The sequence below is a fragment of the Clarias gariepinus genome, chromosome 14 (genome assembly GCF_024256425.1).
Source record: "Clarias gariepinus isolate MV-2021 ecotype Netherlands chromosome 14, CGAR_prim_01v2, whole genome shotgun sequence".
Lineage (NCBI taxonomy): Eukaryota > Metazoa > Chordata > Actinopteri > Siluriformes > Clariidae > Clarias > Clarias gariepinus.
In genome coordinates, this window is record NC_071113.1 from 17,327,079 (window position 1) to 17,458,950 (window position 131,872).

The 131,872-nt window shown below is 37.3% G+C and overlaps 11 protein-coding genes across 15 annotated transcripts; 4 read left to right on the forward strand and 7 right to left on the reverse strand.

Moving 5' to 3' along the window:
- Positions 1-548: 548 nt before the first annotated feature.
- Positions 549-2,562, reverse strand: chac2 (ChaC, cation transport regulator homolog 2 (E. coli)). Its single transcript, XM_053511133.1, has 3 exons — positions 2,246-2,562; positions 2,051-2,086; positions 549-1,055 (listed from the first exon to the last, which is right to left on the reverse strand). The coding sequence occupies exons 1-3, from the start codon at positions 2,378-2,380 to the stop codon at positions 681-683; spliced, it is 546 nt and encodes a 181-aa protein (XP_053367108.1). The 5' UTR covers positions 2,381-2,562; the 3' UTR covers positions 549-680.
- A 2,653-nt stretch (positions 2,563-5,215) lies between these two features.
- llgl2 (LLGL scribble cell polarity complex component 2) lies at positions 5,216-26,884 on the reverse strand. Of its 3 annotated transcripts, none has more exons than XM_053511670.1 (26): positions 26,628-26,884; positions 19,255-19,392; positions 19,069-19,166; positions 18,410-18,491; positions 17,619-17,734; positions 16,323-16,481; positions 14,370-14,532; positions 13,896-14,028; positions 12,797-12,851; positions 11,977-12,131; positions 11,598-11,809; positions 10,983-11,050; positions 10,639-10,792; positions 10,409-10,513; positions 10,013-10,305; positions 9,572-9,719; positions 9,265-9,415; positions 9,029-9,145; positions 8,765-8,931; positions 8,271-8,535; positions 8,008-8,170; positions 7,828-7,856; positions 7,103-7,150; positions 6,628-6,670; positions 6,483-6,545; positions 5,217-6,395 (listed from the first exon to the last, which is right to left on the reverse strand). In XM_053511670.1, the coding sequence occupies exons 2-25, from the start codon at positions 19,327-19,329 to the stop codon at positions 6,491-6,493; spliced, it is 3,054 nt and encodes a 1,017-aa protein (XP_053367645.1). In that variant the 5' UTR covers positions 19,330-19,392; positions 26,628-26,884; the 3' UTR covers positions 5,217-6,395; positions 6,483-6,490. The 3 variants fall into 3 exon arrangements, with proteins under 3 accessions (XP_053367647.1, XP_053367645.1, XP_053367646.1); XM_053511671.1 differs by lacking the exon at positions 26,628-26,884 and adding an exon at positions 21,103-21,145; XM_053511672.1 differs by lacking the exon at positions 7,103-7,150 and having other exon boundaries at positions 5,216-6,395.
- A 779-nt stretch (positions 26,885-27,663) lies between these two features.
- galk1 (galactokinase 1) lies at positions 27,664-30,846 on the reverse strand. Its single transcript, XM_053511761.1, has 8 exons — positions 30,497-30,846; positions 30,029-30,218; positions 29,616-29,735; positions 29,261-29,396; positions 28,949-29,130; positions 28,693-28,843; positions 28,270-28,432; positions 27,664-28,173 (listed from the first exon to the last, which is right to left on the reverse strand). The coding sequence occupies exons 1-8, from the start codon at positions 30,662-30,664 to the stop codon at positions 28,087-28,089; spliced, it is 1,197 nt and encodes a 398-aa protein (XP_053367736.1). The 5' UTR covers positions 30,665-30,846; the 3' UTR covers positions 27,664-28,086.
- Positions 30,847-31,304: 458 nt separating this feature from the next.
- On the reverse strand, positions 31,305-36,807 carry twnk (twinkle mtDNA helicase). The gene is made up of 5 exons (XM_053510889.1): positions 35,174-36,807; positions 34,846-35,086; positions 34,555-34,662; positions 34,286-34,427; positions 31,305-32,712 (listed from the first exon to the last, which is right to left on the reverse strand). The coding sequence occupies exons 1-5, from the start codon at positions 36,510-36,512 to the stop codon at positions 32,356-32,358; spliced, it is 2,187 nt and encodes a 728-aa protein (XP_053366864.1). The 5' UTR covers positions 36,513-36,807; the 3' UTR covers positions 31,305-32,355.
- A 454-nt stretch (positions 36,808-37,261) lies between these two features.
- Positions 37,262-40,427, forward strand: mrpl43 (mitochondrial ribosomal protein L43). The gene is made up of 3 exons (XM_053512001.1): positions 37,262-37,520; positions 39,667-39,773; positions 39,886-40,427. The coding sequence occupies exons 1-3, from the start codon at positions 37,390-37,392 to the stop codon at positions 40,092-40,094; spliced, it is 447 nt and encodes a 148-aa protein (XP_053367976.1). The 5' UTR covers positions 37,262-37,389; the 3' UTR covers positions 40,095-40,427.
- Positions 40,428-40,560: 133 nt separating this feature from the next.
- On the reverse strand, positions 40,561-62,775 carry sema4gb (sema domain, immunoglobulin domain (Ig), transmembrane domain (TM) and short cytoplasmic domain, (semaphorin) 4Gb). The gene is made up of 15 exons (XM_053512000.1): positions 62,693-62,775; positions 60,500-60,744; positions 55,168-55,319; positions 55,003-55,065; positions 54,733-54,831; positions 54,541-54,631; positions 54,277-54,390; positions 53,536-53,690; positions 48,522-48,697; positions 47,161-47,299; positions 46,460-46,682; positions 46,215-46,330; positions 45,901-46,055; positions 44,405-44,466; positions 40,561-44,294 (listed from the first exon to the last, which is right to left on the reverse strand). Exons 2-15 carry the CDS (start codon positions 60,627-60,629, stop codon positions 43,330-43,332), a joined length of 2,640 nt encoding a protein of 879 aa, XP_053367975.1. The 5' UTR covers positions 60,630-60,744; positions 62,693-62,775; the 3' UTR covers positions 40,561-43,329.
- Positions 62,776-64,373: 1,598 nt separating this feature from the next.
- mfsd13a (major facilitator superfamily domain containing 13A) lies at positions 64,374-73,306 on the forward strand. 2 transcript variants are annotated; one of them, XM_053512170.1, is made up of 9 exons: positions 64,374-64,508; positions 67,295-67,569; positions 67,671-67,750; positions 67,915-68,367; positions 69,153-69,273; positions 69,369-69,465; positions 69,790-69,961; positions 70,297-70,490; positions 72,065-73,306. In XM_053512170.1, exons 2-9 carry the CDS (start codon positions 67,405-67,407, stop codon positions 72,304-72,306), a joined length of 1,524 nt encoding a protein of 507 aa, XP_053368145.1. In that variant the 5' UTR covers positions 64,374-64,508; positions 67,295-67,404; the 3' UTR covers positions 72,307-73,306. The 2 variants fall into 2 exon arrangements, with proteins under 2 accessions (XP_053368145.1, XP_053368146.1); XM_053512171.1 differs by lacking the exon at positions 64,374-64,508 and adding an exon at positions 64,569-65,455.
- A 1,881-nt stretch (positions 73,307-75,187) lies between these two features.
- trim8b (tripartite motif containing 8b) lies at positions 75,188-87,497 on the forward strand. Of its 2 annotated transcripts, XM_053511802.1 has the most exons (7): positions 75,188-75,768; positions 76,663-77,251; positions 82,665-82,760; positions 82,967-83,200; positions 85,013-85,044; positions 85,126-85,241; positions 85,397-87,497. In XM_053511802.1, the coding sequence occupies exons 2-7, from the start codon at positions 76,679-76,681 to the stop codon at positions 86,038-86,040; spliced, it is 1,695 nt and encodes a 564-aa protein (XP_053367777.1). In that variant the 5' UTR covers positions 75,188-75,768; positions 76,663-76,678; the 3' UTR covers positions 86,041-87,497. The 2 variants fall into 2 exon arrangements, with proteins under 2 accessions (XP_053367777.1, XP_053367776.1); XM_053511801.1 differs by having other exon boundaries at positions 75,188-77,251.
- Positions 87,498-98,300: 10,803 nt separating this feature from the next.
- arl3b (ADP ribosylation factor like GTPase 3b) lies at positions 98,301-101,431 on the reverse strand. The gene is made up of 6 exons (XM_053510815.1): positions 101,400-101,431; positions 100,718-100,861; positions 100,472-100,588; positions 100,334-100,384; positions 100,052-100,237; positions 98,301-99,866 (listed from the first exon to the last, which is right to left on the reverse strand). The coding sequence occupies exons 1-6, from the start codon at positions 101,400-101,402 to the stop codon at positions 99,819-99,821; spliced, it is 549 nt and encodes a 182-aa protein (XP_053366790.1). The 5' UTR covers positions 101,403-101,431; the 3' UTR covers positions 98,301-99,818.
- Positions 101,432-101,487: 56 nt separating this feature from the next.
- On the forward strand, positions 101,488-110,937 carry sfxn2 (sideroflexin 2). Its single transcript, XM_053510752.1, has 13 exons — positions 101,488-101,548; positions 101,852-101,985; positions 104,177-104,358; positions 106,412-106,582; positions 106,849-106,947; positions 107,120-107,195; positions 108,353-108,438; positions 108,548-108,608; positions 109,603-109,669; positions 109,831-109,880; positions 110,039-110,088; positions 110,207-110,254; positions 110,396-110,937. The coding sequence occupies exons 3-13, from the start codon at positions 104,201-104,203 to the stop codon at positions 110,493-110,495; spliced, it is 966 nt and encodes a 321-aa protein (XP_053366727.1). The 5' UTR covers positions 101,488-101,548; positions 101,852-101,985; positions 104,177-104,200; the 3' UTR covers positions 110,496-110,937.
- Positions 110,938-112,526: 1,589 nt separating this feature from the next.
- timp2a (TIMP metallopeptidase inhibitor 2a) lies at positions 112,527-126,633 on the reverse strand. The gene is made up of 5 exons (XM_053511439.1): positions 126,247-126,633; positions 117,559-117,659; positions 117,365-117,473; positions 115,340-115,464; positions 112,527-115,049 (listed from the first exon to the last, which is right to left on the reverse strand). The coding sequence occupies exons 1-5, from the start codon at positions 126,371-126,373 to the stop codon at positions 114,852-114,854; spliced, it is 660 nt and encodes a 219-aa protein (XP_053367414.1). The 5' UTR covers positions 126,374-126,633; the 3' UTR covers positions 112,527-114,851.
- Between the last annotated feature and the right edge of the window lie 5,239 nt (positions 126,634-131,872).

Consider the following 131,872-nt stretch of genomic DNA (forward strand, 5'->3'; position numbering starts at 1 on the left):
CAAGTGAGAAAACTCAGATTTTGATGTCGTTCATGGGTTCCAGACTTTAGACAGTCAATGATTTATGAAAGTTTTTGCATTTATGTTAATTAATCGGACTATATAATATTAAGTTAGGATAATATTAGGATTATTTTTTAACTGTAAAAGTTAAGAGGATGTAATTGCTAAATAGTTAACACAATATTTTTGTTAAACCCCTTGGATTAAATCTAAAGGTCTGCACTTTAACCATGTCTCGCTTGGTTCCTTTTTAATTCTATTGTTGTGGTGTACAGAAGGGAAAATAACATGAAAACTCACTGTCCAAATATTAATGGACCTGCCAGCATATAATTTCTTCTTATCCCCAAGATATGATTTCGCCCCTTAAATTAGTCCTGCTAAAACTCTACAGTGATCTTAATTACAATTACCTATACAACTGTTGATACCTATTTTATGCTTTGTGTGACTATAATTTACTTGGTGCATTTACTTATTATACACAAGACCCATACAACTTTAAATATGCAGGTATTTGAAGTTACACCAGAAACACGGAAATATGAAATAAAATCGAAGGTTTTAATAATCTGCTATTAAGTTAAAGAGACTCCATATACAAGATACTTGTGTGTGTATGTGGACGAACCACCAGTGTGCAAAAAATGCTACATGGAGCGGTAGTAATTAGTGTGTCATTCAGCAGCCTCCTGTAGAAGTTTCTTGACCAGGTGCTCCAGGGAGAAAAGATGATCATCTGCTTCTTCAGGCATCAACTCCCTGAGAGCGTTGGCCAGCTCAAATAAGTACTCTGTGTTTTTTCCACTGGGTCCAACTGACCTAAGGATCTGTTCTGCAATGAGTTCCAGAGGTGCTGGTCCAAGGTAGTTTGGGTTGTCGTGGGATCCAATGTAGAGCAGTGTGTTCTGGATGGGCTCGTGCTGATCATCTTTAGGATAAAATGTAACTGTCATCACTCTGTATCCACCTTTCTCTCTGTAGTCCAGATACTCCTTCACCTCTTTCTCTCTGCCTGATGGAAGTTTGTAAGCAACGCCCCAAACACGGCCCTGTGCAGCAATAATTGCATCATTTTACATTCTATATCGTAGTCATTTGATACAAATCTAGTACTCACCCAATTTTTCTTAGATCATTTCACACTCAAAAGTATATGGAAATACACAGGCAAGACAAAAATGATCCACACCTCTGTTGCTTATGAGCGCTTTCTCATTAGTTAGATGCTTTTTGTACAACTGAGGCCTAAACTTTGAATTAAACATAGAGGACTGCTATCTAAGGGCATGTAATATTGCATGATAATGCACCTCTGCACACGTTTGCCTATACTTCCACACACTTCTGCCTTCACTCTGCAAAAAATTCAAAGGCCTCCTCCCTATAGTCCTGTCCTTGCTCTGTCAGACTTTCCCCTGTTTGTTTCCTAAAGCATTCCTCTGAAGACAAAGTTTTACTTCTGATTAAGAAGTGAAGATAGAGGTGCATTCGTGGCTCGCAGCTCAGCCTAAAACATTTTAAATGAGTGAATTTTAAAGCCTGTTGACAGATGGACAAAGTGTATTAAAAGCTAGGAGATTATGGCAAAATTAAATGAAATTCTACAGCCAAAATGCCTTTTTTTTTTTTTTTTTTTGCTCACCCTCGTATATACTCCCTTTTTTTCAAAACTGTTGCCACACTATTGTCTAGAATGCCCTTTGTTAAAATTTCCCTTCATTTTCGTTCAAGAAGACACGGAGTGCCAGGGTTGGATTGGAAGAACTTAAGTGGCAAAAAGCCTTAACCTCACATTCAGTGATAAACTGGACTACTGCCTACACCCCAGATCCCCCCACCATTATCTGACAATAATGTCAGACCTCACTAATGTTCACATCTCTCTCTCTCTCACACACACACACACACACACACTGTGAAATCTAGTGCCAAGTGAGTATTATAAATGCAACAGGACTAAATCTAGAGTCAGATATTTGGTAAGCACGTATGGGTTGGATGATCAGATGAAGACACATTTTGGACATAAAGTGTCACTATTTACCTCGGGGTCGTCAATTAACGTCACCACACGTCCAGGCTGGAAACAAGAAACAGAAGGACATTTTATAAATAAAAACAAGTATTAAGGGGAAAAGTGCTGATCATTCTACAGCAGTGAAGCTATTCTGGCAAATGTCTAATTATTTAAATGGTGACATATAAATGAGTTTGAAGGACAAGGTGTTTGTTGCTGTACCTTTCCGGGAACTCCGCGGTGATCTGTGCTTCCCTGCCAGAACCGGCGACTGAAACCTTCAACGAAACCGACTCGCTTCTCCTCAAACGGAAAGTCGACTTTCCAAATGAGCGATCCGTAACCGAAAACCCACATATCTGTAAAAGCAGCTCACCTCCCTACGCTTAGTACTTCCGTTTCAATGATCTGAGATTATTATCAATTCATTGTTTTCAATAAAGTCAAAACCATCAGCCGCAAATCTTCCTTTCCTGAGAGCAAAATCTGTGACAGCTCCGTGCACACGGTTAACCGCTCGCGATCTAATGCGGAAGTGACGTCAGAAGCGCGACCGGTCCAGCCAGTACATGTTTCAGTTTTTAAAGTGAGCGAGTATTATTTAAATCAACATTAGGAACGGCCTTTTATACCACATATACACCCGCCAGCAAAAACACACCATTACTAAATGACACGTTAAACATCTAAGTTTCACAAGAGGGCGCTATTTATTTAAAACAAATGTTTGTTTTTTGTGAGGAGGTTTAAAACACACCGAATCTACTCCCGTTAAAAACAGTTGGATGTCTGTTCCAGTTCATCCCAAAGGTGCTCGATTGGGTTAAGGTCACTGGCCTCTATGCGGGCCAGACAAGTTCTTCCTGACAGAACTCATTAAACCATGTCTTTATAATTGTTGCTTTGTAAAAAGGGCCTTCACCAATCTCACTCTCACTCAACATCTATACCGCCAAAGAAGGTCATTCCGCTTTACCCTGTATACAGGGTCGGGGGTGCCTGGGGCCCATCCCAGGAGACCTAAGGCACTAGGCGGGGTATACCCTGGAAAGTGCATCACAGGGCCACATGCATACTAGGACAATTACCCTAATCTTCATGTCTTTGGACTGTGGGATGGAAACCCACCAACCACGGAAAGAAATATGCAAACTCAATGCACACAGAGAAGGGAATCGAACCCGGACCCTGTAGTTGCAAAACGCCCTTGTCCAAACTGTTGCCACAAAGTTAGAAGCATAGCATTGTCCAAGATGTCTTGGTATGGTAAAGCATTTAAATTGCCTTTCACTGGGGATAAGGGGTCCTGATTAAAACAGCTGAATTTAATTATTAAAAGGTTTGGCTAAATACTTCAGTCCATATACTGTAGTGTACATTACCTATTAGTGGATTTTTGGTGCCTTTCATGTTGTGGTCTTTCAGCCCTTAACATAATAATGCTGGGCATTATTCTATAGGCCAAAGTTTAAGTTCTTATTTATTAGCAGGAGGTCAAAGTTTCATCTCATTATTGCTGCATGTTCCTGCAGGGTTGTGGGTCCAAATCTCATCTCCAGTCTGTGTTGGTGAAGTTTGCATGTTCACTTTGTTTCCTCTGGGTACTCCCTTTCCCCCAGGGCAAAAAATCTGTACACTGATTGGTGTTTTCAATCTACCTGTATGTTATGATTTTAAATAAGCGTGTACGCTTGTTTCCTCTGATGAGTTGGCAACCCAGCTACGGTGAACTCCACCATGTTCCCTAAACTTCCTGAGACTCTGAAACCGCATAACCCTGTACAGGATAAGTGGAGCGGAAATAGAATGAGTTAGTCTGGTCAATCCACTTCCTCAATTTTCAAAATATTATTGTGCATATTTAAATAATGGCCATACTATTTAAATGTATAAATACATTAAGTACATTGGTAGTGAAGTTATTTTAGTTATAGTGGACCCTTAATGCAAAACTCATGAGAATCCCATTTGTCTAGTCAAGTAATGACTTACTCTATTAACATTGGTTTCCATTTTATTGACAGAAGATAATGTTGATGCATCTAAGCCACATGTGTAGGAAATTTGTTTACTGATTGAGTTACTAAAACTTTGATACATTTAATACATTATTTTGGCAGGTGACCAAAGCACAGGCATGACCAAAGAAACCTGTTTTAGCTCTGAAACCTGTCATTATTTTACTGTCTGCTCCCTATTTTTGTAATGCAAATGATTACTGTAAAGTACAGTAATCAACAAGCTTAAATTCAGAGGTGGAAAGTAACAAATTACATTTACTCGCATTACTGTAATTGAGTAGTTTTTTTGTGTGTACTTTTAAAGTAGTTTTTAAAATCTGTAATTTTCTTTTACTCAAGTATGTTTTGTTTGAAGTATTGTACTTCGCTACATTTGAAATCATATTCACTACTGAGTAAAAAAATAAATGAATGAAAATGAAAAATAATAAAAAATAATGCAACGGAAAAGGGAAAAAAATTGCACCCCAGAAACCACGGCACTGATTGACTGATTTTCATCTGATTGAAAGCGAATTGCCATCAAATTCTTCTGAAGCAAACCCCTGGCCATTGTAACGGACACTACTATGTATGTATGTATTTATGTTGCCCTTTTAAGACTTGCTGCTCCTTCCACAGTGTGTGCACTGCCCAGGTGTGTGTGTGAGAAAGAGAGAACGGAGTAGGAGCTCAGATGTGCTTTTTACCCTCGAAACGCTCTATTTTCTTACTCTTTTCTTTTACTTTGTTTTGTATTAGAATTTTGTGACACTGAAAGAGACCAATAAAGGTTTTGTCCTAAACATTATTCTTGGCTCTAAACTCTTTTTTCCTTCGGCTATCCGCCCCAAAGTGTAACATCATACTTAAGCGACCACTTGGATTTCAAGCACAAGAAAGGCAACAGCTTTATTATGCAAATGTGTTCCTTCAATTAAAAACAACTAGTCTGAGACTTATATTCGCTTGTCTTTTTTTAACTAATCCCCCATCCCACCTGCTGTTAAAAAAAGTAACTCGGTAACTTTTAGTCTGAGTAAATTTTTAATGAGCTACTTTTTACATTTACTTGAGTAGATTTTTATAATGGTAACTTTACTTGTACTTCAGTAAAATTTCACTGAAGTAACAGTACTTGTACGAGAGTACAAAATTTCATTACTCTTTCCACCTGTACTTAAATTTTTTTTTATTTTCATCTGGCAATTGCTTTGATTCAAAGCGACTTACAACTAAGATGAGCAAATTAAATCCATACATTAAGTGTTTGAAAAAAGATGTCAGTATGTGCTGCCCTACGTAAATGTCTATAGCTCCTAAAAGAAACAAACAAACAATGAAATGACAAGTTTTAGATGTGAAAGAAATTGTACAAAAATTTACTTAGCATACTTAATGGTAGTGTCAAATTACAAATGCTAGTGTTCTTATACATGATCAGTTAACTACAAAAATATACTCTAAATGCCAAAGAAAATCAAAGTCTAAAAGCATTAACAAGACAGTACCAAAATATTTCCTTAGATCAGAAAATACAGTCTGTCATTAAAACAGGTACAGATCTTCATAGAATTATATATTAAACATTTAACAACAATATTTTAAAATTACAGTCCTAAATTACATAATGCATAACTGGCGTTTGGAAAGAAATGACATTTAAAAAAGATTAGAAACCAAGCCCCTTAGAAAATCGTATTCCCCAGAAATGACAGCATGTGCGCTACACAGTAGTGAAAAAGTACCTACAATATAACTACACACTTCTCTTGCTTTCTCTTTTTTTTTCAGCCTGGACGGATGGGGAAATGGCATTACTTCTTCGTTTAGAGTACAGTATAAACATGTCCAATAAACAGTACATATGGTTTATCAGCATTTTGTCAGTTTAATTTTAGCCCCTTTAGGACAAATCCTAAGACTCTGAGTTATGCCCAGTAACTATCGGTATGTTTTTTTTCCCCACTTGTGTGAGAGACACAATTTTTTTTTTGATTTCAAAGTCTTCAATCACATAAAAAATTAAAAATAATAAAAATAAAAAAAAACACAAAAATGTAAAAAAATTTAATAAAATGCCCCTGCCACCATGTCTTTGCTCCTTGGCTTTTGGATGATGCAGCTGCAGCTCATAAGAAGGTAAGGGGCATGCTAAAAGCTGGAGCTTGAGGGCAGGTTTATGGTTGTTATGGATACAGTGGTTGGTCTTGGCAGGCACAAGCGGTTCCCTCTCACTCAAAACCCCCGTAACTGGAGCAGGTTTTTTTTCTCCAGGGCTTGATGTGGTTCAGTAGTGATGCTAGCAGTAGTGTTTATGTCTTTAGCAAGGCCAGAGTGAACATTTCAGGCACGGGTTTCCAAAGCTCCATCTGGATCAGGCATCAAGGGGAAAACATGAGTAAAAAGGATTTTAAATTATTTTGCTTAAAAATAAGAATCTTTAGAAAGAAGCTTACCCTTTTTATCACAGCATCCTGCCTGGTGCTGGCCTGGTCCGTACACTGTTTTCCAAAAAGACCCTGTAAGTAAAGAAATTAATGTTTATTTATAAATAATCTTGTGAAACTGAGACTGACTTGTACAATGACTAACGATACTCACATCTGATCATCTTCTAGAGACTTCTGAATCTCTTGAAGTACATCTATATAGGGATAGGAGTCACAAGGAATGACATTTCATATTAGCACCACTCAGCTGAAACAGTGCAAACACTTGGCACTGTAATATGAAATATAATGTAATTTTGGTGCAATGCTGTATTAAATGCAGCTTCAACGACTGAATAAACAATAGTAATATACATGTTATAACATGTCCAGACATAAAAGTTTGTTATTGATCATGCACACACAAATTATGATTTTGCAGACAAAGAGTTGAAGATGTCGCTGATGCATATTATTGCACATCAAACTTTAGAAACAAGGTGACAAGCAATATAAAATCAACTGGGGGAAAAAAAATCCTAATGCTGATCTGCCCTGTAGTTTTAATCCTGAGCGTCCAATCTTTCCATGGCCAACTCTGCCAGGTGCTAGGTACTAAAATGACCACTGGTTAGTGATGTACTCACTCTCATCGTTCAGCAAAGCATGCTCCATTACTTGTCTAGCAGAATTCTCTGGAATATACAAGCATACAAGCATTCAGCAAAAGCATGCTGGTATTCAAGCAACACTTAAGCAAAAATGTTTTTCGGGTTAGGAACAGTTTTTTTCCTTGAAAGCATGCACATTATTTTATTTGCACTTATCCACAAGGGTTAAAACAACTGGAGTGAAGGATTTATTTTCAGTGAGAAATTTTGCAAAACAGAAACATCAGTCTTGTAATGTACAGTGGCATTCAATGACAGCACAAAAAGTGAACTATTATGTATATAATTGTGTAACTTACATTCTATCTTTAATTAGCTTCTTTCAAACATTGTTCATACATTCATCAAACCATAGCATACATGACGGTCAACTTTCTGTCTCCTTTAAAATTATTGCAATTTTTTTTTTTTTTAATGATGGCATACGTTTTGGAAATTAAAGTTACACAAAGAAACTACTACCAGAAAATAAATGTTCAATCCAGCTGCGTCTAAATATATAGCCAGACAAGTACAACTCAACACAACACAGAATCACGATATTTGTTAATATGAAGTCGTTAGAGTAGTAAGGCATGAAATCTAAAAGTTTTTTTTTTTAAAGTAAGTCAGGTGCTCAAGCCCACACTGACTACACGCATGATTAGCATCTAATGCAATGCTTATTGGAATACATATTCAGGTTTTTTTTGTAATCTTACCATACTTTTCACTGTTCCTGCTATAGTTTCTGAAAAAGCAAAACACAACAGAAATATTACTTTTAATAATAAAAAAAACAAGTCCGAAGATTCTTTAAAATAACATCTGATAAAGAGCTGAGTGGAAATATTATTTTAGTAATAACGCAACTCTGCTAAGGCAATATCAAATTATTTTACCTGTGTTCTGTGGACGACCCATCAGGCTGGTCTCTATGAGACAGACTGGGGTGTGATGTGAGTCTTGTTTGGGAAGGAGCCTCCACCAAACACCGTGGCTCCACCACCCACCGTGCAGAGAGGGAGAAGCGCTCAAACTCAGATGGAGAGATCAGGTAAAGTCCTAAAGACAATATAAAATATAATAAGTTTGTTTAGCATAGTAAAAAACAAGTAAATAATTTGTTAACTTAGTGGCATTATCAAGTGAGCCCAAAACCTACCCTGGCCATACTTCGTGAAGACACAGGATGCAATCCCACTGACATCCTCTTTTCGGATGCAGGGATAGTGCACCTGCATTTTGATTGATGGCAAAGAGATGACGTGTAGCTCGCCCTGATTGGTCAACACAACCAAACTGCTTTCGCCATAGTCCTCGACACGACTGCTTCCAAACCAGGCCACGCCTACCCGACGCACCCTTGAACCATCAACTGCTGTCAGTTTAAGCTTTGCCTTACTGCTCACTTTTGGCAATGTGAATAGCTATAGACAAATAAATACAAGTTGGTCAATTCTATTGTAATTGTACAACCAAAAATCCAACAAAACATTAAAGGAGTTATAAAGCCAAATAAGAAGAAACTTATGCTAGAATAATTTACTAAATAATTTACCTAAAAAATAAAGGGATAAAAAAAACATTTTTTAACAACTGCATGATTTACAAAGCAAACATTTTAAATGGCAAAGAAATGCGCATAAACATTCAGACCTTTAACTGTTCCTCTGAGATGACGAGCAGTTGGTGGGATCCCTGCATATCAGGGCTACGGGAAAGATCATGTGCAACTTCCAGTGGCTCAGGTAATGGGGCTCCCCTTCCATCCAAAACCACCAGGCCTACAACTGGAGCCCGATGCATAAGCTGGATCTCTTTAGCTGAGAAGGTATTTCATAAAGAAAAATGAGTTATTGTTAAAACTTCCACTTTAACTACTAAAAAAATGGGGAAGGGGAGAATACCAGCTGGTTTTACCTGCATGTGCGATCACTTGGTCATCCATTCTCCGTTCTACAGCAGGAAGGCGGAGCATGTAAGCAAACACAGCACCACCATTGGTTCCTGCCCATAGAGAGGGTGTGCTGTGAGAGCCTGTAAAAGAAGTCACTATTACTGTATATGAAAATATTTTGATAGTGTAATTGACTACACTATAATTTATAAAAAATAAAATAAAAATTAAGAACTGTATCTTCTATTATCCTACTTACTGTCACTGAGGAATGTGTCAGCAAAACAGAGAGTTCTAACAAGACCAGTAAAGGAATCGTCAGCAGAGCGAGCTTCAATCTTCCTCTGGACTGGGGCCAGCTCCATTTCATGCAAAGCTTCTGCCTCCAGACGCGCATTCAGTTCCTGCAACTGATTTGTATGTACCGCAAAGAGGATTTAATGAGAACGTTTATCAAATTACTCCAGGCAATATGAAACAGCAAAGATGTGACCAGTATAACTAAAAATTTAATTATGATTCTGGTGCTGTAACAACTGAAAGAAACCAAAGGCAGAGAAAGCTACCTTGGCTGCATTGTTAGTGTGGTGTTTGTGCATGGAGACTCGACTGCGGCGAATTCGACGGAAGGACTGTCGCAAAGACTTCTTAATGGACTTCACTCTGGACAACGGCCCCTCCAGAGCCACCTGGTCACTGGGGTTAAGAGTGCACCTACCAGAGAAGAAGGGCAATAAGAAAGCAATAAGTACGACATTTACTACGCAGACTGTCATAGTTTTATAAAAGGTTCAGCAGACTGAAATACAACTATCCTGCTTATACAACAACGTAGCGAAACACTGGCATAATAAATAAAATGAATCAGTATGAAACATCATGCCAGGCCAAGATAACGAACCATAACAAGGGTCTGGTAAGTATTTTTCCGAAGGCAAGTAGCTATCAAAATCATTCTCATGACTAACTAAACACTGCTAAAGCTGTGAAGCTATAGAATATCTTACTTGACCATGACATTATTCTTCTGTTGGTAGTCATAGACACCAAAGCCATGGCTAGTACCGAAGGCCACTAGCTTCCACTCTGAATGCAGAGCTATTGCTGTGACCACAGCAGGTGGCTGACACTGCACCAAGGCGAAGGGCTGGAAGCCTGGGGGAAAGGTGACCGGTTCACCTCGGAGATCCAGACGTGCCTGACCCTTCCAGCGAAAACCTTCCTGCCCCTGCAGCAGGTCCACTACTGTGGCCTCTACTGTCTGTTCAGCTGCCTCATCATTAATCTCCAGCACAAGAACCTAAGACAAGGTCAGATACAAAGGTTACAAGAGCCATATTGTAAAAACTTAATTTTATAGTCATAAATAAAGCTAAATAATAATCTCCTGGATGAGACCATACCTGTCCTGCAGTTCCTGCTACAGTCAGGTAACCGCTATATTTACACAAATGAATCTTCTGAATGCCAAGTCGAGGGTCATCACTATACGGGTCAAAGCAGCCCACCTAAAATAAACACAGTTTTGAGATCATATATTAATAATGAATTGAAAAACAGATTTACATGGCCACTAAAAAGTCACATAACTTTAAATATCTAAGAATTTCAAAAGAAAGTTATTTCTCCTTACCTTACGAAAAGGTGGCCACTCGCCCTCAGTGCCCTGGTTCATATTGTCATTGGGATCAGCATCAGTGTGGAAAACTGCAGCCGTGCTCAGTTTGTATATGGGGTGGAGACAGACCCCCGAGGCATCCCAGAAACGCACCGTTCCATCCTCATGCCTATACAAAAGAACAGAGAACTTCAGATTCTAACACACTGCTTACCACATTGCATGATCATTTTCTCATAGCAAAGAAATTCAAACTCAACACTGTTAAAGAGAGCATGCAGTTTAAATGAACCTCTGCATTAGCCTACAATTTTTTTTTTTCTCAGATAAGGCATAAATGTAACCTGATGGCCACTTACCCAGTCAGCAAAAGGTCTCTTTGTGGAGGATCTGGAGCAAGATTTTGTCCTCCATTTATTGGCCAGGGCTAAAAAAAGAAAAGAAAAAAAAGATGATCATCTGTCAGAGAATGAACGTGGCAATGAAAAGGGGTGTAAATTAGAAATGTTATTAATTACCCTTATAAGTAAAAATAAATGCACTTTATGAATTTGTCCAATGCTTAAGACACCAGATGATTATATACAATTCTCCCCATCCGCCATCCCTTTGTCCACCCCTCCCAGCACAATAAATAAACAAATCCATCCCAACGGTTTGTTTAAATGATGGTACTTCTAGTTAATAACCTAGTAAACCAGTGCAAGGATAAATTTAATAAGGGAAACTTTAAAGCATTTATGTAAGTCACACTGGATATGACCATCTGCAAAATGCCAACATGTAAACATAACCATATGTCAATATTTTGTGGATGTGATCAACAGAATTTTTGCCTCCCTCTTCAATTTACTCTTCAAGTACTGTAAATACAACCATTGTAATTTCTGCACTATATATAACATGTAGTACATGTACAAAACAAAGTGTCCTAGCAACGAAGTACAAGTCTGTGTCTCTTGTGTCCCAAATACCTTTCTTGAGTAGCTTGTGTTTTGCAATTTGCCAGCAGCATGCACCCTCTCCCACAGTTTAAGTGGGATTGAAGAGACGTGGTGAGAGCAGGTGATTGCTGAACAATGCAGAGGCACTAGATATGGGGTCTGGAACACAGGCCAGCCCTCAGTCTGCAGATCCACCACCACCAGCTCCTCCTCCACCAACACTACCAGAGCAATTGGGTCCCCTGCAAAACACAATGACGCATACATACACACAGTTAGATGCCACTAGGACTCCTTGTGTCAATATGTTTAAACAGCCTGGGAAGTAGCAGCATTAGTTCCTGAAATGTGTGTAAAGGGTTTATCGTTTAGAACATCATGTAATGCAATTAATTAAAGTTGTCCCTGCCTTTTTGGCGTTCCCCTTCTCTGATGACAAAGAAATCAATGATGCGGGAGGTGAAGTCCAGCGCTACATGAGTCTTGCTGTGGATGACAGAGATGCAGTGGCGATCTCCGTAGCTGGCCCTTGGCATACCACCACTAAAGATGAGGAATGGGGGCCTGCGTAAAAACAAAACATTAAAATATTTCACAAATAAAATATGGCTAAGTGAGTGAAACTCTTTTTCCTACCACAAAAAATATACTATTGAATCAATACTGCTGGTACATTTATTGCTGCTCCACAATTAAACATTGTTCTATTGTCTTGTGAATTTAACGTGTACGGTCCTGTGAATTGATTATCCTGCACCTATCTCATAGTGTTGTGCACATGCACTGCAGTCTTGTGTATTATACCAGTACTGCAGCATGAGCCTGGACGGATGACATTTCTTATACAAGGTCCATTGAGAAAGAATAAAATCCACCTGATTTTTCTCTTATAAAATGTATGACTGTGAATGTGACTGAAAATTTAGTTAATTAGTTCGGATAAAAAATTTAAAACTGATCTACTCGGAATGACTTAGTAACTGAGGGAAACAAAAGGGAAATATAAACCTCTACACACAAGTTATAAATTAACCAGCAATGCGGAGTCACACTGGAACATTCTGGTTAATGACATCGTAAGCAAACACATCTGTTCCAGGTTCACAAGGATCTCACCCAACAACCCCCCCCTCCCAAAACACACACACACACACACACACCCACCACACACACACACACACACACACACACACACACACACACACACACACACACACACACACACTAACCCTTGTCTTGTTGAAATCTGTAAAATTTTGGGAATCGCCTTGCACGGGAAGGATCCTAAACACAGTAAGAACAATAACTCAATAAATTAAAAAAAGCAATATAGGTAATAAAATCTTTGAGACAACCAGCAGAACGCCTTACACCAACAGCACAGGTACAATCAGGTGCATAAATTATTTTTGAACAAAAATATTTTTTTTGTCATTTGGCCTCTGTACACCACCACACTCACTAACACTCAACATGTGAGCGAAGTGAACACATTCAGCTTTAATTCAAAGGTTTTAACAAAACTGTAGTGTCTCACACACTTTCGGGTGCTCATAAATAATGGGACAAAATGTTGACAAGCAGTTGCATGACCTGTTCCCTCATTAGTCCATGGCTAATAAAGCAGATATCAACCGAATCAAAGCTGAAAGTCTTGGGTGTTTCAGTTCAAATTCAGTGTGGTGGTGTACAAATTGCAAACGGCAAAAAAACTAATTTTTTCCAAATGTGTGGACCTGACCGTACAACTGGTTTTAACATAAAATGGTAATGCACTTGTTGTAATGTAATTGTTGTAACAGCTCTCACACAGGGAATTGTAGAGACACATAAACAGATTTAAAAATGGGTTGATGTTAATCAAGTACAAAATGTTTTTCCTTGCAAAACATTTATTTACCATTTATGCAATGAGGCTAAATTGCAAGCACTCTAAAACTCGGGGTACACCATTTCGAACGACTGTTTATCGTTGCTGTAATGCAACTGTAAATGTAAAGAGGAACAAACTTGTCTCTTGAGTGTTTCTTTAATGTTAAAACTATTACTTTAATGTTAAAACTAAGACTATAAAATGTTAAAAAGCATGACAGGCTGTCCATAAATAAATCATAGTAATCATTGACAAATATCTGTGGTATAAGTAAAATAGCATACTCCTGGTCATGCTGTCCCACAAAAATAATGCATTTTGTGTATTTTTCCTTAGTAAGTGGCATCACACATTTTCATACAGCAAAGAATTTAACCCCAAGTGTTAATAAGAATTAACTGCAGGAAATTCTCCCAACATTTCCTTCTCTGGCTAATTTCTTAAAGCAACTTTACCATATGGTGTCTCCTGTTTTTCTGGTTCAGTCTGTGGGTCCCTTCCAGTCACTGTCCAGTGGCAATAACTGCCATCACTATGGGAACTAAGAATGATTCCTCCATCCTCCATCCACCACACACTCTCCAACTGCTGCAGTTGGAACAATAAAGAAGAAGCATTGTGAGGAAGTTCGAGAAGGAACCATGTTACTAATGAGCAGTTAATTATACACTGTTCCTCTAGGTATGTTAAAGAAAATTCCAAACAAACAAACATACTCAATGAAATGGCGTCTTCACTTCCTGTAGTCGCATAAAAATAACAGCGACAGTCTAGACAGTGTGTTTTATTGGAACTAAGCATGACAGGTCAAGGTAATCAGCATAAGCTTTTTTTTCTGTCTGGAACAAATACTGTAAATATAACAGACAGAACCTGCTCAACAAATCTATGACAAAACACCAGGCTCTGATAACAGCATTAAGAAATACCTGTGTGCCCAAGAAGTGCTGAATGGCACACCGACGATCCAGGTCCCACAGAACCATCAGGCCTCGGCTGTAGCCTATCAACACCTGCCGTGGGTTGAGAGGATTCTCATGCAGAGTCTCCACACATTCCAGGTTTCTACGGCCCACGTATTCCTCTGGAACTCTGAAAAGGGCACCAGCAGATAGAGATGCTGACAGCACATAAAACAATCCAAGTCTCCTACACAAGACATGCATGCAGTCATGTATTCCCAAAACTAATACAGAGTAAAACTGGCAAAGGATGAATTCAGACAGATTTGATTAAAGACAATAGAATTATAAGCTTTAGTCAAAGTCCTTTTCCTGAGTTCAAGGTCAGCAGATAAAATTATTCAAGTGGACAAATTATATTTCAACAAAAGAACTGAACAAAATTCATGACATATAACAGGATAATGAAAACAAAAGTAAAATTATGTACAGCAAAGTTCTCTAACCTGTGATTTGAACACTTATTTGTGAACAATTTAAACATAAAACTCGCAATTCGTGCAAAACCACATGTAGCCCTGACAAATATCCAACAAACTAACAGGATGGCAAAACCAACCACCCATTCAGCAACACAGCACTGGTCAGAACCCAACAATGCCTAAAGGTCATGAGGGGGAGGGGCCCATGACAGACAGGCAAAATACAGTGACTATGAGTCTAGCAAATGCACAATTTCTTTTTTAAATATTTATATATATTTATATACATCTAATATGAATATTTAGATTTTAATTTTAAAATTATTTTTTTTATAACAAATGTAATTATATACTGATATATTTCAAGTGTTTATTTCTTTTAATTTTGATGGTTATTACTTACAGCTATTGAAAATCCAAAATTCGGTATCTCAGAAAATTAGAATATCGTGATAAATTAATTGGATACTCATGGTGTCACACCCTTATCAGCTAACTTGACAGTTGTCCATAAGACGATCATTGACACTCTGCACATGGAGGGTAAGACACAAAAGGTCACTGATAGAGACCCTGGCTGTTCACAGAGTGCTGTGTACAACATTAATGGAAAGTTGAACGGAAGGAAAAAAACGTAGTAGAAAAAGGTGCACAAGCAAAAGGGATAACCGTAGCCTTGAGACGATTGTAAAACAAAGGCTATTAAAGAATTTGAGGGAGATTCACAAGGAGTGAACTGCAACTGGAGACGTATCCAGTACATGGGCTACAACTGTCGCATTACTTATGTTAAGTCACTACTGAACCAGAGACACATAAGAGGCGTCTTACGGTGTTTTATCTGTCCAAGGTCGGCAAACCGTCTATCAGGAGGTTTTAGAGCGCTTATGCTTCCCTCTGCTGAGCAACTTTATGGAAATGCTGATTTCATTTTCCAGCAGGACTTGCTGCCAACCCACATTGTCATAAGTACTAATACCTGGTTTAAGGACCAGAGTATCCCTGTGCTTAATTGGCCAGCAGACTTGTCTGACCTAAAACCCATTGAGAATCTACAGGGTATCGTGAAGAGGAAGATGTGAGACACCAGGCCCAACAATGCAGAGGAACTGAAGGCTGCTATCAGAGCAACCTGGGCTTCAATTACACCTTAGCAGTGCCACAGACTGAACGCTTTCATGCCACACCGCATTGCTGCAGTTATTCATGCAGAGGAAGTCCTGACCAAGTATTGAGTGCTGTACATGCACCTATGTGTGTGTGTGTGTGTGTGTTTATATACATTAAATAATAATAAAAGAAATTGTTGTGACATTTTTATAGTCTGAGCACATTACTCTAATCCTTCTCCAAGACAGATTATTAATTTCTCTGCTCAGAGACACCATATAAAAATCAGCAGCTAATTGCCAGGTTTAGGCATGTTATTGCAAAAAACTCAGACAGTTGTCATGAAAGAGGGGAAAAAGGATCCATTGAGAAATGAGTTCCACTCTACCTGCTCTGAACGTCCTCCACACTGATATTGTTTTCCTCCAGCTCCCGGAAGCCGGGTACTTCTACCACAAAGACGTGGCCTGCCTCAGTGCCCAGCAGAAGGAGCTCACCTGAAGAGTGGGCCAAGACGGCAGTCACCCGTGTCACACTAGGAATGGCACTGCAGTACAACCAGTAGAGACACAAATAGGAGTTATTAATGTTTAAACTTCAAGCTTTAAAATTAACAACAAATGAAAAGTTTTCTTCATCTTATTTGTATAGTGGTGACCAAAAGAATTAAGTCAAAAGTAAAATTCAGTGTTTTAATGGCATTGTCAATGCCATTAAAACTACAGTAAATGGTAAGATAATGCCAAACAGGTACTAATTCAAAATTTTTTTTTTCTCAGCTTTTATCCTAAGGGGTGCCACACCAGATCATATGATCCACAAGATCTTGCACTGGTTTTAAGCCAGATGCCCTTTCTTTAACAACCCTTCAATTACCTAACCGGGTTTGGGAGAGGCAGTGCATACAGTGGCTGGGTTATATGGGGCATGGGGTTATGGGTCTTGCCCAAGCACCCAACAGTGGCGAGCCAGCAGCTCAAGCAGCTGAACCACCTGAGCCACCACTGCCCCAAATCATCATAAGAATAATTAGCTACTTTAATTTAATTTAGTTTTATTTATATATCCCTTTTAACAATGCTTTACAGAATCAAAAAAGAAATTATGTAAGGTAGAAACCTATAGTATATTTTCTATAGTAAATTTTTTCCAAAGAAATTATGGAAACCTGCTGGATCTGCTGTTTTCTGGTGTCACTTGCTCAATCCATGCCTGCTTGATTGCTTCCTGAACATCATGCACAAAAACTTGCCAGAGAATTTTACAATTCACTTGAGAATTCTCTACTTTGCGCCCATTTTGCGCTAAGGTGGACACACTGGCTTCAGAAAGTAAAAGACCGATTCTAAATAGCACAACTCTTCAGCCAAAAAGGTAAGAACGAACTAAGAAAGCATTTTCTCCAAAAATGGTCACATTATGGTTCATGAACCATGAGTCAAACATGGCATCACATGGACTTGCAAAAAGCATGTTAGTCAACATGTCTGACTAAAAGGAAAGTATGTTCACTGAGACCATACAGATATATCCTAATGCATCATCTCAGCATGTGAATACCAGCTGTGTGAGTGTACGTATTAGTAGACACCCTGTAGATATACTGTATGTGTCTCAAAACAAAACAAATATGCATCACATAGTGAAGTGTTACAGACTATTTGCATGACCATAACTGACTCACCCAGGCGGGCCAGTAAGTGTAAAGCGTCCAATCTCCAGCAGCTCCGACACTCCCTTATGGGCTCGAAGTGTCCACATATGCAGACTATTGTCATCAAGTAATGTCACCAGCTCAACCTTTAAACATAAAGTGGTATTTGGGTAACTGATAGCTAAACTAGTAAATAATCTGAAAGTTAAAAGCTTAGGGTCACTTGGACATAAATATTATCAGAAATAAACATTCTGTGTCTGCTAAAGACAATTACATACGACACTCTTAAATTCTGTTTACAAGAAATTGATAAATCTTCTATTGTAGGCAAACTTTTATTTAAAGGAAAAGTATACTAAATTATGGTAAAACCTTTTATAAGAAAATTTATGTACAACATATGGAAGATATCCTGAGTGTTAGCACTTTGTAACAGTCAGTTGGTTTTACAGCATTCTTCAGGTCTGAGTTGACATGACAAGTTAACATAGAAATTACGTCAAATGCATTTCTTATTAACTTTAATGACAGAATGGCAGGCAAACAAAACCACTAATATATATATATATATATATATATATAACTAGTATATGTATTTATCCATATACATACACATACACAAACACATCTTTGGAGAACTTTCCTATGACAACCACCTTGTCTTGCTTTAGTACTTGTATATTAAAGACAAATGTGTTTGACTGTTCAATACGTCATGTAAATCCATGTAAATATTATTAAAAAAAAAAAAAAAAATCCCTTGGCAGTGATACATACGCATACCAAAAAAAGTATTATGCAAGAGTTTGCAGGCATACCTGGTGTGGGAGAAAGTGCACCTGTGTGACTGCTGCATTTTCATCATGCAGCCCCATAAACTCAACTCCTGGGGCTCCATAGCTAAGAAATAGTTAAGTTAAACAAATTATCATGCAAACTACCTTTGTATAAAGAATAAAAATAAAAAAAAAAAATAATAAGAAGAAGGCAATAATTCAACAAGCTTAAAAAATAAAAATAAAAGACAGAAGAGAGTTCTCAGGAACAATATTCCTGTTTACAAAATAAAAAAGTGAGTTAACCAATTATCTTTTTTGTTTATAGTATGAAGTAAAAATACACAAACAAGGGATACTAAATAGGGAATAATTACAATTTTGCAAATGTATAAAACTGGCTAAAGATCAAAATAGTCAGTCATTACACAATTCTGTGGGAAGAACACACACACATTATATATATATATATATATATATATATATATATATATACACACACCCCTTTACACAACAGCAATCGTGGGTGTGTCATGAGATGAGAAAACAGAAATGGCTCAAACTAAATTATAATAGAACCCTGTATTTAATTCACTTCATGGCTCCACAGAAAGTGGAAACTTGACACAGCATAGCATAACATTTTCCTTTCTGATCCAACCACAAAACACTTTCTTATTCCCCCTTAGGGTTAAGGATACAGTTTGATGGCTCCAGATCTGGTTCCAATGGCAAGGAGTCCCAGACTGGGACTGAAGCCCAGTGCGCTTGGTTGGTGGGGAAAGCCATGCTCTACAGTCTACACAGAGAACAGAGTAAGAGAAATGATTGACATATTAAAATACTATTCACAGCAACAAAGTACCTGCTGCAGCAGTCTTAATCACCTTGTTGAACTGGTAGAGCTCCTGCTTGAGTTTGTCCCTCTGAGAGTCATGCCCATGTCGACGGAACCTCTTCATCCTCCTGGGACGAGCAAGGGCCTCACGCTCCCCCCTCTCTCTCTCCCTGTTCCTCGCTGCTGCCTATACACAGAAGAAAAGAGAGTCAGAGGAACAACATAAGACAATCAAAAGGAAGTAAAATGAGAAGTCAAGCAAAGTCACAAACTTTCTGTAACAGAACAAACCTCAGGTGAATACATAAAAAACTAAAGACCTTTATTAGCACTTACAAGCAGAAAATGGATGAATAACGTACACAACAAAAAGCAAAGAAACAAAATAAATGGTAATAAGAGAAAGAGGAATTCCAAAGGAGGAGCCAGGGGCTGTTGAGTAAAACCTTTCCTACTCCCTTTCTCTCACTCTCGGCCCCCCTCTCCCAATGGACTGCCCAACCTCACAGAAGAACAGGGGGGTTGGAGGTCATTTCAGACTTAACTGAAGCACCTATTGTTCTCCTGAGGCATGAAGTACCGCCTCCCGTACAAACAGCAGCTGATGAAAGCACCTGTTGCACTGAAACCATTGGAAAATGATCCTGTGTCTAAAGACGGCAGGGAGCAGGTCCACCTGCTTCTTCTTTAATACACCATTCAGAGAGCATTCAACAAAATCCTACTTGTAGCCTACTAGTCAGTACAACATTGACTGTTAATGCTGAGGACTTCACGTTACATTTTAAAATAAGTAGCACACACACGCACAACAGTGAGCCTAGAGACAAAAGCCCCAAGAAACACCTGAGTGCATAACATACCATTAAAATACATACTTTTAGAATAATGACTCTGACTACAAAGTCAAAGTTTAACTGCATGTGGTTCATGTACATACAAAAACTAAGCAATGACACACAACAAGCCAGACCAAACAGCTAAATTTAAAAGTTATTTCTGCTAGGTGAGCAGACGTGTTAGATGGTTGGTACACTGTTGGAAAGAAAGAAGTATGATTCCCATCTCCTTTTTCCATCAAGTGACTCAGCTCAGCCCAGCCCAGACAAATATTTTAACATAATTCTGTGATGTTACATGAACACATTTAGTCATCCTTAGACATGTGACTGATTCTGGCTATGCACTACATTCTCATTCAGTAACGGGGACATAATCATAAGGGGTGAAAGGCCCTGGAGAAACCATCCAGGCAGAAAGGGCCCTTGTGAACCTCAGCTTAGTAGACAATAACAGAGTGGGAGGTCTTCTGCCTAAAAATAAGTTCTTTCTCTCAAGCAAATTTTAATAAAAGCATGCAGTAAAAGACCTAAAGCAAAAGCTGGCTTACAAAAGAAAAGAAAAAAAAAAGAAAAAACTGCAATAAATAGCCTATTGCTTAACACTTAGCACTGGTGCTTCTAAACCTGTACACTTCTATGTATAAATGTGCTTAGAGGAGGTGTTTATTAATACAAGGTATCCATGTAGGAGGAAGGGACTGAGCAAAGTTAAATTAGTGGTAGCAACATCTCCCAAACTGGCAGAATTAATTATTCAGTATGTTAGTATAGCTGTAGCAAAATAAACACAAATTTGTTACACATACCAGTAAAAAAGTGCCAATACTACTAAAAAAAAAAAAAACTAAACACCATGGATAATTCCTAAAGCTTTGCCAAAAGAAAAATCCTTTATTCTGTTGGTGAAGAGCTTGGTTCCATGCTCATAGCATTATAAAATATTTCTCTGCAATATGCTCGGATTTTGTCGGATGCTTCTCGTAAGAAAGTAGCAAGGCAACTGTCTGAAGGAGTTTTGCAGATCTCTTAAAAGTAATCTACACATTTTTACCAACCTTAGAGACAGCAGTCTTGCGTTCTTGTTTTTGATCAGACTTTCACCCAGACATTCACTGGTCAAAGTTCACCCAGATAAAACTCGCATGAAGTGAAAATAAAAGCTATCACTAGCAAATGCACAGCTTTCATGTCCTGGGGAGGATTTTATGTGCATTTTTGTCTTAATGCTGGTGAGATTATACAACAACTCTTATTTTTTATTTATCAATATATTAATAGTTAGAAATTCTCTAAAAACAAATCATGTTAATTTTTTTCCTGTGCACTAAGGCAACTGCTGTGTACCAGAAACACGTATAAAATCAGGCGAATGCTTATAATGCAGACAACTGCGCATGCTCACATCGTGGTTGTGTAAAAAAAAAAAAAAAGATAAAAAGACTTTATTGTCATTGTAGTGATACAACAAAATTTGTTTGGTAGCTCTCAGAGACCAGCAGCAATAGGAATAAACAAAAGAATAAGCAAAAGATAACTGCATTAAAATGTAATAAATATAACAATACATACAATGGAATATATGTGCAGTGGGACTTGGATCTTGGTGCAAACAGGGAAACGAAAACAGAAAAATCGTGGATAATGTACCTTAAGGTGATGATGTACAATTTCCCAGGGAAAAAAGCTGCTCTCGGTTGTGGGTATATTTTGGTTTTAGGAAAAATTATACAAGTAAACCGCTAAGGAAAATCTTACTATGAAGGGATAATATGCAAAATCTGTCACAAGGAGTCACAAGACGACAATATTTTTTTTGGCTTTGATACTTGTTAACTTTTAACTTTACTTTGATAGTGTCATGTTTGTAATGTAAATATATTAGGTAATAGATGCTTGTGTGAGTAATCCTATTTGTTAAAGGGACCTGTAATGTACTCTGGGTGTGGTTATAGTGAATGGTGGTGGGATTTTCAGGAAACAACTGGAAGAAGCATTGTACCGTTCGGTTAAACCGATTATAAATTTAACATAAATTGGTTTATTTAAACTGATAAGCGATTATGGAATTACTCCTATATCGACTCCTATAACTAGTTGAATTTTTTCTAAAAAAATCTTTGGTTAAGCATAATTTTAAGATTTAATGAAATGTCATAAATGTGAATGAAATGCAATAATTTAAAAATAACTCTTAAAACAATATAATAAAGCATTAAGCACATTTTGGGGCAGGATTTTATGGAGAACAATTCAATGATGTCATGAGTATTTCTACCAACTGAACAGAAATATCTAATAAAACTTACATATTCTTATGTATTTTTAACCACTGTTAGATGCATCACAGTCTAATTAATGTATTGCATGACAGATTTTTTTCCAATATATGTAACGTTTTTAAATATATGATTGCATTTGATGTGGTAAAATGATTCCCCTAAGAGAAATCCTGTTCATTTATAATACTACAGGTGGTGCGCTTTGAACTATTCACACAGCACAGCATCCCTTGTGGTAGGAAAAAATCATTTCCTAAGTTTTTTTGAAAGTTGTAACAAAATATTTTTTTAAAAATTATAATGGATCAGAATATTTATAAAAGCATAATACAATAAAGATTTCAACAGAAATCGATTCCCTGGTAATTCTCATCCCTACTGCGTTATGCAACAAAGAAGCTGTTCATTTAGCTAAGAGCAAAGAAGCCACAATCTTTATTGCTGATCTTTATTATTAATTGTACCACTTCCCCTGCTGATGCAGAAAATATCTAATATTTCCAAAACTTTATTAAAAACATTTGATGTGAGAAAGGATGCCACATGTTTATAAACCGTTAGTGACTAAAGGAAGTAATCTTGTGTAAACAGAGGTATTAGTTCGCAGAGCTTACTAAGCATTGACTGTCCCCTAAAACACTGACATCAATGCATTCTCGGCATACTACTACAATGAAGCATTTAAAAAAAGAAACCTGTGAATTACACTCCGTAATGACAATCTAAAGCAAGCACAACAACAAATCTGTTCCAACATGAAGAAGTAGTATCCTCCTAAATCTCATACTCTAGTTCTATAGGATCCACACAAAGCTAAAAAGTTTACTCATTTCTCACCTCTTAGTATCACTGATCAGTATCACTGATCAGTATCACTTCACTGATCAGTCTGGATTTGTTGCTTAGATCACCTCTTTCTGCCTTGATTGCTGGTTTATGATTACAAGTATTTTATAATTAATAAAAAATTTCATGACCAGCATGAACAGCCCTCTTCCGTGTAAGGACCTGCACGTGCATATTGTTAAATTCATAATCTGCATGATCTTCATAATAACCTGCATGTTCTCCTACAGCAGAGATAAAAGCAACAATAACGCTGCATAACTAAGATTATAATTAAAATAATCGTCCATCTAGTCTCAGCAATTTCTATACGAAATCATGTACAGACACTACAATACAGCACAAACTAGTCAACATGAAGAACCTCCTGACATTTCTAGATCCACACCAATAATTTAGGTTTCGATTTGCAGAAACCCTTAAGATAAAAATTGGTTTAATTGCTTTAATAACATAAATTAGTGATGTTATTTATGATTCAAAGTTGTGTCCACACCATTTTTCTGACAAATATATAGCTACTTATAGCTCTAAACATCCACTAAAAACAAATCTTATGATGTACATTATTATTCCCTCGGTTTTGACATGGGGAACAGTGAGACACACTGCAGTCTGGAACACTTGAAATGGAATCATCCTTATAACCTTAAGTCTTAATCACCTGATCAAATGAAAGCTTTCCAGTTGGTTTAAATATGAGCAAGGAAAGCGTGTTAGCGGTGTGCGCTTTTCAGGTTTGACTAGTATGCCCATGGACACCATCATCTAGTTCTCTGTTAAGGATAAACAAAGCAATGGGGAAGTAACCACTGGACAGTAGGATTGATTACAGCACCAGAGGCGCACTAAACTTACAAAATTTACACTGCTTAAACAAAGGCCCAAGGATGGGATGTGGACCAGTGGAAGCAGGCGACTTCCTCCATTTCTTACAGGCCAGCGTGAGACGCTATTCTTAGTCAAAACTCTCTTCACACTCACAGCAATCTGGTCAGAAGAACACGTTACTGTGGAAGTGCAAATGCCTCGTTTATCCTTTCTTCCTCTCTCTACATCCGCCCCTCAGATAAACAAAAATATGAACAACCACTGGGTGTGGTTATAGACCTGCAGTCCCCAGACTCATCTCTTTCCTGCCTTTACTGAGACAGAGATTAAATGATTGAGGCTGCACAAAAATCATAAATTTAATAGGGGGAAAAAAGTGTATATGTGTATACACATACACACACATAGTTAGCCTTACTTACCATGCAGATGTTCTATGTGTAATATATACAGCAATATAAATAAATGAATGCACTTATTACCTTTTTAATTCTAATAATTATTTTTAAATTAAGCTTTAACGCTAGCTTAGTACATTTTATTATGATATAACAAAAACAACAACTAAAGCTCTTTAATCTTACTGTCCGAATTAGGTAAGCCTGGGCTGTGGAAAAGCAATGGTGTTTTGATGGAAGTAGAGAAAGTGTAAGCATAAATGATTTCTGTATTCATATTTTGTAGACAGGATAGCTGCAACATGACATAAGGTCATAATTAATTGACCATATGAATACACATACACATTCTTCTGTGTCTTACAACTTCATGTCAAAGTGCAATGCCTGACCTTCAGAGTGAAGCATACACACAATTTTTAGTTACACTGCATGATGCAGATGATGATCAAACATTAGGACAGTTATTATTCAGCCTTACAATTGGGCAAAATGTGTTTTTTCTTTACTTGGCGTGTGAAAACAAATCAACACATACCCGCACCCACCCACACCCAGCCACAAATACACACACAAGAAAAAAAACACACACGTGGACACCATCTAGTATAACAATAGGACAGTGGGCAGATTAGAACACCCCTGCAGACAAAACTAATTAAAAAGTAAGATGCTAAACATGAATTCAAACATTAAATTGTGCACTACAGCTAAAGAATGAATGCACTCTGCCCACACTATTTATGTATTCAGGTAGACTAGCTGTGCTCTTATAACTGTCCAGTCATTTGATCTGTGACCTGTACGTGACACACACACACACACACACACACACACACAGACACATCCAATTGGCCTCTAAAAAGAATTCAGTTGTAATAATTATGAATTACTAAATTGAATACTTAGGTAATTATTCCAACAAGTTAAAATCTAAATCTAACCCAAATCAGAAATGTTTACAAAAAAATTTCAGACGTACATTCTAGCACAATGTAGCTGTGGCTAGTGGTAATGAAAACAGTACTGCTTAATACAAGCAACTTTTTGCAGTTAACACCTGGAGTGAGTGAAACTCATCCTGCACAGGGATTTGTACTCGACTTGGCATGAAGGGCTGACAGATTGTATTACCAATGTATATAAACTTAGCTGTGTTTACAAAACTGATTGAATTGAGAGATAACAGTGATGTAGACCTACAGTCAGGACTATCTCTCCAAAAGACTTAGAGTCTTTAATCATCTGTGTACCTTTGTATTGTACCCAACTGAGTAGTAGAGTGGCATTTAATCTACTCAACGGGTAAAAAACCCTACACATGTGTCATATCAGTATTCCCTGGTTTGCATAACGAATGAATTATATAAAAAAACTAAAGGCCACCACAGGACAGAAAATCAAACTAACAGCAGCTTTAAGGCGGATGTGATCGTCATCTCTGCTGAAACCTGACAGACCGGTGGAACAGAAACATAGCACAATACTCCGCCCCCAACCACACACACACACACACAGGCGGCCAGAGCTTGTAATCCACACTGCTGGAGATTCACCTGCCGACAAGGACACACCTCGTTTACACAGAACTGTTGCTCAACACACAACAGTGTAAGGGAACAATCAGACTACCAGTGTGTCTCCTACACACACACACAGATGACGAGAGATGATCTAATCAGTTAACACACACTACCACTGCACTCACTAAAATATAGCTAATGTCAAACAAGCCAATCAAAACCAGTTTCCAATGTGGGACTAAAACTTTCCTAACACACGCGCGCGCGCACACACACATACATCTGTCACACTTAACGGTTGGATTATTTAGAAAACAAACCGACACCAGAGTCAAAATGCTCAGGTCAGGATATTTTCACTTTCACTTGGCTTTAACATAAATCAGCTAGATAAATCGGCTAATTAGCTAGCTATGTTCAGCGTTACCGAAAGTTAGCTATAACAGCTAGCTCCGCGGCTATGCGTCTGAATGAGCTGGGTAATCCCGTGAACACACAACAGGACCATTTATACCGATAACATTTCGATTTAAAGCTCTGTTTTGTTTTTAAACAACAAACAATTAAACCCTAGCGCCAACTACTGCTAGCTATCACTGTTAGCTATCACCACTCCGGCGGCAGGAGGCACCTGTAGCTCTTGGGTAAGTTAGCTAAGAAGCAGCTAAACTAGGCAGCAGTGCGGGCCCCATCCCCAACTCACCTGATTCCTGTCTCTGCGATGTCCACTGTTTACGGAGACCGTGCCAGTTTCCCAAGGATTCAGTTCTGTATAAAACCACCAAACAAACGCGCCTCAGATATAACTTAACAGTTGTCTAACGCTGTAATTGTTGGTAGTTCCCGGCTGTTAGAAGACAACTATATAAGATTTGTCCAGCTTTCAGTAAACTACTGCTGCCCCGGCCACAGCCAAAGCAAGCCAGCTAACTGCCTCCAGCTCTGGCTCCGCCCTGTACATCTACTTCCGGGAAAGTGGAACGACCGCGGCCAAGCCGCATACTACCCTACTGACTAGTGTGCTCTCCGTGGAGCTCCGTAGAGCACCAGTAGTGGCGCACTACTTAGAACGGTAGTTCAGTAGTATGTAGTTGGACTTAGCCATTTTGTGTTTTTGTCCAGCAGAGGGAGGAAAAATGCAATGAAGTTTAAAATGTGCTTTACGAATACAGGAATGAGACAAATCAAAAGAACATCACAATGAAGGGGCTCTGAATACGTTTCTTACCACTTAGGGTCACAGGGACCTAGAGCCTATCCCAGGAGATATAGGGCACTAGGCAGGGTACACCCTGAACAGGGTGCCAGTCACAGGACACACACAATCGATCACACACTATGGGAAATTTGGGAATGCCAATTAACCTCATCTGCATGTCTTTGGACTGTGAGAGAACTCGGATGAAGCCCGTCAAGCACAGGGAGAAAATGCAAACTTAATGGACACAGACCCGAGACTGGAACCGAACCCGTAGCCTGGAGTTGCAGGCCACTACGACCACCGTGCCGCACATTTTTATATGCCTATGTACCTACACCAAATTTAAACTCAATTGGTCAGCTGTACTAAAATGTGAAGGGAGCCATAACACAACTTCAGCAATTTCCCTCTTGACCAAGTCAGCCATTCATTCCAATATTCATCAGCCAACAAACGTGTGTAAACAAATGCTGTAATTGGGACATGCCAGTAGGGATCCAAGACTAGCCCTTTAAACAAAGCCAGTGCAACACAAATGGCTGAAATTTTTTTTATAAATCAATGCTGGCCATGACAGAAAGGAATCAGAACACCCAGTGTTACGCAGTCCGCTGTGCAGGTGGATACTAGTATCAGGGCATATTTACAAGCACAATTAAATAAGCACAGTATCTGACCGATTTGCAGCCCAAATTACTGTACGATTTTAAATGGGTCATTGAGGGTACACATTAATGCATGAGAAAAACTGACGTTTATTTAAAAAAGCATTTTAAAATGTACATTATTTTTTCCTCATAATTGTGAAAATAAAAAGTTTAGAGTTAAATTTAAAATTTTTTTTTAAAGAGGTTAAAATTACATGAACCAGGACTTTCTATTTGGAATATTTGCCACTGATTAAGATGGAATGAAGTCATCACCACATGTGCTTAAATGTTGAAATGGCAATTTGACTTCCTTATTGATTCTCCTTAAAGACACTGAGGACCCGAGCGCCATCTGATGGGGTAGTTATGTAAAAAGTTGGGCATCCGCTATATCTCTCCTGTTAAGGAAAGGAAAAATAGAACATCACTTATAAACAAGAAAACTGTCATATTGTTAATATGTAAATGTTGAAGATGTGTAAACAAAGGTATACCTTTATATGCTTTATAGTTCTCTCAGTGGCATCAGACCTAAGCAGTGAAACTGTACATCCACCAAACCCTCCACCTGTCATCCGACTCCCGAAGACTCCATCAACCTCCATGGCTGCAGTTACCAGCACATCCAGCTCTGGACAGCTCACCTCATAAAGGTCTCTGGTAGAAGACATGATCATTTTAATTTAAGCAATGCTGACTTAAATATTTGGTTCAGTATTTAAACTGATATTTTAGCACCAAACAAAAATATGGCTTATTATAATTGTGGTAGAAATTAATTTATTAATTGAACTATTACATATCAGAAGACAAGCTTCTATATAGCTGGGAAACATGGTCATGGTCAGAGTGGTCTAAATTGACTTAATTTCCACAGTTCAACATTTTCTGTCTGTAACAGTATTGTTGTATATTACCTAAGAGAATTGTGGCTTTCCACCATTAGCTTTCCAAACTCTTGATAACCTCCCCTTTTAAGGGCCTCAGCTGCCTTTGCGGTGCGCTCAATCTCTTCGATAACATGACATACTCGTTTATATGTGACACTGTCCAATCTGTCTTTTGCACCTACAAATGGGCAAATGGGAGTATTTGAAATTGCAGTCCTATACAAACTGAAACTAGGCTTGTGGAGAAAATATTTTCTTCTCTGACAGTCTGATTAATTCTTACCCTCCAGATCTTGCATTGTGGCCTCTCTTAGACTGCTCTTGCCCATAGTGGCCGCTGCCTTCTCACACTGCTTTCGTCTGCTGGGATACTCACTTCCTGTCAAAGCATGCTTCACATTGGAATTTGTGATAAGGATAACCAGACCAGGATCAGCCAGGGGAACAGCAGTGGCCTCCAGTGATCTAAGGTGAACCACAAGGGGTGCACTAAATAACAACAGACACTGGGATACAAATGCTAACAAACACGCTGATTATTGCTTTTTTTTTTTCTGTTTTGACTGACAGAGTATGGAGTATAAAAACAATCTACCTGCAGTCAATGAGCAATGCATGACCCTCTTTGCCTAGCACTGAAATAAACTGGTCCATAATACCACAGGGTACACCAGCATGAGTATGCTCTGCCTTCTGGCACGCTAGTGCCTTTGCTACCTTATCCCCATCATCTGTTGGAGAAGACAAAATTATTATTATTGCATTATTTGAACTCCAACAGCCGAGTTGTCACCAGCATTACACTCAGCCATAAGCCCTCAAACTTAGCTTGTGTTACGGAATAAAATTTTACATACGATGATGCATATAAATTTTTTACTCATAACCGGTGTGTGATTTCATCCAGAAAATCACTCATTTTAAATAAACCATTTGCGATTTCTTCTTACCAGGACACAACTGCTGAAGGAAGGTGTAGACCGCCACTTCAAGTGAAGCCGAGCTGGACAGTCCACCCCCCAGTGGCACACTGCTGGCTATTACAGCTTTAAATGCAGGCAGGGGCTGAGCTGTGCACAAACCAAATCACATGACAAGCTTCTTTTATGTTTTGCAATCCACTTCTTCTCATAAAGTGCTTGACTTTTTGTCAGGAAATGTAAACTGACTTGTTCAACATAAGTATGTTAGTCACATACTTATGCAACGCAGGATGAAATAATGAAGGCATATAAAACAAAATCAGTGTATTATGACTCAAGAATTCATTGTCGCATGATTGATTGCTTTTGCACTGTTGGTCAAAATATCTGCACCTTCTAAGTGGAGTTCATGAAAGCTATAAAAGAAAGGTTAAGTCTACCTCTGTAGTGCTGCACCACGCCTTTAACATAATTGGCCCAGACAGGCTGTCCTCCTGTCAGAGATGCACTGTTTGTTGGTAAATTAAAGTCCACTTTTTTTGGCTCATCTGCAGATTCTGCAATGGTTACAACAGAGCAGCTCTGTCCAGGAGTGCTGCTGCCCACCATAACAGTCGCAAGGTGCAAAGCCTGTAATCATTAACATAATTAAAGTTTAAAACAATCCTGATATTATTATAGATAAACCAGGCATAAATACAGTGACAGTTCAAGTATTTTGTGAATATTGTGTGCTTGCCAAAACCATGGTTTTATTTGTGTTACTGAAATGCTGGTGAGATTGGCTTCTGTAATTTAATTCCAAAGCGTAATCAATTCACTAGTTTGCACTAATGCAATAGTAATACGACTATGACGTTGTACATCTTATCTAGCCTTCAAAAAAAAATAACATTGCTGACAATCACCATTGGCAGAACAAATCCTTCATTATAATCGGTGTGCTCTCCGATTAAATTGACCCGGCCGGGAGCGCAGACAGCCACCTGGGGATCTTCGCCGAAGGTATCTCGATAAACACGGCATGCCGCCGCCACTAAAGCCCTGACATCATCCACTGCATTCCGTCCGGTCATGGTCACTGAATCAGTTACACGTCGTTACAAAGAAAACCAAAACGGACTTATATTAGTGCAAACCAAGGGTTACAATTACCCTGAGTTTAACCACATAAACCCACCTACACTGAGCCAGAACAAACGTCTTACAGTTACTTTTGACTGAGGATACGCAATGATCACGCGCTGATGGGGAAAGTTGTTGCTTCCTGGATTCCAATGATTGGTTTAGAAAGATCACGTGACGTCCCATAAACAAACAGCGAGTTTGCTTTTCCGGATTTTCTGGTATTAAATATAACATTCTGCTTAAAAGTACCATTTATTTTATTTTATTTTATCATGCTACATAGTTACTCGCGCAAAACTTTAACTGATTCCACCAGGTTCTCTAATTAGATTCATTTAATTGTAATTATTCGTTTCGGCAAGTGTGAAAATTTAAACACAGGGCCAAAAAATAAGGAAATTATTTTAGATAAGTTAAATTTAAAGAAACTGAAAAGCATGTAAGAGTTTAATAGATAATGACTGTGAAGGAACTTCTGTACAGTATTTTAGTTACTTTTAGTTTGCTTCATTTGTGTTCACTACAATAAGATGTTAAATAAGAATAAATAAATAAACAAACAAAAGGAGGAGAGAAGAATAATCCAATTATCAGTTCTGAACTTTAGAATTGTATATTAACATTTCATTGAAACAAATATAGAAAAGAATGTCCATTTAGTTTTCGTCCACGCACACATGCTCACACACGCACACGAGTTGTTTACTGAACTCGATTGACATGAAAACTGGATCAAAAAAGTATACACATAAAAAAACAGTTTATTTAAAATATATATAATACTATAACTAATACCTTTTTAAAGTAAAGTAAATGAGTACCTTAGTTAAAGTGAAATCTTAGTAAAGAAGTACTTTAGCAATAATCTGATACTGAATATAAGTACAGTGGCTGAGACAGACCTAATTTGTTAGACTGGTACCAGATCAACTTTTTGACCAGACTTACTGTATCATTTTATAATGCATTTTTGGTTTTTGCTTAACAAAACAAAGATTACGTTCATAAACAGAGAACACAGCTAATATTTATGCATGTCATTATCAAACATCTGTGTTTTGCAAAAACTGGTGTAGGATGTCAGTCTCAACTCAAGCATCAGTCAATACACATCTCTGATACAGAGATCATAACATTGAATGTTCATACTTAAAAGCGAAAGGTAATTTATGATGAGGAAAATTGCAAAACGAATGCAAAAGAGTAATGGCCTCTCTCCTTAGGGACATATTCTTTAGTTATTCCTTAATATTATCAGGGTTCCATACTGTTGGAACTGGTGTCCTTTACTATTTAAAAAAACAACAACATTAATATTCTATTCTAATAAAGGTTTGATACTTTATCACAATTTGTCCCATGAATGCACCATAATAAACTTAATCTTTAGTGAAGTATCCTCTTTTTTAATATTATCAGGGTTCCATACTGTTTAAAAGGCTGGTGTCCTTTAATATTTTAAGAGCAAATCAACATAATTTTTCCAAACTTTAACCTACATCCAAATTACAGTCTAAACATTCACCATTGCCATTCAGGAAAAAAGGTGGACATTAATCAGAGGTTCTGCAGTGACACCTACTGACATTTTATCTTAGAAATACTGAGTTGTATTGCAATGTTCAGGTCCTCTAAAGCTTCACCCATCCATTTTACTACTGCTTTTTTCATCTGTATTTATTACATTCTTTCTTGTTGATGGCTCGTTAAGTGTTTTGGGGATTTTGGGTTCTTTTGCAACCTTTGAAACTTTCTCATTTTTCTCCTTGACTTCAGTCTCTGAGTTCTTCTCAGTCGTGTCCGCTTTGACCTTGCGTAATTTTTGCTTGTTTCTGACTGGGGCTGAGAAAGTAAGGGAAGACTTGTTAAATTCTAGAGGGAAAATCCCCACATCTCCATCAAAGCGGTTCTTGGCCACCTGCAGGGATCTGCGTCCAGGACAGGTAACAAGCTTTTTCTCTTGAAGAATAAGCACATTGTCAGCCTCCTGGCTGGCCTGTAGGTAGAAAAAAATGAACACAACGATGTATGAACAAGTTTTACATATATACTGTAATGTACTACATACTGTACGTCTACCACCTTGTGTATTAGAAAATTTTTTTTTTTTTAGATATACTGTATGTTCACTAACTGCAGTCCATCTGTCCATTGCTATGGAAAAATTGTCTGTATTGTGTCAATCTCACTGCTGTGCTGAGAACTGGTCATTCCCTAAACAATGCCTGTTTAGCAGACCTTCTATGATGGTCCCTTTCTACTGACGGGGTTAATGGTGACTATGAACAATTTCGTAGTCACCTTTAACCCCATCAGTAGAAAGGGACCAGTGGTTGTGAAGGGGGATGCTGCACATAGACCTTGGAGAACATCTCATATCCCCTCCAGAACAAAAGGTAAGAGGAACAAGCACTTCAAGTAAGATAATCGTTCAGTTCACTTCTGTTGGGACAAGGAACACTATAAGAAGTATTTTCTGCCAACTGAAATTACAAATTGTGTCATTAGAGTCTCATCTCCCTCTCTGACAGCAAAATCATACATATGGCCATTCAAACTACCAGTCAAAAGGTTGCACAAACCTTCTAATTCCATGGTCTTTCTGGTTTTTTTATTTCTTTCTTTATTGTAAAATATTGTTGATGACATCCAAATTATACAATAATCTCCTTTCAACAATTGATATTGAGATGTTTCTGCTACTTACATAAAGCCTTCATAACAGCTCTAATCTGAGGTGCTGTATGAGGTGCTTCATGATAAGGTGATTTTTAAGGCTGGTAATTCTAAATGAACATTTCATCTAAGTTGTGATCTTGCTTGCCTGGGAAAGTCTTTATGAAAGCCAGTTTCATCATGGTGCTCGATGGGTTTTGCAAATTAACTTGGCAATACTGTTCTTGCAAGAACTATTACAGAAAAGCTGACCTTTGTGTAGTAAAATAACAAATGACTGTTGTTCTGTTGTTGTTATTACATAACTATTGCCACATGTTATTTCATAGTTATAAAAATCAGTATTGTTCTAAAATGTATCAAATAATTACAAACTTGGGTCCAAAAGTTTGATACTATATAAAAATGTATCCCATGAATGCACCATAATAAACTTAATCCTTGGTTACAATTTATCAATATCTCATTGATGCACCTAAATGTCCAGTTATTTAAAGTGTACATGTGATGATCAAAAGTGTACATGCAGATCATTTGGGTGTGGCGTTGATGGATCAGACCTTGTTTGTTCAGCACATCCCATAAATGCTTGATTATATTGGGATCTGGGAAATTTGGAGCTGTGCTGCTGGCTGTGGTACACTGGTTGTTCTAGTGCCTTTCTATTGCGGTCAGCATTGACTTTGGTCAGTTGCAGTGCTTTGTTTGGGACTGTATAGGCTAGCCTTATTGACCATGATCCTGTCACCCGTTTATTGGTATCACTTTTAATATTATATGGCATTAAAGTCATTGCCGATCAGTGTATATATTTCTCTAAATAATACAAAGAAATATGGTATAGTACTAACAAAACACTGTAGTATAAAGGAGATTCATAATGATGTACTAACCTTGGCTGTGCCAAAAATGGATGCTGTCTGAAGTTCTTTGTCATCTTCCTCCTTTCTAGGATGGATGATCATTGTTACATGACAGCTGCTGTTTGTTGCAAATTTTCTGAAAGCTCCAATAATGTTGTCCTGTACTGCAAACCTGAAAACAAATTAAACTGCTATCACAAACTATCTTAAAGCACAGGTCATGGCTCCAAAAATGGCACCTAATAGAAAAAAAGACAATTATATATAAATTCTTAAAGAGATTCACTATTTTGTCTCACTTGTCCACAGACAGATTCTCCTGCCCCATCATGAACTGCAGGTTGTCAATGACTATGTGACCGATATCGTAGAGATACACAGCATGCTGCATGGTGTCGAGCACTGTCCTATAGATAGAATTAGAAGTAAAATGTGATAATTCGGGTCAAATTCATGTCACAAGTCTAAACTAGTGCAGCACTATTTTAGACCTTATTGAAAAGAGCAGCTTTTCTTACAGTGTGATTGTGCCATTTGTTAATTATTATAGAAAACATTTATTCCTTCAAACATTTCAATTATTAACTTACTTAACATTCTGTTGACCATGGAAGGTCATAAAGTACAGTGGAAGCTCCTCAAACTTGTCAGCCCAGTAGTCATATTGCTCCAAGTTTTCCTCCAATCTCTGCATAGCAAACTGGGTCAAGATAATTTTGGCCAAACGTACGTTTTTGATCTCAAAGCTGCCCCACAGTGTGTTCACTCCCTGCATACACAGGTCAAGCGCATACTCACTGATAAAGGTGGTCTTACCACTGCCAGTTGGACCTGCATATGTAAAAAAAAAAAAAAAAAGATAATTCCTCAGCATATTTTTGTATACTAGTCAGGATTGTTGTCATTTTGATGACATACCTGTGAAAACTGTTAACTCTCCCTTGCGATGGCCTTTCAGTATTCGACTGAGCTCAGGAAAGCGGGTCCACTTTATTCCTGCCACCTGCTCTACGTTTGCTAGCTCTCCCAGCACGTCTTCCCTGAGCTGCTTGAAGGACACTATAGACTTGTGGGCAGCAGGGATAGAGGCCTTAACAATACGTGCAAGGTTCTTGCCTTGCACCAGTGCTTCATGAGGACACGGATGAAATTCCCCCGGTCGCACAAGAGAACAGCGCTTCAATCCTAGTTTCTTTGAGAAGATTTTTGAAGCCTCCCAAGCACGCATATCCCCACCCAGCCATAGCGTGACCTTCCTGAACTGCTCCAGGTAAGGAAGAAGTACCGGGGGCAGACAACTGACTCCCCGCGGCAAGGCCAAAGCAGGCAGGCCAGTTGCCTGGCTTACCGCCATGCAGTCAATCTCACTTCCTGTGAGCACCATCTCCGTTTCCTTCCGTCCTACTAAGGGAAGCCCAAAAAGGTTGTAGTAACTGGATAATTTAGGAATGCTAGCTTCTGTATACACCACTTGGCTATTATCCTTGGTGGCAGCAGAAAGCAGTTTTATGCCACGGAGCTTTAAGTCTCGCCCGCTGAACCAGGGAAATACAAGACTTTTGGTAGGCCTAAAGAATCTTACCCCAAATTTCTTCAGAGTTGCATTGGTGAGCTTACTGATCTGGAACATAGTTTTGATGAGCTGCAGTTCCTCTTCAGGGAGATCTGAGAATGTCATGGAGCTGTTCCAAATCCTGTGAACCTCCTTCAGTTCCATGTCCCTCTGTCCCTGTTCTTCTACACTTTCTGAGTAGCTTAACAAAACATCTGGACTGATTGAGGTTTGTCCCTCTTTCTGCATCACTTCAAGACAGTCCTGCAGGTCTTCCCAGCTTCCTTCTACTAGTGTGTCTTTACAGAGAAACTGTCCAGTCATTTTGTCAATGAACATCGTGTAACTGTCCTTCCCAGCTCCTTCGTGTGTTTTGGGGTTTTGTTCTAAAAAAATACTGCTAGCATGTAAGCAACTATAACCATCGTGAAATGAAATTCCCTTAGACCGTAGATACTGCTTGATGTCGGTGACTGTAATGGGGTGGTCAGGGACTTCTACTGAAGACTTCGTATCTCTCTTTAGTGTTCTGCAGGGATTAAAGAACACAGTAGAAAAGAATTTTGATCTTCCATGTTGGTGACACCAAGAAGGTCCCCAGGCAGGACACTGCACCAGAGATCTCTGCACCTGTAGACAGGTGATGCGTCTCAGACACTGTCCAAGAGGCAGGACTGTCCTCTTCAGGAAATGTCTCGACCACATTTACCGCTACTTCAAGTTGCAACAGAATATTGAAGGAAATTATTTATTTCGCATAACAAACAACACAAACACGCCTCAGTGCAGACAGACCGCTAACTGTACCGGTGCATCCTGCTGTTCCGTTAGGTATCTGACCGATACATTTCTCCACGGTTTCGTAGTCACATTTCATTAAAATTGTCAAAATAAAACACATATATTCCCTTCACTTGACCATTAAACCGCTGCACGTGCAAATACTAAAAGGACGTCACTAAAATAATGTACGGCATGGCGCGCGCCAAACTTTTACAGCACGCGCTCCAGACCATTACACATTTCCCGCCCCTTTTCACACACAACCCTAACATCCCTTAACGGGATTGGGTACTGTCTCAAGCTTCTTATGGTTCATTGGGTGAACACGTTCTGAAAATAAAATATTATCCAATCCCAGTGCAGAAGGCGGGATTTGTCGAAATACGGGTGGACAAAAAGTAACGCCTCCTAACGACCTTGGTTGTTCACCTTCCAAAATAAGTCCGTGTGAAAATACCGCACTAGGCGCTGTGATTCCACATTAAAAAATGTTAAATTACGCTGTTTGTATATAATGTAAATATATTTTTGCACACATATAAATATAAATATGTTATACATAATATTACTTTATATATACATTTAACTAATAATTTCTTTTAGGAATATGAGATTTACTTTTGTGTGATTTCTACCCGGAAGACAATAAGCGTCGGACGTTGGACCGGTGCTCTATCAGTGTGCGTGTGTTGACAGTGTCCTGAAAACTAGTCTCCCTGTAAACCACAAATTTATGTTAGGTCTTTGCATTTATCTGTTTCTTGAATGCTTAATATTTTAGTAGACTTCGTAAGTGATCATGACTGCTCGAGGCACACCTAGTCGCTTCTTACAAAGCGTTCTGCAGAACGGAGTGGGTCGATACGTGTGTCAGCTGAAACGTGTGTCTCTTATTTTCTCCAAAAACGGACAGAGCTCCTTAGGGGTCAGGTAGGTGATTAAAGACACGCAATAGGGTATTGAGATTACCCTACCTTGTATCTATACACACTGACTGTAAAGACTGCAGAAAAAAGATATCCAGGCAGGAGTGTGAAAGTAAAGTAAAGAGACTTTACTGTCATTGTAGTAGCACAACGAAATGTGTTCGGTAGCTCTCAGAGACCCTTAGCAATAAAAAACAATCTAAGATTAGGATAAAAAGGATAATATTACGCTAAAAATATAGATATAAGAATACGCTGATTAGCCATAACATTGTGACTGAGTAATGTTGAGTAGGTACCCTCCCTTTTGCCACCATAACAGTGATACAATGTGTATTCTGACATTGTTGTATCACATCCAGCCTTTTTCTCAGTTTGAGCTGCAGTAGCTCTTCTGTTGGATCAGACTACATGGGCCAGCCTTTGCTCTTCATGTGCATCAGTAAGAGTTGGCCTCTTGTCAGTTCACTGCTTTTCCTTCCTTGGATTACTTTCTGTAGGTCCTGACCACTGCAGACCAGAAACATTCTACAAGAGTTGTAGTTTGTGAGTTGCTCTGACCCAGCCGTCTAGCCATCACAATTTGGCCCTTGTCAAAGCCACTAAAATCCTTATGCTTGCCCATTTTGTCAGCTTCCAACACATCAACTTCAGGAAAAGGTTTCACTTCCTGCTTAATATATACCACCCACTTCCAGCTCCTGTTGTAACAAGATATTGGAAATGTAGCTACTCTGAGAAGGGACAAATTTTAATGAAGCAAAACTGTAGCTCTTTTGGTGTTCCCTGGCTGCAGTGGTTGTGGCTTACCAAAAGTGATCAAAGGAAGACGTACCTGTGAACTGGCAACAAGGTCATAGGCAGCCAAGGCTCGTGTCGTGAGGCACGTGTCAGGTCAAGTCTTGCTGTGTAGTCCGATCCAAGAGAAGAGCTAAAATAGAAAATACTGTTTCCAATAGAAAAGTGTCAGCACACATAGGTCATTACTGCAAGGGGAAGACCTACTCAATATTAGGTGGGTGTTCATAATGTTATGGCTGATCAATGTATACAATGGAACATATGTGCAGTTGGACTTGGATGGTGCAATCAGGTATTGTCATTAATTAGATAGTGTTGCAATAACTATAGTAATTGTATTTACAGTCCTGGGTGTAAAGTGTTCAGTGCATTACAGCAACTTGGGGAAAGGGGAAATGCAGTAAGTGGGTGGGTAAGAGTGCTTGGTTTGTTGCTGTCTTCAGAAGCTTAATCTGGGGGAAAAAACAATCTTTACAAGCCCCCACAACAGATTTATTTGTTTTTATTTTATCACGAAAACCAAACTATTCAAGCATTAGGATCATTATATAAATATATGTAATATTATTTTGCCAATTTTTAAAGATATAAAGCATTTTATTTCTTTTCACGGACAGAACTCGATTGTAACTGAGGTCCGAGTTAAACCTATTCCATTTGAAAGTGATCATTCAAATACGTTGATAATTTAGCTGTTTATTATCATAAATGTAATACAGTGAGAACAGTGAAACCACAAATGCAACTTTAAGAAATCAAGTAGAACCCCCTTTTCAAAACCCCCCGTTTAGTGATGAGAGGCGCTCCTATTGGTTATAGCAGTCACTAAATGTGTATGTCTTGTTTATCAATATCTTCAGTTTCTGCAGTAATGGTATTATTTTTTTTTTCTTTTTGAGAGGTACTAAAATTTCTTAAAAGTCATTCAAGTTGTACTTAAAATGTACAGATAAACTGAACCTACATTCCTGGTATTTTACAGATCTACAGGTGCACCAGCAAGATAGTTATGTATAATAAAGTCAATAAGAAAATGGAGTGATTAGTAACCTTTACTGGATCTGATACACTTTTACTTGAAAAACGTATTACCATGCAGACACCATGCAAGTGCCACTGCTTTGCTTGAACAATATTTGGTCAGTAAAACTTTTCTAGGGTCTCTTACCACTGATGGAGGTGTTAGATAAGGTCTGATAGATTGTGTATAACAATAGAATCAAAAATAATATACCTACAAAGTTATAAATTTAAATGCAAGGTAGGCGTTCCTAATAAATGTCAAGCTGCACTTAGTTGCAGAGTTTTTTGCAGGATATGCATAAAATGTTAACATGCTTTTCTCACAGGGACTTCATTGAGGATGGTGCTGTTGCTTTTGCCAAAAAGAATCCAGGAACTGTTGTTTACGTATCGCCCCAGTCATGCAGAATTCCCAAAATAGTTGCTGAATATCGTAAGTATGCTTTAATTATAGCTTATAAAAAATAAAGTTTCATATTACTGCCATCAACTTGGTATACATTTTTAAAAAAAAAGCTTAATTACCTCTCCTATTTTATCCACAGTTAATGGTAATGTGAAGGAAGAGCTTGTCACCAATAAAACATCACAACAGATTGCAGAGCTGATCACGAAAATGGCCAATCAGTCTGGCCTGGATATCATCCGCATCCGAAAGCCTTTCCACACAGACAGCCCGAGCATCCAAGGCCAGTGGCATCCGTTCACCAACCGGCCGCCCAGCACAAAACCAGTTGGTCCACAGGCCAAATAATTTATTTAAAAATTTATTTCTACACTGACTGTTTTGACATCTTACAAATTACCAAGTGAATGTAACACCTAAGAATGATGTCGATTTTTTTGTGACAGAAGCTTTGGTTTCATAAAATTAGTTGGAAAAAACTCTATTCGATATTGATTGTTTATTAAGTACTGAATGTAGACTAATTACATTTACTGCATTTGGCAGATACCCTTATCCAGGGCGACTTACATTTTCATTACATTTGAGCAGTTGAGGGTTAAGGGCCGTGCTCAAGGGCCCAACAGTGGCAACTTGGTGGCCGTACAGTTTGAACCTGGGACCTTCTAAACTATAGTCCAATGCCTCTATCGGCCTATTCTTGCCAGTCTCAAAATGTAGCATCATGGAATTCAGATTTAAGTATATTGTGTTATAAGGATTGTCTTCTGACATGATATTGTGGACCAACAAAGAATAATAAAAAAAAAGATCATGGTAGAAAATTAATTTATTGGATATATTGGAAAAGAATAATAGATATTAGAGCACGCTATTCATATCATACATTGCATGCTTAATATTGGAAAAGTGCAATTCATGGATCTTTACAGTGACTGCGGAAAAATACATGCACATGATAAAACCATTCTTTCATTCTCTTTCCTTGCGTAGGGGTGGAATAAGGAAAGGAAATAGTTTGGTACAAAAGAACCAGTTGGTTATTATAAAATGTTTACCAGGTTTATTTCTTATATCGCAGAATAAAACAAAAACACTGAGCCTTACAGAGGCTATGGACTGAAGCAGAGACGACAGCAGTTGTGGGGATAGAAAACAAAGCACAGATTTAGTGAGATCTAACTGATTTAACTTTTCCCTTGTGGTGGTGTATCTATTAATATATTTAGCGTATTACAGTCAGATTAGACAAGTGTGCTCCAGTCACATTATCTTTCCTCTGTGAAGCCTTGCTTGACCTATTCTGTGGATTACAGCAGGTCCTAAACGCTGTTGCTAGGTGACAGCTACATATAGGACATATAAATGGGTCTGAAACACTTGATTAAATATGCAGATGCAAAATGTCAGAGAATGAGCTTCTCGTTTCATTTGAATGTTGTTAGTTAAGATATTTTTACTGTATAAAATAGGTTTACAGATCCAAGCTCTTTGTAAATAGAAGGAAATTATGAATACTTAAATTCTGTAAAATGTGTCTAAAAGATGTAGAAAGAGAATTTCCTTAGTAAGAAAATTAGTGCAATAAATGTCAGTGAATTCTTTAACGTGGGAAATGTTTAGCACAATGAAGCGCACTTCTTTTCAGCCCTTTATCGGCTGTCCATGATTCCAGCATGTGTATATATCATCTTATAGCATCTGTAGATATCAGGAGTGAGTTTTCTGCATTGAACAGAAATTGCTTTAATAACGCAGTGGGAAATGTATATAAACAAACAATTTAGTACAAGACTTAAACAAAACTCCAAATTGTACCATAAAAAAGACTTACACAGTAGATCAGTCATGTGATTTGCCCATCACAGGAAATGGTTCGTCATAGTTTCAGCATGTTATTACTCATACTGTAAGTGATTTCATTATACAAAATGTGAGGAAAATACTTGAGCTATGAGATGACAGCCAGTTTGCCATAAAGAAAAACTCATCACAGGTACTACTGTTGTCACTGTAAGCTGCCCGTTGACAAAAACACCAGTCAAGTGCAGAAAGCTAGTAATGACAAAAGGCAGATTTTATGCTACTGATCAATACAAACGGTATTGTACAAGGGATCATATTGCACTATATGTTATGTACAGAAATAGTAAAGCCTTCTAGTTTAGATTGCTAATGTTACAGAAAAATGATTCACATCAATTAACATCAGTTAAGTTCAGTCACTGATATAATAACAAACTATAAAAATAAAGAAACTTATAAGAGACTTGAGCACAATTATTTGCATGTTATTGGGCTAAAGATGATATAAATGATACAATATAGAAAATCAAACCTAAATCATTTCGAGGTTGTTTGGGTCATGTGGCAGTGCTGAAGAACTTTTACATATACATACATATTCTTGTGGTGTTTCACTTATTATATTTTTCATTTATCACACTGTGGAAATAATCTTATTTTTATCCTTCAGCTGAACAGGCACTGTAATAGCTGAAAACTGATACTGACTTTGCCAAGGGCACCATGCATTAAGCAATGAAAATTTTGTCATAATGATGACAATTTCACTTCAAGAGGCTCAGTGCCGCAATGCTGCAATGTCCTCTGCAGGGTATTCGAATGCATACAGTTTACTTTTATTTTTCATTTTACCATGTTTTTACTGCAGAATTTTATTATAATAATGAACGAAACTTGGCTTTAGTCCCTTTGAACAATCTACATTGTTTGGAAATAAAAACTGTTCAAATTTGTTGGTAAATTAGTCACTTTAAAAAAACAAAAGGAAGTCACTGACAAAAATAGGCTGAAGCACTGGCAAGATTGCAATAGATTCCTTTGTTCACAGTATGTTTTCCATTTGCAGAGTTTGTTCTGGTCCTTCATCATCCAAGCTTGGCCTTGTCTTTTCACATATACACTGCAGTTATAGCTATTACATACTGTACAGCTGTACCTTCAATTTACATTAGCCAGAAATCATTAATCAGGATCCTATGCAGTTTAATATCATTGGGTGAGATTTTTATGTCCCAAGCACGGTTAAAAAAAAAAATCCTGGATCTGGTATATTCGTATTTTTCAATTTTGTGCAAGGCCAGGGGCACCAGTGACCAGAGGTCAGGAACCCATGCAGTAAGTTATAATAAATAATGTACATACTCTGATGATATAAATGCATTTACATAATTTTTTGTAACTCAGTCCGTGGATATTTTTTAAAATTTAGTTCTGCATGTACAGTATAGTGTATGTACAGTATGCGCCCGGAGTCCTCTGAGAACATGATCGCTATTTGAGGTCTTTCCTTTAAAAGAAATGTCAGGTTTACCTCATTATATTACAGTATTGAACATATTATGGTATATTCTTAGATTTTGTCTGAGAAATTCTCAAGGAATAAAAAAACAAAACATCCAAATATCGGTTCATAGTATCTATAGGAATTGATGTGTACATCAGCATACAGTGCAAACAGAGCATAATACACCACATTTTAATTATTTGAAAATACAGCTTTAACAACAGTTAAGATTCCCTCAAAAAGGTGCCACTCCCCATATTAGGAAAGAATGGGCTACACAGAGCTTTCATCTGGCTGCAGATCAAGCTGTGTATGTTTTCTCTTCTCTAAGATCCTGTTGAGCTCCTCTGTGAAAGAATGGTAAAGAGGTGAGGTCATATCAGAGTCCATCTGACTCAGGAGCATGTAGCTGTTCCCATTTATTTTTCTTAAAACACTGGGTAATGTGGGCGACAAGCCATTTGCATACTCTGAGGATGGGAGTGGAGGTGGCATGGGGAGTGGAGGAGCAGGAGGAGGCTCCTTGTCAGGGCTGACCTGCCCATCACCTGGAATAATCTGCATGAATTCTCCATCAATTGATGCTGCTCCATATAGGCCATCAGTCCTCCCATTGCAGTGGCTAGAGATTGTCTTCAGCTCTACATGAGAGCTTCGTTTCCTCTCTGTGGTAGGGGTAATGGACAGCTCTTGCTTAGAGTACTTCCTGTGACCAGGGGCGCTGTGTGCACAGAAGCTAACATACAGCAACACCACAGTCAGCACAAGACAGAGTCCACCTAAAACAGCCACCAGGAAGATATACATAGCCTCCATGTGTCGGTTAGTGTGGAAGTCAGGCTTGGAAGGTAGTGGATGCTGGGGTTGCTTAATAGATTCTGTAGAGGGGCTGACAGATAGGGTACTAGTGGTAAAGAACCTCTCTGGTAGGGCAGTTGGATCTGTGGGAAGATGGGGTGAAGGTGGAGGAACAGGCTGCACCCTAACCATATAGCTGCGTATTGGAATCCAAACAGCATTCTCCACAGCATAACAGCGGTAATGGCCATTGTGCCGGGTCTGAGCTCCAATTACAAGCAGGCCATCAGTGCCAATTCGGTAGCCAGTGTCCACAGCGTAACCCTCCAGCGGTTCACCATTTAGAGTCCAGTGGGGAACTGCCAGATTAGAGCGAAGCTCACAAAGCAAGAGCATGTCGTGGCCTTCCATTACTGTACGAGTACGATGGGTCACAAAACCTGAGAAAAAAGATATTAATATTAATTTACAAATGGACTAAATGGAAAATTCAATTGAATGTAAGTGTCAATTATTTTAAATGGATTTTTGTTTTAAACAAGTTACACACCATCCTCTGTGATGTTGTCACACCCTCTTTTACCCATCTGAATGTCCTGAGTTAAATTGGACCTAAAAAAAAAATGCAATTAGATATTTCATCAGGTTCCTTTCTTAGGTACATGTGGAAAAGATGTATGGTTTTGTGAAAATGTAACCTAATATCTGAAACAGAGGTATGTTTTTGCTTTTTAAACACTTGCTGATAAAAGGGTGGCAAGGGCAGAGAGCAGGAGGTAAGAGCCTTCCACTGGATCATTACTGCAGTGATTACTATTGTTCAGCTGGCAACAAGTTATTTAACCTAAACTGATGCAGCAAGTAGCTTCTCATTTCTTAAACAATTCATGTCAGTAGGACATATCCTGTGGTTGTGGCAAGGCCATTACGCTGTTTAAGAAGAGTATTTCTAAAACTTATCTGCTTCTTTTTGTAGATCATTAAAAAAAATGAATGATAATGATCCAAGATAACTTGGTGAAATCAAATTGTGTGCTGTAATCAAAGCTAAAAGGCGGTCCAACAAAATATTAGGGACTGTGACCTTTTTTTTGGCCAGGCAGTGTATTTGTTACTTGTGGCAAAACCAATGGCCACATTGGTCATTTAAAGACAACTTAAGGTATTGGGACTAAACAGCTGTTTAAACTGAGTGAGGCTAATCAGGAAAAAAGGCTTCTATTTTCTAAGGAGCATAAAGAATGGACTGTGTTGCATTGGAAAAAGGTCATGCGGGCTGATGAGGCCAGTGTTACCCTGCTCCAGAGTGATGGATGCATCAGGGTAATAAGAGAGGAGACTGAAGTGATGCACCCATCATGCCTAGTGCCTACTCTATACCATAAAAGCCTGTGGAGTGTTATCAGCTGACTACCTAAATATACTGAATGACCAGGTTTTTCCACCAGGGTTTTTTTCCACCTAATGGCACAGGCATATTTCAAGATGACAATGCTAGGATTACTCACTCTCACATGTTCTTTACCACTTTATCCTGTATTCAGGGTCACGGCCTGGGAATTGAACCCGGACCCTGGAGGTGCAAGGCGACACTGCTAACCACTACACCACCATTAGGTATGGTTAGGGTGCAGCCTGCATGCTAGGATTAATCATGCTCAAATTGTGAAACAGTGGTTCAGAAAGCAGAAGACATCATATTAACACATGGATTGGCCACCACAGAAGCCAGATCCTAATCCCATTAAGAGTCTTTGGGATGTGCTTGAGAAGACTTTATGCAGTGGTCTGACTCTCCCATCAACACAAAATCTTGAAAAAAAAATGAATGTGACTCTGCATGAAAACAAATGTTGTAAAAATGCATAAGTTTCCTGAAACAATGCCACGGCATTACTGAAACAATATTATTGCAACTTAAGCAAAACATGCTTTAAATCCATTTAAATTCATTTTACCAAAATATTACAAATTTGAACAGTACTCATCTGAAATTAGTTGTGTATGTACAGATGTGCATATATTATTAAAAGAATTGGCCCTCACCTGAAAGCGTATGTTGATATTTCAACACACTGTCTTCCATCCCAGCCACATAGTGGGTCTCGGGCAAACACACAGCCATAACATGAGGTGTAGCGGATACAGGAAGACAGAGGTACCTGCACCACTCCTGATGAAGCGCTCACATATACACTTTTCTGTTAATTGTACAAGTAAAATCCATTAAAATCTAAATGCAATTTCCTGAATATTGATAAACAGACTGAAAATATAACAGCTTAACTGTGTAATTAAGGATAAAATTGATAAGTTGTGCAACTTAGTAACAAATTTTTTTTGTACAAAGTTTACTGTACCTGTTTATATGAAATAACCATGTTGTTTATAGGCTGTGGTTCATTAAACAGTTGTAGCTCCTCAATGATATGCACTTGATCTCCAAGCTGTACAGCCTTATGCATCCACCCATCATCTGTTCGTACATCAATGCATATGCACACATTTTATGTTCCACGGTAAAGCATTAACATTGAACTGTGAATCCACTTTTATACCCATCTTATTCTTTAAAAAAGGAAGAAAAATGAAATCAGCTAAGTACCTGTTCCTATGAAGATCATATTATAGGTGTTCCCATCCAAGGCAGTCACTTTATGAACAGCTATCCTGGTATAGTCAGCACTCTTTTTGAACAGTAGAGGTCGTCTTCCTATTGGCTGGATTTCTCTGGCCATCAGAGGGTGTCTCCGAACAAACATGAGCACGTTATCTGGCAGATCCCGTGATGAATTTATCAGCTGAGCCCGGTGCTGATCAGTTATGCACTTGACAGAAAAAAAGAGAGAGAGAGAGAGAGAGGGGTGTCAGACAGGCATAAGCAACTAATTAATAATTTAACAGTAAATATCTTCAGGCTGTCATACTAACTGTTGGTGCCACTATCATCATTTTTTTTATTTAGTTGAATCATCATCAAAAAGTCATCATTTTCTATAAAAACGTATGAGTTTTTTTAAATTAAATAACATGGAGCATAAGGAAGGAATTTAAGGATACAGAGTAAGGTATCTCGCTATAAAGATCTAATAAAACAACACTGCAGACATCTGACAAACAATAAATTATATAACTGTATGTAACTGTACTAAAATTGGCCTTATCCTCTAACTGTACATATTTACACAAAAGGAAGAAATAAGGTTTATAGCACAAAGTGATTATGATATGCTATGGTGTTTCTGTCCTGAATTAAAAATGTCTTTAAAAGGTTTAGGTTTTAGATAGAATACAATTGACACTCACTGAGCCAGGCCTGAGGTCTGGAACTTTTCCTGTATATTCCCTAAATTTGGAGTCTTGGAGTTCCATGTAAGGGCCATCAAATGCAGCCTGCACATCTCTGATGGAGTACTGACAAACTGCAGATGTTTTAACATTTTTCCTGATAGAGAAAGAGAGAGGTTTCAGACAAACTCTTTAACTGATCAGTAAACAAAAATGATCAGGTTATTATTATGAGTGTTTAAGTGCAAAGATAAAACAGATCTAATTTAACAGTACAATAATTTGTTTGTTTGTTTGCTTACGTGTTTTTGTGTAAAGAGAGTGGAGGGGGCTGGAACTGTATGTATTAGATGATACAATACAATTCCATGGCCCATGGGCATCGCTAGACCCTGTTTACTAGAACACCTGCCCTAGTATTGATCTTCTGTGCCCCAGTAAAACCTCAAATTAGAGTTTTAACAACCTATATTTGGCAGTGGGTTAATTTAGATAGATAATAATGTAAAAAAAAAAAAAAAAACAATTCACAAATCCACAAAGTCAAACAACATGGTTTAACCCAAAATACCTGATACATGTATCAGCACCCAAAATAAAAATCAGGATTAGCACATTTTACACATGTAACAGACATTCAAGAACAAATTAATAAATGTGTGATTCGAGTAATGGGGGCCATGCCCCAGTGGTGCTTTATGCCTAGCAACGCCCCTGCGATTCTCAGATGTGAGGAGGCTAGAGTAACTTTACATTCTACAAATAAACAGAGCAACACTGGCAATAATATAGTTTTACTAGTAAATTTCAACCAAATGCTTGATTTGTCCTCTGGGCAGCAGACTTAACAGCTTATGGTATCACTATGATCAAAGAACAGAATAATACAATACCTGGCTATATACACTTGATACAGTTGAATAAACAGCCGAGTTTGATCCTGCTCACAGGACAAATTGCAATGATATTAATGTTCATAAACTCATCCTAGCCTCTTTCAAACTAACACCTGCCAGCTCATGTCCTGGTACTTTTGCCATCGTGTCTGCTGTCTGTGTAAGCAAATAGGAATAGCTAATGACTCCTCAGACAATTTCCCTTTACAACTTTGGCTAGAATTCTAGCAGTAAGTGATATATTAACAGATTAATGTTGCGCCTGTTCACACCAAATTAATGAGACCTAATGGAGAAGAGAACATCTCTTCCCAAACATTTTGGACTAGACCCTAATAGAGAATCTGGCTGATAAATAATTAATAAAAAACAATTTATCTATGATAAGCAGTCTAAATTCTAGACTAATGAGCACTTTCAATGTACTGTATTAACTTTTTATTTTATTATCCCATAGTATATACCAATCTTATATACTCTTACCATTCAAGCCCAAAGACAGCAAAGATGAGGCTGTCATGAACATTAGGCCCTTCCAGCACGTACACGCCATGCAGGATGTTGAACTGCAACTCGTACTCAGGGAAGGAACACACAAGTCGGGCCTTTAAAAAGGATGTCCACTTCCTCTGAAGAGTCCTCTGACCTCCAATGTCACCCTAATGATAATAATTAAATCAGGTGAAAAAATAAATAATAGTTATCATAGTGCTACCAGAATGCAAAAAATGTCTATTTGAAACTGACAAACTAAGTAAGAGAAATAATATTATAGTAATATTATAATATTATGGAAATTATATATATTAAATAAATATATATATTTATTATATATACAGTATATGGGCCTCTACTGGAGCTAAAATCATCAGTGGAGGAGGAACATTAAACAGGACACTTAACAATATTCTGTGATCACCAATATCTTGTTTCACTGGAAACAAATGTTGGACATTATGCAAAGATTAGGAGAGTGAAAGGGAGTTATTGAGTGGATAATGTCTATGAATCAGAAATGCATGTGAGACTACTGTGACCTTCATTCCCATGCAAATACATTGAAGTATAAGATTTTTTTTAGATGCTATAAGTTCTGCTGTGATTTTCTTATACATGGGTAGCACACATGCTGAATTTACCACAGTTAAATAAAGGTACTTATAAAATGGCTTAAAAGAAGCTTATAGTCAGTAGTCTATAGCATAACATGATCCGACGTGACATTTTGGTCACATGGTTTGGATACACTTGTCCTTTTGAAAGAAAAGGCCCTGCATATCACTACTTTAGATCCTCTGATTGATCAGCTTTATCCTTTAATAAACCTTTTTACTCTGAAGGGAGTGATCTATTCCAGGTTAACAGTATCGCTTCTGAAAACCAAGAGAGCTCACTCAATAGTGTGATGGGTATAAAAACTTCGCAAATCATGGGAAATTGCTTTCATAATTACCAGATCATAACTCAATCAAAAGTTTATGGGATTTTGGAGCAAATTCTTATGCTGTGCATGAGAGCCAGTTTCATCATGGTGATGTATGGGTTTTGCAAATGCACTTGACGATATTGTTCTTGCAAGAACTGTTCCAGAAAGGCTGACCTCTTTAAAATAGCAACTGACTGTTGTTGTTGTTACATAATTACCTAAATCCATATGTGTTATTTTATAGTTTAAAAAAATCCAGTATTATTATAAAATGTAGGAAGTAAATCACTAAACCAAAACAAATAAATTTGCAAGTGATCCCAAACTTTTGAGTTGTTTTCAAGATTCTTCTGGGATGACAAATATGATGATAATAATGATGATTTACCAAAATCGTTTTAATTACTAACAAAAACAAAAAATTCAACAGTCTTGTGTTGTGTGTGGGCAAAGTAAACAGTGCTACATTGCTGTTGAAAGCAGAAAGAAAATGTTCCTGCTAACTGAGTTGAATGTTGAAGTTTGTGCCTAGAATACTACACATTACCAATCACGTTTCCCACAGTAAACTCCTACAGCTTTAATCTCTGTGGACTGCTTCAGAGAGTGGGCAGGCTATGTTCCTTTAGTAGTCATGACAGTATACCATCTGGGACATTTTCAGAAGACCATGTCTGCCTTATAGATGATTTGTGCTGTCCAATACTCCCACAGCTGTGAGAAGACTGATATATCTAAACAAAATGGTACATCAGCCCATGTCCTCAAACTAACCTGCTGCCACATGGTAATAGTGCCACATTATTGGTGAGTCACCCTTCAGCCAAGCTCACTGCCCATCTAGTTTCACTATTCTTTTGAACAATCCTGTTTTGAGACTTAAAATTCAGCGTGTGCTCGTTTTATTGTCAAACAGATCTCTTGATTGTACTGTTCTAAAATGTACAATTCATATCTATCCATCATGTCATTCAGCAAACATTTTTATTTAAATTCTGGGAATCACGCACTTTTATCTAGAGAGACACATTCAAATTTGATTTCTGCTACATTTTACATGCAAAGGTTAAATTAGATTTATGCTGCATTTTTTACACACATTTTAAATTAGATTTCTGCTGCAGTAAGAAGCAAGTGGAGTGACTCCAGTAGGGAAGTTACATAAGATAATCTAATTTGACTTTGGTATCTATCTATCTATCTATCTATCTATCTATCTATCTATCTATCTATTGATATACTCTATCTATCTATCTATCTATCTATCTATCTATCTATCTATCTATCTATCTATCTATCTATCGGTATACTGTATTTATCTTTCTATCTACTATATCTATCTATCTACTGTATTCTACTGTATCTATCTATTTATCTATGCATCCATCCACGTAAATTTAAGAGGTTATAAACCTGTGTGAGCTGCAGCATTCTACTATATACAGTACAATATTCTACAGAGGAGATATAGAATGTAAAAGGAGACATCAAGAAGAGAGTAGTCATGTATAATAATAAACATCATCTTTTTTTTTCATAATTGACCTTCAAATGATGCTGGGCTCATATAGTAAGGCTGAAACTTCAGGTAAAACAGTTGTTTATGTTCAGTCCATGAAGCCATCTCCATGAGAAATATTTAAGAAATTTAACTGGAAGTATCTTACAATTAAGTTTCCCAATCATTTTCATCCTTTCTTCCTTACAGAGTATACTGTTGGGGATACACCTACTTTACACCTTTGATTCCATCAATAAGGACTCTGTGGACTCTGTGGCAGTTTCTTTGCACTGTTCCTCAGAGGATGTTTAGCCTTGTATAATAATATATATTGATCTAGCAACCAGCGACAGAGACATTTTAGCTGATCACAGACCTTACATCTGCATAAACAGCTACAACACCAGTGTTCTAATTAAAATGACAACACCCACATGTTACTTACGTATATATCATATATTGCATTAGATTTATCTTGACTATTGGACATGCATTTCACAACAAACTTGCCACTTCTACTTCTTTTTCTTCTTCTTCTTCTACTACTACAGTACTTATTATTATTAGAAGTAGTAGTATTGATCATTTCAATTTATTAGAATTCATTAATCTTTAACAAAATAAATAAACCAAAATTTTGGATGAATCGATTTGTAAATCATTATTCTGATTCTGCCACAACAACACAATGCAAACTGGAGTAAAAAAAAAAAAAAAAAAAAGAAAGTGAGTAATTACAAAACGCAACGGTAATCCATATGAAAATCCATCTGATACCCTGCATTTCACTTCCCACTGGGAAACTCACTGCATTGCAGTTAATGAACAACAATATTAGAGGCACTATATATTCACATGGTAAGACCAAAGAAAATACAAGAAAAAAAACATTTTACAAACTTTCTTTTGTTTTAAATCTTCTACCAGTTTTTATATATTTTAAAATAGCACCTGAATTAGCAATGCACAGAAGGAGCTTGCTGCAACAATTTGACATTTTTTACTCCCAGATTTACCCTTTCTAACAGTTTATCATCAAACAGCTTTTTCCACAGTTCATGCATAATCCTCTGTGAATAGAATAAAGCATCAAGTAGGTCTCCTGCCAGGTTAAGTACTTCTAAATTAAATATTAGGCTTGACATGGCACAGTTATGGATCTATAGTGGTTCTGTCCTAAATGAGCTGCAACAGTCTATTACAAAAGCTTAAGGGTAACATTCCATCTTCATGGCTAATTACGGTGTCACATTGCATTCCCAGAAAACACAGAGAACACAGACCATGATCTAATGTTAGTGTGATATAAAAAAAATGCTTACCCAGCGAGAAGTAAACATCCTTTCTGATATCACAGATATTGATTTATTTTATTCGTCAGATATCTATTGTTAGATGTTGCTACTATCTGGTTGATAGGATAAGATACTTCTAGTGTATGTGTGTGTGTGTGTGTGTGTGCGCGTGTGTGTGTGTGGTGCGCGCAGTACTAATTAAAGCTTTGGATATATACACTAAAGATTTTAAATACTTTTCTAATTGTAGAATAAAAGGGAATACAAAACTAATACAATTATGAAATTTCACAAATTTCACAGTTGAGTGATTGAAGAAGTGTTAAACAAATCAGAGCTACAGTATGGCCTAGATTTTTTTTCTGGAGCTCCTATGTTCTCCTCACTTGCCAAATCAGCCAGTAAGGGACCTGACCTGCTTTCCAGAGATATGAAGTCTAAACAGTAATGTGGGTACACATCTGAAATAATAGGCATAAATAAAACACAGCATGACCAAAGAAAGCTGCAGATTTAGGGTGTCTGATGAATTGTAAACCCAATGGAAGGACTGGTGAAGGAAGCATGCTAAGTACCATTAGAGTAATGGATGTAATGGTAAAACAAAAAAGAGATTTTGAGTGTACAGTATGTGTGAGTGTTCTCTGCTTGGATATCAGAAGTAGGCTTTACCCTTAGCACACAGCAGTGCCCCCAAAGTCAAGCTGAAGTTACTCACACAGTTATACAATGTGCAATGTGTTATTTCAAACCAAATCAGACTGTCTTTGCCTAGTATCTACATTAAACAAACTATAAAAATGACTAGAAGCTTCATGGACATGTGTATATGTTCCAGTTGTCACGTCAAATTAATAATGTACTAAAGTACACTTACTAAAATCTCAAACAATCTACCTACTGTATAATTATAATTAAAGCATCATCTAATTTTATTTAAGGACAAAGTCTTGCTACAAAAAAACTATTTAAAAAATCTGTAAATATAAAAAAAATAATAAATCTATTTATCACACCATACAAAAGTTGGACTTACTGAACTTACGTTTTATATTATTATCATTTATAAAAGTTTATTATAGAGATCCAATTTGGTCTTCAAATAATTTGTTCCCAATATTTGATATATTTGAATGCATGTTGAATTATTGAAAATAATATATAATATAAGATCAAGTAATCAGAAACACTGGAAGTGCTATTAATGACTCGCTCACTTGTTGTCATAAACTTCGAAGGCGGCGTTACTCTGATAGTTATTATTGTATGTTTTACCTTACAGACTCTGGCCACTCTGGCCACTCTGGTCTGACTGGAGTAAGGCTTCTGCTCTGGATTTTTCTCAGTAAAGAAGAAGTAAACTTTGTCATCATCCCCAATGGAGCTGTTGATGCTTTCTCTCAATAGTGCTGAGCCAACAAAGTCCGCCTCTGCAAAGAACAGTGAGCTTAGCAACCATATGGGCAATGAAAGCACACTTATGGGGCTTAAAGAAATTAATGCATCTGTAAGACAAAACCATAAAAACTGTCTAAAGTGTTTAAGAAATAGAGAAAGAAGGCTTTAAAGTCAAAGACCACACACATTGTAAAAAGATGAACTGATTAATCTGCAATTCTACGAGGAACATTCAAGTCAAACTGGGACTTTTAATTGTGCAGAATAACGGAACACAATATCAAATTTTATTCTTCAGTAAACAGTAATCATTTCAGTAACATATTTTATTCCTGGCCCAGTGTTTCTACTAGACAGTGTTATAGACAGCAATTCTGTGGATCCAAAGCCTTTCCCAGCAATACACCCTAGATCAGATACGAGTGCATTATAGACCCAAACACACATTCACACACTCATTCAGACCTATGGACAATTTAAAGCAGCTAATTCACCAGCCAGCATGTTTTTAAGAGGTGGAAACAAACACTTGTAAGAATAATTCTATGTTAAATATAGAAAAACATTTTACATCCAATAGCATGACTGGCGTCATAAGTTTTTTTGTACTGTACATACCCAATAGCCATCTGGTTGGAGCTTCCTCTGTCCTCAGGTTGGGAAAGGGAAAGTTACGACGAATGTCAGGGGAGCTGCGAAACTCATACTGGGAGGCGGAGTACATCTCACTATCTAAGAATGAGAGCAACACATTCCAATATACAGTAGAAGACATCCAATCATTTAATATTTATGTAATAAGATTTCGATTAGACTTAGGGTTCTAGAAAAGACAAGGTTTCTATTGATGCTCTGAGGGACTGAGAATTATTCGGTGCTTACCCACAATGAAGCCAGTGTAACCTTTGCTTGGGTCATAGGGACATTTATCTTTGCCTTCCTCAAAACGCACAAAGCTGAATCGCTCCACATCCTGCCAAGCACAATATAGAAAATGCTGTTCAATCATCATATTCTGTTCAGATCTGTTGACCTGAATTAAAGCAGCTCCAAATGATGAGCCGTGATCCTTACTATGTATGCACAGCGAGGTCTGAAGGCATGGGTCCCACAGGTGTAGAGATGAGTCTCATTATATCGATCAAGAAATCGAACATAATTGTAGCATACTGTCTGTAGCAAAACAACATTTAAAAAATTACACAACAAATTCAAATGCAGAATACAGAATACAGTCTCGAAGTTCTAGACGTATGCATATGTTTGATGAGACCTGACATAAAAGGAGAGAAGCTAAAAAAAAAGATTTTCCTATAGCACAGTTTCATGTCAGGAAGGTTTTACCTGATCGTCTCTTCCTTTGTTTAAGCACTGTTTCTTCTGCTCTGCAGACGCAGCCCAATCGATCTGTTATAAAGCCCCAAAAAAGAGCCATAATAAGTCATTACCAAGCAGCCAAGAACAAAGAACCAGCTAAAAAAAAAGTGTGTAAATAATGATGGTACTCACAGAATTGTTATTGCGGATAGCTGAGATATTGGCCGTGTCCAAGGCATACAGGATCTCCCTGGCCCCTACATACAACATGTCAGCTCCATCCTCCAACAGCAGAGTACTGTAGTTTACAGTCTGACCACGAAAGTGATTACATCCCAGAAGCCCTGCAAAGAGTCAGTGACCCAATTAGAAAAACAAGGACACAGATAGTGTCAACACATTAGCATGGTTGCAACAAATCAATGGACTGTGGTCAGGATGAGTGAAGGAAAAGCCTGAAGTCGATGTTACAGCTGATCAAACAATGAATGCAAGGGGGAAAATGCTGGGCAGTGCTCCAAAAGCAAGAGGAGAGATAATGCAGAGAGAAGACCACTAATCTGCATTAGGCTGACTCATCAGCAACCTGAAATCTTTTAGGCACCTTCTCTTTTTAATGCTGCATCTGATACTTAGTACTGCTAGATGCTGAACGATGCTGTGAACCACAGCTCTTATAGAGGAATACAAGCGGATTGTACACACTTCAGGTATAGAAGTCCTAGAAGAACATGATGTAAGTTTTAGGACATCTAGAAGGTCATTCTTGGACACTTGATTAAGTCATTTTCTGATGATTGTAATACATCAAATCTTAGCTATAAACCACTTCTGACTGAATCATGTGCCAACTGAATTATTAAAATAACCAATCAATGCAAGTCCTTATGCAACATAATTATAACCTTAAGAATTGTAATAAATATACTTATTAATTCATGATATCTAGCATACACCTATATTATAAAAATCTGAAGATACATTTTTAAAAGATCAATATGAAAAGAATTTGGGAGAAGAGGAATATCTCTATGTGTCATGAATCATTAACCACTGGCTTCCACTTCCCACTCCCATATCCTTTCTTTATTACCACTATAACAGAATACAGCGTGCTGAGACCAACAGCAGCTACCCTGAAATATTCATAAAGCATGAGCCTCTTTTTCCCTAAATTACAGACACTGAATGTTTGCTGACTTATAAGAACAAAAACACTCACTGCATGTAATGTTTGAGGGGTGTTTGTACTAATATGAGTTGGAAAGACCAGATCACTTTTCAAACATTGTGCTATTTATATGCCCTTCATGTCCTCTTCTTTTCCATTTCTATCAACACCCCAAAAATTTACCATTGACTTCTCCAAACTCTCCAAACTCCAACACAGACGTGCATGTCACACATTCCTTATTACAGTAAGTAAAGATAATTTTGGAACAAAAATAGTTATAAGACAAATACATGGCCGTGTACATAACAAGAATTCCCATATCTGGTAGTTTGTACATTTTAAATGTGTGTTTGTGTGTGTGTGTGTGTGTGTGTGTGTGTGTGTGTGTGTGTGTGCGTGTGTGTGTGTGTGTGTGTGTGTGTGTGTGTGTGTGTGTGTGTGTGTGAGAGAGAGAGAGAGAGAGAGAGAGAGAGTCCCCTATTGGACTCCATCCATTATGTTTATGCATTGGACAATCAGAGTGCAGCATGATAGAGCTAAGAGACCACCCACTGTGAATCAAGAAAGACTAGAACACCCCAAGGGGTGTGTGTATGAGTGGGAGAGAGAGAATAAAAGAGAGAGAGAGATGGGCCCTTTTATACAATGTCATCCATAAAGCCTAAATCAACAAGATTCAAGAAGCCCCTTGATGTCGCTCAATGTCTGAATGTTTTACGCATATCTCATGTCCACAGCAATGAATAAATAAATATAAATGGAAGAGTCATTGGCGTACTACTAAACTACTATCCAGTGATGACTGTGCAAGGGAGTAACGCAGAGAGCACTGGTCCCTAGGCAGTTGCACAGAGTGTCCTTGGAGTCACATGGTGCTGGAATACAGCTAAAACCCACACTGGCACATCTCATCTTATCAAATTCTACCTTTTATTTAACACATTATGTAAAAACGAAATGTCACACTATTAGAAATGCACAAATAAAGATAACACAAATACCAAAGAATATTTTGTTTGTTTCAGTGTGTGTGTGTTCGTGTGTGTGTGTGTGTGTAATTAGCATCATTGAATGTTGACTTACGCATTTAGGCTTAGACATGACCTTTGTTCCAGCACGAAGACAAGCAAAAGATACACACACAATATACTCTGCATGAGACTGTCTCTCTCTCTCTCTCTCTCTCTTCCTCTCTCTCTATGTTCACGCGCGTGTGTGTGTTTGTGTTGTCACTGTTGACTCACTTCTTTCCCCCTGGTCTAAACAGTGTCAGGCAGGCTGAGCAGACGTGTACTGTATATAGCGAAGGACACTGGTGGCATGGGTGAGAACAGTCAAAGAAGACATGTTACTGAAATTATATAACCTCGCTGATGCTTCACCAACAGCAGAGAAAAATCATCCCTGGCCATGTGCCTTCACTTGTATACAAATGAAGACTATATGTACGTATTTACTGTCCTCTGTGCTGTCCCTCTATCTTTATTTGTTAGATTTTTTTTTTTTTGGCTTGCACCAGGCCCTAACTCTATGGTTAATACTGGGACATACCTGATATAGCTCCTACCTGATATGTGTGATGCTTTCTAGTTCACAGTGTATGAACTACAGAGCTGCATGGTGCACAAACGCACAATACTCTACTGTATTCTATATACAGTGTTGAAAACAGTAAGTCTATGTATCAAATGCATATCGCATCTTGTGGTCAGTTTTAACACGCCTGATGACCCCTTTACCACATTACAGTTTAGTGTTGAGGAAGGCAGACATGGAAATCCAGAAATAGGCACACAGATGCTTTTACTGCACACAGAAAACCCAAATCCACCAAATCTGCAATTACAATCAAATAAATAAAACGACATTAGATCTTAAAACTAATGTAGACCCATTACCATATATGCAAATTTAGCTTCAATTCTCTACAAGTCATGTGATTAGTAAAGTTACTAAGTGATTAGTTTGTTCCACTTTATCACTTTATCTAATAGTTAAATAAAGCCTTTATTTCATAAATAAGTTTTACAGGTTGTTTGCGATATTACATGTAAGCTAAACTAGCTAAATAGTAACAAAATGAACAAAGCAAGCTGAGATGACATAAAACATGGAAACCAAGCAAGTTTGTCATGCTTGTAGACAGCTACGTTAGGTAAGTCCATTAACATACCGTGAGAACTAAGCTAACAATGGCTTTGGTGGTAAGAACTTTAGTTTTTGTTAAGATGTTGTTGTGCTCAAAATTTTGCAATTTAAACAGTTCTTTAATCATATTTCATAGAATGCTGTTGTGTAAATGACAGCGGGAATCGTCCAGGAGGTCGATCTGTGTTTTAGGTCCAGCTGACTAGCAGAAGGAATGTTAGCAAGCAACCTCAGAAATATAGATGCAATGTAAATCTACTTTTGTGTTGATGAGTATACATGGGACGTGGCTTTAAACATGTAAATCCGTCCAGTGCCCAGGAACTGTTCTGCACTTTTAATCTAAGCAAGTTTATACACCTTAAATGGCTGTAGTAATATATAGACCAAATCAAAATGAACAAAATCAAACAGAGAGCAGAAGGCAGTGGGAAGGTTTAGGGGTAGAGGTCAGAACTATTGTCCGCTGCTATTATAGTTCTGAAGATGGCCATTTTTAAAATCCTTCCACCACCACACACGTCTCTATCTCTCTAACCACTTTCCTTCTATTGCCAGAGAAAGTGTGTACAAGCACAGAATACAGAGGAGAGAGAGAATATATAAGCTAAGAATGTTAAGGCTCCAAAGAGTTATGGATCAGAAGATCGCTGGTTTAAACACCACAATAATACACAACACAATAATACAATAATGTCTGCTGGACACTACAGAAGAAACAGCTTCTAGGAGATACAGTACCGCTAAACCCAGAGACCTCAAAAACAAAGAATCTCTTTCTCTCTTTCTCACTCTCACTCTCACACACACATATCCAAGAAGATGAGAATGTAGGTCAAGGACAGCTGAGGCAAGGGGGAAATTAAGATGATCTGAAAACACACATGCTCTGTAAAAATCATCTAATATGTTGTGCAGCACAACATGAACTATAAATCAGATTAAGCAAATATATTAAGACTTTGACAATACTGTATTATTCTTGAATGATGTGTTAGCAATCATAAGTATGAGAAAATTACGAGAATCTTTTTTCATAAAAAATCTAACACACTTAATATGCAATTTACTGGTCCACGTGATGCGTAGTTTGCATTTGGCCTCGGGATCATTGCATAATAATTTAAAAGACAACAAATTAACCCTGATGTGTAGCGTGTCACCACAAATATTCCCCCAGTATAAATGCTGTAAGCTTTAATTGCTTTATTCTCCGCTCAACATGAAGGCTTTGGATAATGATGTGATTCAGAGAAGCACTTGGCTTTATTCCAAGTTAAGAATATTACTCATGAGTGATCATTATTTGTTGAGCTCTCAGTTATATAGGAGTGTGTGTGTACCAGAGATTTTACTTTAGTTTTCTGTATTTGTAAATTTTCTTATGTACACATAACATACAAATGCAAACCTTGCTATAAAACAAAAATGCAACCAAATGTTATACATTAGCTGATAACAATGCCATAAAATAACTCTGTAACCATTATTATTTAAGTATAAACTACAGTCAAACAAGGAGTTTAGAGGGAAGTAATAGACACAATGGTGGATAAGTATTAAGACAAAATATGCCAATCAGTCTAGTTCTCCCTGGCAACGAAACAGGTGATGTCACTAATTAGTTCTAGCTTATCTGGCTAAAGAGTTGTGGCCATTAGAACCACCCAGTTGGTGTGTGCGCCGATTAATGTGGCAGGAGTTTTTACTTTCTGAGTTTCCACCTCTGCAAAAAATGGCAAAAACATCACAATCTCAAGTGAATTGTAACCTTGTGGCAAATTTCTGTGCATGATCTTCATCAAGCAATGAAGGAGACATGGACTGAGCAAGTTAAACCAGAGTACTGAAGATGTCTTTTTGACTTTATGCCCAGCCAGATAAAGAAGGTTTTGAAGAATTAAGGACTTAATACTAAATATTGATTGTTGTATAACAATTTCATTGCATACAATAACCCACTATTAACTTATTGCATAAAATGAAATTATTATGCCATTAAAACATTAAATTTCACTTTGTTTCAATATTTTTGTCCCCCATTTGTAAAATTATAGGCAAGTCAAACTCTCAGTACCTTTTCTACCACTGATCCTCATGAGTTACAAAAAGCCTGAATTACTAACATGACAATGTTTTGTAAAAAAAAAAATGTTTCAGGATGCAATTCTTTTATTTAAAAGCATTTGAGAATAATCTTACCATTAAAAGGCACAGTGGTTCTAGGAATGACATCCAGCTCAAGGACAGGTCCAAACGGAAAGCCCGACAGCAGGGATGCTGAGCTGCAAAGAAGTGTCAGTGCGATGGCATGCAACTCAGGATGTGTCATGACCACTGTGATATTAGTACAGATGGCAGCTAGAATCCTTCCAGACCCCTTTGGACCACTTTATATAAACTCTATCAGAGTCCTAGCTCATCTTCCAGGTGTCAAAAATCTCCCTCTGTATAGAAAAACAAGGTAATAATGGGTTCTCCATCAGATATGCTCACAGGCAAAATAATCAATTTTGCAAGGAAATCCTGTCAATGTAACTTTTTTCACATGCATACAATAGGACTTGTACAATAGGACATTATTTACAATAGGACTCACGATATATGATGTCTGCCCTACATTAAAAACTCATTATTTACAAAGGGTACCTTTAGCAATTACATAATGTTCAAACAAAGAGACTGACAAGTCAATCAAAAGCACATCAAAAGCAGTATAGTTTTCCTCATATTAGTTTTACATGTTTGCATTGCAAAATAGAAGTTCAAGTCTTGAGAAGAGAATTTTGTAATATCTTTTGCATATGCCATTCGTTGTCATTTTTGTCAATTAACGCAAAAGCACAGAAAATTACATAAGTACTGCAGTGATTGCATTTCCATAATATTATTTATCTGCTGAAATACACATTTAATTCCTACCTTCACTAATGCATACTGACTTCTGGGTGATGCTTTAGATTGTTGCTAAATGCCCACAAAAAATTATATTGATTACAAATTTAACAAATGTTTATAGGAAAAAAATGCCATAGGCTGTACTCTTGTTAAAACAAATGCTTATATTCCAGAATGTGATCTCATCTGTTACACATGCTATATGTACACTAACACGAGTGATTTTTTTTCCTAGAAGAAATATCAGTGCAGAACATCTCCCCCACAATTCAAATCAGCAAAGCGATCCAAGTGTATTGGCACCAAAACAAAAAAGAATTACAGTTTGTTTGTTTGTTTAAGCCTTCAATATATTATACATCATATGTGCCTTTGATCCTCCATAAAAGTCTTACATTTAAGCCTTTTACATTTAAGCCTTTTACATTTAATCCATCAACCAGTATAAGAACATATAATTACAGCATCAATTCACAAACTTCATAAACAACAAACAAAAGCTCATCAAAACAAGCTCGTCTTTTCCCTTCTAAAATAATGCATTTATTTTAACCTAATTTAACACTAGATTTTATTTGCTGCCAGGAATTTTAAACACTAAATTAAATTTACACCAAAAACCAAATCTCTGATGCTTATTTGAGCAGAGCCCAGGTTTTGATATTATAAAATAAAGATTTGTGAATTATGGGATGCTGAAGTGCATATACTGTAAATGATCATATATCCATATAAGAGTTTCTATAGTTTATGATGTTGCCTCTGTCAGTGATTGCATTATAATTAAATAAGCCAGAGTACAGTCAGCAACGCAGGACACTCAGGCTACACAAAGACTCATTAACATCAGAAAAAAGTTCACTATGGATTTAGTGGACTAGTGATGAGATTAAGAGATTTGGTTAGTGTCACTTTCGTGATTTCGACTGAGTGATTCATTCACAGTTTTAAATGAACATAATTAATCTTATAGCCAATGAAGGGGCCTTTTTTCTTTTTTTTTTTTACATTTTTTATAACATTTTGACACAGATATGCAACTAGAAAACAGTAACTCTAAAGCACTGCTTGTCATCACTTATTTGCATTTAGTTATTTAATTAACACACATATTGAGTTACAGTTAAAACGTTAATGTTAATGTATCAACTAATTTTTTAAAAAACACTTTTTTGGTATTTTTATTATTTTTATTCAACAGTATCGCAGTTATAACATAAATACTTAACTAAAACAAAAATTGGCTATTACTGCTTATACAGGAAGAAAACAACTTAAGGCTTACACCTAAATGACATCTTCTGTGTGAGTATTCCACAGAAAACGGGCATGATCGCACACCACTGCGGCATTTTTAAAGGGCACTTCTGGCACACTTTATAAGTCACCTTCACCTGCATGTTTTAGTAGCTTTACTGAGATATGCAGTATTAGCAGATTGGTTAGTAAGATTTCTAGCACACGCTACTCATAAAGACCAGAATAGGTTTACTGTACCTCACAGCCTGCATCCTCGCAACAGAAATAGCCAATGCAGCGCGTTACCGTAGAAACTCGGAGATCCGGTGTGTGTGTGTGTGCGCGCGCGCGCGTGCGTGCGTGTGTGTGTCACATTAACTGCGAACGAGCAAACGAGCGCGGTTCAATGTCCAAGGTGTGGACACGCCTATATATGAATATTCATTTCATCAGTAACAAAACCACGCCCCCTTCCACGGAGCCATTGTAGAACCTTTTATGACGTTAAAAAAAATCACAAACATGAAACGAAATAAAAGCTTGCATTGTGTCTAGCTTATCTAAGTTTGGATAGCTTATTTACTATTTATTTATTGTTTACATTTACATGACTGCAGAGGTAAATTGTAGGCTATTCGCTCTTCTTCCTTGAATAAGTCAATTAAAGACCAAATAGTTTTCGGGAATGCATAAATGTTTAAATGCTACTTAAACGATGGGCTTATTTATTTATGAACTTCTGATGTGGATGGGCTATTTTTATTAGACCTTTCAATTATCTTTTTTTTTATCATACATCCTTCAGCATACTCTGGCGCCACCAAAAGGCCATACAGCATGACCACGAATCCTGTTATCTATGCTTTAGATTCAGGAACCGATAGCGAATATACTCTGATCTAGGATAAACTACTCTGGATTTTAACACGGATATCCGTGATGTTTTGTAAAAGACCACATGTCTGAAGGTGACCAGTATTGTATTTATATTTGTATGTTTATTATATTGTTCTCATCTCTTTTTTTTCTGTCGTGACCACAATTTTAGGTAAGTAATTACTGACCCCAATCCAACCCCTGATTCTACACAAACCCAATTCCTACCGCAAATCTAACACTCATTATATACCTAGTCCCACCATAACCTTACACAAACCCTGACCATAGCACAAACATAACTTTATACATACCCATAACTTAACCTAGAGTTAGGTTACCCTAACCCTAACTCTGTCCTAACTTCAACTCAATCATTTAACTACATCAACTCTAACCCTAACTCAATCCTAACACTAAACCAACCCTAATCCTAAATCAATCTCAACACCACCTCAATATTAACCCTAACTGAATCTTTACACTATCCTAACTCTAATCCTAAATCAGTCCAGACACAAACTAAATCCTAACCCTAAATTAATTCCTACCCTAACTCAACCCTAACTCGAACTCAATCCGTATCTTTGATCAACTCTAATCCTAATCAGTCTTAACACTAGCCTGGCCCTAAACCTAAATCAATCCCAAATTCTAAGGCTAACTTAATTCGAACCAGACTTAACCATTAATCATAACCCACCCTGATCCTAACCTTAAGAAATCCCTGATCTTTCATCAGCACCAAACACATGCAATTACTTTTAGGCAACTTCATTAAGCGTGGTCCAAGGCATAGCCCTATTTGCCCAGACATGACTATTTGTGGAACAAGAAATTTGGGAAAATAACCAAAACTATTAATGATCAATAGCTGTTTTTAATAATATTTATATTAGAATATTTGATTTGGTGGGTTATCTTGTGTTGTTTTCGTTTATGATTCGCTTCGGCTCATTGTGGAGAAACAAAATATAAAAAGCGAGATCGTAGCAAAAAGACAAATGACGAGTAGAAAGAGGAAGTGGATTAAAGACAAGGGGAAGGGTTAAGCTTTTATAGCGTCACGAATTTCGCACATGACAGATGCTGGAAGAGTTTTTCCATTAGTATACACTACAAGGTTTAAAAAGCAACGGGTTCTGTTGCAGCCTTATTTGTACCGCCTTGGCAGTAACGAAGACGTTTTCTGGACATGGTAGGTATTTCCTAATTATTAGAAAAGCTTTACAGCATGGAAATAGAGTTTAAGCGTTAACTTGCCAACTGGGCAGCATGTGATAGGAACAAGTCCCCTGGAGTAAAATGAAAGCCGACACTGAACAGGATGTGTAAGTTTACTCAGATTAAACAGGTACTGGTGACTAAACTAGCTATGATGCTACGGACATGCGACGTTTTTAGATAGGCTTGTTGAATGGGAAAGTCAGAAAATCCTAGCTAGGACTTGTTAGCGCGCTAACTTAATCTCTTGCTGTCAACCACGGGAGTATTATCCAAATAATAATCGTGGGCAAATTAATAGATTTAAAACAGATTAAGGTTTTATCCGGAATAGAGGTTTAGAAGCCGGGTGATATATAGATATATGTTATTGTATCTTGCTAGCATGTTGCGCCTGATTAGCAACGGTAACTAAGGTTGCTTATCTCTAGCTAAGTTAACGTTCGGTAGTTATTTTAATGTTAACCAACGTTAGTCATCTTTAAGCTAACAAGTTAACTATTTTCAGTTATGAAACCTGTATGAATGCCTAATAATTTAGTAAAACCGGTTACGACGCTAGAAAGGGTTGGCTAGGCAGGTCGCAAAGTATGTTAGTGGAACCAGTTCATGTTGGCAGATAGTTAGTTTACAGTAAGAGTAAACTATGTGTAAGTCATCAGTGATATTTGCATGGAGAGAAATGTTTGCTTTATTTTTTTATTAAAAGTACACAGGTGTGGAACCTGTCATCATATCACATTACTGGCTTGCTGTTAATCTCAGTTTGGATCAGATATGAGTTTGCACTACAGCAGGAACAAAGAAGCCACATCTCAGAGAGATGAGATGGATATCTCTGTGCATACAGTGACGAGAACCCCAGTGGTTTTGCTTCCCTGATACAGTAAGATCAGATGGGACACTGACCAACAATAACAAGTTCAGTAACGTCTTTAAAGATAAACTGATTGAAACTGCTTTTAATTGACAATTTTCAAACTACTCCTATGAGGCTATAGATGATAACACTCCAGTTGTGTGTAGTGTGTTGGCTTGCCGAGTGTAGAAGTCGGGTGCCGGGACTTGTACACAGATGATTAAGCCCAATATTGTGTGAGTTCTACATGCGCCTCTGGGGCAGCTCTGGCCCCTCGCGGCATGACTCCACAAGAGCTGTGTGTGCTCATACAGGAATGTTAGCAGCAGATCCTTTGGGTGCTGTGGTTTGCGGGGTGGCGCCTCCATGGATCGAATTTTTTTTAATTCGGTGCATTTCATAAGTGCTCAGTTTTCTTTTACTTTTCTATCGTGTCCAGCAATTACATTGTCCAGCAATTTGTGCTATATTGTTTTTTGTGCAATCTGACCAAAACGCGCAGACCATTGGTTCCCACAGGCATAGATGAGTCTTGGGTGCCCATGGTCCTGTCACCAGTCAACTGCTAAATAATATATAATCAGTGTTGTTTACTTCACGGGCATCATAAGGATATCTATTAGGTACACTGCATGGCCAAAAAAAGGTTGTACAAAAATGTATGAATACAGTAATATATAAAATTTTATGTATACAATGTTTACTGTGCAGATGTAAACTGCGAGATAATATATCAAGTGTACAATGCGCAAATGTACAATATGTAAACTATGCAAAACATAATATTCGCTGTTTAGCAAAAAGGTTGCAGTTTGGATTTAAATAACAATTATTTAAGAGCTTTTGATTGGTTATCTCTGCAGTGTGTTTCAACGGTCAACAATTCTTTTAATGCTAACTAATGCAATACAGTACATAGCTTCTCATTTCTTAAACAGTCATGTCCAACGATGTATCCCATGGTTGTGGAAAAAGTTGTTACTGCGCTTCAGAAGGCTCAAAGCTTTGGCCTACATCAAGCAAAGAAAACAACTAAGGACATTGCTGAACTGAAATTGGGTTTGGAGATGATGATGATGATGGTGATATTTGCAGAAAATATGTGTTTGAAAAAGTCATGAACAACTATAATCAGCTTGATGGAGTTATACTGTAGAAATCACAGCAGTGTTTAATAGTTAACGTAAGAGCATTTTTACACACATGATGCAATGAGAACTTAAAAGATTGGCACTAAATAGCTGTCTGGCCAAAACAAAATCGCTTGTTAGTGAGACTTATAGAGGAAAAAAAAAACTAAAATTTGATAGGTAGCAGAAAGATTTGACCGTGCATTGTGTTCTTATTAGCATTAGTGCTGTGCCTCTGACATTTAAATAGCTCACTTTCATGTAGCAGATGTGTAAATATTAGCCTACTTTATTTCACTTGATGTTTCACTTATGTAAACCCAGGTGTTCTCTTTGCAATTACAGCAGTCTATTAAGATTATTACCTGTAACGCTGTATACCGCGACCCCAATACAATTTTGGCCGATAACAATTGTGAGATACTGTTTTCTCAAATTCAGATAACATTATGAAGGTCCTTTAACGCTAGACCTACAATTATATAAAAGAACTACTTTCTACTTATGATGACAGTCACCATGATCAGGGCTTGTGCAGAACGTGGGTTCAAAAAATTAGAAAAATCTCTGTAAAAGTGATCTTGAAGTAACCTGGACTTTTTCCTGTATATTAACATGTTTATTTAGTTTTACCATATTTCACCACATCTACTTTTGTACTTCTCTCATAAATTTTATGTCATTACATGCTGTATGCTAAATGCAGCAAAGTTGTCACATATCTAAGCTACAGTACTGTGCATGTGTGTTTTTATTTTTATTTTTATACAGGATTCATACAGTCATCTAGGACGATGACTATATCCCGCCTGCCTTGTGGGATGAGAGAACCTCTGCTGGTGGAGGAAAAGCAGAGATAGTACAAGAGAATGTAAAAAGAGATGGAAAGGAGGGTGTGGAACTGTTGCCTGGGTGTCTCCACAGCTGTGCTGTATGGCTCCCTTGCCCTTTTTGTCTCTATACTCCATAATGTCTTCCTGCTTTATTATGTTGACACTTTTGTGTCAGTTTACAAAATAGACAAACTTTCCTTCTGGGTGGGTGAGGTAAGAGAGTTTATTCTGTTGCTTTTGTAGAAAAATACATGGCATAAAGTGCAAAAAAAAATCATATTAGATGCGTCATTTAATGTTTGTGGCTCACACAGACTGTGTTCCTGATATGGAACAGCCTGAATGACCCTCTCTTTGGCTGGCTGAGTGACCGCTCTTTTCTTAGCACCCCTCAGTAAGGATTTCCTTGTTCACTCTAAACAGATTACACTTGAATTTAAAGTACAACTGAACATCTAAATGTTTAAACAGTAATAGAAAAAAATACATTGACACTGACAGCCATTTTGTTTAAATATTTAAGAGCTTTATTTTGTACGTCTTTGTTTGACTACTCAGGTCTGGAGCTCAGATCTCTTCACCTGAAGTGGTGTTGAAACGCCTCCAGTCCCTCTCCAGGAATGGTCCACTTTTTGCGCTTTCTTTCCTGGCTTTCTGGGTGGCCTGGGCCCACCCTGGTCTGCAGTTCCTCATCTGCCTGTGCCTTTATGACGGATTCCTCACACTAGTGGACCTCAACCACAATGCCCTGCTGGCTGACCTGGCCGTGTCTGCAAATGAGCGCACACGCCTAAACTTCCACAGCTCCCTTTTCAGTGCCCTGGGCTCACTGTCTGTTTTCCTGTCGTACTCATTCTGGGACAAAGAGGACTTTATGTTGTTCAGGCTTTTTTGTGTAGCACTGGCTGCTCTGTCATTGCTGGGCTTTGCTGTGGTATCTCGAATTTTGCGCCACAGGTTCCAAAATGAGGTTAAATCACGCAAGAATGAAGAAGAGGCATTTCTCAAGGAGTATGTTCACCTTTTTTTTTTTTTATTCATTTATTTTTTTAAATCAGCATTATAATAAACATTTTCATGTTGCTTAGCACAATGGTTCCCAAAGTCCATTTATAAAGCAAAGTCAGGGGCCTATGATTTTCATTATTCTGTTCCAGTGGTGGAAATCACAATCCATTAACAGTTATTATACATGGTATTGTATTTTTTTTTAATATAAATAATATAACCTTGAACCTAATGTCAAAATAATACCTTACCTTTTCAGAACCGCTGGCCTAGAGCAGTCATAAAATGTCACTTTAACATTTAGTCATTAAAATTGTATTTAGAAAAGGTTGATAACTGTTTTAAGTAAAAAAACGTGGACTAACCTAACTAACTGTTTCAAGAAAAAAAAAATCTTGAATAGCAGGGCAACCATTTTCTACATTTATAGATTTTTCCCCAACCAAAAAGTCTGTTACACTTACAAATAATGTGAAAAACTGTGGAATCTATTAAATTCAGAAGTCTCCTTTTTACAGTTTTCCACTAGAACTGTTTGGTTTTACAGTTTAGCTTTACACATCTTTGTCATTTCTGTAGGTTTATAGCTTGCCCATGTAGTGTAATAAAATTGTGGGTTCTGTCTTCTTGAAAAAGCAGAGGACTTTGTCTGCCTCACAACCAAATGTATGAGAAAAGACCTCTCAAATTGCAAACCTGTCCCAGTCCCCTATGAGCTTCTCTTTGTGAGCACAAGAACTCGTTACCTCCCTCCCTCATTTTTATTACTCGCATTCCGTTTTTCTCAGATTGCGTGTTGGCCAGGTTCCTCTTGTTCAGACGGAGAAGCCCATCACTCTTGGAGATTATCTGAAGCAGCTCTCCCGTCACAAAAATTTTATGTGGTTTGTTTCTATGAATCTGGTGCAGGTAAATATTGTTTTTGGATCCATGATTGTGATTTTTGTCTATTCCTGATTTTTAAATTTGCAGTAATTGCAACATATCACTTTACTACTTTACAGGTGTTTCACTGCCACTTCAACAGCAACTTCTTTCCTCTGTTTCTTGAGCACCTCTTATCTGACCGGATCTCTGCCTCCACTGGCTCCTTTCTGCTGGGTAAGAGCATGTGACCCTTATGGAACATTTGCCTTATTAAAATACTATTCATATCCTAAGCTCTACCATGGGCAAGGCAATGTGCTGAATTACTTTGGCCATGGGCTGGTTATTGTGGAGCTAGATTGATGCAGTTTTATATAGATTTTATATTCTTCTGGAATTTTTAAGTCGGACAATTCAATTCCCAATAGTGTATGCTCATTCATATTTTAGGAACTTGCACTGAAAATTGTTGTTTGTGTTGACATGTCCATTGCTTTCTTAAGTATGTATATGCTATGAATTTTTATTAATACATTTTTTTTTGTTTATATTTCACAGGCATTTCTTACATAGCTCCCCATGTCAACAACCTTTACTTTCTTACATTAAGTCAAAAACTGGGTGTCTACCGGGTTGTCCGTGGCCTCTTCATTTTGAAACTGGCTCTTAGTATAGTAATGTTGCTAGCAGGAGCAGACCAGGTCTACTTGCTTTGCTTATTTATTGCCAGGTAATATCTTAACATTACACTAAAAAATACAAACACATCTAGACAATTTTCCTTGAATTAAGACTGTTGTAAATTATTAAATATTTATTTTATTTATTTATTTTTTAACCTGAAAAGAGATTTTTTAATTGGGTAATTCTGTTGCTTTATTTGTACTGTATGTTTAAGTAAAATAACAGTGTAATACTTTTAAAGGACAGACGATGCTTAATCTGTGCAGCCTATTTTAAATAATTTAACAGTATCAACATAGTACAATACTGGACAGTATTTGTATCAAAATAATAAAATGTATTTTTTCTTGTTTATTTAACTGTATAAATTATTTTCTGCAGCAATCGAGTGTTTACGGAGGGGACCTGTAAGCTGTTAAATTTGGTCATCACAGATCTGGTTGATGAGGACTTTGTAGTGAACCGGCGACAGCAAGCAGCTTCTGCACTGCTGTTTGGTATGGTTGCTTTGGTAACAAAACCTGGCCAGACCTTCGCTCCCCTTATTGGTACCTGGCTGTTGTGTGTGTATACAGGTATGTATAAATAGACAGATTTGATCTGAATAATGAAAAAAGAAAACTGTCCATGAGAATGGACTGGAAAGCCCTTACCTGCCAACTGAGGATGATTTTATACAATTCCTTGCACTTTATTTTTATCCTATGTATAACCTGATAAATTATATTGGTTATACACAGTTCATAAGTATAATGTATAGTTGTAATAGGCTAGGAAGTGCAATATAGATATTTATTTTATAATTCAGCAATACCCTTAGTTATGGGTCTACACGTACCCTTTCTTTCTTGGCACAATTTGAGTAGAGTGTTGTTTCCCCTTTCTAAGGTGCCAAACATTTCTTAGAACTTTAAATAACAGCTCTCTCCCTCTCTTTACTTAAGCAGGTAGATTACTGGCCAAGGTACCCCGCTACCCAGTACATTTGTGAGACATCTTATGGTTGCACATGGTGTTTGTTATTGGCAGTCTATAATATGATAGTCTAATACATCATGAGACAAGTTCAGATCAGCATGGAGATCTTGAGTAGAATTATGGTCTCAGTAGGTGATGGTCCTTGTGATCCTAATTTATACAGAGTACACTTAAACGTACTTATGTCTTTCATGGAGGCCTTTCATAAGTTTTTTTTTTTTTTTTTTTTTTTTCTTTTCTTTTTTTTCTTCCCTGAACTCAGATCTGGTATCATGTTAAAGGTATCATGTTGTACACTAATGTAGATGTTTAGGTGACCCATTCAGTGTCTATGACTGAAGGAAGATGCAAGCAAAAACAAACAGTCCTGCTTAACTGGAAGTTTATTGACTTTATTTTTGCTAGGGCCATTTAATCTATTGTTTCCTGTCATGTTCTACGTATCTTTGAAAATGAGTATTCAAAGAAAACAGCACAAATATACAATAGTCTTGAAAAATTATTCCACCCCCTTAAGCTAGGGTGTAGTAGTGTTACAACTTTGAAATGAAAGTTATTTTGCGTATTTCTAATTATACATGTAATTTATACATGCTTACCATTTGAAGGTACAAAATGTTTTGATTTATTGTGACACAAAGGTTAATTAAACAAAAAATAATGCTTGGATATGTCTCTACTAGCTTTGCACATCTGAATCCTAATATTTTTGAGTGTTTCTCTTGGCAATATTACTGAAGTGCTGTCAGATTGGGTAGAGACTGCTGGCAAACGAAAATATTTAAGTCTTGTCATAAATATTTAGTTGGATTGAGGTTTGAGCTTGACTGGGATATTTTAACACATTCTGATTCTTGGTTTTAAACCACTCCAGTGAAGCTTTGGCAGTATGGCAATAAGTCTCCTCTCTGGTCTCAAATCTCTTGCGTACCGGATCCGGTTTTCTTCTAGGATTGTCCTGAATTTGACTTAATCCATCTTGCCTTTAGCCCTGACCATTTTTTAAGATTGAAAACCTATTCAATTACAAATTGTAGCATTTTTATTATTTTGTACTCAGTCACTTTTTCAGGCTTCCTAATTCATTGACAGGTTAACTAAAACAGTTTGTTTAAACTTGTATCTTTGATTGAAAAACTTCATTTTTAATGTTTTAATTTTTTTTTTCTAGGTTATGATATCTTTGAGAGGGGCCCTCTTAAAGACTCAGTGGCAGCTGTAGATGTCTCAGGTACCGAGAGCTCTCTGCCACTGCGCCAGGGCTGCTTTTACCTACTGGTGTTTGTGCCAATCTCCTGTGCCCTGCTGCAACTACTGGCATGGTCTCGCTTTACCCTTCATGGTCACAAATTACGGGGCATTAAAGCCATGAGGCAGGGTGCTCAACATCTCAGTGATGTAAAGGCCATCTAATACTGCCCACCCCGTTCTTCACTGCCTCACACTGACTCAGGATGGAGACTAGAATTGCCTAAAAAAAAAAGGACAGTGTGACTGAAATCTTGGAGAAACCTGCCTTATTTTCTTATTGTGATAAATCATCTGCATGTCTATATTTCTAAATAAAATGATGTAGGGACCAAATATGAGCTGATAAAACAATTACAGTATGTGGTCTGGGACCATATGGGAGAGAACCATTTCTTCCTTTTAGACTGCACAATACAAAATTTTTTTGGGGTAATGTAAGCCCCTAGCTTCAACATTGGTTTACCTCCTAAGCATTATTATTTTCTTTAAAACTCATAGGCTTTTACCTATTTATTTAGCAGTATGCTTATCTCATATTTAGCATTTTAGAAAATACTCTGTAGCAGTTCAGGTCTAGTGGATATTAACTGCATGAGCTTCTGTGGAGTGTTATGTTGGTTCATTTGCACAAACTTTTCTTCCCCCTCTTCATTTGTTGTGTACATTCAAATAAAAAACAAAAACAATTACCAAGCATTATACACTAATTATCCATGAGTATGTGAGTTATACCAGTAAATTACATTTTTAAGGATGAAAGTACTTTTGTATATTTTTTAATTTAAATTTTATGACGTTACAATTTATACAAATTGTGTATTAACTTTCCAAAAATGGAAAAACACATTTTACAGTACTGCTCTTTTCAGTATTTTAATGTTGCTTATATTTTCCTTATTTCTTGTTCTTATTGTTTATTTTGTGATCATGAAGATGGTTTGTAACTCAGGAAATTTGGCTAATTTAATGGTTTGCCATTGTTGGTAATGGTTTGTTCATTTATATTAACGCTTTGCAGAAAATGAAAATAATTGATTTGCTTCAGCTATTCATGAGCCACTAAATTCTTGATTAGCTAATGTAATTGTTACCAAAAGGTACATTTCTTATTAGGGTTATATTGCTTAAATTCTGTTTAAATAAAAATTTCACAATTTTGAAATGAGTTGTAGTTTATTATGTAAACAGACTTTTGGGAGCCATATTGTCCTGGATAATATGGATTTATTTTAACATTTACATTTTTGGACATACAACTATTACATATAGTACATGCAAATATTTTTCTCTTTTTTTCCTTAATTGCTCAGACTTTCTCAAAACAGAAAAGTTGAAGAATCAAAGATTTTAATTCAACTCCCTTTAACTTTGATAACAGTGAATAATGTGGCCAGTTAATGGGTGAAAATTATTGCTCATGCTTTCAGGACAAGTGTTTTTTTATGGTCACAGTGGTCTAGTAATTATCCTGTGAGATTTTGTGTGTACACTTACTTTTACTACTGAACATGCCTACGGTTATTACTGACAGTTTTTAGATGCAAATACAAGTTTTTAGGTGTTCCCATTCATGATCTTTTTCTGGGCATATTTTTCCCCTTAATGTTGATGGTTCAGCACTTTCCTATCAAGTATATTAATGGGCTGCTCAGTTCATTACCCAATTTCAGTCATTTAGACCCTCCTTAGTTGTTTTCTTTGCTTAGTACAGGACAACAAATTGACTTCGTTTTTTCTTTGGCCAGACAGTGTATGTTGTCCATTTAACACTTCTGTAGCTCTGTACCCCAGTACAGTAATCATAAGCTACAATGTTAAATAAAGTATACGTATTAGCTTTTTTAAGCTTAACTTTATTTAACTAGTCATAACACAGCTGTTATCAAGTAATATGTACTTATTTAACCTAAATAGTCTGGGCTCATTTAATGAACGTGCTTAGGTCAAACCTTAATGACTCAAAAGTAGTAACTTATAAATAAACAAAAATCAATAATAACTTGTCAATTTATGGTCAGCTACTGTATTATATAAACAAAAATATAACAGTGATTTCTATAAACAGCAAAAAAGAATCCAGCTACTTAAATATTAGGCCTACTCATTATTTACAGCACACAATGTGGTGACCAGTTCCTAGAACCACTATTTTACACTTTGAGTCCTGGAATATCCCTGTGCCATCATGGAAAAAAAAGTCCATAGATGTGATACCATGGTCATGCAATACAGTTAGATCATTTCAGCTGTCTTCATTTTATTGGCACATAACATTGCTGAGCCTAGACCTGACCATCAGAATCAACCCCAGATTATTACATTGCTGCCAGAGGTTTATTCCTCCAGAGGTTTCGCCCCAATCCTGTGAGTTCTCATAACATTGTGTATGTATCGAAATGCTCTTACTTTTACTATTAAACATGGCTCTGGTTTTTATTGTTTATTTCTTTTTTACCATGCAACTTCACCAAGTGTTCAAGTGATCTCCACATATTATTTATAATATATCCATATTTTTTTTCTGACTACACAACCTTGACGGTTCAGCACTATCCTACCAGGTTTGATAATGTGTTGAAGAGTTCTTAACCTAGTTCCAGTTATTTCACATTTCCTTAGTTGTTTTCTTTGCTTGATGCAGCCAAATAATTTGACTATTGTGAAAAGGCGACCTTTTTCTGGCCAGGCTGTGTGTGTGTGTGTGTTGGGGGTATATAGACAGTAATTGGAAGGTATACATGGCCCCCTCCTCGATGGCCTTCTGATTAATACAGATATATAATAAACATATTATATTTTAAATTCTGTATGACAGTATGTTTTTCTTAGCATGTACCAGACACCTCGGGTTTGTTCCAGGTTTTCATTATACTGTACTTGTTAACGTGTGCTCTAAGCGACGCTTTGCTTTTCTGTTTGGCCCTTTAAATTAATCTACTTCCCGTTTAAGCCCCGCCTCTTTTTGTGTCAGCGCGGTGACAGATCACGTGACTGTCGGATTGCTTTATTGTTGGGAGGAGGGATTTGCGTGTGTATGTATGTATGTGTGTGTGAGTGAGAAAAAGAGAGAGAGAGAGAGAGGTGTGTTGAAACTCAATTCTATTCCTGCATTCCTTCCCTCATCAAAGGCCGTCTAAATAGATAGGGGGGGAAATCATAAATTATACCATGGTGAGATAGGACCGTTTCGAAGACTGATCCGCGAAGGGACAATCTCAGGAATTTACAGCGAGGACAGATTGGAGGAAGTGTGCAGTGTTACATTACCCGTTTGACGCCTTGTGGACCGTAAAGGCGAAAGGCTGCTTTTAGCCAGGGACGTTTTCTTTTTTCATTTTTAAAGAGGAACGCAAGATGGCAGATGACAGGAGTGAATAACGAGGACAGCACGGCGCCGTTCCCTTTAAAATGTAAAGGATCGCCCAGAAGCTTTTGGATGTATTTCAGAACTGGACACATTGTACTTATTCGCTTCGACCGGATACGAATAAAAGGGAAACGCGGTTTTGTTTCCCAACAGTAAGGCTGTGCTAGAAAAGTAGGTTGGTGTTCTAGCTGTTGCGACCCCTCGCTAGCTGGATATGGCAGATCTTTCCATTTAGTCAACCTACAACACATTGCTTGGTAAGCCTTTAAACCTTTTTGTGGGCCGTTTTTGGCAAATAAAAAGCGAAGGGACCGGTCATTCCTGTTTTTAGACCCCAGCCCTGTAGTGTGCTCACAGTTAGTTTTCAGAAGCTAAAGCTAGAATAGTACTACTAGGACATTTTGTCTAAAATGAAAGTAACATAGGCTATAGATTTTTCCTGGTGAATCTAGATTGCACAAACATGACGCACTGTAGATTAAATGTGAAGGACAGGAGCCCAACCCGGTCTTAAATTATTCCACAGATCTTATTTTGAAACGTCGTCATGATCAGATTGTTTGGTTTTAATAAAATGAACCCTAGATAACTGTTGATGTTAGGTTAGGGTTATTTAAAAGCCGTTCTATTAACAATTCAAAAGTCTTAACCCCTGCGCTGGAAAGGCCCATAAACGTCCCTTCACCTACTAAGGGAGGAACTGCCAAGGCATATCATTCAGATGTGTCAGCAGATTAGTCTGTTCATTATCGTCACCAGTGATTCAATAGTCAGTGTTAGAAAAGAACGACTGATCATACATTAGTAAACAGAACCATGATGTAGACGTGACCAGAAACATAACTGACGCTTATTACATGTTCGGATTATTAGATAAGTAGGACTTAGTAATAATATAATGTTCCATCAAGTCTACTTTATGAGCTTCAATAGTGCTGCTGTTCGGTTTTCCTTTTACAGAAACATGAACGCCTCTGAAAGTAGGCCTTAAAATACAACCTGGTTGTAAACATTGGTTATTCTTCACTAGATGAATCAGGAAGAGGTTTTATCTGTATGGGGTTTTGTGAGTGTGTCTTGGTCTCACGTCTGTGCATCTTTAGAAAGTTCTAAGCCTGCACCTTTCACACGTCAATAACTCGAATCTTTAGACGAGATCGACCAGAAATGGCTGAAACCTGGAAGAACTGTCTAGAAGAGGAGCTTATATGCCCGATCTGTCTGCATGTGTTTGCGGAGCCTGTTCAGCTGCCATGCAAGCACAACTTTTGCCGAGTGTGTATAAACGAAGCTTGGGCCAAGGATACGGCCATGGTGCGGTGCCCGGAATGCAACAACGCCTACAGCCAGAAACCGGCTCTGGAGAAAAACCACAAGCTGTCCAACATCGTGGAAAAGTTCAACGCGCTGAACATTGAAAAAGCTCCAGCGGTGCTGCACTGTATCCTGTGCCGCCGCGGGCCACCAATGCCTGCTCAGAAAGTGTGTCTGAGGTGCAAGGCGCCATGCTGCCAGTCACACGTACAGACGCACCTGCAGCAGCCCTCGTCCAACGCGGGACACCTGCTAGTGGAGGCGTCCGAGGCTCGGGCATGGAGCTGCCCGCTGCACCACGAGTACCGGCTGTACCACTGCGAGGCCGAGCACGCGGCCGTGTGCCACTACTGCTGCGTAGCCAGATGCGCCCCACATCACGGACACGCCGTCTGCGACGTAGAGATGCGTCGCAGTGACATCCGGGTAAGATCGCAAACACCCAGCTAACACTGACGAGCTCCAATCTTGGGTTAGTAGCTTTTGCTTTCTGATCAGTGGCCTTGTCTATATCTTGTGTGAACAGACAAGTGGGCGCATATCTATTAGGGGTGTAACTCCATGCCATGAGCTGCTTCTGAACTTTAGTGCTCAAAATAAGTGCTTTATTAGAATTTAGACCAAAAGTGGGCGTGGTCTAAGCAGGAAAGTTTTTGTTGTTGTGTTTGTTGGCCTTGTTAAGTATAAACCCTGGGGAAAAGCCAGAGGCAAAACAGCAGCATAGCTAATGTAATCTTTAAATCTTGACTCTGACAGAACATAAACTAGAAAGTGCACACATTTTCTAAATCTTACCCCTGCTGATATTTATATTTGTTACTTTGATCTAAACAATTCAGTTGGTTCAGTTCCCCCAAAATATAAACAAACTACCATTCCCATTTAAAGCACCACAACCATGATCAGACAGATAGTCTTATGTATTGGTGTTTCTGTTTTAGAAGACATTACCAGTCCAGTCTGAGTAATGAATAATTAATTCATATTTGGTAACATCCCAAACATTTATCACAAGCACAACGTTTGATCAGATTTTATGATTATAAAGTTCTGCATTGTTTTTGGGGTCAACTAGGACATTATTTGTACATATACAGGTGCATCTGTTTTAACCTCTGGTTTTAACCCAAGTATTGGACTATCAAACCTTGAGATCAGATGGCCTCAGATGCTTGAACAAGACCAATGAGTTAATTACAAAGGGGGAAAAATGTCTGGTAATATAGCATTCAACTGAATCCTTGATTAATACTTAAATTAGCATTTATACTGTAATGTTTTATTAAAATAAAAGTGCAGCATTCAAGTTCAAGAAGATGAAGCAAATCCTTCGATTTTACTAGTTTCATAGTTATAAAAGGCACCAATATTATTAATTGTGCCTGCCTCTTTGCATACTGTTTTTTTTTTTCTCTTTTTTTTTTTCTTTTTAAACAGTCATCAAGATTTATTTGGCCATTTCATAGCTTTACTTCTTGACCCATCCATCTAAGTAGAGTTTTATCAATGTTCCAGGGCAGGCTCTCTATTCCTTCGCTCCCTTTTTGCTTCCATATGAGTGATTTCCAGTTGGGCTGAACTGTGAAACACTTCCCAGAGTTCTCCTCTGGCCTTATCTCTCTGGGCCAGGTGCATCCTCGCTTGGCATTTAGGGCAGGGAGGGGGGTGGTGGGTTGCAACTGAAGGATTAAATGAGGAGCCTTATTATGGTGGCACAGACGAAGGAGAAAAAACTCATTTGAATCTTATTTACTTCTTACAGTTTTTGCTTTTGTATAGGTGTTAGAATCGCAAGACTTTTCTGTGTTTTATATAATTAGCTATGATTTATTAATTTACAGTTGGGTATAGTTTCTAATAGATGTATTTATAAATATACTGTATTTAATGAATAGACCTGTGTGATTAAAGATAGTGGACATTTTGTATTTAAGATTTTTTTTTCCGAGAGCCCTTTTATGTGATAAACTAGAATTACAAATGTACTGTAGAGCACCATTCCTCATTTCATTGACTTCCAAATTATATCTTTAGAAGATTATTTTTATTATTATTATTACTACTATATTAATAAGTATTATATGTCGGCATGGTGGTGTAGTGGTTAGCACTATCGCCTTGCACCTCCAGGGTCCGGGTTAGATTCCCGACCAGGCTCGGTTCTTATCTCTGTGTGCATGGAGTTTGCATGTTCTCCTCGTGCTTGGTGGCTTTCCTCCGGGTACTCTGGTTTCCTCCCACATTCCAAAGACATGTAGGTTAGGTTAGTTGATGTGAATGAGTGTGTATGTGTGTGCGCTGCAATGGATTGGCACCCTGTCCAGGGTGTACCCTGCCTTGTGCCCTAAACCTCCTGGGATAGGCTCCAGGTCCCCGCGACCCTGAATACAGGATAAAGCGGTATAGAAGATGAGTGAGAGTGAAGTAATATATTTATCTAATTACAAATTTCAACTGGGACTTTAATCAGTCACACACAAACATAGACATGTCAGGATGTAGCTTTGATGGACAATACTAATCATTCTACCAGGGCTGAAAGGCAGATAAACCAGATGTATCCAAAGGTATAGATGAGACTGCTCTGTTCACCCTGACCTTGATGCTGTCCTCAGACAGCAGCGATTCCAAGTGCCCTACCCCCGCTCCCCCTAGAGAAAGAGATGGCAATACCACCATGCAATATTAGGTTCCCCCTATAGGCTTCTGCCAGAAGCCTGAACTCATCAGTCACTGCAATTAGGTCATAGATTTGACTCTTTTTTGCATTATTGTTTGGTGAACATGAATGTAAATTGTTTTGTGAATGACCGAAATTCCAACTGCTTTATGGTGAATAGATGACGTACTGGATGCGCATTTTTTCGTTAATGTTCACATTTTTTTTAAGTGTATTTTATATTGTGATATAACAGGTCCCTTATTGGTCCACAGTCTATTTGGCATCATGAGGAATGGTTTATTTGATTTTATACAAAGATTTAGCATATTAATTGTAAACTGTCATATCAATATAAAGCAAAAATTTCTAATTCGACTTCTAAAAGGATTTAAAAATGGGATTCTATAGTAGCTCTAATTTACCTTGTTGCATTTTTAAGCTTGTCTTTAAATATAAAAGTTGTCAGAAATAAGTCGTCACTTTGTATTTACACAATATATTAATAAAAAACATATTTTAAACTTGTAAGACGTAACAGACGTATTTTTTTTACTAAGAAACTGTGTTCAGAGGTAACCTACATGTACACATAAGGAGTTCGTGCAAAAAATTATGCACCCTTGTTTTTAGACCAGAGGAGAAGATAGTCGCACTCTACTTGGACAGGTGTATGGGATTTGTGTATGTGCGGGGCGGAGTTTGCTAAACACAAGGCGCGCCTCAGTTAGGAATGAATCTGACCAAGGTCAGTGTCTCTTGCATGATTTCGGTTTCGATGAGAATATTAGCACCACATTCCCACAATGTGTTACCCTGAAATTTATGTTTTGGCCTGTAAATCTACAAAAAATACATGGAATGCCATTTTCTCTCTCTCTTTTTCCATCGTTGTCACTCTCTCTTTGGGAGTGACACGGATGGATAGGATCAAGAATGAGTTCATCAGAGGGACAACCCATGTTAGATGTTTTGGAGATAAAGTCAGAGAGGCCAGATTGAGGTGGTTTGGACATGTTCAGAGGAGAGATTGTGAATATATCGGTAGAAGGATTCTGAGGTTGGAACTGCCAGGCAGGAGGTCTAGAGGAAGACCAAAGAGGAGATTTATGGATGTAGTGATAGAAGACATGAAGTTAGTTGGTGTGAGAGAAGAGGATGCAGAGGATAGGGTTAGATGGAGGCAGATGATTCGCTGTGGCGCCTCCTGAAAGGTAACAGCCATGGAATGCCATTTTAGGGCATGCATAAGTATATTGTCCCTGTAAGCTCCACTAAAATATTTTTTGTGTGAAGGAGATTAGAATCATTTGATTAGATGCATTGTTTGTGTAAGTAACCAAATTTCTTCAATTGACAGCTAAGAAAAGAAAGCACTATCTTCTTGTGTAGTCCACATTCTTACCCCATTATTATTTTGGACTTCAAGACAAGTGCTTGTCTTTAAAGGGCTAGACGCAGTTGCGAAACCCTATCTTAGACACTTCGACACAGGAAAATGTTGGCACTCAGAGCCGTGGGAATCTGAACAGGCTGCCTGAAAATCAATTTAAGCACCTATGTAAGCCAACTCTAAATACAGAGAACTTTGCCTGCCTACATACAGTATTTATATAAGTTTTGTATTACTTAAGTTGCTGACATTAAATACAGGCTTAATCTGTTGAGTATAGTGTTCTTATGGATTGATTGACAATGACTGATTTAGTTCATTGTGTACTGAGGGCAGAGGTATTTATCAGCAGTAGTCACATTGAATATTTGCTCCCTATCACTCCATTACCCATCACTCTGTGCTGACAGTGTTTTCCCATGCTCTATCTACTCTTTTACTAATGCTTAAAAGTTTCTCAGATTTGTAACGTTAAAATTTCTTCCAAGTGCTATGTATAGTCAATGTCAACAACTTTATTTCTTTCAATCGATAATATAAATGTAATTATCAATGTGGTGAAAGCTCACATCCTACCTATACGTTTTTACTTTTGAAAAGGTTGAGAAAGACAGCCCGGTATGATTTATTGGTCGCTGGGATGGTTATGGGCATTCAATTACACCTACTGTTTATCATATTTAGTTTGTGGCTGGATACACCCATATCCAATATCATTAAAATTTGACAAGATGCAGAGATCATGTCTGGTACACGATGTGGCCTGTTACTGGGATTCAAAATCCATGCATATCATTGTTAGGTCAGTGAGTGCATTTGGCTGTGTCTGAGTGTCTGCACAGTTGTAAAGCAAAGTTGAACGATTACTGATGTGTGTATGTGCTGAAGCATTGGTTTGGGAATCTGCTAGAGCAAAATCTGGGTTTAGAAATTAAAAATGTTTTGGATTTTAAAGAAAAACTTGTCATGTGAACTAGACACTGGCCTGGTTCAGGGGATTTAAAGCATCAACTGTGTGCTGTGGTTTAGGTTTCTACTGGATGCAAGCATTTTTATCTGCCAGCCAGCTTGCATTCATTACAGAGCTTTGCTCCAGTATGCACACAGCGAGGGTCACAGCTATTTGTCTCTGACATGCAGGCCGACAAAGACAAAATGGGGGGTGATAGTGTAAAATAAATGTGTTTCTTCTATTTCTTTCCTGTTCTCGTTGCTTTCTATAGTGCTCTTCCCCCTTCTCATATTCACCTGCTGAATACACAGAAAAACAAAGCAGCTAAAGTAAAAAAAAAAAAAAGGCTTTGTTACCATGACAGCACCTCTTCTTTTTGGGGCTCTTTTGCATCAAACATTTAATTGTGACTAATTTACTGTTTTAGCATTGTTACTACTGACATGTGCTTTAGTAATAAGAACCTATTTGTTATTGCGGTTCTGGTTTGTAAAAGATTGAATATTAAGAGAGAAAAAAGATTCCACTTCTGTCGTATGCTTATAGGGCATTCAGACTAGATCTTTTATAATCAATATTGTTTTTCATGTGACATGTCTGGACATTTAATTTCTGTTTGAGATGAACATTGGACGCACCATAGGAAAAAAAAAAATCTCTGGCTCATACAGAAGAAATTGCAAAATCATGTAAAAAATCCTGATTTTAAGTAAATCCTTGATTTTGTGGTCTCACTGGATATTTTTTGTAGCAGGCGAATTTATTTTAAGGTGCTTGATTATTTATTGATTTATCTTGACTTTTCCTCTCATTCTGCTTTTTTTTTTTTTTTTAGCAAACGTTAATGAAGCAGCAAGACCGGATTGAAGACAGAGTTCAAGACATAGAAGAGCAGCTCTACAAACTAGAGTCAGACAAATGTCTTGTAGAGGTGTGTGTTCTGTTTTAACACCATTATATAAGATTTAAACTTTAGAATAAGTTATTTATATCTTTTTACCTGATAACCCATGTGTAATCCAATTAATTGTCTATATGACAAATAATCGTGTTTACTTTAAATCACATTTCCTGACGGTCATGACAGCCAGCAGCCAGATGTTCTGTTGATTTCTGATTTTTGACTGAATATTTCAGGAGAAAGTGCAGCATCTGAAGGAGGAGGTACAGCTGCAGTATCAGAAGATGCAGCAGCTGCTGGAGGAAGACTTGGGAAAGACACTGGAGGTGCTGGATCAGGCTCACACCAAATTCTGTCAGGAGAACTCCACCCAGGTGCTGCAGCTCAACCAGAAACGCCAGGAGGCCAAGAAACTCCTCAGCTCCATCCAGATGGTCTCTGATAAGGCAGAGGATATCAAATTTATGAGGGTGACAACATTTTATTCTTTGATACCTGTGTGTTTAATGTAGTTAATGATGACATTAGTGACATCTTGAAGTGATGGCATGTAAAACAGACTACCGTAGTCAGTTTAAACCATCAGAAAGTTACCTCTGCTGCAGTACAATTGTTCTATTGTAATTCTCATGTAGGCTGGGTAACCATTTCAGGAAATGATAAATTGTTTACTTTGTATGACTGTTGGTTAAGGGAATAACGATGATAACTATTTCCTGTTTCTTTGCTCAGGATGTATTGACTCCACAGTAAAGCTGAAAGGAGTGGAACTTGATTCATTCTGTTCAGTTTTAGCGTTTTTCTGTCTGATTCATATCATAATATCGTCCCCTTTTTATGTATTTGTCCTAATAGATAGCATCATCTCTAGGATGGTCCCATAACATAACAATAGACGACCAAATAGACCTGACCACATGTATGCAAAACAGGATTTTTAACATAAAGAAATTGTTGCCAAATTTGACAGCATTTGCTTGGTTACTCACTGGCCATTTATTAGGTACACCTATCTAGTCCTGGGTTGGCTGTTCCTTTGCCTTCAGACATGTCTTAGTTCTTCATGACATGGATTAAACAAGGTGCTCAAAAAATTCCCATTTGGTCTGTATTGACATGAGGGTATCATGCATTTGCTGCAAATTTGTTACATCTCTAAAGTGCTCTACTGAGATTGAAATTGAGATCTGGTGACTCTGGTGGTCATTTGAGTACAGTGAACTCATTGTCATGCTTAAGAAAAGACTTTGAGAGGATTTTAGCTTTGTGGCATGATGTGTTATCCTGTGGTCATAAACGGATGGACGTGGTCAGTAACAGTGCTCAGGTTGTGGCACTAAACAATGCTTAATTGGTACTAAGGGGCCAAGACTGTGCCAGGAAATATATTTCCCACACCATGACACCTCCAACAACAGTCTGAATTGTTGATACAAAGCAGGATGGACCCAAGCTTTCCCAATGTTTACACCAAATGCAGACCCTACCATCTGAATGACTCATCAGACCGACAACTTTTTTTTTTTCAATCTTCTATTGTCCAATTTTTATGAGTGCATGTGAATTGTACAGTAGCCTTGGTTTCCTGTTCTTGAGAAATACCACAGGATTGGTACCCCGGTGCGGTCTTTTGAGGCTGTAGACCATCTGCTTCAGGGTTTGACATGTTGTGTGTTCAGAGATGCTCTTTGGCATACTTTGGAACTACTCTGACCAGCCTGTTTGACATCAACAATCATGTCATTTTCAAAGTTACTTTAATCACCTTTCTTCCCCATTTTGATGCTTGGTTTGACTCATTAGCAGATTCTTTTGATGCTGCCATGTGATTGGCTGATTCAATATTTTCTTTAAGGCACGGTTGAACAGGCCAGTCTAATAGAATGTCTGATAAGTGTTTGTGCTTCTGTTTCTGTAGCACATGACTTTAAAAAGTTTTGCAGTTATTCTGCGGACCTTCTGCTAAACTCTGAAGCTACCCTCTTATTGTCTCTGAGCTACACAGCCTCACGGGTGTTTATGGTTCAATAATGGACTACACACTTCCTCCAGAAAGACCGCAGAACTGTGTGACTTTTACAAAGTGACTCTGATGTCATTGGACTTTATGGCACCTCACCATAGTTCCTCATTACCATAATTAACTTCAAAAGTCACGTTCAAATCCTGTTTTTTCCCCCAAAAAAATACTCAAAATAGTTTTTAAGCGGCGCAGTTTCTGTAAATTGTGTAAGCACTGGCATGTAAGCACTAACATATTTTTCTGTGCTTTTTCCTTTTAGAATACAAAAGCTGTAAAAATCTTAATGGACAGGTAAGTCTACATTTCTTTGCCAATCATATCAGTGTGAAAAAGTCGTTCCAGTGTGAGTCTGACACATTGTGTTTGCTGCAGGTCTCAGTCATATATTGGCAATACCTTACCCTCTTACAAAGTGGGCAGCCTCAATTCCAAGCTGTTTCTCTCTGAAATCTCAAAGAGGGAGAAAAACCTGTGCAAAATGCTTGAAGGTACTTATTAATCAATCCTTATTACATTTATCTAATATGTTAATTAAATCAGCTGCATTTATTCCTTTTAAAATCTTTTTTCTTCAAATGTTAAATAGATGTATTCTCTGTTAACAACGCTCCTATTCTCTCTCTTCTGTTCGCGCCCATTTTAGCTCCTTTAAGCGCTCCTGTAAACTTCTTCCAGACGATTCCAGCCTATCTGTGTGCAGAGAAACGCAGGCACTCAGTGGCTTTCTCAGATGCCGGGGGCAGCAGTAAGGCTGGCTCTAGCTTTTTGGAGTCTTCCTCTTCTTCATCCGGTTCTGCTGCTAAACAGCCATGCCTAAGTCTAGCTCCAGCTCCAGGTTCCTCCTCCAGTGATGGCCAGTCCTCCCAGCATGCTCTGGGGCCTTGCAACTCTGTGGGTAACAGTAGTGCTGCGACCAGTTCTCAGTCCATGCACCACTCTGGTTCTGTGTTTCCTCACTCTCATTATCCAAACAGCAGCACCTCACAGCTGCCTCAATATGGAGGACGCAAGATTCTAATGTGCACAGTGGATAACTGCTATTGCTCGGGTGTGTCCTCAGTGTCTAACCCCAGGGGGCATCCACCGTACCCTCGATCCAGCTCCTTCCCATGGCCAGTAAGCTCACAGGAGTACTCCCATCAGCCCCTCCCGTCCACACCTGCAATGTCTCAGTCTCTCCAGAGTCTGTCCATGCGGGACTGGATTGATGCCTCACAGCCACACAGGCATCCTGACTTCTACGGCCTCTACAGTCAGTCTTCCAGCAAGCATTACGTGACCAGTTAACCTCCGCTCCAGTGACTGCTGTCAGTCACAAGATCGGCTAGGTTTTTAAGCTGTGGGATCACGAACGAATGGGAACTTTTTTTTTTTTTGTACATAAGTTGGATCAGTCATATAATGTCCTTTAGGTCCACTGTCTAAGTTCTTAAAACAGTAAATGTTACAAGGTGAAGCATAACTTTGCACGTAGGATTTAATGATGTTCCCTTAACTTGCGTTGCTACTTACTTACAACAGAATAATCCTAACCAGTTTCCAGAATGGACAAAGTACAGTATGGTAATTTGTTCATTATCAATAACGCTGCACTTCTATGTGAGTTCCTAATCATTCAAATGATGGTTTACTGTATTCAATTCAACAGTCAGCTCTTAATAAAATATGCTGTTAGCAGAAAACATAATTCATACCATTCACACTATTCTAACCCACTATATTTTATTTGCCTACTTATTTCACATAAGTAGACTATTATCCAGTGTGGAAATTACTTGTATGGGCAAAAAATATTTTGAAATTTTTATCTTCCATGTTTGTTTTCATCTAGCAGAAGATATACAGTACTGTCCTCAGTGTTTTGTTTTTTGTTTGTTTTTTTGTTTGTTTTTTTAAAGAGAAAGGTATACTTATTTGTATAAGTTCAGGTTACTTGTATATGTAACAGGTAATTTTGTATTTTTAGAGGGGGTAAAAGAAAGGAAATTTTAATGATGCAACATAATTTTTACTGTTATGTTTCTTGAGTTGCTTGTACTTCCCTATTAAGAATCTCTCGATGGAAATGCCCTGCTTGTTGTGTGCTTTTTTTTTTTTTTTTGGTGCAGCTGTGCCTAGATGTCCAGGCTCTCAGCAGCTGCCCAACATGGATCTGCACAGACAGAGCTACCACACAAAAAAACACCTTTTTAACTTTGTGAAACCCGGGATGCACTTGGTTTCACGTTCTGTTCCTCCTGTTTTTATTATGCATTTATCCAGAGTTATTTGGACCTGATTTTCTAAAAATCTGTAGAACTCTGGAAGTACATTCCTCTCCATTTATTAATAATGCTGTTCTTCTTTCTCCTGATTTATGTCATGGCACCAATCAAAGAATATCTGGCTTCCTGTCTGTTATTGATTGCATGTGGGAACAAGTTTCTGAGCACTTGTAGTACAATAATAAAACTGCAAGAAATATAAAATGACTTTTGAGACAGGGAAGGTTTTTTTTTTTTTTTTAAATAAATGATATTCAGTAATGACAAGCACTGACCAATGAATTTCTACAGATGAAAGCAAGAAACTGGCTATTAAGTGTGTGTGTGTGTCTGTGTGTGAGTGTGCATTTTGTAAATATTTTGTCAAACTAAGACAAAAGACTTGTATCTGGGAAATAACTGTTTTTTTTGTTTGTTTGTTTGTTTGTTTTTTCAAATAAATAGTAATTTCAATAATGTTTTCAAATGTTTAAAAACTCAGCTTAAATTTGTACCCTGGAGTGTCTTTACTTCACGGCTTGTCTTTCAGTGACTGGAGAAATCAGTGCAAGTTTTTCAGTGGTTTATTGAGTCTGACATAGTTGTGTTGTGACTTAATGGGTGACTGGGGATGTGTGTCAGAGTTCAGCTTTTTAAAAAGTGACCTACAAAATTTAAGGGAAAATAGGACTTGTATGTAGATGATGAGACAAATGACCATCAGCATCGTCTAACAGTTTAGAAAGAAGTGCATTCTACTAAACATTGTTAGATTACCAATATTGTTGGTAACTAAGCAACCCTGCTGTGCATGATACCTAAGCCTGAGAGAACATCTTTTTAACCAACATTACCAACAATGACTTGTTGACTTGGGTTTAGGAGGCAGAAACAGTTAAAACATGGTACGGTGACTTTAGTTTCTACAGACTATAAATATCTGTCTCTCCCGTAGCCTCGTGTGTAATTAGGCTGTTAAAAGCATGTTTTACGTTTTCACATGTTCACATGGCTTCAGTGTAGGTTTCTTTCCTTTACGTATTTGCTTCTCTATTTAAAGAAATCCAAAACCAAAATGCAAGCTATGGCATTTTGGGAACATTATAAGGCAAAGAATCTACTATAATTTATAGGTGTAAAGGAAAGAGCAGACCAGAGTAGAAATATCCACCTCCTCTGAAGGGCATTATCCACTGCTAACCTTAGTATAATTATGTTGCTCTGGTGGGTGGTTGGAAAAAGAGTGTAAGAGATCTCTGTATCTGTAAAATGGATGATACTTCAGTCAGGTGCTCAAAACTTTTGATAATTCTCATTAATTTTTATAATGAGAAACATTTTTCATCAGTAAAGATCAAAATCTCTAATGAAGTGTCAATTTATCTATCGGCTGAATTGAACTTTTTTCCCTCTCTGCTCCTAATCATTCATCATAGTGTTTTTCATCGGGTGAAAATAAATCAAATAGATTGCCCTCTGCCTTGCTGATTTAGACATAGTCTGTATGTGTTGGCAGTTCATATGCCTTTTTTATGTTTTTATTTGTACTTATGAGAAAGAAGCAGCCCACAGAGACTTTTAAAGATCCCCTTAATGGCATGAAATGTCTCCCACATGGCTCAAAATGTATTCACTTATTGATCTATTTTGACAGCAGTGAGTACTGGGCTGTGTTCACAATGTATAGCTGGCTACTTGAGACCCTTCTACTGTGCTGCTGTTCGGTGAAACCCCCTACTCCCCTGCCTCTGTAGAACCCTTTTCCAGCTCTCAAAAAAGGGGGCAGGAGCTTTGCTCCTATGTGTGTCTGCCTATTTGAAATTGCTTTGGTCATGTTTCAGAAGATACTGTCTCTGGTGCCACTAAATTTATCTCCTCCTGATGTGTGCGAACAAGAGAGGAACACACTGATCTTATGGCCTGTGTGCATTTTTCTTCATGTTAATGAATTTGTGGAGGTGTGAGGTTATTTCCAACTCTGAGGGGAAAAGAAAGCCATTAAAAACTGGCCTCTAAATAATCAGCCTCGTCATGCCACAACGCCTGCCCCCACACTCCGACTCAGTCATCACCGTGAGACAGACTGAAAGCAAACGCTTTTCTTTTTTCCAGACTGAAGAGTAAACCTTTAGTCATACTTAATGATTTTCTAGGAGGAAAGGCTAAAGAAATGGCTAAACAGGAGATTACTTCAGTACATCTGTTTCACACATCCCAGTGTGAAATTTCCTTTGCCCTAGTTGTGAGCCACATAATCAGCTGTTCTCTGGTCTCTAGGCCACATACAAGAGTGAATGACAGTCCAACCACCATATATCTAAAATCTACCATCTAACGCAGTCTGGTCATAAAATCTTGTACATGAATGGTCGATTGGATTGGGATTTGCGGAATTTGGAGGCTGGGTTGAACCCTGAACTTTTTGCCTGCTAAGCCTAGTACACAGCAGGCTGTGATATGCTGCATGTTCTGATACCTTTCTTTCATGACCTTTCTCCTTTTTCCATGAAAAAAAGAGTTGGTAGGTTGTGCTGTATTGGCTTTTCTGTGTGACTGGATTAGATGGGTTAGTCTTTGGTCCCCTAGTGGGGAAGACCTTGAGTGCCCATAATCCTGACGCCAGTTTACCCATATATAATTGACACTCAGCGTTATTCAATTCACCTGGCAGTGACTTTGGGCACAGGGCAGGGTACACACTGGACAGAGTGCCAGTCCATCTCAGGGCACACACACTATGGGCAATTTGGAAACATCAGTTAACCTAATGCATTGCCTTTGGAGTGTGGGAGGAAACCGAAGTACCCAGAGGAAACCCACCAAGCACAGGGAGAATATGCAAACTCCATGCACACAGACCCGAGGCGGAAATTGAACCCTCAACCCTAGAGGTGCGAGGCCACAGTGTTAACCACTACCCCACTGTGCTTCCTTTAATGAGAATATTATTAAACAATAATATGAATAATAGATATAAAGGTGGTTAGCACAAATGGTGGGGGTATGAATCCTCCCTGTGGTCTGTTTATATGTTTCCCTGTGCTTGGTTGGTTTCCTCCTACTGTCCAAAAACATATGTTGTAGACTGATTGGCATTCCCAAAATTGCCCAGTGTGTGAGTGTGTACTTGTGCCTTGTGATGGGTTGGCATCACATCTATAGTGTCTACTGCCTTGTGCCCTGATTTCTCTGGGATAAGTTCCAGGCCCCCTGTGACTCTATACAGGGAAGGAAAATGGGTGAATGGATTATTAAAAGTCTTTGGGAAACACAAATTTAAGTATATTAATCAAGATTAATAATGTTTAGCATTAATTTAAAAAAAGTCAGGAAAAACAGTCCCACAATTAAATTTAGAACTGAATTATGTACACAATTTTTAAATTGCAAATTGCATATTCAACAACAGTCTGACCCCGCAGACAACAGGAAATATATACTGTATATGGAATTTGTTAAATGCTTTTTCTATTTTGGCATACGAAGGAAATGACTAAGCAACAAAATAACAAGATGAACAAGCAAATAAAATATTTAGCACACCTGCAACATATTTACTCAACTGAGAATAATGCAAGGTCTCTTTCCTCCTTTTCTTTATTCTTCTTCCACCTCCACATCATTATCATTATCATTATCATCATCAAGCAGTTGCTAATCTGATGTGTTTCCTTCCCCTCCATTTCTATGCTCTAATGGTCTTCAGTGTTGTGCTCTGTGATTGTCCTGAATTCATCAGCAGTCAGGTGCCTCCTCCAGAGCAAAAGAGCAAGGTTTGTTTGGAATCACTCCAAATTGTATACATTTTCTGAAATCATGTGCCATAAAATCTATCTATCTATCTATCTATCTATCTATCTATCTATCTATCTATCTATATACAAATTTTAATGTCACTAGTACTTCATCACATTCATTGACAAAGACTTCTAACATTAAATACGCTTAACAAAGTCTTCCAACAAATGCTCCAATATGATTAATGAATATATCTCAGTCCATGATGTAAATAATTGCAGTCTACTTAGAGATTCTGCTGACTGCGAAGCAATTCAAGCAGCTCCCTTCATAAGAGATTTTAAGACTACAAATAACTAATAATAAAAAACTCATATTTACTTTTACATATGGTGTAAAAGTCAGTTTTATAAATGTGATATGAGGAGATATCGAGGGCATTCCTGCGGTACAAGTAGAAAAAAAATACACTCCATGGTGGTGTTTCTGCTTAGTGTCAGAGCCACATCACACTACACTATCAGACATAATTCCTTACTTCATCACACATTTTATTAGCTATCAATATATCACAGTGAATGCTAGTTAGCAGACACATCTGCTCAGATCTTCTAGCCAAGATAAGGTCATAAAATTCCCACTTTTAACCTTTAATTTACAGTAATATTCTGAGGACCAAGTATACTGTATATATTCATGTTTTCATGATTTAGAGCATCTTGTTTTAGTGTCACCCTTTTTAAAAGGCTAAGGCTAGCATTACATCTAAAGGTGGCTTCTTGTAGAGTACACTCATATTGAGTTTGATAGTATTCTAATTCAATAAATTATATATGTAGAAATTTCTTAAATGCCAACACACACCATGAAAAAAAATGTTGCATTGATCGGTTGGACTTGGACTTGGAATCATTAATTGGGATACATTTAAGGTAATCATTGCAATAACCAGAATATACTTTTGATGTTTATTTCCTATTGAGTATGATTCAGTGTTTGTCTGTTCTATATCAGATCCTGGTGATGAGCTTCTTCTTCCCCTGTGTGTCAGTGGAGATGCTGGGAACCCTGTAATTCAACACTCAACCCTCCCCCTACCCTCTCAGGGCCCACTGAGCTGTCACACACACCTGCCAGCCACTCTGGGTGTTGCCTCTGCTCCCTTTCTTCCTTTTCAGTATTTAGTAATCTCTCTCTATTTATCATCCCTGCCTTTGCCTTACTTAGTAAACAAGAGGAAATTGTGTGTCATATTGCGTTGTCGTGCATCAAACATGGAAAAAACACTGTGGATTTTTTTTTTTACATAAAGACTTACACATGTGCATGTATGATTTTTAGAGAAAGCCTTTTAGTAAGATTAAGAGTGGCCGATTATTTTTCCAGCAGTGTAAATAATTACTTTTTCAACATCTTGGTTTGAGAGTGTTCTAAAACAGCATGAACCCAAAGTCTATTACTTCTTAAGGCATGAATTGTGATTGCTCTGCTAGTTTGTATCTCACTGCTACATGAACTCCGATAGGTGGGATTGTAGAGTTTGGCTGAACCAGAGGCAGCACAGCCCTGTAAAACGTCAAACAGCAGCTGCAGAACAGCTGCCCAATTCCCAGTACAAAGAATACTGTAAATAGAAAGAAAAAATTAACTGTGCCTTCTGATAAGCACCATACACAAGGAACTGCCATGGAAACGGTCTTGTTCCTTTTTTGCATAATATAGAAAACTGGCTTTCGTATTCCCTTTTTCCCCTTAAAACATTTCCATGCTAATAAAATCATCATGGTTTTTGAACATAATGGAAATGCTGCATCAGTCATGGAGATATATGCTATGGGAGAGTTTCCTGACCGTATGGTGCAGAAGGCAGCAGTGTGGGTGTTGGGGCCTTTGTGTCTGGTTGAGGTGCATAATTATGTCTCCTCCACTGCACCCCTCTGACAGGCAGCATCTTAATAGCAGTCAATAACAGAGGTCTGAGTGCCTAAAGTGAAGCCAGGGTACACATCTATTAATGCCATGCAAATTGTATTTGTCTTCAACTGAATGCAAAAAGAAAGTCATTTATCAGCCACATCCATTCAATGAATCAAAAATGTGAGCCTCTGATATGAAGCACATATGAAAAAATGACACATTCTCTCTTCATTCTTATGGATAATATTTAGGAGGTATTTATCATGGCATCGATTTTTTATAGAAAAATAGAAGTGATGAGCACAAATAAAGGGAAATTGTGATGGCTGTGCAGTCGGAAATTAATGAAACCTTTTAATGAACTTCTAAAAGCGTAACCAGATGCCACAGAGTTTCCATGGTTACATACTGCATGAAATGCCCACGGAGATTAAAATAATGTATAAATGTTTATTGTATACTGATAATGGTATACTGTAGTAATGTTATTATAATTTTTTTAAAAGATAGGTAAAATTTAGAAAATGGATCTCTATTTTGAAAAACATCTATAAAGTACAGATACTTACAGATAATCTATCTATCTATCTATCTATCTATCTATCTATCTATCTATCTATCTATCTATCTATCTTTTATTAATAATAAATCAAAAAAGTATTGCCCCATTCCTGATTTTTTATATTTGCATATCTGTTACACTTAAATGATTCAGATAATTAAACAAATTTTTATATTATACAGAGATAACCGCAGTAAATTAAGTTTTTTAATGATTAACATAATTTAAAATATTAAGGGGAAAAAAGCTGTCCAAAACTGATGAGTGTCTGTAAAAAAGTAATTGCCCCTAAACCTAATAACTGGTTGTGCCACCCTTGGTGGCAACCACTGCAATCAAGATTTTGCAATAACTGGCAGTGGGTGCCACTTTTCTTTGCAGAATTATTTTAAATCAGCCACATTGGAGGAGATTTTTGAGCATAAACGCTTGTTTAAGGTCATACCATAAAACCTCCCACTTTTTTTTTGAGCCATTCACAGGTGGACTTTCTGATGTGTTTTGGATTATTGTCATGTTGCATAATGTAAGTTCGCTTGTTATGGGGATAGTCGAGATGCTTTTTGGCAAACGTGAAATAAGCCTTTCAGTCTTTTTGGTCAGGAGCGGCTTTTGTCTTGAAACACTCCTATGGATGCTATTTTTGCCCAGTCACTTTCTTATTGTTGAATTATGAACACTGACCTTAACTGAGGCAAGTGAGGCCTGCAGTTCTGTAAATCTTGTTCTGGGTTCTTTTATGAGCTCCTGGATGAGTTGTCGTCGTAGGCCAACAGCTTCTCGGAAGGTTCACCACTGTTCCAAGTTTTCTCCGTTTGTGGATTATGGCTCTCATCTTGGTTTGCTGGGGTCATAAGGCCTTTGGAAATGGCATTGTAACCCTTTCCAGACTGATTCATGTAAATACTCAGTTTCTTATTTGTTCTTGAATTCCTATAGATTGCAGCATGGTGTGTTGCTTTATATATATATATATCTTTAAGCGTAATTCACTTTGTCAGACAGGTTGTATTTAAGTGATTTCTTGATTTTTTGATTCGACAGGTCTGGCAGTAATCAGGCCTGGGTGTGGCACGTTAAATTTAACAAAATTTTAATTAGGTTGATGACAGTTCATTCCTGATTTAGCATGGTTGAGGGGAGAGATTATTTTTTTCTTATAGGGCAGGGTAGGTTTTAACAGCTTTTTTCCTTAATAAATGAAATCATCAATTAAAAATTGCATTTATTTATTTCATCTCCTTTTTAATGATCTAAATCATCAAAATATACATGAATCATAAATATACAAATTAAAAAAAAAACACGGATTTTGGAATAATATACTGTAGACAGATAAGACCAAAGTGGAGTTGTTTGACCTTAATGCCCAGCACCACGTGAAAACAAAAAAACATTTCAGCAGAAACACCTCATATCCACTGTCAAGCAGTGGAGGCGTGGTGATGATTAGTTTTTTTTGCAGCCACAGGAACTGGGCACTTTGTAGTCATTGAGTCGACCATGAACTCCTCTGTATACTGTACCACAGTATTCTGGAGGAAAATGTGAGGCCATCTGTCAGACAGCTAAAACTTGCTGTCGAAATTCTCTTATGCAACAGGACAATGTGCTGAAGCACACCAGTAATTCGACATCAGAATGGCTAAAAAAATAAAGGAATCAATTTTTTGGAATGGCCTAGTCAAAACCAATTGCAATCCTGTGAAAGACTGAAAGTTGTGAAAGTCATACACAGAATGATTAATTTATTTATTGATCATTATTAATCATAATTAATCATTATTATACATATTTATTATCAGCTAAGTTATTGCTGTTAAGGTGGATCAACAGGCTATTGAATCATGGAGTACTTAGTGTTGCCCATGTTACGTGCGGCTGTCAAGATTTTCTTTTGGTTTCATTTTTGTTAAATAAATAATGGCGCAGTGAAAAAAAGTTATATGTTGTTGTTGTTCATTTGAGGTTGCATTTGTGTTAATACTAAGATCTGCTATGATCAGATCAGAAATTTGAAATTAAAATAGGGGTCACCAACTTTTTACCCGACTACACACACACACACACACACACACACACACACACACACACACACACACAATAATTTAATCTGTGATTTGTAATTATGAAATATACCATTTAGTATTGAAACATATCTATATATAAATAATGGCTATATAATATCTCATTATGAGGATTTTTGCCAACATTTAAAAATGATAAAACTCTATATTAAATATATAAAATTCTATATTAAATAGGCATAATGATTTGCTTTTTTGACAAAACATCAAACAAAAGGACTTGTGCTCAGATGAGAAGGACAGCATTAGTGCTATGATGGGATCTATGTCTCTCCTAGTAGTTTAACAATGTAATGTTTGTATCAGTCATGACAGATCATGCAGAATCCAGAACCATTTACCATTAATGCTGGGTAACTGTGTGATCATTTTAGATTTTATGCTTACAGATGTAATAACTGTAAAACTAGGCATTAGCCAGTCAAGTATCCACAGATTTGCACTTCATTACTTTTGATGTCCAGTTTCTGCACATATCCAATTTCTGCACTGTTGAAATTTTATGTGTGAGTCTGTTTATGGATGCACCTGCATTTTAAACACCAAAATGCAAAAAAATGTTAACAGACAGACTGACAAACAAACAGACATATAAACATTTCTAAACATATGATAAAAAATATAGTATAATATTACATACAGTAGTATATTTCTTTAAATTATAGACAGCTTCCTTTTGTGGAGCAATGTCTTACTGAAATGATGAAAATATCACTAAATTTTAATAAAATAAAAGTGAGGTTAAATTTATTACATTGAAATTTTATTATTTGATTATTCCCACTTTCTTTTCTGTCTACTTGTTTTACTGTGTATTATTAGATTTGACCTATACATAATATGAATAACATTCATTCTAAATGAATATGATATATATATGCATATATGCTACTGTTAATAATGGTGGCATTCTCATAAATAGTCTTCTTCTTGCTTGTATAATAAACGTGGCTTATCTTTCTGCAGTTTGAACAATGACAGTTAACTTTCAACCTTAAAACTTTCACTCTCTCCTTACAAATGTTAATTTTCCTCTTAAAACCATTCTTATTTTATACATACAGCATATTAATGTCAATTCATGTAAAATAAAAATTACATTAAATTGCCAAAAAGTTACAGATTATGGCAGTATCAAAGGTCACTACTATCATAGCTAACAAAAGTTTATTAAGGCTGTTTTATTAGTAAGTGAAAAGGTTTTTTTTTTAAAGTCTATATTACATTGTTTTAGTAATTTGGTCTGTTTTGAAAGACAAAGTATCAGTAACAATAAATTAAAATACAGTAATTCAGTAATTAGCTGTTCAACTAAAGAATGTATTCTACAATAATTTACTTTCAGGAAGTCCAGTACAAATGCAAATAACAAAACTATGTTTAAATAGACACACATATTTAACACATATAAAACAGACTGATACAGTTCATCTGGGTTCTGGGATGGTTTTCTGAGCAAATAGCATGCTTTACCTAAACACACACAGCTGGAAGAAGGAAGTTGAAGGATAATATACAAGAAATGATAGTTGCTTCAATAACTAATATGAAATATAATAAGAAATAAGGACACGCTGCTATTTTAGTTTTGCTCCACCATTGAGCAATAAAGCCATTTATTCATTTTATTTTAATAAATCTATTTATTTATCTCTAGTCTTGAATTGGAGATAAGGCCTTGTGATCTAAAACAAGCCTATGTCATTATTAATCTTTACATTTTTGTCTTATGCATTTTTTGAGAACAGTCTGCCAGCCAATACACAAGGGATAGTCTTTTTGATTTCTATCATAATAGAATTTATTATAATTATATGTGATTATAATTCAACAGCAGTCAGATGCCTCTTCCAGAACAAAAGGGCAATATTAGTTTGAATCACTCCAAGTTGTACCTGACATTATGTAAGAAAAAAAACAATATCCATCCAGACTGTGTACACCAAATAGACAAAATTACAACAGGGCATTTTCTACAGTCACGGATAGTACACTATTAAACTCTTCATCCTTGCATGTTTCAGGGCCACATGGAAGGAAAAGCACTCCAGATAAGAATTCCGGCTTGCTAGTGAGTATGCACAGAGATGTAGGGTGGCTTGTCTAATTGCCTGTCTCAAAGAGGCAGATACTGAAAGGATTTATTCAGGCTTAATAAAGCCTGCATGCCTCACCAGAGCGCATGTGTCAACTTGAGAATGTCACTCAAAGAAGCTGAGTGTGTGGAACTGGAAGGGTATGTTCACATTTGGGCATGCTAGTAAACACACAGGTGCAATCCTGATACATCTTTAAGATGAAAAAAAAAATTATAATTTTTATAAGAAAACATTAAGATAGTTGCAGAATGGGATTGTAGCAAAAATGTTAGTTTCACCTCATGCTATCATCTTTTATTTAAATAAAATGAATATGAAAGATAAGCATCTACTTATCCTTTTTGGATTTAAAAAAATGCCTGTATGCACTTCTGATTTACTGCATGCCTTTAAGATTCAGATTTTATCATCTGAATAAATCAATAAATCAAGCAGATATTTTCTTTGAAAATAACAAAAAAGTTTAGAAATTCATGTGTAAAGACTCAATTAGTATCTTTTTTTGTACACCAATTTGTTTTCCAAGTGGTCTGTGAATAATGGTCTGTGTGCTATAGGTCAATATACAAATTTTCAACAAACGGCGCCACCTGTAGTGATTAAAAAGGACAACTATGACACACCTGGTTTTCTTAGTGGAAGGTTACGTCATTTGAATATTAAGAAAATACAGAAAACACATAAGAAAACATATAAATGCTTTCGATTAGGTGTGCTGCAGTATATAGGAAGCCATCTGAGTTCTGTCAACACCATCTGCTTCCTTGGTTAATGGGGGATGGTGGAAAAGAGAAAAAGATATATGACCTATGGAAGAGTAACAGAGCACAAAGTGAAGCAGAACAAACATTGAACAAAAAATAATAAAATAAAAAATTAGACAACAACAAATGTCATAGAACTTTATTTTACTTATATATTTAATTATTACACATACAAGAGCAATACAGCAATAGATTCAGAGGTACCACATGAAGATGCTCAGACTCACGTTTTTAAAAAATAAATAGATCAGTTACTTATTGGTTTATGTTTGCAAAAAATATTTTGTTAAATTTTAAATTATATATATCAACGTGTTAAGCATAATTCATATCCTGCTATATTGTACATCAAATGTAAAGATCATTTCAGGTTTGGGCGCAACAACCTTTCTTAGGGCATTCTATGAAAAGTGATATTAAAGCCTTCTGCAATTTCAAAATGTTATAAAAATATACTTAGAAAAATAATAATGTAGTCAAATTATGTAGTCAAACATTTTGCATTAAAAGGTGGTGTGACAAGAATTCTCTTGAAAGACAGAAACAGTCACAGATTATTTAATCTGTGATGGAAAACATTTGAATGTATACAGTATGAATTAATGCAGTGTAGAAGGGTAACATAATATTAGATTCAAAATGTTCTGGAAATTTTGTGCCAGTCCAAGGATGACCCCGTTTGACATTAAATATAAAGATGTATTCAAAACTGTACCAATGATCTGGCTACTACAATGCTCCCAAAACATGGCTTGTTTAAAAATAAACACTCTGATAAATGAATGACTGACAAAAAAATAATAACTTGAGCCATAATAACACAAAAGCTTTTAAGAAAGAAGAATCTGAAGTATTAAAAAATGGACCAGATGTCCTTGTATGCATTTTTCTTAACCACAGCAGAAATTGTATATATAAATACAGTGCTGTGCAAAAGTCTTGATCAAAACCCCCTTAATTTATCATATCAAATTCAATTATGTAAATTAAAGAAATGAGAACAAATGTTTTACTGCAACAGGCTGTAAAGTGCCTAAAGATACAATTTAAAAACTGGTTGTTTATGTAACAACCTTAGTAGCAAACTCACTTCTTCTCTTGTCTGTTTCAACCACTCAACATTCAGTATTACCAGTATACTAGTCACCGGTCTGATCATCAGTCATCGTCTGCACCTGTGTCTCACTGGTTCATGCAATAAGTTAAATGGGTTTTATGCTTAAATGATTCATGGGTCAGTGTTTGGCTTAAAAAACAAAAGATACTTCTCTGAGATGGTACACGGACTGGACTGAAAATGAGAACCAACAACCTGCCAAAAATGAGAAACAAAAATGTCCTTCAGGAAGCCTGGAGAACTATAACTCAAGACTATATTAAAATGTAAGAAAGGCTAGTTGGCTTCTTGATAAAAATCTGAAAAACATGAGAGGTGGCTCAAGACATTTGCACAGCATATATATATATCTTTATATGTATGTATTTATTTACATACATATGTATGTATGTATGTATGTACAGTATGTATATTTCGAGATATAGCTCAATAACCCAAACCTTCAATTGTTTAAAGCTTTACATGCATGACATGTTGTTTATACATACAGAGGTACACACTGCTTTTCCTGGAGCAACTGCGTAGGGAGTATGCATGCCTACTTCCTTTTTGCATTCACACTTTTACAGACCCAGTTCATGCCATCCTGATAAACACAAACAAATAAGCATTTTAACATATTGTACAATTCTAATGTGTATAATGTAAGAGTCTATCGTTCTTGTTTTGTTTACAACATGCAAATAAAATACAAATAACAAGTTATAACAAGCAGGCATCTAACTAAATTTGATATGAAGTTTATCTATATCTTTTTGTATTTACGATTACCTGGACACCCTCACCAGTGAGGGCCGAACAGGGTTGGATCTGCCATACTCTGTCCCGAATGGTGTGCAGGTTTAGTCCCTCTGCGATTTCAGATGCAGGCGCTGCAGTGAGGAGGTCTTGCTTATTAGCAAAGATGAGAACAGGAACCCCACTGAGCTTCTCTTCATCTAGTAACTCAGCCAACTCCTGTACAGAGAAACATAACAACATAATTTTTGCAATATGTTTTAAATTAACAGTAAAATAACAACAGGTAAAGTTAAATACAGTGCTTAGTAGTACCTGTCCCGTTTCTTCAAATCGCTTGCGGTCTGCGCTGTCAATTACGTAAATCTGGAGGGGGAAAAACGTATTGATTTCTTTTTCAAGAAAACTCAAAGTAGTTTATAAGTAATGATGCTCAGATTTCATAGCACTTACCAGAAGATCTGTATTTTCAAAGTAGTTCCTCCAGTAGGGTCTGATCTTACGCTGCCCACCAATGTCCCACACGTTTAGTTTGAAACCCTGAGACTGCACACTTTTGATGTTGAAACCCTATAAAAAGAAACAAAAATACAACATATGACTAAAAAAATGTAAGACATACTGTCATAATATAACATGTACTGTTTCATTTACACTAATGGCAGAACCTGAGTTGGGATTCTGTGCTCTGTAACGGACCTGGGTTGGTGTAATGTGGCTGATGTCCTCTGAGGCCAGCTGTTTGAGGAGAGTCGTCTTGCCACCATTGTCCAACCCAAGAAGTAAAATGCGGACCTCCTGGTCCGGGGTGCTTTTTAGCTTTCGCAAAATTGAAAGTAAACCCTTTAAAAAGAAGAAAAAAAGTTATTTATTATACTATATTTATTTTCCTGATGTATGTATTAATTGTTTTAGCTGACTCTGTATATTAGATTAACTGGGTTACACTAATGCATTGATGTAGGGCCGCAAGAGTAAATCTGATAAACCCTATCTATCCACCCACCACCTATCCACATTCCCTCACTGGTATGCATGCAGCATGCACAAAATATTTTTTGACATCTGATTACTTTAGTTCCGATTCTGAACACAGGCCATAGTCCTATGCTACTAGATCTGCTCCTTTAAATCCCTCTATGGTTGAATAATGATGATGCTTCACGGCTAGCGGTTTAGCTATTAGCTAATCTCAATAGAGATTTACCCAAAAGTGATGCTGATTCTTGTTTACTCCATATAATCAACTGTTTAAGACACATTTTTCTCGTCAGTATCGACTGATTAAACGGTGTTTGTGCCGTAATAACTGCTCTTGTCCTACACGTACCGTGTTTGTATACGTTATAAAATCTTGCCATTACAATGGGGTTTAACTCACCATGTTGTGATTGTGCCGCCTCGAGACGCCTCCGTGTTACTAAGGACTGCGGGTGACGTAGGACGCAAGACACACGTACAAAGGGGCGTGGTTTCATTCGCACAAAGCGGAAGAAGATTTGTATGAAAATACTTGTGATAGCGTGCCAGGTAATTTTATGTAAAAAAAAAAACGGTTTAAATAACACTACCATAGTATACGCTACTTTACTGTTTATGAATACAGATTCACCAAAGCATTTTCTCCTAAATTAAGGGTTAATAATCAAGCGGTAGTTAACAAGGCGTTGAATTATGTTTATAGAGAGCTGTTTATTAGTAATGTAAACAAGCACCGGTGCTTCTTAAACCGTGGTAAATCCATGTGCTGTAGCACTAAGGCATACTGTGAATGAAACGTGCGTTTCTTCTATATTTTAATAAATAGTATTGATATTATTTTTGCCCTCCCAGGAATCCGCCCGCTTCCGTGATTGGCAGTGGAGGTGCCACGTGCTTCCGAGAGCCTACAGGGACCTGCACACATCACGCCGCGCTACTACACACACTTCCCCACTGGACTTACACTACCGGCGCACAGTCATACTGTAAGTGCTTTTTATCCCAGCATTTAATATTCGAGCTACATAATGATTGAGATAGAATTGAGGAATGTTTCCTGGTTTGGAGATCTGTGCAGCCAGAACTTGAGCCTGAGTGTTTCATGCCAAATTTGAGTACATACACTGTGCTAACCTTCTGTCAGCTCTCACCTCTGCTGCCAGGTTTATGATGCAACTTCGTCCATATACAATTCTGAGTTTTAAAGATCGGTATGCATTTTACTCCATTCAAAAACTCTGTTGCCCGATTAATTTAGAGTCCGACGTGGCGAGTTTGTTGTGAAAGCTGCAGCTGCTCCGATCATGATCTCTTTTTATTCTGGACTAAACTGGAAAAACAAGGCTGTTGTGAACTGTACCTTCTCCTTTTCCATGTGCTCTGCTATTTGCTATGGGGGTTATATTATTTATCTGCTAACCAATGCAACAGAAGCCACTTGCACAGCAGATTCCCACGTTCATTTTGTTTGCTTGTTATTAAATGCTTGTTAAATTATAATAAAAAGATGCAAAACGTGTGTTCTGATGTCTACAAGGTGAATCTAAAGGGTGTTTAAATTAAGTGGCCCGAAATTGTTCTCCTAAAAACTCACAATGACAAGAAGGCTTGTATTTCTATGGCAACACTGTAATATTATTCTTTACAATTTATTAAAATGTGGAAAGAAACAGGTGTTCTAAATGTACCGGTAAACAAGTTTACATTTCTTAATGTCCAAGCTAGTTAAGATTTTACTGTAGAAATGTTAAATACAATTTAAGCCTAGAAGATTTTAAATAGTCTTAGAAACACTATTTTAAATTATTTTGTTGAGTTAGACCTTTTAATTACTGTGTACAGTAAAAGCAAAACAACATTCTCCAGGTCCTTGGTACAACATTAGAGATCAAAGCATAATTAACAATATGTGGTGCACAAATGTTCCACCCAAACACAAAATTGCAACTGCTTTAGGGCATTTAGGTTTTTTCAAAACTAACTGTGAATTACCTAAAGCAGTTTAGTGGATACAGTTACACAACCAATAATTGTTAGTTGATTATTACCTATTCATGTGCTTTTTTTCCATGCATTAACAACTTGCTTTAAAAACTTGCAACATTGCTTTTTCTGAGCTTTATAATACGTTTTATAACTAAGTGAAGAAATTGACTTATGTCTTAATATTAATCCATTTGTTAGTGTGATGGGTAAAGTATATTAACATTAGGTGAGTCAGAGTTCTCCAATCTGAACAGATTCCTAGATCTTAAGCAGATTATCTACTATGGTCATAATCTAAATGTGTCAGATAAGGAATTCAAATCAGAAATTTAATCAGAGTGAGTTTATATTAGTGGTCTTTGATATGTTTAATCTGTGCTGAGTTTTATTTAATTTTGGTATTGACTTCATTCCTAGTCATTACCAACAAAATAGAGGCCATTGGAAAGAGTGAAAATAATGCATAATGTGGCATATAATTTTATGATGTGCTCATTTATTTAGTGTACACTTTTGCTCACTCATGTGGAAAGCAGAGATATGACAAGTTTTAACAGGGAATGTAATGTAAATAAATCGACAGCGCTGAGCAAACGTAACTGTTTGCATCTAGGTCACACTCAGGCAGTCTGCATGCCGTATGCACGCCCTGTGACATTATGCAGAGTGCAGAGTGCTAATGCAGATCAAGGTTCAGCTTTGTTCTGTTTTTGTATGTGTATTTAGCTGTTGTTTGACCTGTAGTTGGTTGACTCTTATAGCTGGCTAAACATATAGGCCATAACCAAAGGTGTCAAAGGAACCTTATATATTTAAAAGTAAATTAGTTTTTATTAAGTTCTGTTTTTGAGAACAGAGCATCAACATAATTTGCTGCCAAATCATACTATGTGCTTTTGATCCAAGTCAATGTTCAAGTTCTACAATATATGCTAGTTTAAACTTATTTGATAATTTTAAATTTATAGTAATTTTTTAAAATTAAAAATATTATTAGGCTAACAGAGTTTGCATAAGCACAATAAAGTCATGACTGATGAGAGGAACAATCTTTGTTCCAGTGTAGAAAAACGCAGATTAACATTTAGCCCATGCATTTACTAGGATTTGCACAATCATCTCCCAGCCATTAGCGTTCAAAGGTCAAAAGTGATGCTGTGTGTGTATCTTTGTGTGTTGTGTTGATTTTAGAGCTTGAAGACAGGAGACAGCACCATGGCAGCTCAGAATGGCTTTGATATTGATGCTCCACGCTGGGATCAGTCCACGTTTATGGGTCGTCTCAAACACTTTTTTAACATTACGGACTGTCGCACCGCTCTCCTGTCTAATGCCAAACTGGATGAAGCAAAAGCCTTAGTGGATAGTTGCAGGTAAAAACAAGCAATTTTGAAAACTATATAAAAAATTAGTTTCATATCACATTATAGAAATTGTCCAGGATTTTTTTTTTACATTAAAACTCACTAATCATACAAGTTTGGGCATTGATCTCACTTTCGTGTTCATGAAATCTGCTTAAGATGACTTTTGCTTTGTGGCATGGTACATTATCATGCTGGAGTAGTCACTACAAGATGGGTAAATTGTCTCTATGAAGGGATGCACATAGTCAGCAACCATAATCAGATCCAATGTGGCATTCAAGCGACCATTGATTGGTTTTAAAGGACCCAAAGTGTGCCACAAAAACATTCTTTCTTTAGAGATTGTTGTCTGTGAAAATTCTAGGACATTAGCAGTTATAGAAAAACTCAAACCAACCCCTTTTTGCACCAACAATCATATTATGGTCAAAATCACTGAGACCGATTTTGATAATTAATGTAAACATTACCCAAAGTTGCTGGCCATGTCTGCATGATTTTATACATTGCACTGCTCTCATACAAATGGCTAAGTAAATAACTGCATGAATAAATATGTGTACAAGTGCATTATTTATAATAAAGTACTCAGTGTATTTCATATAATGGGTAAATGGGAATGAGTGTCATGAATGAATAAAATCACTTTTATTTAAGTAAATTTATTGCTTTGTAGAAGCACAGTGCACACAATAAGAACTTAAGTCCTCTTGGAAAAGTCTTTACAACTGTATAAACCTGGATTTGGCCAGTTTCTCCTGGTCTGCTTGGCAGATCTTCTCAAGCATTAAGACTAAGGGGAATCTGGGGGGACTGAGGGGCATCTGTGCATTGCCAGTTTCAGGTCTCTCCACCAGTATTTATTGTGGTTTAAGTTTGATGTTTGGCAGGGCCACATAGGGACATGTAGAGATTTGTCCTGAAGCCACTTCAGCATTGCTTTGGCTTTATGTTAATGTGCAAAACCTTGGAGTAGGATTTCTTGAGGGGCACACTGTATTCATCTTTCATGATGAACACACCCATAACATGATGCTGCCATCATCACGCTTCACTATATGGTAGTTATTAGCTTCACTATATATTGTAGTTATTAGCTAGTTGACAGTATCTATTATTCACCAGACCCAGCATTTAAAGTTTAGCCCAAAGTGTTCAAGTTGGTCTCAGCAGATGAAATTGAGTTTTTTTCCTCTCTTACTCCAAGTCCTTTAAGTGCCTGCCATATTTCCTTCATTTAGGTGTAGCTTCTGTCTTTCTACTCTAGCACAATTAACACATTAAAAATATTTCCTTCTTTTTAGCAGATTCACTAGTCATTCTGGACTTCCGAATCTCTGTTAGAGTGGCCAGTGGGTCTTCATCACCTCCCTGAGATTTTGGAAAAGTCTTCGTTGATGTCCAAACACCATTCATTTCACAATTTTAGAGCCTGCTGTGTTCCAGGGAACATAAACAGCTTTAGTTTGTTTTTTTATCCTTGTGCAGGTCTATGTATTGACATAATTAGTTTTTAGAGGTCTTGAGAGATTTCCTTGGACTTCATGGCTTGTTTTTCTGGTCTGACATGCTCTGTGAATTGTTAGACCTTATATACACACACAGCTTGTTCCTTTGTAAATTGTGTCTATTTAGACGAATTTGCAGTCAAGTTCTCAAGACAAATCGAAGAAAATCTAAATTTAATCAAGGATGTACATGAGCTTAGTTTTAAATGGGTTAGTCAAGTGGTTAAAAAGAGATGATGTTAAAAATAGCTCATTTATGTCCATATATAATTTATATAACACTAATTACAATAATTTATATGGTCAGTATGGATTATTCTGTGTAGATTAATACATAAAGTAAATTGAATTCATTTTAAATATTTTTTTTGTGTATAATACAATAACGTGAACAGAAGCAGTGTGAATATTGTGCAGAGCCTACATGATGGTTTACAGCGTATTAGATTACAGACTATAAACTTACAGTGCAACTGAATTTTATTTCTTCCTTTCTTACTGTTATTTCCCCACCCTCACTCTCTCCCTTTATCTCATCCTCCTCTCTCCAGAGCAGGCTCAATCCCTCCAGGTACAACTGAGGAACAGCTGCATTATGCCAAGAAGCTCTATGACTCAGCATTTCACCCTGATACTGGTGACAGGATGAATTTGATTGGCAGAATGTCTTTCCAAGTGCCAGGGGGCATGGCCATAACGGGCTTCATGCTGCAGTTCTACAGGTCCAAGCTCCTGCACAAGCACAGTTCGAACATTTAGGCTTGGGGTTGTTGAGGTTGCTTGTCTTTTTTCCACAAAATAGTATGATGTCAGCAGTAAAAAGTATGACTATTTATTTATGGAACCACATTTTACTATTTGGTTTTTGGCTTTACTAATATGTTTTTTTTTCTTGAATATATTCTCTTTTTTTGCAAGATTTGATATTTCTGCATGTGGAAATATACTGTCAGAATGACTGAGTATTGCGCTGTTTGTGTTACTGCAGGACGGTGCCTGCAGTTGTGTTTTGGCAGTGGGTAAATCAGTCCTTCAATGCTCTAGTCAATTACACCAACCGCAACGCTGCCTCCCCCATCACACCAAAGTAAATGTTTTGCTCTTCTACTGTAATACTTTGCATTCTTGTAATCAATGACTAAATAGCACATTTAAATATAAACTTAGACAAGTATCGCAGGAAGCTATTTTGGAATCAGGGACGGTGCAGTGTGCTGTGTGTGTGTGTGCTTTCTCATGTATCTCTTTGCCTCCTCCAGACAGATCGGTGTGGCTTATGCAACTGCAACAAGCACCGCATTGGCCACTGCTGTGGGTCTGAACCTCTACACAAAGGTATTCCCAATCTGAGCATTTTAATGTCAGTCAAAATGTTGTGAAGCATAGGTACCACATAGCGATCGCTGTCAGCGTTGTCTATCATCAGTTATCGTCACACTTCTATCTACAACTCTTCTTAAATAATTCTATCCAAATCTTTACAGAAATTATTTTCTAATCTATTATTTCTGAAAAAAAATTAACAAAAGAAAGATTGACGGTCAAATCTGCTATCTGCAACGCCTAAACCATTCATATGAATTTGCCAAACTTGCATGGTACCTTTTTCAGAAACCATAGATGTGCCTTGCACCTCCGGGGTCAGGTTTCGATTCCCGGCCAGGCTTGATTCCCATCTCTGTGTGCATGAAGTTTGCATGTTCTTCCTGTGTTTGGGGGGGTTTCGTCCGGGTACTCCGGTTTCCTCCCACAGTCCAAAGATATGCAGGTTAGGCTAATTGGCATTTCCAAATTGCCCGTTGTGTGTGAATGAGAGTGTGAGTGTGAGTGTGTGTGCCCTGTGATGGATTGGCACCCTGTCCAGGGTATACTCCACCTTGTGCCCTAAATCTCCTGGGATAGGCCCCAGGTTCCCGCGACCCTGAATACAGAATGAAGCGGTATAGAAGATGAGTGGGAGAGAGTGTTGTAACAGTCAGAGGTTTAGTCATGTGTATATGAATGTATATGGTAATACCAAATCATGCCACAAGGTGGTACTTTCTTTATGTTTTGGTAAATTGTGCTGAAAAAAAGTTTAGATTACTGAATGTATTCATTTTCCTCAGTGCAGAGTAGTTGTTGTATGTTACAGTTTATGTATAACTAATGAATGTAATGTTGTGGACTTGTATAGTCGATGTTTAATACTGTCGATGTGCACTAGCTATTTCACTGTGTTGCCTGCCTGCAAAGCAAAGGTAACACATAGGGATTACTATCTGTCGTCCTGTGTCAGCATCATCTTCGTCCATGATCTGTTGTCACACTATATCTGCCACTCCGCCTTAACCCTTTTATGGGAATTTAGCCAAACAATTACAGAACCATTATTAATAAGATTATTTTAGCATAGTAGCATAGTAGCATGTTCAATAAGCAAACAACACATTTTATAAACAGTTTAGCGTCATTGTACTTAATGATTATGGTGTGATTTGATTTTTCTCTAGAAAGCACCTCCTTTGGTGGCTCGCTGGGTGCCTTTTGCAGCCGTGGCTGCAGCTAACTGTGTAAATATCCCTATGATGAGACAACAGTAAGTCCAGTACACTTTGATATCCTTTTCATTTTAAACATTTATTTTTGTGTTTTTATCTGTGTTTAACCGGTTTGTTTTCCATGTTCACATATTTGTTCTCATGCAGGGAGATCTTGAATGGCATTGCAGTCACAGACGAAAATGGCAATAAACTTGGTGACTCGAGAGTGAGTAATAGCAATGATTGTACTAGAAAGGAACTTCATAATCTTTAGTGGAATCTTAAACAAAGCAAATCCATAAATAATTCCTCAAAGCATGGTTTCAAGTTAATCTCCATGTGCTGTGTCTGTATCATGGAGGACTTCCATTGGCATTTATGTCATGATGCTTGCTTGTACTCTTAAATGTTTTTGGTCAAGCCTTTAATAAGCTCTTGTTAGTGTGCATTTTTTGCACTTTTTTGATTTCTTCAGCAAGTGAATCAGAGTAATGTAGTTTGTCCTTTACTTGAGTTATAATGACCCTTTAAATGAGAACTAATTGCAGGTTGACACCAATGTGCATGAGGTCTAAAGGTATTTTTAAACAGTTTTGAGACTAGTTTTGTAACATGACAACAATTGGCTGCACGCACTATGACAGGGAGCACCGACCTTCATAAGTCAATGTGCCAAAATATGTTGTTCTGTGTACACCTAGAACTGTGCATCTGGTGCTATTCTAACCATGTGTGTCACCATGTCTGCTATTTTATCATTGACAACAAGTTAGAAGAAAGAGAAAATGTGAGATTCTGTGTGAAACTGGGCAAATCTGCCACAGAGATGTTTAAGTTTGTGGATCCACCCCACCCATTGTTCCAGCTTTTAAAACAGATTTGAGAACAGACTGTTCATATGCTGCCCAATATATCACAATATTTAACAGGTGCTATTGTAATGATCTATGTTATTCATGTCACCTGTCGTTTTTTATGTTATCGCTGATCGGTGTAAATTTAAACACACACAACAAAAATGTAAATATTTTTTATTTTTTGCAAAGCCAATAACATTTCTTGTTTTTTCTGATTGATAAGCTTTCACATCTACCAGGCACTTGTCTGAAAGATTAAACATCACTCCAAGGCTGTGTTGTACTATTAAACTATGCTCAGTCTTATTTGAGGTGTTTAGTTTGTATAACTAAATAATTTATCATTCTTTCCATATGGTACAGAAAGCAGCAGTAAAGGGCATTACACAGGTCGTCATTTCTCGAATTGCCATGGCGGCACCGGGCATGAGTAAGTACAGATAAATGGCTGATGTTATGTGTACGTCATTTTTTTTTTACTTAAAGAAGATTAAATAGAAGGAAAACAACATGCCTATACATATTTCCCATGTATTGGCTACTATATGGAATTCACTAACTTTGACTTGTCTGATTTTTCTCTCCTTTCAGTCATTCTTCCTATTGTAATGCAGAGAATAGAAAAATACAGATTTATGCAGGTATTTTTGGCAACATCTTAGAAGTGTAAAAAGCAGAGACCTTGCCTTGAAGCATTTATTTATTTAATAACTTGCATTTTTGTAGTTTTTTCACATAAATACACAAAGTTGTTTTTAATGTCTCTACTTATATATTTTCTTTTCTATATCTAATGCAGAAAATTACATTTCTTCATGCACCATTGCAAGTTATGATGGTTGGAGTATTGTAAGAAATATTTATTTAAATCTTAATTATATTATTGACAACTTTTTCATTTTTGCTAAATATGGTTACGTAAATCATATAAACCTTTCAACGGTATCCTTTCTTTTGTTTTTTTTAGCCTGATCTTCATGGTCCCTGCAGCGTGTTCACTGTTTCCACAGAGATGGTAAATATGAAAATTAATGCACATTAGTATTTAACCACAAGCATTAGGCTGGATGAAGTAACAGCATGCATAATAATATCTATCAGCAACCCTATGAGATTGTGTTGGTCACAACCTGATCTCATTGCTTTTATTTTCCAGCTCTCTGCCTGTGTCCAAGCTGGAGCCAGAGCTCCAGGAAACCATCATTTCCCAGTATGGTGACAGCATCACCCATGTTTATTTCAACAAGGGCTTGTGATACTGTTACTGTTATGCTTCTCTTAGGCTGGAGGAACATTGTCTGATCCTGATCTTGGCCAATCCTGAAAGGCCAGTTCGAGTGATATTCATTCACATAGGACAGCTTATTTTTTAATGTTTTAATTGCATTACATTTCTACAGTATTTGACAGTGTTTAGAGGAAAATAGTGTTTGCTGTAACCTGCAGGTTTTTTGCCTACTTTTGGATAACCTCCAGGACATCCTTGTTTTTGCTCCATTTCAACTCTTGAAATAGGCCAGACAATCAGCAGGTGGACACTGGTCTTCCTGGCTTAGCTGATGTGTGAGCTGGACTTTAATCAAATATGGACTTTTAATGGAATGTTGATTGGGTAGAAAAGTACAGCATGTCCCAAAAGTCTCCAGACTTAGGGGAAAGTAATGCTTTTCAGCAAAATGTAACTTTATTTACAAAACATTTTCTGCATGATTGTGATTTCTTTGTAAACACACAGTTTCATCTCTCTTTCAGTCTAAACCTCATAGTATTATGCATGTAACTGCATTTTAAATGCATTAATGAGAACAATATCCTCCATCTTTTGTCAAAGACATTCTTAAAGGCTATCTAAAATATACAAAGTAGACCAAAAGGCTGGCTTCACAGGCAAAAATTCTTAAAAAGTATAGATGATTGCAAATTCTAGAAAATCAATGGTGTCTGTCCTCACAGCACATATGTATATGCTGAATACAAGAACATATGAGTGATATTTTGCTTACAGTATTCATTACCCTATGTTTTGTAGACTTGGGACAACCTGTAGTTTACAGCATTGCATGTAAAAATGCCATTCTGATGTTTACTTTAGGTAACGGTTTTACTTAATTTAGTTTTATTAATGAACAGATAATTGTTCCTAAGGAAATGTGGAATTTAATCAATAAGCCTTTTCCTTGATGTATGTGGTCATGGGCACACAAATGTAAGTCATTATTCATAGTGAATAAGGAGAGGGGATCTATCTTTGCAAAGTTATCTCTCAGGATTTTTTGTTTTATTTAGAGGTTATATGCTTTAGTGCTCAATTGATTACTTGAATAGTTCAATTTATTACCAAATATCCAGCTGTTCACCTGTGGAAGGTCAAACATTTTAATCTGCCCCACCCATTTTATTATTTTTTTTAAACCAAGCCTGAATCCAGTTGCAGACTTTTTTCATGTTACTCTGTGTTGTCATATTAGGTCAAATGCCCATGTGTAAAAACATAGACTAGTAGCAAAGACTACCTTTTTTTGTGCACTGGTAAAGCAGTAATTTCAAAACTTTTCAACAGTAGGCAGTGAGTTTGCATGTGCCGTGCAAGCCTGGTGTTTTGTCCCCCATTATATTCATTTTAACCTATAGACATTCAGTGTAACTGTCTGAATTGTCATGAGGGCATGCAGTATCATTCTTTTTTTTTTCTTCGTGCCTTGTGTACAAAGAAAGACGTGCCTTGTGTACAAAAAATCCTTTCTTCTGACAGTCTGCCTATTTTTCTCAACACGGATTTGTGTTTTGTTATGTCCTTAATTTCCAAATATTTAAATAAACATGATCTTATACATAGATATCAAAGCTTTGTTTATTGTTTGTTCGAACTTATGGAAACTGCAATGTTGCACTCTGGCCACTAGAGGGAAGCGTTTCATTTCCAGTTATGGTTGACGTCCTTGTGCTGTTTTCGAGGATGGAAACCAAATAGCTTTTGAAACCAGCATTGACACCCTTAAGGAGCATCTTGAAAATGGAAAAGTGGAAAACTGTTTATGGTGGGGGGAAATATGAGAGCTGTTATTAAACCAGTATTTGGGTTCGACTGGATTTGAGGCTGGTAACAGCTGGTTTGGGGAATTAGAAGGTGGGGACTCTGATGCGTGTTTTGTATTGCAAGCTTCATGCTGCTCTGACCTGTTTACTATCTATAATAAACCAGACATGCTGGCATCAGCAAAATTCTCATCACATTTTTCTAGCCTGAAACATACAACTAACTGAAGAATTTACCAGAGAGCTTATAATGTACTTTACCAGGTTTATTTATTTTTTTGCTAATACTGTAAATTTGCCCAACAAATGAACATCCACATAGGAAATTACACAAAGCATTAAAGACATGCATAGTCTGGTTCTCATCATACACGTGCTCTCTCATGTGGTTTACACACAAGAGGTCTTGCATTACTGTACTTTCAGCAAATCTTTAAAAGGAAAAGACAAAGGCTAGAAAAAAGAACATTATATAAAATAAAGGAAAATACAGTAAAATATAGAAACATAGCAACAACAAACATTTAAATTATGCTGTTTATATTTCATAACATTTAATACAAAGCCATAATGTAGATATAGCATGATGCATATTAAATACTGCGAACACTATCCTTACATTAGATTCATGTAAGTATTTATAGGTGGTCAAGCATGTTCATGACAAGTTATAAAAAAGGTCAAAAGAAAAACATTAGTCTTAAAGCTTTTTAATTTAAAGCACAGCTTCTCCACAACACTGTAAGCTGTTTAAACCAGCAAATTCTGTTACTTTAACACCGTCAGCTTTATTTTAAAAAAAAAAAAAAAGAGAGAAAAGCCCGGGCAAACTAGAATAGGCTTATTTCGAACAACAACCCTCTGAAACATTTCACTGTGTTAATTTTATACAGCTTTAGTACCTTTAAACAAATACACAAAATAGCATTGGCATTAAAGCGTCAATCATCCTAATCCACTGCAAAAAAGATATAATTGTTCTCTTCTTTTGCACAGTGGTCTGCTTTCCCTCCCTCCCTCTGTCTGTCTCAGCCTCTCTCATTGTGCTATGGTTCACCCTGTCAAAATGCCTAGCAACTACTACCCTCACACCTTGTTCCATGTGTCACATGACTTAGTAGTGCCCAATCAGAATACAGTAACAAAAACATCATTCATTGTGCCTTCCTCTAAACTCAACCAACAAACTGTGTTCATTAGTAATGCAGAGAAGAAACCTTCCCTCTCCCCAAATACAGAACAATGTGTATGTTATTCAGCTGTTAATCTGTTTAATTTGATAACTGAAGGGCAAGTGTGGGGTGCAGCTATTACCATGGCAACTAGAGTCTTACTTCATAGCCCTACTTCATTATGCGTTCTAACAGCACATCAACTAATAAACCATATGCAGAGACACTGATGGCGTATTCCAGTCTAAGGCCAGAAAATTCCTATCAAGCATTTGCTAATGAAACCTCAGTATCTCACGTTCTACATGAACATTACAATGTCATTTGCAAATAAGCACAAAAGGCATTAAATGGCATTCTACTGACTTACAAAACCTGAAAAAAGATGATTGAGTTCTTTAGCAGTTCCTACAAAGTGCAATAAAAAGTTCAATAAGGATCAAGAGTGATTTAAGAGAAATTATTTGTAAAAAGGCAGATATCTAAGATTATAAAAATAGCACAGACAAGACAAAGGTATACATGTTAGAAAGAGAAAGAATGTTAAAGGGCATAGACAGAATCAGTTAATATTCAACAAGTAAATAAAACGGATATGAAGACACTAGGCAAGTTGACTTCTTTCTATTACGTAACGCCATGTCCCCAATCAGAAAGAAACTAATAAAATTGTGACAAGCAGTGTCAAACTGATAATATGGTATTGCCTTATCATTCCTTTATTTTTCCCTAATAGGGATTTTGTGGTTTAAAGCAAACACAATACAGGTAAGAATGACTCTGAGAAACAACCTGTCCTCATGCTCTAACATTCTTAAATTTGGTCAGCAGCAAACTATAAGCTTCTTTGTCCCTCACAAATCAATGTGGAATGACTTTGGTCTCTAATTCTCTTTTTCTAACAACCTAGTTTCTAAAAAAATCTACATTAAATGCTCTTCATTTGATCTCAGTCAGTGTTTTAACTCCCTGGGAAGTCCTGCCTCACCATGTATTTGACTCGACCAATTAGCACAGCTCTGGGAAACTACATTCACAAGAGTAACACTTAAACTTTCTCTTTGCTTAAAGGAGAGAACAAGAAACTTGTGAAATGAGCGGTGAGACTGCAAAATTTTGTAGAATCACAGGTCATTTTGGTCATTTAAAGAACAACAATTAAGCACTTTTAGGGCAAATAATATTCATAAATAAGAATGTATTTTATGTAATGGTGATGTTGCAGAGTACAAGCTTTTTGAGCAGCTGCACTGACCTACATTCTGATATCTATTTAAACCGTAAATCTAATCTAAATTTAGTGTGGTGCAGTTTTTTTTTTTTGTTCTGACTTATGTTGCATCTTAAATATATGTTATTTTAAAGAACTTCAGACTGCACTGTATATAGCTGATCATGAATTTATTATGGGTCCTCGTTGTCTAGGAACTCCTTTTTTGGTGGAGCACTTCCACGATACCAAGCACAGGAACCATCTCCTCTCTTGATGCAGGAGTAGTGCTCGGACTGACGTCCATGAATGAGTTTCTCTGTCACCCAGTCCGTCCACAAGCACTCCTCAGGGCTGCTGATCTCACAGGGGAAGGCTGCGCAGCGGGAGATCTGGTCACAGCAAAAATACACAGTCAGGTTAACCGTAATGAAATACATCTGTGAGGTTTTTAAGGCACAATGTCTTCTTGTTTAAGATTATTTGAGTTTACTATTGCTGGTTACATTTTTCTTTGTTTAGTGCTGAACAATCCCAAACAATGAGATCTGAAATACATCATAGATATGAAGCACATAATGTTGATAAATGTGAAAACCTCTGACAATTTCAGCTGTTACTTTGAACCCAAATGAAGTATAAACGTTATTCATGTGTCAGTCAGAGCGGATATGTTGATCACCTTGCAGTCGCAGCCCATCTGGTAACGCTGGCTCAGACTCTTCTTCTGGGTGGCACTTGTGGACTCCCAGGGCATGATGAGATCACACAGAGTCACATGCATCTTTCCACTACCATCTGACTTTCCTGGAGAAGGCATGTCAGACAAAACAATATGTAGACATAGCAGTACATGGAAGTACTGTACCTGCTGTAAAAATAGATAGACATAACAACTGTCTATAAACATACACAATAAACAAAAATAAAACCATACCTAGTTCAGATAAAATACAATAAAATAATAGGGACAGCTACAGTATCTTTTATTATCCAGTCTATGTCTACTAGAGACAAGTTAAAATTATGACTGGGGGCAAAACTTTTAAAATAATTTAATTATGGAAGACAAAAGAAAGAATACATCCATGCTCTAGATATACAGATTCTGGTTATTGATCAGCAACAAACTAAAAGCTTGCTTGTACCTTAGATATCATTGTCACCAACTCGGACCTGTAATGTTTATTTTATTAACACCTCTGCTCTGTTCAATTCTTAACTCCTGTAACAGAAGCTCTGGCAGAATCTTGGCTATTATACAAATCACAGGTTTATATTAATGCGCTTGTTCTCATTTGTTATTATTTCTATAGGAACAACTTATTCACAGGATCTGTGCCTGATTCTTTACATAATCGTAATAAGTAGAAAAGCTTTCTTAAAGAGCTTTAACAGAGATAAAGCCACTTCAGCTAAGTCTTCATGGTGAAGAACTTTGCAGAAAAAGAGGACATTACATTTTTATCTAATTAGACATCTGAGCAGATGAGGGTTAAGGGCCTTGCTCAAGGGCCCAACAGTGGCAACTTGGTGGTTATAGGGATTGAACCTGGGATCTTCCGAACCATAGTCCAATGCCTTAACCACTGAGCTACCCCTGGCCCAATAAAACATGATTATGTGTATGGATAGAAAAACAGACATGTAGATAAAAAGAGAGTTGTGTGGAAGGATCCTGTTATTATGAGTATAGGAATTTGATGGTTTCCCTCAGATAATAGTCCCCTTTAAGTGTAATAAAAGCAGTTTCATTACCAGATACTTATTTATTCAGAGGTTCATATTCATATTAACAATTAAAATTATTTTATTTAAGTGCAAAGTTGAAAAAAGTAAAAGAAAAGGTGATGTACAAGTGTCATTTTGCTACTAATGAAAATTGATAAATAGACTGAACTATGTCTGCCTGTGATAGAGTTTACATGAATATTGTTAGTCTATGTAATTATTAATAAGTCACCTATACCTACTATTACATACTGGCTACTATGGAGGTCCTTACTGGTGTGTTTTAATTACAGAGTCTCAGTCAGTAAGTCTGACTTGGCTACCCAACAAAAGCGAGTATTTTACAACCATGAAATGACACCATGGAACCATGGAATATCTCTCATTTCAGATATCAGTTGTTCAAATTTCTTTGGAACATGCTCTCTTCCTGTGTACTTCCTGTTTTTCTTCGAATAGTCATTTTCACATGCTGTATTTGCACAGTAAGTATGGTTATGTGTTCTTTAAAATCACAACCTCAGCAGTTGCTGTGAGCTACAAGCCCAGTTTCCCTCATTATGGTACCCCCTCCTTGCTTAACCCTTCAGCTTTACAAGGCAATTGCTACCTTGTGCAGCCCTACTGCCTTGTCCACTCTGTAATTTGGGCTATGCTGAATCAGTCTGAAATGGAGAAACCAGAGGATGTCTGTCTTTGTACTTTCATGACCTTTTATTTCCTCTGCCGTTTGATCAGCAGCTCATTCGGGTCACAGATGAGAGCAATCAAATCTAAATATAAATCTAATATTGTATATCATTCACGCCAGTTGCTGCCTCTTTCAACCACCAAACACAAGTCCTGGCTGCCCCACAGTGCTGCCACTCAGGAATTAATAGCACCCTGTGGTTTGAGTTTGCTTGTTGAACAATCTGAAATGACATGCTAGCCTTTACAACACACTATCCACACCACTAAAGTTCACAAACTCTACCTGAGATGAGGTACTCCTTCTTTCCATTAGTATCCATGGTTACGCCACACACAGCTGAAGACGGTGCAGTAAAGATCATATCAATGTGCTGGTCTGGTCCTTTAAACATCTGGAAAAAAACAAGTTTATGAGTTAAGCTAAATATTATTTGTACCCTTTAAAAAAAATCTGACAAATCATTGCTCTTTCCTTACCTTAATCTGCTTGATGTCATACTGGATCCTCTTGATAGGGTTGCCATAAATATCGTTCCCAGCACTGACCTCTTTTCCTCCTACCACCTTTGCTCTGATTACTGTTACAGAAAAAGACAAATTAAAAAGATATCCATTGACTATTGACCATCTGGATCCATCATGACCCTGAACAGGATAGTGCTGTTACTAAAGATGAATGAATCACCACATATACACCTGCCTTATAGGACTATTTAAATAAAAAGCACATGTGTGTACCTTAAGGTGTTTAACATTAGGTATGTAATCATAGCGCACATGACTCTTGTCTTTCTGTAAGGCAGACACCATCTCTCAAAGGCTTTGCCTAAACAGCAGCAACTGATTTCTCTCACATAAAGAGTCATGCCCCATTCCAAATCCCATTTCCTGCAAACTGAGTGTTTGCAGCTGCCCTGCTGTCTTAAGCTCTCTTTGTCAGATCAGCCAACATGTGGGAGCAAAGCCTGCACACGAGGAGCTGACACATGGCAACCTTCCGCTGACTCCTCAGTTCTCCAGCTTTTTATATCCCTCTTTATTTTTTCTGTCTCCTTTATAGCTGTCAAAAAGCAGTTTGTAGAAGTATGGAATAGTAGCATATTGTAACAGCCAAGCCACTAAAGGTTCCCAGTCCCACCCTCTGTAACATCAGCACATTCATGCTCCCATGCGTGGAAGCCTGTAAACAACAGTGATGAGAACACAGTACTTGTACGAAAGTAAACAATGATGCAATCCCCCTAGAAAAAAAAAGGTCGTCATTTCAAAAGGGTCAAATTATTGGGCTGCCGTCAAGCAAAGAAAACAACCAAGAAGATTTGAAATGACTGGGACTGGATTAAGAACCCTTTAAGACATTGTAAAAACCTGTAAAAACCCAGAAAAATCTAGCTATGTTTAATAGTCAAAATAAGAGAATATCCATATGCACACATGGTGTGTGATGAGAATTTACAGGACTGGGACTAAACAGCTATGTGGCCATAAGAAAACCACTTGTAGTGAAACTAATCAGAAAAAGGCTTAAATTTGCCTTTAAGAGAGCATAAAAAATTGACTTGCAATGGAAAAAGTATGGTTGTCTAATGAGTTCAGATTGACCTGATTCCAGAGCGATGTGGATCTACGGTTAATTCAGTTGGTCTGGTCTTGGCTTAGCAACGTTATGTAGCAATAAAAGCCAGCTGATGATCTGAATCTACTAAATGACCAGGTTATCACAACAGTGGAGTTTTTCTTCCCCGATGGCACGGCCATATTTCAGGTCTCAAATTGTGTATGAGAAATCATTTTCACACATGAACTGCCCATCACATTGTGTGCTGAAATCTTAGTGTGCGACTTTTTTTTTTTTTGAACAGGCAATGTATATTAAATACTGTTAAACTGTGTGTGTGTATGTGTGTGTGTGCATGCTCATGTTTGTGACTTTGCTGACAGTTTTATATGCTAATATAATATATAGCAATATGCTAATAACAAAGCATAATATTTTATAGTGGGAAATGTAATGCATATTTTTGTATTTAATGTTCTAGTGCAATATTAGGGTCAGGCAAATAGTTTCAGAAACCTGATGGTATGGTTTTGTGTGGTAATGTTTTAAACTGCAAAGATAAAATTTGTTGGTTAAATCTTGCTGATTAGCACCATCTCCCCCCTTCATTTTCTCTTTCTCTCTCAAAAACAAAAAAACCACACCAAAGCTTAAAACCCGACAACCTTAAAAATATTAAAGATTCCACTGTGCACTTGTATAAAGGGTGGACTAGTGATGGATGGATCATAATCTTGGTTTTGATGCGTCTGGGCTACATGGCAAAAAATGAGATGCAAACATTGGCAAATACACAGGGCTGACTGTTCATCTGTAGCTTTGACTAGCATGCCAAAAAGGCATTACTGAAAGAAGAGTTGTGGGAAAGTGCAGCAACCAGTGCCAACCCAGTATGGGGACATGGTGCTGATCTTAGGTAAGCTGCCCTATATTCAGCATTTCAACAAATGCAATGCATTTTGATTGAAGCTTTTACAAGAAAATAGGTAATACATAAGGGAAAAAATATAACTAACAACAGAGGACTTCTTGATTAAATTCTTCTGTATATAGAGAATGACCTGTAGATGAAAATAAGCAGCTTATTTTAAGTATTTATTAACATCCTAATAATAAGTTGTCTTTTGTCCTGACAGATTGTCCCTGTTACAGACCACTTCCAGTCCTAAATTTAGGACAGCACACTTAACCTAGATCAGCAGATGAGTTGACAAAATATTAAGACATCAACCGAGCTACTTCTGAATTTTGGTGTCTTCTCCTTCTCAGTGTTTGCCAGCTGCAAGGATTTGGCATGTGTTTTGGCAGTACAGTTTGTTATAATAGAGGAATATTCAGGAACAGTGTCAACTACTAAAGTAGAACTAAGGAGAAGGAACACAGATGGCTGGGGTATGTTTGATTGTAGACGAAAATACATAAACAGACAGAGGTGATACAGGCCATTTGAAAAGTGACAAGGACATGTTAAATGGTGGAAGTAGGGTGAATACAGAGGTGGAAGAGGAATTGAGGAAGTAGAATGGATGAACGACTCCATGGTGTGCAACAGCTGCTGTTTTTGAAGGTATTTGCTCACCATGGAAAATATGAGGCCATGGATATAGCATGCAGAGACAAAATAGCTGGAGAAAAAAAAATTAATCTCTCTCTCTCTCTCTCACACACACTCACACACACACACACACACACACAAACCAGTCCTCATTCCACAATAATGGATTCATTTTATGAGCTGGAAAAGACATAAATATGCAGGGATCATGGCTCTTTAAATTGGAGTCTCCTCCAAGTCACATGCTTTTGTGTGCAGGTCAACACTTTCTATGACTAGCAACTTCTATGACTAGCAACTTGGACTATGCTGCATGCTAACATTCAGGTTATATACAGGAAACTTCGACCAGTTGAGGGTTGTTTTGCACTAGTGAGTCATTCATTTGGGTTAACTGGCTGAAAGAGTTATAGACAGTTTTACACCCACATGTCCAAACATAGGAACTAATTGTCTTGTGAGTGGGAAAAACTCCTACTGCAATGACAAAGCAAAAATAAAAACAGTGCGAAATTACCTAACAGATAAAAATAATAAGTTATAAATGATATGGCCCTTACATGACGTCTAACGTCAGGGACTAACTTAATATTCTCAGACAGGCAGTGAATACTGTAGATCTACAATTTTTTCTTTTTTTTAACAGTTTTCACATATCCTGGAAACATGCTTAGCATGATTACCTTTTGCTATATGTCACACTTCCCAATGTTTTTACCCCATCTGATGTAAAGTCACAAGCATCACCTCTATGACATGAACATTACTTTGACTGACCCACATTCCTGCTCTCCGATAATCATGTTAAAACCCACATTCTCTTACATATGCACATATCATAATCACAGTGTCATAGTTTCCATGAAGCATACCCACCATGAGGACTAGCCACATCCTGAGGTTGTTCCATTGCACAGCTTTTAGCAATCATGATCAGTTCTTGGCCCCAAATGGCTCTATCCACCCCTACATCCATATCCATCTTTCTTTAACACAAAAAGTCCTTTGGCAACAGTGAACAGGCCAATTAAATAGCATCATCTTGTCAGAGCACTGCAAATCCCATGTTGGATCAAGGCAAATTCATAAATAATTGCTTGTCATAGGGAACAGTACATATACAAATATCCTGCAATTGTTATGGCTTAAAAACATAAGGGAAATAATTTATGTTGCTAGGCTCAAGTATTACATTTAAATTTATGTACCAAACAGTAAACATAAGGCTGAGCATCTTCTGCTTAATTTCTATCTGACTGAGATGCTTGAATTCAAGCACTCGTGCCTCCTGACACAACAAAGCACAGTAAATCAATCTCTCCTAAGCACTGTGTATTTGCCCTTTTCACAGTGTGAATTCTTGCCGGCTCCATGCCAGACATAACACTAGAACCCTTATTTATGGTCAGATAATTTATTATCCCATGTATGCTCATGTTTAACTCACATTTTAACCCCTCACTACAATCCAAAGACAGAATATGCGCTGACTATGGGATCATCCAGTTGCCATTTGGTTTGTTTTTTATATGAGCATATTACTGACTTGAACACTGTAGGTGTTGTTGAAAGGTAGATTAGTAAATGAATTGTAATGTTACTGACATTGGTCTTTTCTTTTCAGTTTAAAATCCACTTCCAAGATTCACTGCTTTTCCATGTGACCAGAAAATAGCAAACAATAAAAATAGCATACAATGTCCTAAAATCTAGAAAACTGAAAGACAATATGTTTAACAGTTTTCAGCTAAAAATCCAGGCAGTGGTACTGTAGCTCTGAGGGCTAAGGAGAATCTGTGGTTCGATCCCCAGCTCCACCAGGTTGCCACTGTTGGGCCCTTGAGCAAGGCCCTTAACCCTATCTGCTCCAGGAGCGGTTTCAAAACTGATCCACTGACCCCAGTTACGCTGGGATATGCGAAGAAAGAATTTCACTGTATATATACTGTATGTGACAAATAAAGGCTTAACTTATATTTGGCTACCAATATATGTCACTTGTACAGCCCTTTGAGCGTTGCTATAAAATCAACACTAAAAAACTTCAGCATTTATATCATCAAGGGTGACTTTGTGAAACATGAATCACTAGCATTGTTGTTTCAGCTGTCTCACTATTGTTAAAGCTGTCATCTTCTGCCAAAAATAGGGGAAAAAGTTTTAATTATAATATTTTTGTAACATCTTCGCAAAAGGGGATGGTCTGACAGATGCTAAACTGTTTGACTATGCCTGGCTAGAGTAAGAAGAACTGCTGGATGACTCACAGTGAGAAGGCAGCTAGATGGTTTCAACTGCATTGTCACTGTGGCTCCTGAATAAAAATCTGTTGGTTAGACAAGCAGGTTTCAATGGCATTGAGGTTAACCACCACCATGGAAAATGACTAGACAGGACAACTAATGACTGGAACCTGTCCATGACCCAAACAAAGAGACATAAAGAGAGGAATAGGGAGGATGTGGAAAGACGGTGAGTTGATTCAAGTTTGGTTGACAAAGTCTAAGAATCATCTCCGAGTATGCATTGGTACACAGAAAGGAAGACCGCACATCTAGATCATCATTGTTTCCTACATCTTTATAACAGACTAAACAAACAACCAAAAGTACTGAAATCGAATTAACAGATCTACATCATCTGCAGGAGGGTAAACAGGTGTTCAGTTATGTGCACAATTTAACACAATCTTGTGAATGTTTCACAGGTCATGTGCAGCTGGTACACACCTCTTCACCATATTTAGAACACTGCAATCAAGTTTTAAATTCATTGCTTGAGCTAAGTGACCGAAACAAGTTTTATTCCAACTGAAGAACGCAGACATAACAAACAATTCAGTATTTTCCATTTAATAATTAACTGCTTCATTGTGATTTTTCCATCTGCCATTGCCAGACCTGATTAGATGCTTGGTATGTAGCTACAAAAACACTTGAAGACTGAGTGGTCAAAACTGGGCTTTTAGTTGTTATGTGCTGCTTTACATATTAAGCTATAGATATCTTAAGGTAGGGTCAGACTAGATAGTCTACTGATGGCATTTTATCATATTTGTAACATTGTACTGTCAGCTTGTGATTAATTAAAAACTAACTAAATAATAGTTAATGTAAAAAAAATCTGATATATTTGCACTGAGTCAGATAAATATTTATTTCTGTTTCAGAGCATTAATTGTTTAATTTGTACCTGTAGCATTGATGACTATTACTTTTTATTTCAGGTGTGATTTATCACAAAGACTATTTTTTTTTTATTCTAGAATATGACTCAAGAGAAAGACAGAATATAACTCAACTTGTAAACTGGTTTACTTAGAAGCATATTTGGAAGGCCTCACTCAATGTGGCCTTCCAACATAAACAACAGGGCCATGTACTACCTACAATTTATGACCAATTTCTGTAAAAAGTGGGCTTTTCTAATTTTCTTCACATATTTATGCATGCAAGGAAAATGTCAATAAAATCTGGCAGCACCTACAGTTTGTGTACTGCTCTAAATTAAACAATCAGAAAATAATAATATTAAATTTTCCGGTCTAGCTTCCCTCTGTTTTTCTACGACACATTAACTGTAGGGTAAATAATGGATATTAACTGTGCTTTTCTAATGGGTCTCTCAAGGAGAACCCAAAGTTAATAAGGCTTTAGTGACTCTGCACTGCAAGAGCCTTCTTGGCTATAAACCACGGGGTTCATTAACATTGAGGTCAGATTGGCAGGAATATTGGCAACAACACCGAATGACCTCAGAGAGAAGCTTAATAATATTAATGAGACTTGTAAAATATAACACCTAGCACTGCTGTTTGCCTTCAGCTGTCCAGAGTCATGAAGCTAGTGACCCTCATAGAAGTGGCCTTAAAGTTAAATGTTCACAAAAAGGTGGAGAAAAAAAGGCACCCTGACTGTTAATAAAAAAAAAAACTCCAAGTTTTGAGGTAATAAACTGAGGCAACCTGGAACAATGAGAGAGCAAGAGGGCTATACTCAACATTTAAAGAATGCCTTGAATATTTTTGAAAGCTTTTTGACTTTATAGCTTTTTCCTCGCAGCCACATCCAAAACTGTCAACCAGATGTCAGAAGCTCTCAGATAATTCCACTTCCTTTAATAAGAGGGGTGTGGCACAAATTACAAACTACATTACTCAAACTACATCCAGTGAGCCATATAAAAACACCACCTTAGAGAGCCTGGCTGTCTGAATTTTCCTCATGTTATTTTACCAGCTCATAGCAAGTCTTGGATCCTGTTCCAGCTGCTTGTAGTATCAAGTCTAGAGTCTCTGGACATACTGTCCCAATGAATTAAGCATGAGACTGGTGGGAAAGCCCCAGTGGGACTTAAAACATTCCTGCAATTTTGCAGACTTTATGAGCAGTACCTTTCAGCTCAGAAAACAGTGATCAGCTTCCCAGAAAACAGGCACAATATGCAATTTGGGTATACAGGACTTTAATCAAAGGCTATGCCTCCCTTCTAACAGTCTGTCACTACACTATAGCACATTTATTTATCAGCCTATGCCTTAGCTGTTTGCTTGTCATTCAAAAGACATTGCAGTTCTGATTACCGCTCATCTAGGAGGCATTACTTAATAATAACCTAACACTTTTGTGACCACTGATGAATTAATAGCCTGCAACTAGACAGTGTGAGTAAACAGACCAGCAATATGGTGTGAATGTGTCATACTGTTTGGGTGCTAGTTTCAGGCTGCTATTCAAACTGAATCTGGTTCGGCTTCAAATGTGACACTATTAAAAAGATACTATAAGCTAAACATTCAGCAATGCCAATATCCTGAATATCAGGTATGTCTTTACCAAATTCTCTGGCAAAAAAAATTACATTACTCATATATTACATTCCAAATACACTACTTGAATAACAGCACCATATTTTCAATAGTCTTATAAAGGTGTCATTGAGAGGTGCTTTTTAGGTTTGAGTTTGTTTGTTAAGGAGGGAATGAGTAGAAGTGGTAAAGCCTATGAATAGGAAAAAGCTTCAAGATAATTTATTTTGGAGAGATTTATTCTTACACTGTCCTCTCTGCAGGTCCCAGAAACATCATCTAGCCTTATGTGGGCCACAGGCCCGGATAAATGATGAATCTAAAGGATAACTGTCTGTGTACGAGAATGGTGATGGTTGATAATAAAGAAAAGTCAAGACAGCAGACATCCATATTCTTTGCATATGTAGTACAATCAAATAGCAAACAAATCATCCATGTTCAAGTCATACCAAACCTTACCGATTGTGGTGGAAATCAAAACAAAATACATTCTACTGGATTTAATGGGTAGTAATGATTGCAACTCCAAACTGTTTTTATTAGACTTGTGGACTAAAAAAAAAACATATTTAAATTAATAAAGAAATAATGTTACATAATGGCAAATACTGGTATGTTTAGGTTAAACTTATAAAACCAAAACTAATAAACATAATTTATTAAATTAGGTAAAATACACATAATCTCATTAGGTAAAAAAAAATACATGAAGCCATAAAAATAACGTTTCTGAGTGTAAGCCAATGAACCATAAGACACCCTGAAATCTATCACTCCAATTGGTTTGTCATTCTGGGGTAACACATAAAGGTCTAAGTAGAAACAAATGTTATTCATTTGAAGAAGGGGAACCTTTCCAAAAAACACTAGAGCAACTTTTCCCCCCCTCCAAGAATGTGTATGATGAGCCAGGTTTTGATCAGACAACTGAAATAACTATCAATCTCAATGCTTTAGATGCTTTATAGGTGATTTATTTTTTAAAGGACTACACTTACTGAGTCTTATTACCTGTGACATCCACAGAGATATAAAATATCTACACATCTACCAGCAAGAAAACTCCTTAAAAAACACAAACACAATCATCATCACAATCCTCCTCCTCCTCATCATCATCATCATGCACACACAAAAACAAGACGACCGACTGCGTTCGGTCTTGTCAGCAGTAGCCATTACTTTTAGCAGTGAGATTCGTGTCAGGTCTTCTCCTTATCTCAGTTTTCTGTCTCTACTTACCGATGTCTGCGTTACAGAACGCCTGTTGAGGATGCACAGGGGAGCAGCTGCACGCTTCTGCTATTTCCTCCACCCGAAAGAGGACCAGCAACACCACGGTGACCACCAAACCGCTCACACACACCATCTCTTCGCTTGGTACAGCTTTATTATAGCAAAAGAAGAAGAAGAAGAAGAAAACCCCAGCACGGATCTGATGACTGACTCGCGCGTCTCAATTCAGTCAACAACAACAAAAAGTACAGCGTCCGCTTTGCCTCTTCGTTTTCGAAAAGTCTGAAAGGGAATAAGATTACTGACAATAAAGCACACTTTTCTAATCTTTAGCCTGTCTGTATCCTTTCACGGGTGTGTTTTAGATTGTGAAGCTAGAATCATCACGCCTTTTAGGCTGTCTGTGCTCCTCCTTCTTTTCATATGACCAGAGAGGTGGGCGCTTCCAAAATATCACTCCTGAGAGACTGAGAGAGAGAGAGAGAGAGAGAGGTGAACATTTTAGCGATTCTTTCCTTCATATCGATCCACTGACTGCATTCACGTGTTCATCATCTTTTGCCCAGTTTGCGAGTGCATCATTTACAGAGCAACATTAACACTGACATGGTGCGTAGTTTCTGCTAACAGTCTATCAAGTGGTTTTCAAACTTTAGTACCAGAGTCATTCGGTGAGAATGGATAAAATTGGACTTGGATATTTTCACATTTTTTACCAAAATGTATTATTTGTATGTATATCCCACATCATTAAGGATATATTTAACTATCAGAAAAATGCATTTTCCCATCTCAGGCATTAGTTTTCTTTTATTATTGATCATATTTTCAAGATGTGGTGACTGTAATTCTTCAACCCCGTTATGGACACTTTGGAGGCTCTCTGAATATTATCATAAAATGTATTTCTAAATAAATGAATATGTTTACATTAATCAGATGTCCCCCATGCTAATTCAAAAATTTTAAATAGAAAAATGACATAAAATCACACATTTTTACTCTCTTAAATCCTGAAATGTAACTAATAAGTGAAAGCAATCTTGTCATTTTTCATCAAAAATTTAGTTTAACTAAGAATTGTAATCAAAATCAATGATCATATGATAGCGCTCAATATTTTAGACACAAATCAGCAAACATTAAATTATTTTTTCAACATTTTAAGAAAATAATATATGAAAATGTAGGTGTGACGGGGTTGAGACTAGTATAACAGGGTTGAAGATGGTAACGAGATGAAGAGACAAATACAGCTTTACATTTAAACAGTTGTTTACTCTCAAATTCAATGTATAGGACTTTCCATTAGCATTATATCTCACTTTGTAACCATAGGAAGGACACCAGATACAAATTGCAGTAGAATTAAATTTTATTAATCTAAAGTAAAATCACCCACAACAGCATACTAACAACTAACAAACATTGTAAAGTGAATTGCTTAGATGTAACATAATGTGTGTGTGTGTGTCTAGGCATAAGAGAGCCTCACGAGGTGTGCTAAAAGTCACCTCATCCTTGCTCCGATAACATACAATTAAACTTGATGAACTGGTTGAACTAATAACAATAATAATCAGTTAACGATTTCAATGTGTCTGTCTATATCAATGTGTCTGTGTCAATGTCAGAGTGTTTTTGGATGTGTGTGTGTCTGTATATATGCATGAATGTGATTTTTGTTCCATGAATTTATCTCGTGAGTCGGCTCCACACCTCTTTCAAGACTTCCACATGGCGCATTGTCATAGTCTGTGGGGGTGGAATGAGTTCAAGGACATCATCAAACAGGTACCAGAGGATATCATCCTGATGCGGCCAGAAGATGCATGCATTTGACCTGGACATGTGTTGTTTGTATGTTTAGAATGATGCCTGGATACAAATCATCGTCATATCTGAGAATACACCATTTACCAATCAGCTCTGGACTTTCCCACTGGATTTCTTTTTCTGGATTCCCCCACTGGCTGTCTGTGATACAGCCGTTTCTATCTTCTGGCCAAAACTGAAACACTTGATGTTGAAGCACTTGCAGTTAAACTGCTTCCGTGTTGTGCACATGCAGCTTACATCAGTTCTCCTGCAGCTACAGTAATGACCTGGTTAATTCTCATGGTTCCAGGAACAGCTGGGATCTGCTTTGGCATTTTCTCCATTGCTTCCTCAACATCTTCACTTTTCTCAAAGAACAGTTTCACACTTGTGTTTGTTTCAGACTAGGCCCTGAACAACTCTTCTGCATCTGGGATGTCATGCCCCTTTGCTACCATCATGTCAGCTGCTCTTTTTAAGGCTCCCCGACACCATCTGGTGCTCCTTTTCCATGACTATCCTCGAAAAAATTCCAAGAACCAGCCTTGAATCCTCTTCTGTCCAGTTCTGTAGTGAAAAGGTAGAAGTTTCCTCGTTGTTTGTATTGCGTACAGGGTCCGTCGCTTAAAAAGTGCAGCACAGACACTTGTGGATGTTGGCCTTGAAGGTAATCTAGCACAGGATTTAGGTGCTGCCATATTGCTGGAGGGCCTTTATGTCTACTGGGAAATTGGTGCTAAAGCACACAGGCTCTGAGTCCACCAACATACAACACACCAATATGAAGTGTGGCCTGCTGATGTGAAGCCCCAAAGTCTTCTTCTTCCCTGCCTCTACATTCTTTCTCCATCTCTCACGCTCACTCTGCAGGTACCTCTCCCTTCTTTCAGGGTCAGCTTTAAGCTGTTCCCGATACTTCCTTTGCCTTTCTGCTGCTGTTGTTTGTGCCATCTTACTCGCATTCTTAACATGAAACATAAATCACATTCAGCATGCATGCAGTATAAGAATGTTGATTAAATATAATAATTAATTTAAATAACTAAATAACTTAACAACCAAAGTATTAAAATCTCAACCCCATCACAAGCTCACAACCCCGTTACAATCAAAAACATAACAGATTTTTGCACAAAATGGCCGCTGCTCAATGTAGTGAATACCAGACAGAGAGCACATGGCATGCATGAAATTCAAAATCACCATATATTCATGAAATAACAAAAAACTTTTTCATAAGTAATAGTTTTCTATCTTTTTTTTATGTTACGGTGTTGAGTCATTAAGTTTAACAACCACATTATCACAAGATAAACGACTAAGATAAAGGAAAAGATGGGAGCAATTTGCCTGCCTCTGTGGTCGTGTTGTCCAAAAGACTTCAGTGATGTCACTTCCTGATGTATATGGAATTCTGGATCACACCATTGTATTTATTGGGGTGGGATCATTCGTGTAACGGGGTTGAGGGGTTACTCAGGTACAGAAATAATTGTGATTTTAATAAATAATTAACAATTAAATAAAAAAAAAAGAAACATTACCAGCAAAAGAGCACAAATAGATGTTTATGTTGGAATCAAAATTTATTGACTTTTTAAATAGCTTTATTTGGTATTTTCAAAGTAAACTATCATCAAGGCAATGAGGGACATTACAAAATAGGTGGTGTCAAATGAAAAAATTGTTATTTCTCATAAAAAGATAAAAATTAGTTCAGTTTTTTTACACTGTATTAAAGGGTGCATTTCAATATATATGTAAAGCTGTTTAAATATAAAGTTTGGTGACCCAATAGATGAAATACACCATAAGAGGTGAGAGGGACTCAAATTGTGCCATTTTCATGGAATGACTCACCACAGTTGGGTTGACAAACAGTCCACCAATCTCAAATATTCAGTCAACACATGTGCTGTGGTAGGAAACGGAAAATAATGAAATAGACATGGAATGATATGCTTGCTGTGGTTTCCATTATCATCTAGATACGACACCATTCTATCCCAAGACACCATTCACGCACTCATTTACACCTAGAGGCGGTGTAGCTGAGCCAATCTTCATGTTTTGGATAGTTGAGGGAAATCAGATCATCTGCAATGTTTCTATGAGAACAGGGTTTGAACCAAGCTGAGAATCTATAGGCTAACCCAGAACCCAGGAAGAGTGCAGCAGCAATACTTTCAAAACTACAACCCTACGATCTACAACCTAAAAAATAACATTTATATGCAAAATGTCATGAAAATCACAGATTTGGCCGTTGTGTGAAATTTACTAACTAATAATAATAATTAACTCTAACAATGAAGAAGAAAACTAGCAATTCAACACATTTCATTAGTCAGTAAATAACTACATATTATTCTATATAATTCCTTATGGGTTAATAAAGCTCTGGAACAGCATTTTCATTTAAATGAGTGGCAACAAAATATAGTTTTATTAATCAAGGGAAAATGCACGGAAACATGTTAAAAAACTACTTTCTGTTTAAATAAATGCACAATAGCACACCACAGAAATAGAATTGTTAATAATATCAGTTATTACACCAATATGGAATGTGCCCTCTCAATCATAAACCTACTGAAATTAGTTTTATTGTATGACTTCCCACTAAGAGGAACAGTATAAAGCTCCCTCTGCTCCTAAGCTTGCCAACTAGACTGGCCACCTCTCATTATTTCCAGTTTGACATGAGTAGAAGCAGAAAAAAAAAAATCTTATTCTGTGCTTTGGTGAGGTGAGAGAGAGAGGGAGAGAGGGAGAGAGATACGCACAAGGGGTTTGGAAAATCTTGTGGCAAGGCTCGTGCTCTTCACAGCAATGTGCTTCTGACATCATCTCCCTGGCTTTAAGCTACACACACTCTAGCTTCAGCCTGTTAATGTTTTGGCCTGGATTTATATGACCTTATTGGATTCAGCCAACACTACCTATCACATTCCCAACAATTTTGAAGAGAAGATTAATCTTCTTAATCTCTTAACGTTAATTTTTTTCTCTCATGTATGTAAAGTATTACAATACTGGAAGTTTAGGTTTATTAGCAGCAGTCTCACCCATAAGATGATACATTTGCCAATGACAAAATAAACTTTTGTGGTCCCAAAATTGTCAGGTATTCTATATAATTATAATGGGAAACAAAAACAAAGCTACCTTCTCCCTGACCCTTTCCCCTTCTCCTTAGTTTTTTATTCCAATTCATGACTGTTGCCTTAAAGACTTCGCGGTATTTAGTGTGTCATCGAAAACAGCCATAGGTTTGGAATATTGAGTGTTAATGGGTGTAACATACAAAAATAATGTAATGTCTGTGCAGATGCTTAACAAGGAAACTATGACAAAAATGCAGAGTCACTGCCTAGAAGGGATGATTCTTTTTTCAATGTCACTTGAGAGAAAAATAAATAAACATTAGGAATTTCAAAGAGGGTGATATATGACTGTCCCAAGTCAATCTAAAACCACTTAATACATCTGTCCTTTATCCTATGTAGGTTTGAAAGGAAATGTGTACCTATCCCAGGGAACTTAGGGCACACAGGGAGGGTAAACTCTGGATAGGGTGCCAACTCGTTGCAGGACACAACCACACAAACTCACACATGGGCAATTCTAAAATGCCTATCAACTTACACTGCATAGGTTTGGAGTGTGGGAGAAAACTGTAAACCCACCAAGCACATGCAAACTCCATGCAAACAGTTTTAAAATCAGTGCATTTGTATTTCCCTTTAGATATTTTTAAATGTTGCCTTTACACTGATAGCCCATGACATCAAGTGACAGTGTGTTTGTACTA

What these genes read in the sequence shown, in the direction of transcription:
- llgl2 (XM_053511670.1), bottom strand. Translation starts at nt 19,329, where the DNA reads ATGAAGAGGTTCCGTCGACATGGGCATGACTCTCAGAGGGACAAACTC. An exon ending in GTGGAGGACGTTCAGAGCAG is followed by an intron (nt 14,533 to 16,322) that starts GTAGAGTGGAAC and finishes TGCCCTTTTCAG; the next exon opens with AGTTCCAGAGGAATACGTGG. An exon ending in CAGGAACAGTGAAAAGTATG is followed by an intron (nt 7,151 to 7,827) that starts GTAAGATTACAA and finishes TGTATATTCCAG; the next exon opens with AGAATTCTGCTAGACAAGTA.
- sfxn2 (XM_053510752.1), top strand. Translation starts at nt 104,201, where the DNA reads ATGGCAGCTCAGAATGGCTTTGATATTGATGCTCCACGCTGGGATCAG. An exon ending in CATGGCGGCACCGGGCATGA is followed by an intron (nt 109,670 to 109,830) that starts GTAAGTACAGAT and finishes CTCTCCTTTCAG; the next exon opens with TCATTCTTCCTATTGTAATG. An exon ending in GTTATGATGGTTGGAGTATT is followed by an intron (nt 110,089 to 110,206) that starts GTAAGAAATATT and finishes TGTTTTTTTTAG; the next exon opens with CCTGATCTTCATGGTCCCTG.
- mrpl43 (XM_053512001.1), top strand. Translation starts at nt 37,390, where the DNA reads ATGACTGCTCGAGGCACACCTAGTCGCTTCTTACAAAGCGTTCTGCAG. An exon ending in CAGAGCTCCTTAGGGGTCAG is followed by an intron (nt 37,521 to 39,666) that starts GTAGGTGATTAA and finishes CTTTTCTCACAG; the next exon opens with GGACTTCATTGAGGATGGTG. An exon ending in CAAAATAGTTGCTGAATATC is followed by an intron (nt 39,774 to 39,885) that starts GTAAGTATGCTT and finishes TTTTATCCACAG; the next exon opens with TTAATGGTAATGTGAAGGAA.
- arl3b (XM_053510815.1), bottom strand. An exon ending in TTGAAAATACAGATCTTCTG is followed by an intron (nt 100,385 to 100,471) that starts GTAAGTGCTATG and finishes TTCCCCCTCCAG; the next exon opens with ATTTACGTAATTGACAGCGC. An exon ending in TCACTGGTGAGGGTGTCCAG is followed by an intron (nt 99,867 to 100,051) that starts GTAATCGTAAAT and finishes TGTGTTTATCAG; the next exon opens with GATGGCATGAACTGGGTCTG.
- chac2 (XM_053511133.1), bottom strand. Translation starts at nt 2,380, where the DNA reads ATGTGGGTTTTCGGTTACGGATCGCTCATTTGGAAAGTCGACTTTCCG. An exon ending in ACCGCGGAGTTCCCGGAAAG is followed by an intron (nt 2,087 to 2,245) that starts GTACAGCAACAA and finishes TCTTGTTTCCAG; the next exon opens with CCTGGACGTGTGGTGACGTT. An exon ending in CGTTAATTGACGACCCCGAG is followed by an intron (nt 1,056 to 2,050) that starts GTAAATAGTGAC and finishes ATTGCTGCACAG; the next exon opens with GGCCGTGTTTGGGGCGTTGC.
- galk1 (XM_053511761.1), bottom strand. Translation starts at nt 30,664, where the DNA reads ATGACCGGACGGAATGCAGTGGATGATGTCAGGGCTTTAGTGGCGGCG. An exon ending in CGTGGTGCAGCACTACAGAG is followed by an intron (nt 29,736 to 30,028) that starts GTAGACTTAACC and finishes GTTTGTGCACAG; the next exon opens with CTCAGCCCCTGCCTGCATTT. An exon ending in GAACTATAAAGCATATAAAG is followed by an intron (nt 28,174 to 28,269) that starts GTATACCTTTGT and finishes TTTCCTTAACAG; the next exon opens with GAGAGATATAGCGGATGCCC.
- trim8b (XM_053511801.1), top strand. Translation starts at nt 76,679, where the DNA reads ATGGCTGAAACCTGGAAGAACTGTCTAGAAGAGGAGCTTATATGCCCG. An exon ending in TGCGTCGCAGTGACATCCGG is followed by an intron (nt 77,252 to 82,664) that starts GTAAGATCGCAA and finishes TTTTTTTTTTAG; the next exon opens with CAAACGTTAATGAAGCAGCA. An exon ending in GTAAAAATCTTAATGGACAG is followed by an intron (nt 85,045 to 85,125) that starts GTAAGTCTACAT and finishes TGTTTGCTGCAG; the next exon opens with GTCTCAGTCATATATTGGCA.
- sema4gb (XM_053512000.1), bottom strand. Translation starts at nt 60,629, where the DNA reads ATGACACATCCTGAGTTGCATGCCATCGCACTGACACTTCTTTGCAGC. An exon ending in TCCAACCAGATGGCTATTGG is followed by an intron (nt 53,691 to 54,276) that starts GTATGTACAGTA and finishes TGTTCTTTGCAG; the next exon opens with AGGCGGACTTTGTTGGCTCA. An exon ending in GCTGTCTTTGGGCTTGAATG is followed by an intron (nt 47,300 to 48,521) that starts GTAAGAGTATAT and finishes TTTCTCTATCAG; the next exon opens with GAAAAATGTTAAAACATCTG.
- twnk (XM_053510889.1), bottom strand. Translation starts at nt 36,512, where the DNA reads ATGTGGTCGAGACATTTCCTGAAGAGGACAGTCCTGCCTCTTGGACAG. An exon ending in CATGGTCAACAGAATGTTAA is followed by an intron (nt 34,663 to 34,845) that starts GTAAGTTAATAA and finishes TTCTATCTATAG; the next exon opens with GACAGTGCTCGACACCATGC. An exon ending in CCATTTTTGGCACAGCCAAG is followed by an intron (nt 32,713 to 34,285) that starts GTTAGTACATCA and finishes TTCTACCTACAG; the next exon opens with GCCAGCCAGGAGGCTGACAA.
- timp2a (XM_053511439.1), bottom strand. Translation starts at nt 126,373, where the DNA reads ATGGTGTGTGTGAGCGGTTTGGTGGTCACCGTGGTGTTGCTGGTCCTC. An exon ending in GTTCTGTAACGCAGACATCG is followed by an intron (nt 117,660 to 126,246) that starts GTAAGTAGAGAC and finishes TTTCTGTAACAG; the next exon opens with TAATCAGAGCAAAGGTGGTA. An exon ending in ATGACATCAAGCAGATTAAG is followed by an intron (nt 117,474 to 117,558) that starts GTAAGGAAAGAG and finishes GTTTTTTTCCAG; the next exon opens with ATGTTTAAAGGACCAGACCA.
- mfsd13a (XM_053512170.1), top strand. Translation starts at nt 67,405, where the DNA reads ATGGAAAGGAGGGTGTGGAACTGTTGCCTGGGTGTCTCCACAGCTGTG. An exon ending in GAAGAGGCATTTCTCAAGGA is followed by an intron (nt 68,368 to 69,152) that starts GTATGTTCACCT and finishes CGTTTTTCTCAG; the next exon opens with ATTGCGTGTTGGCCAGGTTC. An exon ending in GCTGTTGTGTGTGTATACAG is followed by an intron (nt 70,491 to 72,064) that starts GTATGTATAAAT and finishes TTTTTTTTCTAG; the next exon opens with GTTATGATATCTTTGAGAGG.